Source organism: Hyla sarda, chromosome 2 (assembly GCF_029499605.1).
Source record: "Hyla sarda isolate aHylSar1 chromosome 2, aHylSar1.hap1, whole genome shotgun sequence".
Lineage (NCBI taxonomy): Eukaryota > Metazoa > Chordata > Amphibia > Anura > Hylidae > Hyla > Hyla sarda.
Window position 1 is genome coordinate 145,084,690 of NC_079190.1, and position 144,179 is coordinate 145,228,868.

Below are 144,179 nucleotides of genomic sequence, written 5' to 3' on the forward strand. Positions count from 1 at the left end.
TTCTGGCACCAGTTGATAAAAAAAAAAAAAAAAGTTTTCCACCGGAGTACCCCTTTAAACGTTTCGTATATAACAGTCTGAAATCTTTCCTGCAATGACCCGAATGGTTAACACAAATGTAAGATTTCTTGGCATTGCAACAAATAAGCTTTTTGTATGGAGGGCACCTGTAAATACAAGGGGTTCTTGCACATTTTGTTGACCCCCCCCCCCCTTCCCTCCTCACATTTCTTCCTCTCTAATGTTCACTGTCCGCAGTGGTCTGTTGGTGATAGCTGGCCCTTGATTGTCCCTCACCCTGTCCTCTCTGGTTACCAGTGCTCTCTCTGACGTGCCCACTGGCAGAAACCTTAACACTGACAAACAGGCCTCCAGGTTCCACCACGTTGACTGCCCCATTGCTCAGTGCATTTTTCACCAACACAAACTGTACTCTTTTGGTTGGTAGCATGGTAGACATAAAGATAAGGCATAACCTCCCATGGACACACATAAGTAACTGTGCTTCTCCCATAAAGAACTTCACACCCTAAAAGCGTATTCCACTGGAAATGTTTTATTTTTATTTTTTTAAATCAACTGGTGCCAGAAAGTTAAACAGATTTGTAAATTACTTCTATTAAAAAAAATCTTAATCCTTTCAGTACTTATCAGCTGTTGTATACCATAAGTTCTTTTCTTTTTGAATTTCCTTTCTGTCTGACCACAGTGCTCTCTGCTGACACCTCTGTCCATCTTAGGAACTGTCTGGAGCAGAAGCAAATTTCCATAGCAAACCTATCCTGTTCTGGACAGTTCCTGACATGGACAGAGGTGTCAGCAGAGAGCACTTTGGTCAGACAGAAGGGAAATTCTAAAAGAAAAGAAATACCTCTAGAGCATACAGCAGTTTATAAGTACTGGAAGGATTAAGATTTTAAAATGGAAGTCATTTACAAATCTGTTAAACTTTTTGGCACCAGTTCCTTTAAAAAAAAAAAAAAAAAAAAAAAACATATATCTAGTTTTCCACCAGAGTACCACTTTAACCCTTTAAGGACCCAGCCAATTTTCACTGTAGGACCCGGCCATGTTTTGCACATCTGACCACTGTCACTTTAAGCATCTTTCATTCTGATTCCGTGATTGTTTTTTCGTGACATATTCTACTTTACATTAGTGGTAAAATTTTGTCGATCCTTGCATCGTTTCTTGTTGAAAAATTCCAAAATTTGATGAAAAAATTGAAAATTTTGCATTTTTTTTATCTTTGAAGCTCTCTGCTTATAAGGAAAATTAATATTCCAAATAAATTATGTATTGATTCACATATACAACATGTCTACTTTATGTTTGCATCATAACGTTGACATGTTTTTACTTTTGGAAGACACCAGAGGGCTTCAAATTTCAGCAGCAATTTTCTAATTTTTCACAAAATTTTCAAAATCAAAATTTTTCAGGGACCAGTTCCGTTTTGAAGTGGATTTGAAGGGCCTTCTTATTAGAAATACCCCAAAAATGACCCATTATAAAAACTGCACCCCGCAAAGTATTCAAAATGACATTCAAAAGGTTTGTTAACCCTTTAGGTGTTTCACAGGAATAGCAGCAAATTGAAGGAGAAAATTCAAAATCTTCATTTTTTACACTGGCATGTTCTTGTAGACCCAGTTTTTGAATTTTTACAAGGGATAAAAGGAGAGAAATCTTCCTAAAATGTGTAGCTCCATTTCTCTCTAGTAAGGAAATACCTCATATGTGTATGTCAAGTGTACGGCGGGCGCAGTAGAGGGCTCAGAAGGGAAGGAGCGACAATGGGATTTTGGAGAGTGAGTTTTTCTGAAATGGTTTTTGTGGGGCATGTCGCGTTTAGGAAGCCCCTATGGTGCCAGAACAGCAAAAAAAAAACCACATGGCATACCATTTTAGAAACTACACCCCTCAAGGAACACATCAAGGGGTACAGTGAGCCTTAAAACCTCACAGGTGTTTGACGACTTTTTGCTAAAGTCGGATGTGTAAATGAAAAAAAAAAAATGTTTTCACTAAATTGTTGCTTTCCCCCACACTTTATATTTTTACAAGGGGTAATAGGAGAAAATGACCCCCAAAATTTGTAACCCCATTTCTTCTGAGTATGGAAATACCCCATGTGTGGACATCAAGTGATCTGCTGGCGCACTACAATGCTCAGAAGAGAAGGAGCGCCATTGAGCTTTTGAACACAGAATTTGGTTGGAATAGAAGTCGGGGGCCATGTGCGTTTACAAAGCCCCCCCCCCCCGTGGTGCCAGAACACGTGACCCCATTTTGGAAACTACACCACCCACAGAATTTAATAAGAGGTGCAGTGAGTATTTACACCCCACTGGTGTTTGACAGATCTTTGGAACAGTGGGCTGTGTAAATGAAAAATTACATTTTTCATTTTCACGGACCACTGTTCCAAAAATCTGTCAGACACCTGTGGGGCGTAAATGCTCACTGTACCCCTTATTACATTACATGTAGTTTCCAAAATTGGGTCATATGTGTGGGGGTTCCATTGTTCTGGCTCTATGGGGGCTTTGTAAACCCACGTAGCCTTCAATTCCAGACAAATTTTATCTTCAAAATCCCAATGGTGCTCCTTCTCTTCTGAGCATTGTAGTTTGCCCGCCAAGCACTTTACATCCACATATGGGGTATGCTCTTACTCAGAAAAAATGGGGTTACAAATTTTGAAAGGCTTTTTTCCTATGTTTCCTTGTGAAAATGAAAAATTTTGGGTAAAACCAGCATTTTTGTGAAAATTATTATTTTTTTTTTTTCATTTTTCCATCCAAATTCGTCAAACACCTGTGGGGTGTTAAGGCTCACTATACCCCTTGTTACTTTCCGTGAGGGGTGTAGTTTCCAAAATGGGATCACATGTGGGTATTTATTTTTTTGCGTTTATGTCAGAACCGCTGTAAAATCAGCCACCCCTGTGCACATCACCAATGTAGGCCTCAAATGTACATGGTGCGCTCTCAATCCTGAGCCTTGTTATGTGCCCGCAGAGCATTTTACGCCCACATATGGGGTATTTCTGTACTCAGGAGAAATTGCGTTACAAATTTTGGGGGGCTTTTTTTTCCTTTTAACACTTGTGAAAATAAAAAGTATAGGACAACACCAGCATGTTAGTGTAAAATTTTAATTTTTTTTACACTGACAGGCTGGTGTAGCCCCCAACTTTTCCTTTTCATAAGGGGTTAAAGGAGAAAAAGCCCCCCAAAATTTGTAACGCAATTTCTCCCGATTACGGAGATGCCCCATATGTGGCCCTAAACTGTTTCCTTGAAATACGACAGGGCTCTGAAGTGAGAGCGCCATGCGCATTTGAGGACTAAATTAGGGATTGCATAGGGGTGGACATAGGGGTATTCTACTATCATTGGAGTGATTCCCAAACAGGGTGTCTCCAGCTGTTGCTAAACTCCCAGCATGCCTGGACAGTCAGTGGCTGTCCGGAAATGCTGGGAGTTGTTGTTTTGCAACAGCTGGAGGCTCCGTTTTGGAAACACTGCCGTACAATACATTTTTCATTTTTATTGGGGGGACAGTGTAAGGGGGTGTATGTGCAGTGTTTTACCCTTTATTATGTGTTAGTGTAGTGTTTTTAGGGTACAGTCACACTGGCGGGTTACAGTGAGCTTCCCGCTAGAAATTTGCGCTGCGGCGAAAAGTTTGCCGCAGCTCATACTTGAAGCAGGAAACTTACTGTAAACCCGCCCGTGTGAAAGTACCCTGTACGTTCACATGGGGGGGCAAACCTCCAGCTGTTTCAAAACTGCAACTCCCAGCATGTACTGACAGACCGTGCATGCTGGGAGTTGTAGTTTTGCAACAGCTGGAGGCACACTGGTTGGAAAACCTTCAGTTAGGTTCTGTTACCTAACTCAGTATTTTCCAACCAGTGTGCCTATAGCTGTTGCAAAACTACAACTCCCAGCATGTACTGATCGCCGAAGGGCATGCTGGGAGATCTAGTTATGCAACAGCTGGAGGGATCACAACTACAACTCCCAGCATGCCGAGACAGCTGTTTCCGCATGCTGGGATTTGCAGTTTTGCAACATCTGGAGGGCTACAGATAGAGACCACTGCACTGTGATCTCCAAACTGTGGACCTCCAGATGTTGCAAAACTACAAATTCCAGCATGCACAGACAGCAAACAGCTATGTGGGCATGCTGGGAGTTGTAGTTTTGCAAGATCTAGAGTGCTACAGTATAGAGATCACTGTGCAGTGGTCTCTAAACTGTAGACCTCGAGCTGTTGCAAAACTGCATCTCCCACCATGCCCAGCAGCTGTCTGGGCATGCTAGGAGTTGTAGTTTTGCAACATCTGGAGGGCTACAGTCTCAGACTGTAGCCCTCTAGATGTTGCTAGGCAACTTACCGGCTTCCGTCGGATCCAGGGAGCCGTCCTCTTCTGCCGCACGACATCGCCGCCCGCGCCGATCACCGCCGCCGCAGCTTCCACCGACGGGTAAGTGGATCTTCGGCGTTCGGTCTCCGTCATTTCCCCGTCCTGCCCCGCCTATTGTGGGTGGGCAGAACGGGGAAAATGAAAGTAAACCCCCCCCGCCCCTAATCTGCTATTGGTGGTCGCGTCTAGACCACCAATAGCAGAGATAGGATGGGTGGCACCTCTGCCACCTCACTCCTATGGCTACAGGGGGATCGTGGGTGTCTTAGACACCCGCGATCCCCCTTCTATTCCGGGTCACCGGGTCACCATAGACCCGAATGACCCGGAATCGGCACAAATCGCAAGTGTGAATTCACTTGCGATTTGCGCCGATCGCCGACATGGGGGGGTCTGATGACCCCCCCTGGGCATTTGCACGGCGTGCCTGCTGATCGATATCAGCAGCCACCCCGGCCCAATCCCCTCCCGGCGCGCGGCGGGGACCGAAATTCCCACGGGCGTACAGGTACGCCCTGGGTCCTTAAGACCCAGGTACAGAAGGCGTATCCATATGCCCTAGGTCCTGTACGGGTTAATGAGTAACCTCTTCTTTACAGAGAATTGCAGTGACCATACAGTGTGAGAAGAAATGGTAAAATATTGTCAGAAAGTTCCTCAGTAAGATTGTAAGAAAGCTTGGCTAACATATTAAAGGGGTACTCCAGCCCTGAGACATCTTATCCCCTATCCAAAGGATAGATGTCTCCCTGTGGGGGTCCCGCCGCTGGGGATCCCCGCAAACTTTTATTCGCCACGGGGCCGGAGTATCATGACGTCACGACTCCGCCTCCGTGTGATGTCACCCCCCGGCCCCGCTATGCAAGTCTATGGAAGGGGGATAGAGGAGTGTACATATGTGACAGAGGGGTGTAGAGGAGTGTACATGAGTGAAAGAGGGGTGTAGAGGAGTGTAAATGGGTGGCAGAGGAGTGTAGAGGAGTGTACATGGGTGACAGAGGGGTGTAGAGGAGTGTACATGGATGGCAGAGGGGTGTAGAGGAGTGTACATGGGTGACAGAGGGGTGTAGAGGAGTGTACATGGATGGCAGAGGGGTGTAGAGGAGTGTACATGGGTGACAGGGGTGTAGAGGGTTGTACATGGGTGACAGATGGGTATAGAGGAGTGTACATGGGTGACAGAGGGGTGTAGAGGGTTGTACATGGGTGGCTGGTGTGTAGAGGGGTGTACATGGGTGACAGAGGGGTGTAGAGGAGTTTACATGGGTGACAGAGGGGTGTGGAGGAGTGTACATGGGTGGCAGAGGGGTGTAGAGGGTTGTACATGGGTGGCAGAGGGGTGTAGAGGAGTGTACATGGGTGAAAGAGGGGTGTAGAGGAGTGTACATGGGTGGCTGGTGTGTAGAGGGGTGACAGGGGTGTACATGGGTGACAGAGGGGTGTAGAGGAGTTTACATGGGTGACAGAGCGGTGTAGAGGAGTGTACATGGGTGACAGAGGGGTAGAGAGGAGTGTACATGGGTGACAGAGGGGTAGAGAGGAGTGTACATGGGTGACAGAGGGGTAGAGAGGAGTGTACATGGGTGACAGATGGATGTACATGGGTGACAGAGGGTTGTAGAGAAGTGTACATGGGTGACAGAGGGGTGTAGAGGAGTGTACAGAGGGGTGTAGAGAGGTGTACAAGGGTGATAGATGGGTGTAGAAGAGTGAACATGGGTGACGGGGGCATAGGGGTGACAGAGGGGTGGACATGGGTGACAGGAGGGTGGACAGGGGAGACAGGGGTTCAGAGGTGTGGACAAGGGGGTAAAAGAGGGACAGGAGTGACAAAGAGGGGTGGACTGGGGTAACAAAGGGACAGATGGGTGAACAGGAGGTGGACATGGGTGACAGAGTAGACTACGGGGGTAGACAGGGGGGTAAACATGAGTGACAGGGATGGACAGGGAGTGGACAAGGCAGACATGAATGACAGGAGGGTGGACATGGGTGACGGGGATGATAGGTGGGGGGACATGTGTGAGTGCGGGTGGACATGAGTGATGGGGGGTGGACATGGGTGACAGGGGGGGGTGGACATGGGTGACAGGGGGGGGTGGACATGGGTGACAGGGGGGGGGTGGACATGGGTGACAGGGGGGGGTGGACATGGGTGACGGGGGGGGGGTGGACATGGGTGACGGGGGGGGGGTGGACATGGGTGACTGGGGGGGGGTGGACATGGGTGACTGGGGGGGGGTGGACATGGGTGACTGGGGGGGGGTGGACATGGGTGACTGGGGGGGGTGGACATGGGTGACTGGGGGGGGTGGACATGGGAGACAGGGAGGGATTACATGGGTGATAGAGATGGACAGGGAGGTGGACAAGGCAAGCATGGCTGACAGGAGGGGTGGACATGGGTGACGGGGGGAGGGTGGACATGGGTGACGGGGGGAGGGTGGACATGGGTGACGGGGGGAGGGTGGACATGGGTGACGGGGGGAGGGTGGACATGGGTGACGGGGGGGAGGGTGGACATGGTGACGGGGGGAGGGTGGACATGGGTGACGGGGGGGAGGGTGGACATGGGTGACGGGGGGGAGGGTGGACATGGGTGACGGGGGGGAGGGTGGACATGGGTGACGGGGGAGGGATTACATGGGTGACGGGGGGAGGGATTACATGGGTGATAGAGATGGACAGGGAGGTGGACAAGGCAAACATGGGTGACAAGGGGGGTGAACATGGGTGACGGGGGTGGACATGGGTGACGGGGGGAGGGTGGACATGGGTGACGGGGGGGGGGATTACATGGGTGACGGGGGGGGGGATTACATGGGTGACGGGGGGGGGGGATTACATGGGTGACGGGGGGGGGGATTACATGGGTGACGGGGGGGGGGGATTACATGGGTGACGGGGGGGGGGGGATTACATGGGTGACGGGGGGGGGGGGGGGGATTACATGGGTGACGGGGGGGGGGGGGGGATTACATGGGTGACGGGGGGGGGGGGGATTACATGGGTGACGGGGGGGGGGGATTACATGGGTGACGGGGGGGGGGGGGATTACATGGGTGACGGGGGGGGGGGGATTACATGGGTGACGGGGGGGGGGATTACATGGGTGACGGGGGGGGGGATTACATGGGTGACGGGGGGGGGGGGGGATTACATGGGTGACGGGGGGGGGGATTACATGGGTGACGGGGGGGGGGATTACATGGGTGACGGGGGGGGGATTACATGGGTGACAGGGGGGGGGATTACATGGGTGACAGGGGGGGGGGATTACATGGGTGACAGGGAGGGATTACATGGTTGACAGGGGCGGTGGACATGGGTGATAGAGATGGACAGGGAGGGGGACAAGGCGGACATGGCTGACGGAGGGGGGGTGGACATGGGTGACGGGGGGGAGGGTGGACATGGGTGACGGGGGGGAGGGTGGACATGGGTGACGGGGGGGAGGGTGGACATGGGTGACGGGGGGGAGGGTGGACATGGGTGACGGGGGGAGGGTGGACATGGGTGACGGGGGGAGGGTGGACATGGGTGATAGAGATGGACAGGGAGGTGGACATGGCTGACAGGGGGGGGGGGTGGACATGAGTGACGGGGGGGGGTAGAGGGTGTACCTGGGTGACGGTGGGGGGATTTAGACAGGGTTGAGAAGGTGAACAGAGGGGTGGAAAGGGTACGGTACCTTAAGCAAGCCGGCCCGCGCAGCTTGCAGTTCCACAGGAGGCACGAGAGTCCGGCGCAGGTGCAGCTCGTTCCGCCCCAGGGCACCATTTCCGTCTCACTGCGCCGCAAGGGAGAGGGGGACGCAGGAGACGGAGCGTGAAGGAGGGGGACGTGGGGGATACAGGGAACAGAGGGGGAAGGAGGGGAACACGGGTCACGCGCCAGACGCAGGGGACAGAGGGGAACACAGGAGATGCAGGGGGACACTGCGTGCGCCATCAGGCCGGGGCGGGACATTTAAAAAAAAATTGTAAAAAATAAAAAAATCTGCAAAAATCCCGCGGCACCACGGGCAGTGCTGAACGGCACACACGCGTGCCGCGGCACCGCGGTTGGGAATCACTGTTTTATGGTGATGGCAATTCTTAAGAACTTCCTGTAGGCAGGAAATATAGGAACATCAAGGTATGCATCCTTCAAGTCTATAGTGACCATGAGATCTTGCGGGTTCAGGATACTGACCACCATCTTTTCCTTATGAATCGGTTTAAGTAGCGCAGGTCTATTATCATGCGCCAGTCGCCATTTAGTTTGGGAACCAAGAATATCGGGGAGTATACGCCAGACCCTCTATGATCTGGGGGAACTTCTTCCAGAGCTTGCTTTTCCAAGTACTCGAGAACTGAACTTTCTATGAGGAAGTAACACTGTTGAAACAAACTTCCTTGGGGGAGGGGAGATAAACTCTATCCTGTACCCCGACTGAATAACTTTCAGAACCCAAGGATCCTGGACTTCTTGCATCCAGGTAAGGAATAAACTTAAACGTCCTCCTACTGGAGGAGGATGGGCAGATAGATTCTCTGCAAAAAACTCTAGAGGGGAAGGGAGAGGGAAAACGTTGGTGGATGTCAGTGGAGAGTCATAGATCGGCCTTACGGTCTTTAGCGCGGCCGCGACCTCCACCACGTTTCTGGGAGGACTGTCGTCCCTGGGATCTAGAAGGGCCCTGGGACTTCCCCCCTCTGGCTCTATCCTTACCCCGAAAGGCCTGAACAGGAAGGCATTTGCCCTTTTTATCGGCATAACCTTCCATTGTGCGATCCAGTTCAGACCCAAATAGCCAAGTAGGCTCGAAGGGCATCCCACACAAGTTGAACTTGGAGGTGTTGTCCGCTACCCAAGGGCGTAACCATAAGGGACGTCTGCTAGCGGAAGCGAGTGCCATAGATTTGGCAGAAAGCTTGAGGTGTTGCTGGGAGGCCTCGCAGAGCAAGTCTATACCAAGGAGGAGTGTCTTAAAGCTGTCCAAGATGTCTTCTCTAGGGACATGGTTGTCAATCTCGGTCTGTATGCGCTCCACGCGCTCCTTCACAAAGTCAGACACTTCTCCCGAGGCAATTGCTACAGAGGCAGACGCTGACGCTGCTGAATATGTGCGTCTGAGAAAGGAATCCACCTTCCTATCAAGCGGGACCTGGAGATTACTTCCATCATCCGCGGGAACCAAGACTCTCTTGGACAATTTATTCACTGCCATATCGACCTTAGGAGGTGGCATCCAGGAATCAGATTCCGCGTCCGAGAGAGGGTACATCAACTTGAAGGTGCGAGTGACAAGCACAGGCTTATCTGGGTGCTTCCACTCAGCCTTCATCAGTATTTTACGTGCATCATTCACCTTGAAAACCCAAGGTTCTCTAGAGGTGGATGCAGAGGCTTCCCCTTGGTCAACATCCTGATCCCTTGACCGGATGGACCTAAGTAATCTTTGCATCTTTTCCGCAGGGAAAAGAGGCGGAGAAATGTTCACCTCAACAGGCTGTTCAGACTGCACAGATGATCTATGGTCCAATACGTCCACCGACATAACGGATTCTTCCGCCACCGAAGGAGGAGCGGATTCAGTTCTAGCTCTTTTGGGAGCAAGAGCACTCTTTATTTCAGAGATGGAATTTCCCATAAACTCCTTCATCCAGATGAACATATCCTGGACAGTAGGCTCAGCCGGATTAGCAGGTGGACGGCAACCGGGACACCTGTTTATATTCATAAGAGTCCGAAGCGGAGTGCAGCAGTCGGCACAAACTAAATGGCATTTTTTGGCGCTGGATTTGCGACCACCAGAGTGTGGGTCACTAGAAGGAGGAGTAGACATGACTCTGGAAAAAGAATAAAATAAGTTAGGGATAATAATAAAAGAAATATTATCGCCCTAGCGCCAAAACAGAGGGGGAGAGATACCTATAATGCAGATAGGCAGCTCTAACTACTAAAGCTAGGCTATGTAAAAGGTCTAGCTATGATGGCAGCAAGAGACCGAATGAAGGTCTCGGCTGCCTTATATGGGAAGAGCCCCAGGAAGCCCCGCCCCCTCCAAAGAAAAAAACAGCCTGCAATAGGCTGAAAACAACAGAAGAAAATTTTGTTATAAATTATCCTCTGAGCTCTTCCCAAACTAGGAAGAGGCTCACCGGCGCATTTGCACTTGAATATGTGACTTAGAAGCAGCGCAAAACGCTGAAGAAAAGCGAGGCCGGGACCGGAAGTCGTCAGATGACGTACTTCCGTCCCGCGGCCCCGCACTAGGAATGGAGACGTGGAGGAGACGGGCGCGCGGCGGAACATGTGGGATGCCGGACAGGTAAGAAAATACCTGCGGCGGCCTCCCTAATGCTGGGAGGGATCACAGGATCCCTCCAGCAAGAAAAACAGTGTTGCTTTAGAGATGAACCGGGCCGGAGACCCGGGACAAAAAAAAAAGGCCGGGTAGCAGAATCCGCCGCCCGGCAGAAAAAAGGCGGGGGGCAGGAAAAAAGGTACTGCACCCCAAAATATCTCCCCCAAAAATATAGGGGAGACTTCCAGGCAGGCTCAAAATAGAGCCTGCACCGTCCTGCTGTCCTTACACAGGACAGAAAAAAATCAGCATGGCCTAGGGGAGGAGGCCTTTTATGGGGGGGGGGCTAATTAATTTAATTGCTTGGGCGGAATAAAAAATTCCACCGTCCTGCCAGCTTCAATGGGGCAGAACACCCCACTTGTGCTGCTGGTTAGGACGTAAGGGAAGTCACTATTTTTTTGCACAAACCAGGTATTTTGCAACTTTTTCACACCAAAGCACTGGCATAGGGATTTGATAACTTCCCCCCTTTCTATGTTTCAAAAATAATACATAGCCTTTTGTATAGCGTTCAACCGTTTTACTGCTACAGACCAGTGTGTCTGTATTGGGGACCTAATACATTACTACATTGTATAAAAAAATGGTGGCAGTGTATATCTGGGGTGTCTGGGCTGAGTTGGGGTGAGATTTATGCTCTACTCAATATTAAATGAGTAGATATTTAACCACTGATTCTAAGGGCTCGTCCACACTGCGGACATTCCGCCGGAAGAATTCAGCTTGCGGCAGAGTCCCATTGTTTTCAAGTATGTCGGCTCAAAGAATGAACATGTTCATTCTTTGGCCAGAATTCCGCCAGAATGCATAGCCGTCTTAGATGGCGCACATTCGCACGGTCCGCAAACCTGCTTCAAATGGACATTCCGCCAGAACTCTACAGTGTCAACCAGCCATAAAGGAAACAGATTCACACTGCCCAATCCTTCAAGGACCATAAAACATCGATGGGGGGGGGGGGGGGGGGGTTGGTTCAGGTCCACCTCTGATAGTTTTGATGCTTTAAAAACATGACAAAAACAAAGCTGTTATTAAAACTACATGTACTGGACATAACATGGTAGATACAGCACAAACATGTTGCACACCTAAAACTCTAAACATAATATCTAAGTTTAAATGTAGAGTATAATGTATCATATAGACATCAATAACCAGGAGAAACAATAACTCTGTTTCCCCCATCAGAGTGCCTGCAGCTGTTGCAAAACTACAGCTCCCAGCCTTTGGCTGTCCGGGCTTGCTAGAAGTTGTTTGTTTTGCAACAGCTGGAGGTTCCCTGGCTGGGAAACACTGCTCTAAAGTATATACAGCATAGAGATTTGCACAGGACACTCAATGTAATAAAAATAGCATGCACCGTGTTCACACTGATTTAGCTGTGGAATTTGTATGCTTTCAATCCCGGACCACATCCCACATGCCATAGTTTGCAAATCCGGGTGAGGGAAAAAATTACATATCACTTATTGACACCGTTTCCAAGCAAAAACTACATTGGGGCCCAATGTAGTTTTTGCTTGGAAACGGTGTCAATAAGTCCAGCATGCCCAAAGTCTGTCAGGGCATGCTGGGAGTTGTAGTTTTGCAACAGCTGGAGGCACACTTGTTTTTTTAAAACTAGCATACACACACAACAGGGACTGCAACTCCCAGCATGTCATTCAGGAGTTCCCCCCCCCTTCATATATAGGGGGAGATTTATCAAAACCTGTGCAGAGGAAAACTTGCCCAGTTGCCCATAGCAACCAATCAGCTTGCTGCTTTCATTTTTATGAAGGCCTGTGAAAAATGAAAGAAGCAATCTGATTGGTTGCTATGGGCAACTGGGCAAGTTTTCCTCTGCACAGGTTTTGATAAATCTCTCCCATAGAGATCATTCCCAGTATGAGATTTATTCCCCTGCAGTCCATACATCCCCAGCCCGTGCACCTTCTCATCTTCCCCTTCAGATAACTTATCTTCTCTGTTTCTTCTCCTGTGCAGACCTGCATCCTTAGAATACAGAGCAGGGGGAGGGGAGGTGAGGAGCTGTGTACTCAGCTGGATGAGATGAGGGGGCATGGCTTATTTTTCTTATGCAGACACAGAGAGAGAGAGAAAAAAAAAAAGCTGTGACATCTTGTCCACAACAGACTAAGAACTGTGGACAACAGTAAAAGAAAACCCTCTGAACTACAGAACTTCTTGCCCAACAAACAGGTAAGAAAAACACACACATGCTGCCAAAACATATAACACATGTATATTGCAAAAAAACTAAAAACTTACAAAGAAGATGCCATATAGTCAAAAAAATTAATCACCGGAGTACCCCTTTAAGTGGTTTTGAAGCGAGTTAAGGAGCTAGCCTCACTTAACCCCTTCCTGACCTATGACATACCTGTACGTCATGGGTGGCAAGGTGTTCCCGATCCATGACATACAAGTACGTCATGAACATTTTTGCCGCTACTCACGGCATCCCGCAGCGCCCGGTAAGATGGTAGCTACTGATAGCCAGCCATCTTACCATGCGACCACGGGGGGTTATATCCCCCCCCCCCCCCCCCCCCCAGCGATCGCTGCTATCAGCTAGTCAAATCTGACTAGCTGATAGCAGCGTTTCGCTATCAGAATACTTAGCAGCGCGGTGTGTGAGTCCCGATCACGGGGATCGGGACACACACCGCTCTAAGTGTCCCTGACCCATCCCCCGGTGTCACTTACCCGTCCATGCGGCATCCCGAGCGGTCCCGGCGCGAGCGACGTACTCCAGGCGGTCCCAGCGGCGCTGCGTCCCGGAGGTGTTTCCGGCAGCAGTGCGGCATCTTCATTGGCAGCAGTGAGATCGCCGTAAAGCGATCTCACTGCTGCCTGTGGGAGTTTCAAAACTGCAACTCCCAGCATGCCCAGACAGCCTTTGGCTTTCTGGGCATGCTGGGAGTTGTAGTTTTGCAACATCTGGAGGTCCACAGTTTGGAGACCACTGTATAATGGTCTCCAATCTGTGCTCTTCCAGATGTTGCAAAACTACAACTCCCAGCATGCTCAGTCTGTCCAGGCATGCTGGGAGTTGTAGTTCTCTAACATCTGGAAGAGCACAGATTGGAGACCATTATACAGTGGTCTCCAAACTGTGGACCTCCAGATGTTGCAAAACTACAACTCCAAGCATGCCCAGACTGCCCAAGCATGCTGGAAGTTGTAGTTCGGCAACATCTGATCCTTCAGATATTGCCGAACTACAACTTCCAGCATGCCTGGGCAGTCTGGGCATGCTGGGAGTTGTAGTTTTGCAACAACTGGAGGCACACTAGTTGGGAAACATTGTCCGTTTCCTACCTCAGTGCCTCCAGCTGTTGCAATTGTTGCAAAACTATAACTCCCAGCATGCACTGACAGACCATGCATGCTGGGAGTTGTAGTTTTGCAACAGCTGGAGGCACACTGGTTTGGAAACACTAAGTTTGGTTGCAAAACACTTGAAAGTTTATTACTTAACTTAGTGTTTCCAAACCATTGTGCCTCCAGCTGTTGCAAAACTACAACTCCCAGCATGCACGGACAGCCAAAGGGCATGCTCAGAGTTTGCAACAGCTGGATGTTTGCCCCCTCCCCCCAATGTGAGTGTACAGGGTACACTCACATGGGCGGAGGTTTACAGTGAGTGCTGCAAGTTTGAGATGGCGCAAATTTTGCGCTGCAGCTCAAACTCCCAGCGGCAAACTTGCTGTGAACCTCTGCCCATGTGACTGTACCCTAAAAACACTACACTACCCTAAAATAAAAAGTAAAAAACACTACATATACACATACCCCTACACAGCCCCCCTCCCCCCCCAAAAAATGAAAAACGTCTGGTACGCTACTGTTTCCAAAACGGAGCCTCCAGCTGTTGCAAAATAACTCCCAGTATTGCCGGACAGCCATTGACTGTCCAGGCATGCTGGGAGTTTTGCAACAGCTGGAGGCACCCTGTTTGGGAATCATTGGCATAGAATACCCCTATGTCCACCCCTATGCAAATCCCTAATTCAGGCCTCAAATGCGCATGGCGCTCTCTCACTTTGGAGCCCTTTCGTATTTCAGGGCAACAGTTTTGGGACACATATGGGGTATTGCCGTACTCGGGAGAAATTGCCTTACAAATTTTGGGGGGCTTTTTCTTCTTTAACCCCTTATGAAAAGGTGAAGTTGGGGTCTACACCAGCATGTTAGTGTAAAAAAAAAAAAACATGCTGGTGTTGCCCTATACTTTTCATTTTCACAAGAGGTAAAAGGGGAAAAAAGACCCTCTAAATTTGTAATGCAATTTCTCCCGAGTACGGAGATACCCCATATGTGGGCGCAAAGTGCTCTGGGGGCGCACAACAAGGCCCAGAAGGGAGAGTGCGCCATGTACATTTGCGGCGATTTGCACAGGGGTGGCTGATTGTTACAGCAGTTCTGACAAACGCAAAACAATAAATATCCATATTTGACCCCATTTTGGAAACTACACCCCTCACGGAATGTAATAAGGGGTGCAGTGAGCATTTACACCCCACTGGTGTATGACAGATTTTTGGAACAGTGGTCTGTGAAAAGGAAAAATAAAATTTTTCATTTGCACAGTCCACTGTTTCAAATATCTGTCAAACGCCAGTGGGGTGTAAATGCTCACTGCACCCCTTATTAAATTCCATGAGGGGTATAATTTCCAAAATGGGGTCACATGTGGGGGGGTCCACTGTTCTGGCACCATAGGGGCTTCCTAAATGGGACATGCCCCTCAAAAACCCTTTCAGAAAAACTCACTCTCCAAAATCCCATTGTCGCTCCTTCCCTTCTGAGCCCTCTACTGCGCCCGCCGAACAATTTACATACGCATATGAGGTATTTCCTTACTTGAGAGAAATTGGGTTACAAATTTTAGGGTGATTTCTCTCCTTTTACCTCTTTTAAAAATTCAAAAATTGGGTCTACAAGAACATGCAAGTGTAAAAAATTAAGATTTAGAATTTTCTTCTTCACTTTGCTGCTATTCCTGTGAAACACCTAAAGGGTTAAAACACTTACTGAATCTCATTTTGAATACTTTGGGGGGTGCAGTTTTGATAATGGGGTCATTTATGGGGTATTTCTAATATGAAGACCCTTAAAATCCACTTCCAACCTGAACTGGGCCCTGAAAAATTATGATTTTGAAAATCTTGAGAAAAATTGGAAAATTGCTGCGGAACTTTGAAGCCCTCTGGTGTCTTCCAAAAGTAAAAACTTGTCAATTTGTTTATGCAAACACAAAGTAGACATATTGTATATGTGAATCAATATGTAATTTATTTGGAATATCCATTTTCCTTTCAAGCAGAGACTTTCAAAGTTAGAAAAATGCTAAATTTTCTAAATTTTCATGAAATTTTTAGATTTTTTACCAAGAAAGGATGCAAATATCAGTGAAATTTTACCAATAACATGAAGTAGAATATGTCTCGAAAAAACAATCTCTGAATCAGAATGATAAGTAAAAGCATTCCAGAGTTATTAATGTTTAAAGTGACAGTGGTCAGATTTTCAAAAATGCCCAGGTCCTGAAGGTGAAAATGGGCTGGGTCATGAAGGGGTTAAAGGGGTACTCCCATGGAAAACTTTTTTTTTTTTTTTTTTTTTAAATCAACTGGTGCAAGAAAGTTAAGCAGATTTGTAAATCACTTTTATTAAAAAATCTTAATCCTTCCAGTACTTTTTAGGGGCTGTATACTAAAGAGAAATCCAAAAAAGAAATGCATTTCCTCTGATGTCATGACCACAGTGCTCTCTGCTGACCCCTGATGTCCATTTTAGGTACTGTCCAGAGCAGGAGAAAATCACCATAGCAAACATATGCTGTCTGGAAAGTTCCAAAAATGGACAGCAGAGATCAGCAGAGAGCACAGTGGTCATGACATCAGAGGAAATGCATTTCTTTTTTGGATTTCTCTTTAGTATACAGCCCCTAAAAAGTACTGGATGGATTAAGATTTTTTAATAGAAGTTATTTACAAATCTGTTTAACTTTCTGGCACCAGTTGATTTAAAAATAAAAGTTTTCCACGGGAGTACCCCTTTAAGAGCAGTGACTGTCGGCTACCATCAGTAGCCAAACCCTCACTGCTTATACCGGGCTGCCTGGCATTTAACCCTTTAGACGTGGTGATGTATGCTGTACATGGTGTCTAAAGAGAAAATGAAACTTGCTGGTAGCTCAGTGGAGCTTACAGAACCCACACGGGTTCCATAAGCTAAAATGGCGGAAGGTTCCCCTTACCTGCCTACTGCCACCAATTCACTATTGTAGCTTGGCTTAGCCAGGCTAGATCAGTGACTAGCCGATCATACTGCATAATGCTATGTTATAGGCATAGCATTATACAGTAAATGCAATATAATGATTGCATATAAAAGTCCCCTATGGGGTCTTAAAAAGTGTTTTAAAAAAAAATTGTCTCGAAAATTATATAAAACCACATCCCCTAATAAAACATTTCCCTTAGTTTCCCATTTTACAAAAAAAATGTAAGGTGTCATTACAAAGCAAAAATGATTGCGCAAAAAACAAGCCCTCATATGGGTCTGTAGTTAGATGTAGTTATGGATGTAAAAAAGAAAAGAGGAAAAAACTAAAACACAAAAATGAACATTTCCTGAGTCCTTTTAAGGGGTTAATGATCCCCTATGGTGAATGGCTTAAACATGAAAAGATATCAGTGGTACTGATAAAAACAACAGGAGACACCACAGAAATTGAGGGAGCGAGACACTCTCCCTCCAGAAGCACAATTAATCTTGTATATAATCAAATCCTACAGTCTGACCTAAACATGCATGTACCCCCAAAAGCTGAAAATGGCAATACGATAGTGATAGTATCCAGAATATAAGAGTACTACCAGTAGACAATCCTGTATATTATAAATAGTGTACAAAAATATCTAAGAAAAGGATAGCTAGGGTGGTAAAATAGAATGAGCATCACCAGTCCAAAAAAGACAGCTGGTATCAGTAAAAGGATCAAAAGGGATACAGACTGTGGCGTTCGAACATTACGTAAACGTGCTCCGAAACATGTCTGATCTCGGGGGTCTGGCTGATGGAAACACCTGCGATCTCCGTTGTGGCTCCTGTCGATCACAGCCGCCACTACTCCTCCATTCATGTCTATGGGAGGAGGCGTGACGGCTTTGTACTTGCCCTACAACTAAGAGTAAAGGAATAATACACAATACAACGCACACTCAATATATATGTGTACCAAAAAATATTTTATTATATATTACAGAAAGTTTATACTAAATATGAAGTATAGACTTTCTATAATTTATAATAACATATTTTTTGTACACATATATATTGGGTGTGCGCTGTATTGTGTATTCCTTTTCTCTTAGTTGTAGTAATTGTGTTTTAATACACATAGTGGCACCCATGAATCAGAATTGCAGCTGAGCCCACTTGTCTAAGTGTATGGCTTTGTACTAGCCATCAAGCCCCCTCCCATAGACATGAATGAAGGGGGCGTGGCATGACTTCACGATCATGGAAGCCTCAGGCTTCCATGACCGTAAAGCCGTAGCACCGGCCAGGAGATCGCTGCGGTTCCCTGCAGCCAGATCCCCCGCGATCAGATATGTTATTGCCTATCCTTTGGATAGGGGATAACAAGTCTAGGGGCAAAGTACCCCTTTAACCAGTTAAGGACCCAGGTCGTACGCTTACGTCCTGACACCCTGGTACTTAAGGACCCAGGATGTAAATGTACGCCCGTGGGAATTTTGGTCCCCGCCGCGCGTGGGGCGGGGACCGGGGTGACTGCTGATATCGATCAGCGGGGACCGGGGTGACTGCTGATATCGATCAGCAGGCACCCCATGCAAATGCCCAGGGGGGGTCATCAGAATTTGCGCCGATTCCGGTCTATGGTGACCCAGAATATAAGGGGGATCGGGGTTGTCCAAGACACCCACGATCCCCCTGAAGGGATAGGAGTAGGGCTGGGCGGTATGACCAAATGTGTGTATCACGGTATTGTGGTAACTTTTGGCAGCTCCACGGTATATAACGGTATTTCCTCCTCCTCCCACCCCCAATTAATTATCAGCCCAGTCCCCATCGGGGTACTACTCACATGTCACCCACAAGCGCTGCCCTCCTCATCCTCTTGTTTGTTGCGGCCACCGGCACTGACACTCTATACTGTGCGGTATCCCTATGCCCGGGCTGCAAAAGGTAAACAAAATAAACTAACGCATGTTCCGACATCGGCCCTAAACTGGGGACTGGAACGTCGGACAGCCATCAGCCTATCACTGGCCGCAGCGATGTTCAGCCTCGGCCAGTGATAGGCTGAGCCCACTGTCATTTAAGAAGCCAGCCGGCTTCTTACATGACAGTGGGCTCAACCTATCACCGGCCAAGGTGGAACATCGCTGCGGCCGGTGATGGGCAGATGGCTGTCCGATGTTCCCATCCCCAGAAAGCAGATGAGGCCGGTACCGGACTAACGGGAGGGAGTTAATTTATACTGCACAGGGATACCGCACAGTTTAGAGTGTCAGCGCCGGGGCCGCAACAATTAGGAGGATGAGGAGTGCAGCGCATGTGGGTGATATGGGATTATTTACCCCGATGGAAACAGCGCAGCGCTGGGCTGATAATTAATTGGGGGGTGGGGGCAGAACAGTGCTCGCGGGTCACATATGATTAGTTCCCCGATGGGGACAGCGCAGTGCTGGGCTGATAATTCATGCATTCCCGAGGGGGAGGGGCCAAACCGGTATTGTGGTATGGGTTAAAATTCATATTGTGCAGCACAAAAATTTCAGTATTCGGTATGATCCGGTATACCGCCCAGCTCTAGATAGGAGTGAGGTGGCAGGGGTGCCACCCCTCCTATCCCTGCTATTGGTCGTCAAGAAGCGATGACCAATAGCAGATCGGGGGGCAGAGGTGTTAACTTTCGGTTTCCCCCGTTCTGCCCACCCACAATAGGCGGGGCAGAATGGGGGAACCGACAGGGTACAGCGCCGAAGTCCACTTACCCATCGGCGGCAGCAGCAGGCGGTGATCGGCGGCGGCGATGCGGCTCCCTGGATCCTACGGAAGCCGGTGAGTTGCCTAGCAACATCTGGAGGGCTACAGTTTGAGACCACTATACAGTGGTCTCTAAACTGTAGTCCTCCAGATGTTGCAAAACTACAACTCGAAGAATGCCCAGACAGCTGTTTGCTGTGTGGGCATGCTGGGATTTGCAGTTTTGCAACAGCTGGAGGTCACAGTTTGGAGATCACTGTGCAGTGATCACTAAACTGTGGCCCTCTAGATCTTGCAAAAACTACAACTCCTAGCATGCCAACAGTAGTTTGCTGTCTGGGCATGCTGGGATTTGTAGTTTTGCAACATCTGGGTAGGCCACAGTTTGGCAATCACTGTGCAGTGGTCTCTAAACTGTAGCCCTCCAGCTGTTGCATAACTACATCTCCCAGCATGCCCTTCGGCGATCAGTACATGCTGGGAGTTGTAGTTTTGCAACAGCTGGAGGCACACTGGTTGGAAAATACTGAGTTAGCTAACAGAACCTAACTGAAGGTTTTCTAACCAGTGTGCCTCCAGCTGTTGCAAAAGTACACCTCCCAGCATGCACGGTCTGTCAGTACATGCTGGGAGTTGTAGTTTTGAAACAGCTGGAGGTTTGCCCCTCCCATGTGAATGTACAGGAATGCTCGGACCTGGCACGTTCCCTGAGTTTTTCCAGCAAGATGGTGCACCACCAGATTATGGGTGTCAGGTCCGAGCATTCCTAGATGAACAGTTTTCTGGAAAGTTGATTGGTCATCGTGGGCCAGTTGAATGGCCCCCAAGGTCTCCCGATCTGACCCCCTTAGACTTTTATCTTTGGGGTCATCTGATGAAAATATAAAGTAGACATATTGTACATGTGAATCAATATATAATTTATTTGGAATTTCCATTTTCCTTATAAGCAGAGAGCTTCAAAGTAAAAAAAAAAAATGCAAAATTTTTAATTTTTTCATCTAATTTTTGTATTTTTCACCAAGAAATGATGCAAGTATCGACAAAATTCTTCCACTAACATAAAGTAGAATATGTCACGAAAAAACAATCTGGGAATCAGAATGAAAAGTAAAAGCATCCCAGAGTTATTAATGCTTAACCCGTTAACCCGTCTATGTTCTTCCAATGGCCGTTAATGGGGTATCACGCCGGCCCCAGCTGATTCCTTTAGCTGGGGGCCGGCATTAATAGCCCACATGCGGCAATCGCTGCAGCTGGCTATTAACCCTTTAGATCGCTGATGTCAAAGCTGACAGCGGCACCTAAAAATGCCTGTATTCAGTCCCTAGTAGTCCAGTGGGGTGGATTTCCTACCCCCCCCCCCCCCCCACAGCGCGATCACGGGGGGGGGGGGGGGGGGTTGGACGATCCACTGCTGGGGTAGCCTGAGGGCTTACCCTCCTCCTGTGCCAGCTCCGGAGCTCAGAATGATAGAGCCTGGATAGAGCCTGGCAGGACCAGGCTTTATCAAGAGTGCAGAGCACACAGATCAATGGGATTGCATGTAATACCATTGATCTGTATGAGGAATCAAATGATTCCTCCTAAAAGTCCCCTAAGACTAAAAGTGTAAAAAAATAAATAAATTAATAAAAAAAAGGTTAAAAAATAGTTTAAAAACACACACATTAACCCCTTTCTTATTAAAAGTTTAAATATATAAACATAATAAAAATAAATATATATGGTATCGCCGCGTGCGTAAATGTCCGAACTATAAAAATATATCGTAAATTAAACCGCATGGTCAATGGCGTACGCAAAAAAAAATTACAAAATAGCTTATTTTTGGTCACTTTTCATAGCATAAAAAAAGGAATAACAAGCGATCAAAAAGTCTGATCAAAACAAAAATGGTACAGATTAAAACTTCAGATCACGGCACAAAAAATAAGCCCTCAAACCACCCCATTTGCGGAAAAATTAAAAAGTTATAGGGGTCAGAAGAGGAAAATTTTAAATATATTAATTTTCATGCATGTAGTTATGATTTTTTCCAAAAGTACGACAAAATCAAACCTATATAAGTAGGGTATCATTTTAATTGTAGGGACCTACAGAATAAAGGGAAGGTGTCATTTTTTACCGAAAAATGTACAGCGTAGAAACGGAAGCCCCCAAAATTTACAAAATGGTGTGTTTTCTTCAATTTTGTCACACAATGATTTTCCGTTTTGCCGTAGATTTTGGGGTAAAATTACTGATGTCATTACAAAGTAGAATTGGTGGCACAAAAAATAAGCCCTCATATGGATTTTTAGGTGCAAAATTGAAAGGGTTATGATTTTTAAAAGGTAAGGAGGAAAAAACAAAAGTGCAAAAACACTTAGGGCCGATAGCCGATAACTTATACCGGAATATCAGTATAAGTTATCAGCTATTTATCCCCCCGCGACACCGCTGCAGATCATTGATTTAAAGCGGCGCTTTAAATCAATGCACTGCAGTGGCTTTTGCGGTGCCATAGACCCCCGCCACCTGCTTCTCTCCCCCTGCCTGTCTGGGGGTCCTGAGTCCTATCACCGCCACCCCTGCACCGCACCCCACACCGCCCCGGCCCCATTGCCTCCCCCATCCCCGGTTTTATAATTACCTGGGCCCGGGGTCCACTCTACATTTGGCTCCGGTGGCGTCCTCCTGAGCTGTCACTGTGTGCACTGATTGTGACTTCACGTCGCACACGTCACGTCACTCGTCATTGCGCACAGTGTAACGCAGGACGCAGCAGGAGCCAGAAGTAGCGTTGGCCCCGGGAACAGGTAATAATAAAACCGGGGATGGGGGAGGCAATGGGGCCGGGGGGTGCGACGCGGTGCGGTGGGTTGGGGGGGGGGTTTGGGCGGTCGCGGGGCGGTGCATTATTGGCTAGGTAATTGCTGATACCGATAATGCCCAAAATCGTGATTATCGGCCGATAATATCGGCCAAACCGATAATCGGTCGATCCCTAGTCCTTAAGGGTTTACAGTAGTCAGATGTGCAAAAAATGGCCGGGTCCTACACTTAAAATTGACTCAGCCCATTTGGGCCTTAAGGACTCAGACAATTTTATTTTTACGTTTTCGTTTTTTCTCCAGAAAGTTTGTGCGACCAGTTGTCCGTTGTAATGCCATCACTCACTGTAACATAAAATGTATGGCGCAACCAAAAAAATACTATTTGTGTGGGGAAATTAAAAAGAAAAACGCAATTTTGCTGATTTTGGAAGGTTTCATTTTCACGCCGTACAATTTATGGTAAAAATGACGTGTTCTTTATTCTTTGGGTCAACATGATTAAAATGATACCCATGATAACATACTTTTCTATTACTGTTGCGCTTAAAAAAAATCGCAAATTGTTTAACCAAATTAGTACGTTTAAAATCCCCCTATTTTGAAAACCTATAACTTTTTTTTATTTTTCCGTATAAGCGGCGGTATGAGGGATTTTTTTTTTGCGCCGTGATCTGTACTTTTTATTGATACCATATTTGCTTATAAAAAACTTTTAATACTTTTTTTATAAAAAAAAAAAAAAATTTGGGGAATAAAATGTTATAAATAAGCAGCTATTTGGGACTTTTTTTTTTACGTTCACGCAGTTCACCGTACGGTATTATTAACATTTTAATAGTTGAGATATTTACGCACGCAGCGATACCAAATATGTATATAAAATATTTTTTTTACACTTTTTGGGGGTGAAATAGGGAAAATGAGACAATTTAAGTTTTTATTGGGGGAGGGGGCTTTTCACTTTTTTTTTTTTTTTTTTTTTACACTTTAATAGTCCCACTATTTATAGCAATCATTTGATTGCTAAAACTGTTCAGTGCTATGCATAGGACATAGCACTGATCAGTATTATCAGCGATCTTCTACTCTGGTCTGCTCGATCGCAGACCAGAGAAGAACCATGGAAGGCAGGTAAGGGGACCCCCGTCTGCTGTCCTGAATGATTGGATAGCCGCGGCAGCGCTGTGGGCGATCCGATCATCCATTTTAGTGACCGCAATGCCGTGACCTGTATTGATCACGGCATCTGAGGGGTTAATGGCGGACATCCGCGAGATTGCGGATGTCGCCATTACAGGCGGGTCCCTGGCTGCTATCAGCAGCCGGGACCTGCCGCACATGACACGAGCATCGCGCCGATGCTCACGGTTATGCATAGGACGTAAATGTACGTCCTGGTGCGTTAAGTACCAGCTCACCAGGATGTACATTTATGTCCTGCGTCGTTAAGGGGTTAAAGGGGTACTCTGGTGGAAAACTTCTTTTTTTAAATCAACTGGTTCCAGAAAGTTAAACAGATTTGTAAACTACTTATATTAAAAAAATCTTTATCCTTCCAGTATTTATTAGCTGCTGAATACTACAGAGGAAATTCTTTTCTTTTTGGAACACAGCTCTCTGCTGACAACACGAGCACAGTGCTCTCTGCTGACATCTGTCCATTTTAAGAACTGTCCAGAGTAGGAGAAAATCCCCATAGCAAACATATGTTGCTCTGCTCAGTTCCTAAAATGGACAGAGATGTCAGCAGAGAGCTCTGTGCTCGTGATTCAGCAGAGAGCACAGTGTTCCAAAAAGAACATTAGAACATTCAGCAGCTAATAAGTACTGGAAGGATTAAGATTTTTTAATAGAAGTAATTTACAAATCTGTTTAACTTTCTGGCACCAGTTGATTTAAAAAAAAAAAAAAAGTTTTCCACAGGAGTACCCCTTTAAAGGACAAATGCAGCGGAATTACACTTATTCCCTATCCACAGCATAGAGGATAAGTGTTTGATCGCGGGGGGTCCGACCGCTGGGACCCCCCTCGATCTCCCGAACGGGGTGCCGGCATTAGCGCCCATGGTGACGTAGCGTCGACCTAGAGGTCGACTGTGACGCCCCGTCTCCTCCCCGTCCCCATACAATTCTATGAGGGATGCGGGGAGGCACGAATGCTGCCGCTGCCTCTCCCATAGAGATGTATGGAGGAGGCGTGCCGGCCGCAACGTCATGCTGCGGCTGGCACGCCCCCTGCACGGGAGAGCCGCGGCCCCGTACAGGAGATCGCCGGGGGCCCCAGTGTTCGGACCCCCCGCGATCAAACACTTATCCCCTATCTTGAGGATAGGGGATAAGTGTTTGTACCGCTGCAGATGTCCTTTAAGGCTTGTTTGTGGACCAGTCATGCACTTCTAGGAATATATTTGGTGCACAAGTAGGATTCCACTCCTTTGTACCATATGTAAAGAAAACTTAGCGCTCAGATGCATTTTATCAAATTGTGACTTTTATTTTTAATTTGCCTTTTGTACTTTATTTGGCCCACTGCCATTTTACATATACATTTCTGCACTGTTTTGTTCTTTTTGACAAATACATGTCCAGTCTGGGCTCATGGGAAGGGAAGTCTCCATTGAACATACACTCTGTTCTGTATTGTTTTTTTTTAGCCTTTTTTCATCCCTTGCCCACCTCTCCATCATTACATTTGCTATGTCACTGCATTATTCTGCTCCTTTTTTATATTGGTTTGGTAGCGACATTAATCCGCATCTGCTAACCAGAAGTCCACACAAGGCATCTGCCATAATGTACAGAATGTGATCTGTTCCTGACTTCTTCCTTCCAAGCATTCCGGTGAGTCCTTCATATGTTTGTCATGTCTATACTTATTTGTCTTTCACATTGTCCCCCTTCTCTTATTACCCTTACCATCAACTCTCTTTGTCCTGGACTTCCTCATTGCTTTGTACCTTTTTTTTTATTTTACAGAACTATAATTACCCAAACAAGCTGTTTACTCCCCCTCCACCATAGTCCCATGTAAAAACCCTTCAGCCCACTTATACATAAAGGGGAGATTCATCAAAACCTGTGCAGAGGAAAAGTCGACCAGTTGCCCATAGCAACCAATCAGATCTATTATTTCACTTTTCAAAAATAAAAGAAGCGATCTGATTGGTTGCTATGGGAAACTAGTCGATTTATCCTCTGGACAAGTTGTGATTAATCTTCCCCAAAGTGTCAAGTTAAAGAAATAATAATAATAATTCAGTCCCATGTAAATTACCTGACTCGTCCTCGCTTCCCCACCACATACAGTTCAATGTATATAACCTCTTTCCCCTTCCTTTCAGTCCCATGTAAATAACCTCACTCTTCATTTCAGTCCCATGTAAATAACCTCACTACCCCTCCTTTCGGTCCCATGTAATTTACCTTACTCCCCCTCCTTTCAGTCCCATGTAAATAACCTCACTACCCCTCCTCTGGGTCCCATGTAATTTACCTTACTCCCCCTCCTTTCAGTCCCATGTAAATAACCTCACTACCCCTCCTCTGGGTCCCATGTAATTTACCTTACTCCCCCCTCCTTTCAGTCCCATGTAAATAACCTCACTACCCCTCCTCTGGGTCCCATGTAATTTACCTTACTCCCCCTCCTTTCAGTCCCATGTAAATAACCTCACTACCCCTCCTTTGGGTCCCACGTAATTTACCTTACTCTCCCTCCTTTCAGTCCCATGTAAATAACCTATCTACCCCTCCTTTGGGTCCCATGTAATTTACCTAATTTCTCCTTTCTTCAGTCCCATGTAAACTACCCTTCCCCTCCACCATACAGCCCCATGCATCCTCCCTTCCCCAACACACGCACGTTACTTCTACCTCCTGTTTTAGGAAGTGCTACGCAGCACTAAAATCTGAGGCCCCGCCCATTATAGTGACCTCATAACTAAGAGCTCGTCGTAAAGCAGTCACGTGGCTTTGTGTCAAGTGGTGGTCACGTGGTCGTGTGTCATATGACGGTGATGTCAGCTGCAGCTTTCTAGAATGTCGATCGGCCATGTTTGTTCCTGGCAAGAGGAGCTTTAATAAATAAGGATACAGGGCACCTCCCTATGCCATGGTTTTGTGTGAGAAGAGTGTCTTGTGTGAAGCCAATGTATTTTATGAAGGTGCAGGCAGTATGTGAATGTCATGTGGGATACTGCGCACACACACACTGTCTTCCTGGTTATACGATAGAGGAACAGAAGTGTGTGGTGAAGAGGGAGCTGTATACTGAGCTCCTAGTGCCCGGGCATGGCTTACAGGGCAGGTTGTGAGCTACAGCGCCCTGTTGTGGTATTGCTGTTGGCAGGGCTGTCCGTGTGTGGCACAGCTGGAGAACAGTGGCCGGTGCCATACAAGTAAGTGAACCCTCCCTCAAAACTGTGACAGGATTAACCCCTCAATGATGGCATACATTTGTCATTACACATAATAGTCGTTTAATAGCCATAAGGCAGTGTATTCCAACCAGGATGCCTTTATCAGTTGAAAAACTATAGTTTTTCAACAGTCAGAGGCACCCAGGTTTAGAAACCCTATTATAAGGGCTTGTTTTAGGGGACAATGTGAACTGAGGGTAATTGGGAGGAGAACGAGCTCTCTTTATTGACATCAATGCCCATTTACCTGTAGTTCTCCAGCTGTTGCAAAACTACAACTCCCATCATGCATTTGCCACCGGTTGGGAAACACTGGCTAAGGCTGGGTTCACATCACGTTTTTGCCATACTGTTTTCAATCCGTTTTTCTAAAGAAAACCGTATGGCAAAAAAACGGATGGAACAGTATGGAAAAAAGTAAACCGTATGCGTTTTTAAACAGTATACTGTTTTTAAAAGTGCATACAGTTCCGTCAGTTTTTATTTTAAAAAAACCCATACGTTTTTGAAAATGTCCATTTTTAATGGGAGGGGTCTTGGGTGGGGACTTTAGGATTCATATGCCCATGTGCAAAGTAAAAACGTATAAGTTTTTCCCGTATGGAACCGTATACATGTGCGTTTCCCATTGACGTCCATGTTTAAAAAAAAAACGTATGCGGCTTCAGTACGGTTTTTAAACCGGAGTCAAAACCGTGGTTGACCACAATTTTGTCTCCGGTTTAAAAACCGTACTGCAACCGCATACGTTTTTTTTACATGGACGTCAATGGGAAACGCACATGTATACGGTTCCATACGGGAAAAACGTATACGTTTTTACTTTGCACATGCGCATTTGAATCCTAAAGTCCCCGCCCAAGACCCCTCCCATTAAAAATGGACAAAATTTTCAAAAACGTATGGTTTTTTTTTAAAATAAAAACTGATGGAACTGTATGCACTTTTAAAAACAGTATACTGTTTAAAAACGCATACGGTTTACTTTTTTCCATACTGTTCCATCCGTTTTTTGCCATACGGTTTTCTTTAGAAAAACGGATTGAAAACAGTATGGCAAAAACGTAGTGTGAACCCAGCCTAAGGCTGGGTTCACACTACGTTTTTGCCATACTGTTTTCAATCCGTTTTTCTAAAGAAAACCGTATGGCAAAAAACGGATGGAACAGTATGGGGAAAAAAAGTAAACCGTATGCGTTTTTAAACGGTATACTGTTTTTGAAAGTGCATACAGTTCCGTCAGTTTTTATAGGAAAAAAACGCATACGTTTTTGAAAATTTTGTCCATTTTTAATGGGAGGGGTCTTGGGTGGGGACTTTAGGATTCAAATGCACATGTACAAAGTAAAAACGTATAAGTTTTTCCCGTATGGAACCGTATACATGTGCGTTTCCCATTGACGTCCATGTTAAAAAAAACGTATGCGGTTGCAGTACGGTTTTTAAACCGGAGACAAAATCGTGGTCAACCGCACTGCAACCGCATACGTTTTTTTTAACATAGACGTCAATGGGAAACGCACATGTATACGGTTCCATACGGGAAAAACGTATACGTTTTTACTTTGCACATGCGCATTTGATTCCTAAAGTCCCCACCCAAGACCCCTCCCATTAAAGATGGACAAAATTTTCAAAAACGTATGGGTTTTTTTTCTATAAAAACTGACGGAACTGTATGCACTTTTAAAAACAGTATACTGTTTAAAAACGCATACGGTTTACTTTTTTCCATACTGTTCCATCCGTTTTTTTGCCATACGGTTTTCTTTAGAAAAACTGATTGAAAACAGTATGGCAAAAACGTTGTGTGAACCCAGCCTAACAGGGCTGTTCATCCAGAATGAGGGCTTCTTCACCCCATGGCGATAAGTAATGTGTAAATAGACATACAGACCATTTCATGTGATTGCAAAAGTTTCTTCCTGCCGTCACATTGTGATTTGTCATTTCTTACAAAAAGAAGAATGTCACATGCTGGAAATGACAAGTAAGGGGACATGTGATTTCCTGCAATGCTGTATCCCATAGAATCACCATATCTTCATTGCAAAGGCTAGAGATGAGTGAACTTACAGTAAATTCGATTCGTCACGAACTTCTCAGCTCGGCGGTTGCTGACTTTTCCTGCATAAATTAGTTCAGCTTTCCGGTGCTCTGGTGGGCTGGAAAAGGTGGATACAGTCCTAAGAAAGGGTCTCCCTGGACTGTATCCACCTTTTCCAGCCCACGGGAACACCTGAAAGCTGAACTAATTCATGCAGGAAAAGTCATCAACTGCCGAGCCGAGAAGTTCGTGACGAATCAAATTTACTGTAAGTTCGCTCATCTCTAGCAAAGGCATCTTGCTTGTAGAATTTTATTCCCATCGTTTGCTTCCAAGAGCCATAATATTTTGCTTATTTTTGGTGTGGTGCCTCTGTGAGTAACATTGTTGGCTGGCATCCACTACCAGGGGCAACAGCTGCATAGAGTTTGTATGTTTCCCTGGGCTTGTGTGGGTTTCCTCTAGTTACTCCAGTTTCCTCCCACACCTAACCCCTAGGGGGCACGCGTTGTACATTTATGGCGCAATTAGGCTTGGTTCACACCACGTTTTTCAAATACGGTTACCGTGTATGGTTTTCCGCTAAAAAACGTATGGCAAAAACCGTATACAACCGTATGACTCCAAATTAAAACGTATACGGTTTTTCCCTGTACGATTCTATCCGTTTGCATCTGTTTTTGCCAACAGTTTTGCTATTTTGTTGGAATTAGTTTTCCAGCAATTTAATAAAGTTACTATTGTTCTATTGAAATTCCAAAGGATGTGGGAGTGGAATGTCTGGGATGAATTCTAGAAAGATCTGCGCATGTGTCAACTCCAAAAACGGATTAGAAAAACCGTGTGCAACCGTATTCTGAAATTCTGTGTACGGTTCTCATAGACAACAATGTTAAAAGAACCGCATACGGTTCGCATACGGTTTTCCAACCGGAGTCAAAAACGTGGTCGACAGCGTTTTTGCCTACGGTTGAAAAATTGGCAAAACCGTATCCGAGGCAAACATTTGGATTTACAATGCATTCTCTATGCATACGGTTTCGGATACGGTCGTATACGTTCTTTTGCGGAAAACCGTATACGGTTACCGTATTTGAAAAACGTGGTGTGAACCCAGCCTTATGAAGCAGGAGCTGCGCTTGCTTCATAGTGGGTGAGCGGCACCACTAATGCCGGGCATCAAAGATCACGCTGATGTCTGCCATTTACCCTTTCAATGTTGATCAAAGGTGATCACGTCAACTATAGAGGAAATTTTTGAGGGCTCTTTGTACCCCAGCAGTGCAATCGCGGGGGTCCCATGAGTTCAAATGGCGATTGGAGGTCTCTTACTCTCCTCCATGCTGCAGGATGGTCTATCTTCTTGTACATTCTGCCTAGGCAGGCTGTACAAGAAGATCGGCAATAGTACTTATCAGTACAGTGCATTGGGGCTGAATTTATCAAAAGCGACTTTTCAGCGACAAGTCGCATTGACTGAAAGTACGCCAAAATGTTAGACCATGCTGGAGCAGGTTTTAATACAGCATAGATCCTGAAGTCTGTGCGCAGAATTTATCAAAAGCCATGTGCCTTTTGATAAATTAGGCGCACAATAGACCGGCCTAACCCTCTGTAGTTGGGTCTATATTGATGCGGGACATAGACAGCTTTGATAAATCTCCCCCCAATGTGTGTATGTGTGTGTGTCCCAGCATCACGTCCAAACGGCTAAAGATATTAACATGAAACTTGGCACACATGTTACTTATATGTCAACAACAAACATAGGATAGGCAATTTAACCCTTACTCACCCCCACTTGCCAGCGTTGGGGTTTTTGTTTAAAGTCCCATACAAGTCTATGGAAGTTATGCAGTAACATATTTCCCAAACTGCTGGAGATATTTCGATAATACTTGGTCACATGTTACTTATATGTCCACTTAAAATATAAAGATTATAGAAAGGTGGGCAGCACTGTTAAGTGTATGCTGGTGCTGCAGGTAAACCCGGTCACAGGTCCAGTAAATCCAATGTAGAAAGCAGCAGCACTCAATTCCGTGAAAAAATGTGTGGCTTTATTCAACCAAACATACAGGAGGCGACGTGTCAGCTGTCTCACACAGCCTTTGTCAAGCAGTGACTGGTACATAGTGTGGGGTTTATATAGTCAACAGGTGACAATCAATCAGTGTCATAATTGTTTACAAAACAAAGTGCAGCAGTACAGTGATTATTACGATCATAGATAGTAGGGCAAAATTAAACACCTTACATGCATCAGGCGCCTACCATACATGAAATAAACTCGGTGCAAAACAATAAGTAAACTCAAAACTGTTCACAACTTTTGTAAAGTGCATAATTCTGCATGTATTCACCGTGATGTGTGAATCTTCCGGGAGGGAGGAGTTCCGCCGCGCGTCTTCCATTCACCGGCACACACGAGGACGCCAACCAGTCCAGCCCAGGTCCGTCTCCTACGTATTTCCGGTTTGCGTCGGAAGTGATCTCATGGTAAACAAAAGCACGTGTATGGCTCGCGCTTGCGCACTAGAGTGAGTGCGGGCTGTGCGCCATCTTGGGTCCTGGCTACCCTTACTGTCAGTCCATATATGCGATAGTGGTACCTATGATACCGGTTATACCGGCGCATCGTGGAGGTGGGATTGTCAACTGATATGGGGTGATGCCATGGAACGGGAAACCGTTCTGTTTGGCATACCGGCTCTGTGTCTCCCTGTCTGGCAATCCAGTCGGGTGGCACAATCCGGATATACCACCCCAAAAGTGACAACCTGGCATCCACTCACCCATCTTTGCCTTCGTAGGTGTATTTCATGCAGCTCATTTTCGGGGTGCTCAGGTACCCGGCGTCAGGTGCTTGGGAGTATCCGTAGAATAAGGAAAAGGGTGTCGTGATGGCGTCCTCAGTGACCAGTCATGGCTGGAGGCGCAGCGTCTCTCATTCACTCCTCTGGAAGAAAAATAAATAAAATAGCATAAATATATAAAAAAATATATAGAAAAAAAGTACCAATCATACACCATATTACGCGTATTTGTCCTGTGGCGTGTCTCCATGCCAGAGGAGAAATTATGGATTACATATTTTATGGCTGATTTTATATTCAGTATTCAAACCATGAGGTTTGAGAGTATTTAACTCGTAGATCCACCTCAGCTCTCTCCTTTTTAACTTACATTCCCTATCCCACCTTTTTTAAGGGGGGGAATGTGGTCTACCAACATAAAACTTAAATCACGTTCTGTATGGCCCAACTCCTCAAAATGTTTAGCCACTGGAAGGTCTTGGCGTTTCTTTCTAATGGTATAGCGATGGTGATTTATCCTGGTTTTGAAATCCCAGGTAGTTTCCCCAAGGTATAACAATTTACACGGGCACCATAGTACAGAAATCACGTAAGTAGAATTGCAAGTGAGGTAGTGTTTGATACCGAACTCCTGCCCTGTGTTTGGATGTATAAACTTGTTGCCTTTATGCATCAGGGGGCAATTGATGCAAGATCTACACGGGTATGATCCCAAGTTGGCACTGGTAATGAAGCTTCATTACCAGTGCCAACTTGGGATCATACCCTAAGACCTAAGCCGAGGATACTGCGATACACATAACCCAATGTGCCAAAATACCAAAAGAAAACCAAAAATACTATAACAGTCCTACTAGGCTAATGATATTTTAGAAAAGAGAGAATAAAGAGAGATTGCAAGAAAATTATACAATAAATGATCACACTATGAAGTATTCTGCAGGGCTCTTGCATTAGATGGCTCACAGGGTACAATAAAATAATGTGATAAAAGAGAACTAAAAATGAAAATAAATTAAGCACCACTTAAATAAATTAAGCACCAGTAAAATATTCATATAGTAGCACATTCCCCTATTGGTGAGTAGCAAAAAAGTAGCTGGTTTTTCAACAATGTAACAGCATTAATACGTAGTTTTTTATGCTGGTGGCTCGGGCAGCACCGTTCCGTAATGTGAACAAATAGGTAAAACAGGTAAAAGGTTCAATAGGAGCGCTCGGCAGCATTGTAGTACCCCTATTTGCTGCCCACTCTACCCAGTTAGCACAGGGCTACTATGTTAATGACTTTGAGTGGGGTGGAGATTAGGGCTGGGTGCCGGACAGGTGCACACTGCAGCACTGGAGTCCTTCTCTTTAGAGCCCACTTTACCCTTACGGCACAGGGTTAATATGCAACAGAAGTCCCAAGTGGGGTAGAAGGTTGGCACAATGTGCCTCTTACCGGCGGTACCGATAGTAATATCGAGGGGTGCTCTCTTCAGGGCATGCTTTCCCAATTCTGCTGGCCAGCGGTGTGAGTGAGGTCAGTGGAGTGCACAAAGTCGGCTAGACGCGTTTCGGGGAACCACGTCCCCTTTTTCAATAGTGATAGAGGCAGTTGACTGGATAAAATGCCCGGGAAAGTTGTGGCATTTTTTAACTGGTGCCACAGGACGTCAGATAGGTGATAGGTAAACTCTTGGCTGGATCTCCTAAAGTTATACCTCACCTGAGAGTATAATTCAAACTAAGATTCACGTCATTATTGTACAGGAAAAAGAGAAAAGCATGGAAAAATGTAGAAAGAAAAATATATAAAGAAAAATATATATTATAAAAATATATAAAGAAAAAAGAGGGAGATATATATATATATATATATATATATATATATATATATATATATATATATATATATATATGTAGTTCAAACAGACTGGTATTATATTTATTTTGAGCATAGTCAATTGTGATAGATGAAATGAAATGAATGCTATGCATAAAGAATAGGGAATGCAGTAAGGCAAATGTATGTGTTACGTTATGTGCTCTGGCCACACACAAAGGGCCATTGCGCTCATTAGTGTCATTCACCTGTGGCTCATTTACATTTTCCTCCACCCTCCTCACTTCCTTGCCGAATCTTTGTTGCCTTGAGCCTGAGAGAAAGCATTCCTGTTTCTGCCTTGCTGTGTATCTGATCCTTTGCTTTGTGACCCGACCTTGCTTCTCTGCCGCCTGCCTATTGACCTCCTGCTACGTCCTGACTACGCAACCATGCCGACTGCCCTCACCTTCTGCTATCCAGACTACGAGCTGCCTTATCCCTCCTGTGCCTCGCATCTCCTCAGCCGCAAGTGTGGTCGAGCCGTTCCAGGGGTAGTGACCTGGGTGCCGCCTGCCGCAGCAAGTCCATCCCACTTTGCGGCGGGCTCTGGTGAAAACCAGCGGCACCGTAGACTCCGCTCCCTGGTACGGTCCGAGTCATCTGCCACACAGGTCCAGCGGATCCACATCCACCGGGGTTCCTGTCTTCTGAAACGTGAGTGTTACAGTATGTGATGGATGTTTGGTATAAGATAAATACCTGGATAGGATGAAATTGTGTGCAATGGACTGTATATGAATAAGATATATACTAATATTGTTATATTACAGTGTGTATGGTTGGGAACCTTTTAAAAGACTTAAAATTAGAGGATTTATATTGGAATAAAATGTAATTTGTTTATATATATATATATATATATATATATATATATATATATATATATATATATATACTTATTTCATATAGCTGTAAATTAGGAAAGTGACGAACTTGTCTTATAAGAATATGACACAATTGTTTGTAGTAGATGAATAAAAATGTATAATGATACTGGTATGTCTAGTAAATATCCGATATAATGAAGATACATAAAAAATGTATTCATGGATATAAATGTACATATAAAGTGAACTGTGCGTATAAACAAAATATACTCTGTAAACAATATATGTAAAAAAAATTTTAACAAATGAAAAATGTGCACTACCTGGATAATGATTAAAAAAATAATAATAATTGAGTTATTAAAAATGATTTCAAAATAATACAAATTTAATTGTATGATAATAAAAACGGAAATTCATATGGGACATGCACATACTAGAACTACATGTCTAGTATCTCTATATTTGGTAGAAGTGATCAGGCTGTCATGTGGGCTAGGACGCAGGAACCGTCCTGGCGTCGATAATACAACCAGGCTTTGGACGGGCCATGCAGCTGAGCCCAACATGTCTATCTCATAAAAATCCAAACCGTTCCAATTCAGCGTTTAATCCTCTAGGTTCCAGACTTCCAAACACCAATTTCTCCTAACTGACTGAATTGCTGTAAACATGAGACCAGACGGATCTGAATTGTGGAAAGTGTGCTCATATTATTGATGTGTTCTGCGATTCTGGTTTTTAACGGATCTTTTCTTTGGAGTTTATTAAGGTCTTGTTTGGGTAGTCTTTCTCTATAAACTTTTTTGTTAATTCTTGTGCTTCACTTTGGTATTGCTGGTCATTGGTGAAGTTTCCCTTTAATCTCCTATATTGGCTGGTGGGAATATTGAGGAGCCAACGGGGCAAGTGACAGCTTGAAAACAGTATAAAACTGTTTCTCGCTGTAGGTTTTATTAAAAGTACTGCATACTAACTTGGTGGGGGTGGAGTTGATTTGGAGGTCAAGAAATTCTACACTTGTCTTGCTTACATGCGGAGTGAAGGTTAGATCCCGAGTGTTCCTATTTTGGGTATACAATAAAAGACCAGTAATTTCTTTTGAGTCCCTAAAATGAATTTGGCTTCTTTGTCCGCTAAAAGTTTTTTTCTCTATGGCTCGATTGCATAATTTTTTTAGTTCACCAGAAAATTCTAGGAGTGGGTCACTATTTAATTTTCGATATGTATTTTCATCCGCTAATTTTTTTAGGCATTCTGTATTGGATTCTGATGAATTTAGCATTACTATGACCCCCCTCGTAGTTCTTGAATGGCCGATTTCTCTTTTGTAAGTTAGGTTCGATATAGTATTTTGTTTAGTTGAAAGACATGACAGGTCACTTTCTACTACATGTTTAAAAGCAATGATGGATGGTCCAGCTTCTTGTCTGGGATAAAAAGTAGACTTAAGGACACAATTAGTGTTTATGTAGGCTTCTGAGTTAGGCAATTTCAGTGTGGCAGGATTTTTCATAAAATACTTTTTGAGATACAGTTGTCTAACAAATTTTTCAATACCGATGTAAGTGCTGAACTTATTCAGTGGATGTGTTGGGGCAAATTTAAGGCCTTTATTAACTCCTTGGGGACGGAGGGTGTATGCATATGCCCTCGCGTCCCGTCACTTAAGGACGGAGGGCGTATCCATACGCCCTTGGCATTTCCGATTACTGCCGATCACCGGGCGGTAATCGGACCGGGATGACTGCTGATATCTATTAGCAGGCATCACATGGCAATGCCTAGGGGGGTCCTGAGACCCCCTCCCCCATGTCGGCGATCACGGCAAATCGCTGGTCAATTCAGACCAGCGATTTGCCCACGATCTGGGCCATTCGGGTCACTGGTGACCCGATCGCCCGGAAAATAAGAATGATCGGAGCTGTCAGAGACCATCCTAAAGGATAGGAGCGAGGTGGCAGTGTTGCCACCCCCTCCTATCCTCTGCCATTGGTCGGTCAGGCTGACCACCAATGGCAGGAAGGGGGCTGGGGGGTTAGAGTTAATTTCCCCCGCTCTGGCCACCGATCGAAGTCGAGGCAGAGCGGGGGGGAATGGCCCGACTTACCCGGACCGGCGGAGGCGGCACCACGGAGCAGCGGCGGCAGCAGGAGGAGCTGCGGCAGGAAAGTGCGGCAGAGAAGGCTGCAGTGAAGATCGCGGTAAGTGATCTTCTCTGTGGCCTTCTAAAAGCTGCAAATCTACAACTCCCAGCATGCCCACAAGCCAAAGGCTGTCTGGGCATGCTGGGAGTTGTAGTTTTGCAACATCTGAAGGCCCAGATATTGCAGAACTACACGCCCAGCATCCTTGACTGTCTGGCCATGCTGGGAATTGTAGTTTTGCAACAGCTGTAGACACACTGGTTGGGAAACACTGTGCTAGAGTCTGTTTCCTAACTCAGTGATTCCAACCCGTGTGCCTCCAGCTGTTGCAAAACGGCAACTCTTAGAATGCACTGACAGACCATACATGCTGGGAGTTGTAGTTTTGCAACAGCTGGAGGCACATTGGTTGGAATCACTGAGCTAGAGTCTGTTTTCTAACTCAGTGGTTCCCCACCAGTGTGCCTAGAGCTGTTGGAAAACTACAACTCCCAGCATGTACGGTCTGCCAGTGCATTCTGGGAGTTGTAGTTTTGTAACAGCTGAAGGTTTGGGGTGCCCCCACCATGTGAATGTATGGGGTACATTCACACAGGCGGGTTTACAGTGGGTTTCCTTCTACAAGTTTGAGCTGTGGCAAATTTTCCGCCGCAGCTCAAACTCCCAGCGGAAAACTTACTGTGAACCCCCGCCTGTGTGAATGTACCCTAAAAACACTACACTACCAAATAATAAAAAGTAAAACACTACATATACACCCCCTTACACTCCCCCCCCCCCCCCCCCCCACAAATAAAAATGAAAAAAAGTCACATACGGCAGTGTATCCTAAAGGGAGCCTCCAGGTGTTGCAAAACCACAACTCCCAGTATTGCCGGACAGCCATAGACTGTCCTGGCAGCCTGGGAGTCTTACAACATCTGGAGGCACCCTGTTTGGGAAACACTGCTGCATGGTTTTACTGTAGGTAACCGGGTCCGCCCCTATTGCAAATTCCTTATTTAGGCCTCAAATGCGCATAGTGCTCTCTCACTTCAGAGCCCTGTCATATTTCAAGGCAACAGTTTAGGGCCACATATGGGGTATTGCCACATATGAGAAATTGCACTACAACTTTTGGGGCAATTTTTCTCCTTTTACCCCTTATGAAAAGGTAAAGTTGGGGACTACACCAGCATGTTAGTGTAAAAAATGTTTTTTTACATTTTTACACTAACATGCTGTTGTTGCCCCATACTTTTCATTTTCACAAGAGGTAAAAAGAGAATATGACCCCCAAAATTTGTAACACAATTTCTTCTGAGTACGGAAATACCCCATATGTGTACGTAAAATGCTCTGCGGACAAACTACATGGCTCAGAAGTGAGAGAGTGCCATGTACATTTGAGGCCTAAATTGGTGATTTGCACAGGGGTGGCTGATCGTTACAGCGGTTCTGACATGAACGCAAAAAAAAAACACCCACATGTGACCCCATTTTGGAAACTACACCCCTCATAGAACGTAACAAGGGGTATAGTGAGCCTTAACACCCTTCAGGTCTTTGACAAATTTTCGTTAAAGTTGGACAAGAAAATAAAAAATGTGTTTTTTCCCCTGAAATGCTGGCGTTACCCCAAATTTTTCATTTTCGCAAGGGATAATAGGGAAAAGCCCCCCACAATTTGTAACCCCATTTCTTCTGAGTATATAAATACCCCATATGTGGAAGTAAAGTGGTCTGCGGGCGAACTACAATGCTCAGAAGAGAAGGAGCGCCGTTGGGCTTTTTGAGAGAGAATTAGGCTGGAATTGAAGGCTATGTGTGTTTACAAAGCCCCCATGGTGCCAGAACAGTGGACCCCCTCCACATGTGACCCCATTTTGAAAACTACACCCCTCATGGAATGTAACAAGGGGTACAGTGAGCATTTACTCCCCACAGGTGTCTAACAGATTTTTTGAACAGTCGTCCGTTAAAATGAAAAATGTAATTTTTCATTTGCACAGCCCACTGTTACAAAGATCTGTCAAATGCCAGTGGGGTATAAATGCTCACTGCACGGGGGGCGCATGCGCGCGGCTCGATGGTGAGGACGCTTCTCCCGTGAGCTCCGCGCCACCGCAGGGAATATAGCTATATAAGCGCCGTCTTACCGGCTCCACGGAGGCGAAATCTCCCACACTGCTAGCCCACATGGCCAACCAAGATCCCCAACGATCTGGGTCCTCTCAACGGTCGTTGTCCCAGACCATACCCGAAATATTCCGGACGGGTCCGAAATCTAAAATGGCGCCGACCCCAACACAAGCTCCCTGCCAGGAGGCGCCTGAGGAAGAGAGTATAGCTGATACTCCCCAGCTGGCAGACCCTACACCGGATCCCCTCACACCGGCTGACATGTACCGTACCATACAAGGTATGTTCAAAACCGAACTTTCGAGGGCGGTGGCTGACTTTACCAAGCAAATTGGGGACCTGGGCCAAAGAATAGCGGACTTGGAGATTAAAACAGATGATATAGTTGACACTCTGACCTCAGAGCGCCAAACCAGTGCGGACCATGCCGAACGCCTGGATCTCTTGGAGTTAAAAATTGAGGATCTGGAGAATAGATCTCGCAGGGCCAACATAAGAATACGGGGCTTACCGGAGTCCCACACTGACCTCCAGCAAGTGGCTACTAACCTTTTTAAAGCACTTTTACCTCAGGCGGACCCCACTTTGTTTCGCATGGACCGCATACATAGGGCCCTGGCTCGCCCTAAAACGCCAGACACCCCCCGAGATATTGTTCTTCGTCTACATTATCCAGAGGCCCGTGATCGCTTACTCCAAGCTGCACGTAATATTGAGCCCCTGCCGGGGCTACCCTCCTCGGTTCATATGTATGCTGACCTAGCACCATCAACTCTGGAAAGGAGGAGGCATATGCGCCCCATCACGCTTGCTCTACAAAAAGCACAAGTGCGCTATAGGTGGGGGTTCCCCTTTAATCTACAGTTCCAGATCCGCTCTACCTTTTACACAGTGCGTACACCGCAGGAAGCTATGGAGATTCTAAAAAAAGAAAATATCACCTGTGAGGAATCTGTGCCTCTACCACAGCGGCTGTCCAAAATCAGGAAGACGTGGCAAAGGATGGATTCTCCCTACAAAAGGCATCGACCTCCCCACCAGCCCCCAGGATGATCAACCGCCACTGTTTACCTTTTTTTTTCGATCCTACTCACTATCGCCTAATGGCAGTTGACTTTGGGACGCTACCCTGAATGTCGTAGGACTGTTATGTCCCAAGTCTTTCTCTGACACTTTTGGAGGCCTATTCATCCCATTTTTGTTCCATTTTTATTCCTTAATTTCCCCCCCCCCTTTTTTTTTTTGGAGATGCAGCTCCTTTATACTCATATTCTCTTGCAGGGACAGTTTTCATCTTTTGGTCCATAGTATATGAGACTTCTACAAGAACTGTTCTATGTTATGTGTATCACCCCCTTTTATTTATTTTCTTCCCCCCCCTCCCCCTTTTTTTTTTTTTTAAATTTATTTTTATTATATATGTTATTATTTCTTTTTCTTTCTTCTTCTTGTTATGGCTCTCCGGGTCGGGAGGCCTGGGGGTTGGATCCCCGTCTCCATGGGGATTCTGTCTGTATTGTTGTATTCCTATTGTACTGACCCACTCCCCTTGCTTGGGCTGCGGTTTAACTATCGTTTGCCTGGGAGATTTTGCCCTACTGTTTAGTTTTCCCCCTGGTGGATTACCATGTTGCCCCACCTCCAGAGGATACGGGGGCCACGGGGGACTAAGAGCCCATTGGGGTCCCCCCTGGCTCCCTCCCTCTGTCCGCTTATGATGTTACGAGTTCTAGTGGCTATTGTATGTAGCCTTCCTGGTACTGTTGTTCTCATGTTTTCCTGGTTCCCCCTTATTTTGCCTTTCCTTCTCCTCCTATACTTTTCCGTGTTCCCTTTTTTTTTCTCTTTTAATGTGACCAGTGCATCTCCCCTCCTTCTTATCTTTCTTTATTCTTCTCAGCACTACCTATTCTTCTCCTTATGTGTAAGGTGATATCTCACAATGTCCGAGGGCTCAATTCCCCAATTAAGAGGAAAAAAGCTATGATAGATTACCTCAAATATGCTCCAGATGTGCTTTGTATACAAGAGTCACATTTCACTACCTCTTCCTATCCGAAGCACATCCATACTAATTATTCACGAGTTTATATGGCCTCCCACACTTCCAAATCCAGAGGGGTACTGGTAATGCTTCACAATGCTTTCCCTTTCAACGTACTCAAATCTCATGTGGATACTGAGGGTAGATATTTGGTTCTGGAGGGCACATATCAGGAGTCTCGGCTGTGTATAATTAATTCCTATGCACCAAATGATGACCCACTGGATTTTTTTGTTCACTTGGCAGCCAAATTACCTGATCTTACCTACGATTTTCTTATATGGTGTGGAGACTTTAATATGGTGTTCAACGGGGTGCTTGATAGGTCCCACACGACTACTTTTCGTAGAACGGGTACACAGCAGAGACTCCTGAAGGACACTCTAGCCTTGCATGAGCTGGCGGATGCGTGGAGGGAGCATAACCTGGCGCAGAGGGGGTATACGTACTATTCTCCAGCACACTCACTATATACCAGAATCGACTGGATTCTGACGTCGACCTCCTCTCTGCCACACCTGCTCTATGCCAGACACATACATTGCGCATGGTCTGACCATGATATGGTGTACGCCCAGTTTGCCTTTGGTAATCGCTGTTCCACACCATATGCATGGAGGTTAAATGAGTCATTATTGTCACGCCCCCATATTCGTGCGGCTCTGGAGGAGGCTCTCACTTCTTACTTTTCTACTAATTCTATTTCCCCCTCTGATATTGGTTGGACTTGGATGGCCCATAAGGCGTTCATTAGAGGTAAACTCATATCTCTTGCAGCAAAACTTAAAAAGGAGAGACTAAATACACAATCTGCCCTGGAAAATAAGCTAGCTAGACTGGTCACTGCACACCAGCTGAACCCTCAACCGTATTTGCTACAAGCTATTAAAACTACAAGGCTTCAGCTGGATGCGGTGCTTACGGATCGCACTGAGCGAGCGGTGAGGTGGACACAGGCCACCTATTATAAATGGGCGAACAAGCCGGACAAGCTCTTGGCCTCCATGCTGAGGCAAAGACAGCGGATAAATAGGGTTCATTCAATTCAACTCAAGCCTGGAGTGCCCACTTCTGACCCTTCCCGTATATATAATGTTTTCCATTCTTTCTACTCATCCCTGTACAAGGAACGCCCCTCCCCCCCTTCCTCCACCTTTATCTCTACCTTTCTGGACTCCATCTCCTTACCTTCCCTCTCACCCTCTGATAGAGAGTACCTTAACTCACCTGTGTCGGCCGAGGAGGTGGATCGATGTATCTCAGACTTGAAACAGGGTAAAGCCCCTGGCCCTGACGGTCTGTCGGCCCTCTATTACAAAAAGTTTAGTTCTATTCTACTACCTCACATTGTCTCTTTTTGCAACAGGATGCTCTCTGGTTCCCCTATGCCCCCAGAGTTCCTTACTGCTTCGATGGTAGTCATCCCTAAGCCTAATAAAGATCCCTTGCTCCCTTCCAATTATCGCCCTATCTCCCTTATTAATTTGGACACTAAGTTGTTCACCTCCATATTAGCCCACAGACTGAATAAATTTCTCCCTGACCTGATTCATAATGACCAAGTGGGGTTCATCCCTGGTCGTCAAGCCCCAGACAATATCCGTAAGGTCCTTGATGTGATTCACTGGTCTTCTTCAACTCTAACCCCCCTGACTCTGTTGGGGCTTGACATTGAGAAGGCCTTTGACTCCGTATCCTGGTCCTATATGTTTAAGGTTCTGGAAAGAATGGGATTCTCGGGCCAGTTTATAGCTGCACTACATACATTATACTCTTCACCTAAGGCTTATCTTAAACTCCCCTCCTCTTCCCCGAGCCCCATTGCTATTGAGCGGGGTACTCGTCAGGGGTGTCCGTTATCGCCTGCCTTATTTGCTCTGGCCATGGAGCCACTGGCGAGTGCCCTAAGAAGTAACCCTGACATCTCGGGAGTAGATATAGCTGGATCGGTATATAAAGTTAATTTATTTGCGGATGATCTGTTATTGACCCTTACGAACCCCCTGGTTGCCATTCCAAATTTATTTGCGGTCCTAGATAATTTCTCAGCGGTCTCTGGACTAGTAATTAATAAAAACAAGTCGGAGGTATTGTTCTGTAACACCCCCAGGTCGACACAGGATCTCATAGGTCTTAACTTCGATCTCCATCCCACCACATCTCACCTTCCCTATCTTGGGATTTCTCTTCCCTCTAACATTGCTTCTCTTTATAGACTTAATTACCTCCCTCTCTTTAAGTCCCTGAGGGCTGACATGGCTAAATGGAATCTTCCTCATATTTCCTGGTTAGGCAGGCTCCACTCTGTCAAGATGGTACTACTACCTAGACTGTTGTATTTATTTCGAACCCTACCTGTCCCTATCCGCTTACCAGATCTCCGGACACTCCAGGCTGATATATTTCGTTTCATTTGGCGAGGCCTCCGCCCCCGTATTCCCAGAGCTATTATGTACTACCATAAGAATGTTGGGGGTCTATCTGTCCCCAACCTCGTCAAATATTATAGAGCGGCTCGACTTGCTCAATTGTTATTATGTAACGCAGTTTCGGGTGCACCTCGCTGGCTTACTCTGGAAAATACTCTCCTCTCCCCCCATACTTTATGCTCTCTTATGTGGTCATCCAGCCCTATATTTACTTTGATTCCCCCCTCTGCTCTCCTCTCTCGCTACTCGCTGCTCTTATGGAGATCGGTCCGCTTCAAGACCCCTCTTCAATCTCCTCTATCCCCAGCCTTACCTATTTTTCATAACCCCCTTTTTGCTCCAGGTCTCAACACAGGTCCATTTCACTGGTGGGTTCACCACAAACTTACTCGCCTACATAATTTTCTCCTTCGCACCCACCTTATGACCAAGGAGATGTTTATGGCTAGATATGCTCCTCCGCCTTCTGAATTGTATAGACTTAATCAGATCTTTTCCTTCCTTCTATCTCTTCCCTTCTCCTCTTCGGGAATTTCCCCTACCTCTTTTGAGACACTTGCCATCTACTCACCCTCTCGACCTGGCTCCCTATCTCACATTTACGCTTTGCTTAACAAGCCTCCTCCAGACACTAAGCTGCCTTTCATGACTCAATGGGAAGAGGATCTGGGGGTCTCTATGCCCTTATCTACGTGGCACGATTGTTGTATTCAAATCAGTAAAGGGAGTTGGCAGGTTTCCCTTGTTGAAACCTCCCTAAAGGTCCTACACAGGACTTATTATGTACCAGCTCGCCTGCACATCATGCACCCTGAGGTGTCCTCAGAATGCTTTAGGGGCTGCCGAGAGACAGGTTCCATGCTCCATATATGGTGGACCTGCCCTCAGGTGGCGAGATTTTGGTCGGACATAACAAACCTAATTTCCTCGGTCTTAAACATTAGACTGTCCCCCTCTCCTGATATCTGTTTACTGGGACGTAGGCCGCAGGGCATATCTTTTGCTTCATTTAAGTTAACTCAATTTATTCTGCTGGCGGCCAGGATCCATGTGGCATCTAAATGGCGCTCCAATATTCTATCTAGCTCTATGGTTGTCTCTAGAGTAAATCAAATATTGCTATATGAAAAACTTAATGCAATTAGAGCTGACACCAGAGATAACTTTGATAAGGTTTGGGAACCATGGCTATCTTCTCCCCATGCCCCGGACTTGACATATTACCTATCTTTGTGATGCACTTTATTAATAGGTCTAAAACATTTCACAACACGGATTACTTATCCCCACTGATACTTCCTTTACCCTTCTCCCCATTACCCACCCTCCTTGCCTTCCCCATCCTTACCTACCCCCTGCCCCTCTCCGGGTACACTGATCCTGGCCCCAGTTGGTTGGCATATTTGCCAGTTGTTGTCTACAATAAGACTACATCAGGTTCAAAACTAGTTGTATGTATTTTTATACTGTTTAACTTTGATTGCAATGTACTTATCTGTACCGTTTCCTTGCTTTCAATAAATATATCTTTTGACACTAAATGCTCACTGCACCCCTTAAGTTCTGTGAGGGGTGTAGTTTCCAAAATAGTATGCCATGTGTTTTTTTTTTACTGTTCTGGCATCATGGGGGCTTCCTAAATGCGACATGCCCCCAAAAACCATTTCAACAAAATTCGCTCTCCAAAAGCCCAATGTTGCTCCTTCCCTTCTGAGCCCTCTAGTGCACACACAGAGCACTTTACATACACATATGAGGTATTTCCTTACTCGAGAGAAATGGGGTTACAAATTTTGTGGGGCATTTTCTCCTATTACTCCTTGTGAAAATGGAAAGTTTTGGGTAACACCAGCATGTCAGTGTTAAAAATCAAATTTTTCATTTTCACGTCCCACTTTAACGAAAGTTTGTCAATCACCTGTGGGGTGTTAAGGCTCACTGTACCCCTTGTTACGTTCCTTGAGGGGTGTAGTTTTCAAAATAGTATGCCATGTGGGTATTTTGTGCTGTTCTGTCACCATAGGGGCTTCCTAAATGCCACATGCCCCCCAAAAACCATTTCGGCAAAATTTGCTTTCCTAAAGCCAAATGTGACTCCTTCTCTTCTGAGCATTGTAGTTCGCCCGCAGAGCATTTTAAGCCCTAACATGGGGTATTTCCATACTCAGAAGAGATGGGGTTACACATTTTGGGGGGCATTTTCTCCCATTACCCTTTGTAAAAATGGTAAATTTTGGGGAAAAAACTGCACTTTAGTGAAAAAAATGTTTTTTTTCATTTACATATCCGACTTTAACGAAAAGTCGTCAAACACCTGTGGGGTGTTAAGGCTCACTGGACCCCTTGTTACGTGCCTTGAGGGGCGTAGTTTCCAAAATAGTATGCCATGTGGGTGTTTTTTTTTTTAATATTATTTTTTTTTTGCTGTTCTGGCACATAGGGGCTTCCTAAATGTGACATGCCCCTTAAAAACCATTTCAGAAAAATTCACTCTCCAAAATCCCATTGTTGCTCCTTTCCTTCTGTGCCCTCTACTGCGCCCTCCGAACACTTGACATACACATATGAGGTATTTCCTTACTCAAGAGAAATTGGGTTACAAATTTTGGGGGGCTTTTTCTCCTATTACCCCTTGTAAAAAATAAAAAACTGGGTCTACAAGAACATGCGAGTGTAAAAAATGAAGATTTTGAATTTTCTCCTTCACATTGCTGCTATTCCTGTAAAACACCTAAAGGGTTAATAAACTTTCTGAATGTCATTTTGAATACTTTGAGGAGTGCAGTTTTTATAATGGGGTAATTTATGGGGTATTTCTAATATGAAGGTCCTTCAAATCCACTTCAAAACTGAACTGGTCACTGAAAAATTTCGATTTAGAAAATTTTGTGAAAAATTGGAAAATTGCTGCTGAACTTTGAAGCCCTCTTATGTCTTCCAAAAGTAAAAACATGTCCACTTTATGATGCAAACATAAAGTAGACATATTGTATTTGTGAATCAATATAGCATTTATTTGGAATGTCTGTTTTCCTTACAAGCAGAGAGCTTCAAAGTTTGAAAAATGCTAAATTTTCTATTTTTTTTAATCAAATTTGGGAATTTTTCACCAAGAAATTATGCAAGTATCGACAAAAATTTACCACTAACGTAAAGTAGAATATGTCACGAAAAAACTTTCTCAGAATCAGAATGAAAGGTAAAAGCATCCCAGAGTTATTAATGCTTAAAGTGACAGTGGTCAGAATTGCAAAAAATGCGCCCGTCCCTAGGGTTATAATGGGCTCCGTCCCCAAGGAGTTAAAGGGGTACTCCCATGGAAAACTATTTTTTATTATTTTTTTTTTAAATCAACTGGTGCCAGAAAGTTAAACAGATTTGTAAATTAATCCTTCCAATACATTTTATGGGCTGTATACTACAGAGGAAATGCTTTTGTTTTTGGATTTCTCTGATGTCATGACCACAGTGCTCTCTGCGGACCTCTGCTGTCCATTTTAGGAACTTTCCAGAGCAGCATATGTTTGCTATGGGGATTTTCTCCTGCTCTGGACAGTTCCAAAAATGGACAGCAGAGGTCAGCAGAGAGCACTGTGGTCGTGACATCAGAGAAATCCAAAAAGAAAAGCATTTCTTCTGTAGTATATAGCCCCTAAAAAGTACTGGAAGGATTAAGATTTTTTTTTTTTATAGAAGTAATTTACAAATCTGTTTAACTTTCTGGCACCAGTTAATTAAAAAAAAAAAAAGTTTTCCACTGAAGTACCCCTTTAAGGAGAGATGTTTTGGGCTGGTGTAAGATTTATACTGCTCAAGTTGATAGCTGATGGTGCTTAATTCTGCTGTCACAAACCACAACAAGAAGTACATGACCTGGCACTGCTTAGATTCAAATGCACCCGAGGATTGTCCTGTTGGCATACGGGAAACGCACAGCCTGTTCTCCTTAAATGGTCACTCAATTTTTTGCTATTGCACTATTTCTAATATACTTTTTTTTTTTTTTTAATATACCGTATTTATCGGCGTATAACACGCACTTTTTAGGCTAAAATTTTTAGCCTAAAGTCTATGTGCGTGTTATACGCCGATACACCCCCAGGAGCCCTTCTCTCCCCCTGCCTTCCCTGGGGTCTAGAGCCCTGCTGCCGGCCCTTTTCTCCCCCTAGCTATCGGCGCCGCTGCCCGTTCTGTCCCCCTGACTATCGGTGCCGGCGCCCCACTGCCGGCGTCGATAGCCAGGGGGAGAGAAGGGGCAGCGGCACCCATTGCCAGCGCTGCTGCCCCGTTGCCTCCCCCCATCCCCGGTGGCATAATTACCTGGGTCGGATCCGCGCTGCTGCAGGCCTCCGGCGTGCGTCCCCTGCGTCGTTGCTATGCCGCGCCGTGCAGCGCATAGGAACGACGCAGGGGACGCACGCCAGAGGCCTGCAGCAGCGAGGACCCGACCCAGGTAATTATGCCACCGGGGATGGGGGGAGGCAACGGGGCAGCGGCGCCGGCAATGGGTGCCGCTGCCCCTTTTCTCCCCCTGGCTGTCAGGGGGACAGAACGATAGTCAGGGGGACAGAACGGGCAGTGGCGCCGATAGCTAGGGGGAGAGAAGGGCCGGCAGCAGGGCTCTAGACCCCAGGGAAGGCAGGGGGAGAGAAGCGGGCAGCGACGGCCTCTCTCCCCCTGCCTTTCCCTGGGGGTATATCGGGGTATACACGCGCACACACGCACCTTCATTTTACCATGGATATTTGGGTAAAAAACTTTTTTTACCCAAATATCCTTGGTAAAATGAGGGTGCGTGTTATAGGCCGGTGCGTGGTATACCCCGATAAATACGGTACTTTGTTAAAAAAAATGATGTTTTCTATGTTTTATTTGTGCTTAAAAAGCTCAAGAGCACATTTTCCCCATCTCATACACAGACTTTGGACCAAAGCCCAAACACAGAAAGTGTAGCCTGAAGTGCTGAGGGGGGTGTGTCCATCCTCATCCAATCATAGCTCCTCTCAGACTTAACTGCCATATGCTGTTGGTTGGACACCCCCCTCAGCACTCCAGGCTGCACTTCCTGTGTTTGGGCTTCGGTCCAAAGTCTGTGTATGAGATGGGGAAAATGTGCTCTTGAGCTTTTTTAAAGCACAAATAAAACATAGAAAACTTCATTTTTCTTAAAACAAAGTATTTTAGAAATATCTTTTATTTACCATAAGGAGTGCAATAGCAAAAATTAGTTTGAATGAGAGTTACCATTTAAGTGCTTATATGTGGTGCTTCTCAAGTAAGACACGGCAATACCATACATTCACATGGAGAGATTAGGTTGGAGCACTCGCCTCGGACACCAGTCTTGTAGTGATGTAACTTCTTTATTCACATAGCAGGTGAAATGTACAGCAGGGAGCTAGGAAGATGCTGTGTTTTGCCCATTTTGGATGATGGTTGGGATTGTATGTCTAATAAAACATTTTCGTCTAACCCTCTTTTTCTGGGGGTAAGTGAAAAATTGGGAACTGTCGTGTTGGGCAGGGGTGTTAGTGATATTCTACCAAATATAGAGATACTAGACATGTAGTTCTAGTATGTGCAAGTTCAATACAAATTTCTGTTTTTATTATTATACAATAACATTTTTATTATTTTTAAATTTTTTTAAAAATGTTTTAATAATTATTTCACATTTTTAGTTCACATTTTTTTTTACATATATTGTTTACACGTAGTATATTTTGTATATACGCACAGTTCACTTTATATGTATATCTATATCCATGAATACATTTTTTATGTATCCACATTATATCAAAATATTTACTAGACATACCAGTATCATTATACATTTTTATTCATCTACTACAAACAATTTTGTCATATACTTATAAGACAAGTTCGTCACTTTCATAATTTACAGCTATATGAAATAAGTGTGTGTATATGTATGTATATATATATATATATATATATATATATATATAACATAAATGCCATTTTATTCCAATATAAATCCTCTAATTGTAAGTCTTTTAAAGGTTCCCAACCATACACACTATAATATAACAATATTATTATATCTCTTACTCATATACAGTCCATTGCACACAATTTCATCCTATCCAGGTATTTATCTTATACCAAACATCCATCACATACATTTGCATTACTGCATTCCCTATTCTTTATGCATAGCATTCATTTAATTTCATCTATCACAATTGACTATGCTCAAAATAAATATACCAGTCTGTTCGAACTACACTATATATATATATATATATATATATATATTCCTCTTTTCACATTTTTCTTTCTATATTTTCCTTTCTACATTTTTCCATGCTTTTCTCTCTTTTTCCTATACAATAATGATGTGAATCTTATTTGAATTATACAGGTGAGGTATACCTTTAGGAGATCCAGCCCGGAGTTTACCTATCACCTATCTGACATCCTGTGGCACCAGTTAAAAAATGCCACAACTTTCCCGGGCATTTTATCCAGTCAACTACCTCTATCACTATTGAAAAAGGGGACGTGGTTCCCCGAAACGCGTCTAGACAACTTTGGTTATATTGGAGTACCCGTAATATAGGAATCATCGCCGCCTCATCCAGAAGCAGAGTGCGCGCTCCACCGACCTCACTCACACCGCTGGCCAGCAGAATTGGGAAAGCATGCCCTGAAGCGAGCACCCCTCGATATTACTATCGGTGCCAACCTTCTACCCCACTTGGGACTTCTGTTGCATATTTTCCCTGTGCCGTCAGGGTAAAGTGGGCTCTAAAGAGAATGACTCCAGCAGTGCAGTGCTCACCTGTCTGGCACCCAGCCCTAACCCCCACCCCACTCAAAGTCATTAACATAGTATCTCCAGGTCACGATGCAAGAAATGAGCCATAATACAGCCCTATATATTTAAATAAAAATGTTATAAGGGTCAGAAAAGGACAAAAAGTTACTTTTAAAATTAGCAGTAAAGTAGTAAAATAGTAATTTTTACTAAAAAGTGCACTGTGTAAAACGGAAGTTGCAAAATAGTTTTTGTCTTTTTTTTTTTTTTTTTTTTCCCCCTATAATTTTTTGTTTCATTGTAGATTTGGAGGTAAAATAAGTAATGTCATTACAAAGTAAAGCTGGTGGTGCAAAAAAAATGTACGTGAAAAATGAAAGCATTATGGCTATTTTAAAATCTAAAGGAATAAACTATGAAAAATCGCCACAAACTTGAGGGGTTAAAAGTCAAGAAGGAAAAAACAAAAAATGCAAAAATAAAAATTGGCTGTGTTTTCAAGGCTAAAATAGGCTGTGTCCGTAAAGGACAAGTCTCATGCCCAATCAGTACAGAGAAACTTATCCCGGGTAAGTTTTAGATCGCAGGGGCTCCAAGCCCTGTGACCCCCCCCCCCCCCCCCCCCCCCCGCGATCGTCTGTACGGAGCCCCATTCGACTAAGTTTCTTTGTACTGATCAGGCATGAGACGTCTTCTTCAACCCCTTGAGGACACATTTTTGTGTTTTTCTTGATTTTTTTCTCCTTGCCTTTTAATAGCCATAAGTCTTTAAATTTTCCACCTACAGAGCCATATGAGGGCTTGTTTTATGTGGGATCAATTGTACTTTGCAATGACATGACTCACTTTACCATAAATCTCCAGTCTCTGGCTGTGCTTCTCTTCCTTTCAGAAATCCTGATGTAGGCTGTAGTGTCACGCTGCTTCTCATCGCTGCAGCCAGTGATTGGACGAGGGTCAGTGTGTCATTTGGGGACCAGGCATCACGATTTCTGAGAGGTAGAGGAGCACAACCAGGGACCATAGCAGGACACCGGAGGCTTTTTTGGAGGAAAGTAAAAAAACATTTTTTATATACTGTTAAGTGGGCAAAGCTGTCAAAATCCCCCTCCTCCCGCTGGATAACCCCTTTACTTCTACCCACTGGTAAATGTACACTTAAGAGTCCTTTAGAGTGTATTCTTTTGTCTTTGTCTCCAGGCGTTTCGACCATCGTCCAAAATCTGATCCATATTGTCAAGCTCAATATACATTTTGCCCTACTGGGTATGCAGATGGATCTATCCCTCTTACGAAGAATGAAGATGTCATTGAGGTTTTCCGACTTCAAGCTCCTGTTTGGGAGTTTAAATATGGAGATCTTCTTGGACACTATGTACGTATGATTTTATTAACAATTTTTAACCTCCAGAGGACCTATGGCATAAATGTACATCATAACGCCCTAGGATTTAGCGCATTAAAACAAGCCCTCATATGGGTCTGTGGATGGAAACCTGGCTGCTCAGAGGTGATGCGGGCCATCAATCATGCTGAGGGGGCGTCTCTACGGCCAAAGCGCCAGGACTAGGTAAGTGCAGCTTCCTGCCCAGAGGACTACTTAAAGGGGTACTCCACATTTTTTTTTTTTTCCAAATCAACTGGTGCCGGAAAGTTAAAAAGATCCACAGGAAGTTCTTTTCTTTTTGAATTTCCTTTCTGCCTGACCACGGTGCTCTCTGCTGACATCTCTGTCCATTTTAGGAACTGTCCAGAGTAGGAGAAAATCCCCATAGAAAACCTATCGTGCTCTGGACAGTTCCTAAAATGGACAGAGGTGTCAGCAAAAAGCACTGTGGTCAGGCAGAAAGGAAACTCAAAAAGAAAAGAACTTCCTGTGGATCATAACAGCAGCTGATAAGTACTGAAAGGATTAAGATTTTTTAATAGAAGTAATTTACAAATCTGTTAAACTTTCTGGTACCAGTTGATTTAAAAAAAAAAAGTTTTTCAGTGGAGTACCCCTTTAAGGGATAGCGTGGGTAACTTGCAAACTTCATATCGTCACCATCCCTGGGAAAAAAACGTAACCCATGGATGGTGAGAATAAATATTTTACCACATATAACGCATTGCCAAGTGTTATTTATGGAAAAATCTTATGCTTGGTTCCCTTTAATTTATGAAAACCATATAGCCAATAATAGAATCAGAAAACTGTAGCAATTCCAGATAAAGCATGCACAATTTTGCTGCGCAGTGATTGGCCATGTGGCAAACTACTGCTGTCTGTAAGGTGATGGTGCCCATTGAAAATGGCCTCTCAAGTGATGCATTTGTTCCTAGAAGGGTGGGAAAGAAAACTGAAAAATTGAGGGGTAAAAAAAAACATTTTAGTTTTTTTCCATGGAAAATTGAAAGCAAAATGGAGTATTGAAATGTTCTTTTATAATGATAGGTATATTTTTAACCTGGTATTCAAAATATATAACACTTAGACCATCATGAAAGAAATTTTTTTAAAGCATTTCTTTTTTTTAAAGACCACTCCAGTGTTAAACTTCACAATGAAGCTTGTTGCATTTGTAGCAATAAATGTGCTGCCGCACACTAGCTGTTTTGCAGGAGATATATATATATATATATATATATATATCATTTTTATTTATTTTTTATTTTAGTTTTTTTTAATAGAACCCTTTTGGTGTACAAAAAGTATCTTTTAGGGAAAGAGAAATTGCACCATTGTTTTGTGCAATTTTACTTGCTTTTTACGCTGTTTATCATATGGTTGACATAATGGGACTCATTCTCACTTTTTATAGTGTGAAGGTTTACCATATTGCACCAAAGTTTTTAACCTAACCATGCCCACATTTCGGAGGGAAAAAAATTACAAAATTATAGGAAAAATGGGGAAACATTGGCGCATGCGGTTAATAAAAATAGTAAAAGGGGTGAATGTGGTGACTTTATTACAATATTTATCGGGGTATAACACACCCTCATTATTCCCAAAAAATTGGAGTAAAAAAGTTTTTTTTACCCAAATATCCTTGTTAAAGTAAGGGTGTGTGTAAATGTGTGTATACCCTGATAAATCTTCCTGACCATTGACGTCGCATTGAGGACATCACTCGTCAGTGCGCAGTGCACAGCAACAGTGCCGGACGCCGCCAGAGCCTGCAGGAGCGCGTTGACAGGTAAATATGAAAGCCAGGGATGGGAGGGACATGTGAATCGGGCGGCGGCGTGACTCTGGACCCGCAGAATCCACTGCAGTTACATGATTTAAAGCGGCCGCTTTAAATCATTGAACCGCAGTGGCTTCTGCGGGGCCAGAAAGAGTTTATTGGCGTAAAACACGCAGATAGACTTTTAGCTTAAATTTTTAGTTAAAAAAATGCGTGTTATACGCCCATAAATAAACGTGTATGAATTATTTTTATTTCAATATCAAGTTATTTTTCTTTAACACTTTTACAAAAAAAGTTTTAGAGAACAATGTTTTTCACTGAAAACTTTTTTTTCTTTTTTTCATATATAAAATGTATTGATATGTCTTTAATAATTACAACATTACTTTTTCAGTCCTACTAGGGCACTTTTTGGTTGCAATTGACTGTGGCATCTACGGGGTTAAGCAGCTGGGACTGGAGATGTTTTTGCCATTGCAGCAGATGTCAACTGTTTACTACAGTCAGCTCACTGCATAATTGTACCTTCAGGTGGGCAAAGGGGTCAGGGTAATATTAGATTGAGGGCTTAAAGGAGTACTCCGGCACGCACTTTTTTCATTTTATCCCGTTGGGCTGCAAAATAAAAGAAAACACACTTTCTCTTACCTGCCAACGAGCCGCCGGAGCTCCGGTACAGGTGTTCGGTCCCCGGGCTGTATTCTTCTTACTTCCTGTTAGCCCGGCACGTCACACGGAACTTCAGCCTATCACTGGCCGAGGCGGGACATCGCTGCGGCCGGTGATAGGCTGTAGCTCTGTGTGACGTGCCGGGCTAACAGGAAGTAAGAAGAATACCGCCCGGGGACCGAACACCTGTACTGGAGTGTACCGGAGCTCCAGGGGCTCGTTGGCAAGTAAGAGAAAGTGAGTTTTCTTTTATTTTGCAGCCCGGACGGGATAAAATGAAAAAAGTGCGCGCCGGACTACTCCTTTAATAGTGAGTAGCTGCCTTTTTAGTAGTTATATAAAGAAAAATGAGATTACAAACAATATTTCCTTTAACAAGTTGGTTCATAATTTAGGTGTTACTATATCACTATTTACTCTGATAAAATATATCTTTTTTTTTTTTTTTATATATATATATGTCAGAAAATAATGCATGATGCCATTGGCTTCCGGAGTACATTAACTGGAAAGAATTACACAGCAGAATGGTATGAGCTGTTTCAGCTGGGAAACTGCACATTCCCGCATCTAAGGCCTGGCATTTCAGAACCATTCTGGTGCAATCAGGGGGCAGCTTGTTTCTTTGAAGGAATAGATGATCAGCACTGGAAAAGTAATGGGACTTTAGTTCTAGTAGCAACAATATCAGGTAAGTTAAAAGAAAAGGTTTAGGGGTAATCTCAGAGGCAAACAGGAATGGCTTATTTATACTGTCAGTATTTTTAGAGACCTGTTTACAATAAGCAGATAATATACAAGGGGCCACCCAGTTTAGTGATTTACTAAAACTTGTAGAATGTGGGTTCAACTACCCAGGATCCAACAGGGATTTTATATATTATTTTGATTTTTTCCCACTTGATTGTCAAAGGGGAATTTATGGCAGGATTTCGCTTATAAGAAAGATTTTCTCAATGGAAAGTATTTACAGTATGTGCATTGTAGCATTAGTGTCCCCTTTCTAAATGTTTTTTTTCCTTCCACCATAACATTTAATATGTAGAATACATTTAGAACAAGACTTAAATGGGTATTCCAGTTTATTGGAACTTTTAAGCTATGTGGACCTGATGCCACATTATGTGTGTTGTATATGTACATGTATTACCAGTCTGTGATGGATCATCCTTTTTTTTTTAGATTTTCATGCCCCCATAAGTTCTGCATTATTCTGCTCTTGGAATTACTATCATCTAAAAGCCTTTCCTGGCTTCATGTGCAGCTCGAGACAACAGCTGATCACAGGGTGCTCGGCTTCTTCTCGTCTTCCCTGACAAGCCCCCTGATGACTCATATGCCCTAATTGTATGTCCCAATGTGCCTGTGTTGATACATCCCCGCTATCTGCAAATTGTGCTGATATCACATGACAGCAGGGGATGCATTCAACTTAAGTGCGGCAGGACGTACAGATGGGCTCCACACTTCATCAGGAGGCTTGCCTTTCAGGGAAGACAAGAAGCCAAGCCCCATGTGACGAGCTGTTGTCTCAAACTGAACATGAAGCCAGGAAAGGCCCGAGACGATAGTAATTCCAAGAGCAGAATAATGCAGAACCTATGGTGGACGTGAAAATCTCCCTAAAAAAGGATAATCCATCACAGACTGGTAATATATATACAACATACAAAGCATCATGGGCACATAATTTAAAAGTTCCAAAAATCTGGAATACCTCTTTTAAGCCAGTCATGAATATTTCCATTGGTTGAAAATGATTATTTTGAGAATCCAAATGTGGATCTAAATGTATGCTGTGAAAATATATACCTTTACATTCGGATATCTATTGATAGCCCCGAAATTGCATTTGCTTTTGAATGGAAGGAGTGTCACGTGACAGATTGTGGGGGAACAAATCATCTTTGTTGGTAGTATACAGTTATGTGATACTGTTTTCTTCAATTTGGCGACAATTTATATAATAACAGAAAAAGTTCTCTTAAATTCTTCAGCTTACCTTAAAAAAGTAGTATTATTGTTAATATTATTTTTTATGTATTTATTTTTCTTTAGGCACCATCTTTAATCAGCTGGCGAAATGGATACAAGAGGATAACAACACTGGCATTTATTATGAGACATGGACTGTGCAGGGATCAGTGGGACCTAACTCATCTGTGTGGTTTGATTCATATGACTGCAGCAAGTTTGTACTCCGAACTTATGAAAAGCTTTTTCAGCTTGGTGCCAGATTTAGGAAAAATATACAAACCAACTACACACGCTTATTTTTGTTCAGTGGAGAACCAGTGTATCTAGGGAATGAAAGCACAATCTTTGGCCCACAGGGAAATAAGTCATTGGCTTCTGATATTCAGAAATTTTACTTCCCTTACAGACCCCATCAGTCATTTAAACAACTTATTCTAAGCATTTTAGATATATATGGGAAGGTTGTTTTGCACAAGACCTTTTATCTGTACTATAATTTTGAATACTGGTATTTACCTATGAAACCTCCTTATGTTCAGATAACCTATGAGGAAATTCCCCTCCCATCCAGATAGCATTAGAAAGTTTGTACAGTCAGAAATCAAGTATCTTCAGTAATGAGAACGGAGTTGTTTTTCTGTTTTTCCATGCTGCTTTAACTTAAATGCAGTATGAATATATAGAGGGAACCTGTCATTATTTTTATGCTTCCTAAACACAAGTTATCAGGATGGTCCCTTGTGGTTTTTCTGCCCCCCCCCCCCCCCCCACATTAGCCTTGATTAATATGATTTATCATGGCTTGGTTTTTGCCCTGATATGTATTGTCAGCTGTGAGACCTTATATAGACAGGGCTGTGTCTTTCCAAATCATGTCCAATGAACTGAATTTACCACATGTTACTCCTATCACGGTGTAGAAACGTCTCAGAGATGATCAAGTGAAATGGGAGACCTCATATTTCAAGTGTCGTAGCAAAGTATTTATGCCCATGCAAAGTTCTTTTTCCTACTTAATAAATTAGTTAACATTTCTAAAATTCTGATTTTACCTTGCCAGTATTGAGTATTGAATGCAGAATGATAAGTAGGAAACTTAAAAAAAAGTTATAGGGGTCAGAAGCAGAAGATGACAATTTTAAACGTGAAGTGACCGAACTAACAATAATGAACCTACACAGTGAATTCTGTAAAAATAACAAAATACCAAATTCCAGAATTGTGACTTTTTTTTTAAAGCATACCCGTCAGATCCAACAAAAAACACTTTTTTTAATATACCACTCAGCACCTTATCCTGACCATGTACATCAAATTTTCATGTGTCTAGCACCTTTATTTATTTTGTTATTACACTTTTAATTTAGCTCACTAGTCTTAATTCCTCTCAAAGGGAGGGGGCGTGGTCTCACTGTGCAGGTCTCCGCCCCCTCCCTCAGTATGCTGTCTGCTCACATCTCCCCTAGCATAAGCAAAACTACAACTCCCAGCTTGTCCTCACTGACAGTAGCGGGACACAAGCTGACAGTGGGAGGATTGTTCCTCCAGCTGTGAGCCCTGCGCTCCCAGCTGTCAATCAAGGAAGTGTGTCCATGACATAGGTGATGATGCATGGACACAGCAGGACTAGTATGTCTCCAAGCAGGCAGGGGGGCAGTTCTTTGACTGGCTCTTTCAATATGAAATACTGAAAATTATCTAATGAAAGCAATTGCAAAACCTATTGGTTTTGCATGCTTTACAACATATCAAAAGTTTTTGTATCTGACAGTGCCCATTTAAGGTCACATCACATCCAACAAATGCCAAAATGGTACCATAAAAATTACAAATTATAATGCAAACATGAGCTTCCATAGAACTTCATAGATAGAAAGTTTTCCGTATTTTAATAAAGTAGTAAAACATGAGGGAAACTATCCTGTTTTGGGTATGGTAATCCTACTAATTTGAGGAACACAGATAACATGGCACTTATACCACACAGTGAACAGCGTAAACACAACCCCATTCCTCCACCTCAGAAAAAAACTTTATAAAAACAGGCAAAACAATATGTGTGAATTAAATTTAAGTACATTAGTCCCGTAAACAAACCCTTATATAGATTTGTGGATAGAAATGTGAGAGGGTTATGCTTCTTCAAAGACTAGGAGGGATAAAAATACATGTTATTGGACAGGGAAGGGAAGCACTATTTTTCATTTATTATTGTTTCTTACTATAAGATTTTTGGATTTAATGTGTGTACATAGTAATGCTGCCAATATTTTTCTGAAGCTGAGATGAGGCTTTTTCATTGTTTTTCATTGTTGCTTTTATCTAATTTCTTCTTTATATTTACCTATGAAGTGGAGTAAGCTGGCTTTGTCAAGCATATCAAGTATTAACCTGCTAATATAATACAACAAAAGTGATATATGTAAACAATAAGATAAGATTATTTTGGGCATGTTGCCTAGAAACTTCTCCATGAAGTGGATTATCTGGTCTTTTTCCTATTGACATGTTTGCACTAGTGTATATAATATCTTTAGGGTCTTACAGTGCTTTTTTGTTCTTTGGGAACTTGGACAATCCAGAGAGTGTTTGTCACCCGTGCTGCTGTTAACCAGCAACATTAGTCACTTGTGAATAGGCAACCATGGCAAACATAAAAAGCGTAAACCACTTAGGGCCCTTTCCGGCTGGAAATTCTGTGGGCAGCAGGCCCAGGAATACCAAGCCGCTGCTAGGACCAATTTGAAATTTGCTTTCTTCATAGACTGCTATGCAGATTCTGCAGAAAGAATGAACATGTTCCAATAGCGAAAAATAATTATCAAATAAAGGTTCATTTAAATAACAGAAAACATTTATGTATTGATCTTTTTGATCTTGAAGTAGAAGGTTCATCAAAGATGGAAACCATGGCTATGTGCTGCCTTGTACTGGAAAAAACAGCACAGAAATAATAATTTTTTCCTACAAAATCTCTGTGTGAAACTACCCTTAAAGGCGTAGCAATTATTTTCTATTTACAACCCACTTTTCTGGTGCATGCAAGTTTGGAGTTATGATTTCCCATGGCTGCTCATCCAATCAGTGGCATTGAAGCGGGACAGTTCTGCAGCCACTGATTGGATGAGAGAAATGTAGCGCGGAAGCAAGGAAGGTAAAATATGGTTATCTTTTTTTACTTACCTCCTCCCTGAGTGGATTGTAAATAAAAAAGAATTGCTGGAGTACAACTTTAACAGGGAAACAAAGACCTCACTTAAATATTAAAACTTTGAATTGGGTAATATTCAGTATAAATTTAACTGACAACATTTTACTACCCAACCTTAGTCAGTACTACTATTTATATGGATTCTCATTAAGTAATTTATACATTACTATTAAACTGGATATACAGTAATATACAATTTTTATTAATCATTTCTAGATGAACAGGAGTCAGATTTTGTATACTGATTTTCATATCCCTTGCTGGATATTCCTTTTTTTTTTTTATCATAATTTGATGTATGTGGGTTGCTTGTAGAATAAGAATTGATATTCTTTCAGTGGAAGGAGCATCCATTCACCCACTCTCCTCTTCTGCAAAACACAAAGTAAGAATATACGGTTTAATTTTGTACATAAATTCATTGAATTTGATGAATTACGTTATCTGCATTTTTTTTCTGTCCAGAATCCCTCTACAGTAAGCAGAAACAATCTATTGTTACAACAGGGATTAAACTTTTTAATAGACCCATTGTCATGCATATCTTTTATTAACCCTCTGACGACCAAGCCAATTTTGACCTTAAAGGGGTACTCCAGGGAAAACCTTTTTTCTTTTAAATCAACTGGTGCCAGAAAGTTAAACAGATTTGTAAATGACTTCTATTAAAAAAATCTTAATCCTTCCTGTACTTAGCTGCTGAATCCTACAGAGGAAATTCTTTTCTTTTTGGAATTCTCTCTGATGACATCACGAGCACAGTGCTCTTTGCTGACGTCATTATAATTATAATAACTCTATATTTATTGTTGTCCTTAGTGGGATTTGAACCCAAGGCCCCAGCACTGCAAGGCTGCAGTGCTAACCACTGAGCCACCATACTACCCTTAGCATACATCTGCTATGCACGGTTGCTAAAATGGACAGAGATGTCAGCAGAGAGCACTGTGGTCGTGATGCCATCAGTGTTCCAAAAAGAAAGGAATTTCCTCTGTAACATTCAGCAGCTAATAAGTACTGGAAGGATTAAGATTTTTAATAGAAGTAATTTACAAATATGTTTAACTTTCTGCCACCAGTTGATTTAAAAGAAAAAAGGTTTTCACCGGAGTACCCCTTTAAGGACCAGAGTATTTTTTTAAATTCTGACCTCTGTCATTTTATGCATTAATAACTCTGGGATTCATTTACTTATGAATTTGATTCCAAGATAGTTTTTTCGTGACATATTCTACTTTGTTAGTGGTAAATTTTCATCGATACTTGCATCATTTCTTGGTGAAAATTCAAAAATTTCAGGAAAAATGTGAAAATTTTGCATTTTTTTTACTTTGAAGCACTCTTCTTGTAAGGAAAAAGGACATGTCAAATAAATTACATATTGATTCACATATACAATATGTTAACTTTATGTTGGCATCATAAAGCTGACATGTTTTTACTTTTTGAAGACATCAGAGGGCTTCAAAGTATAGCAGGAATTTTCCAGTTTTTCACGAAAATTTCAAAATCTGAATTTTTCAGGGACCAGTTCAGTTTGGAAGTGAATATGAGGGTCTTTATGTTGGAAATCCCCTATAATGGACCCCATTATGAAAACTGCACCCCTCAAAGTGTTCAAGATAACATTTAAAAAGTTTAACCCTTTAGACGTTTCACAAGAATAGCAGCAAAATGGAGGAGAAAAATCTAAATCTCCATTTATTACACTAACATGTTATTGTAGCCCCATTTTTATGATTTTTACAAGGGGTAAAAGGTAAAAAGGTCTCCCAAAACTTGTAATTCATTTTCTCTCGAGTAAGGAAATACCTCATATGTGGATGTAAAGTGCTTTGGGTGCACTAGAGGGCTCAGAAGGGAAGGAGCAACATTGGGCTTTTGGAGAGCGAATTTAGCTGAAATGGTTTTTTTGGGGGGCATGTCGCATTTAGGAAGCATCGATGATGCCAGAACAGTAAAAAAAAAAAAAAAAAAAAAAAAAAAAAAAAAAAACACATGACACACTATTTTGTCAAATACACCCCTTAAGGCTTACTGTACCCCTTGTTACATTCCTTAACAACCCACAGGTGATTGATGAACTTTCATTAAAATGGGACATAAAAAAATTAAATTAAATAAAATGCTGGTGTTACCCCAAATTTTTCATTTTCACAAGGGGAAATAGGAGAAAAAGCCCTTAAAAATTTTTAACCCCATTTTCTTATTGGGTTACGGGTATGGAAATACCTCATATGTGGATATAAAGTGCTCTGCGGGCGAACTACAATGCTCAGAAGAGAAGGAGCACCATTGGGCTTTTGGAGAAAGAATTTGGTTGGAATGGAAGTAGGGGGCCATGTGCGTTTACAAAGCCCCATGGTGCCAGAACAGTGGACCCCCTCCCCCACATGTGACCCCCATTTTGGAAACTACACCCCTCCACAGAATTTAATAAGGGGTGCAGTGAGCATTTACACCCCACTGGTGTTTGACAGATCTTTGGAACAGTGGGCTGTGCAAATGAAAAAAATCTGTCAGACACCTGTGGGGTGTAAATGCTCACTGTATCCCTTATTACATTCCGTGAGGGATGTCGTTTCCGAAATGGGGTTACACGTGGGAGGGGTCCACTGTTCTGGCACCATGGGGGCTTTGTAAACTCCTTCTTTTCAGAGCCCTGTAGTGCGCCAGCAGAGCACTTTACATCCACATTTGGGGTATTTCCTTAATGGCGTTACAAATTTGTTGTTGCAAAACTACAACTCCGAGCATGCACTGACAGCCGAAAGGCATGCTAGAAGTTGTAGTTATGCAACAACTTGGGAAGAACAGTTTGGAGATCGCTAAGTAGTGGTCTCCAAACTGTAGCCCTCCAGATGTTGCAAAACTACAACTCCAAGCATGCCCAGACTGTCCAGGCATGCTGGGAGTTGTAGTTTTGCAACATCTGGAGGGCCACAGTTTGGAGACCACTGTGTAGTGGTCTCCAAACTGTGGTCATCCAGATGTTGCAAAACTACAACTTTCAGCATGCACTGACTGTCTGGGCATGCTGGGAGTTGTAGTATTGCAACTTTTAGAAGGCCACGGTGAAGATCACTTACCAGCGATCTTCACTGCTGCCTCCTCCACTGCCGCACTTTCCGGCTTGTATCCTCTTGCTGCCACCCGATGTCTCTGCCGCCGCCAGTTCGGTGAGCCAGCTATGTCCCCCCTGCTCTACCCGGACTTCAATCAGTGGCCAGAGTGGGGGAAATCAACTTTAACCCCCCCCAACTGCCATTGTCCTGATCGACCAATGGCAGGGGATAAGAGGAGGTGGCACCCCTGCCACCTTGCTCCCATCCTTTAGAATGGTCGGAGCTGTCTCTGATCACTCTTATTTGCCAGGCAGTGACCCGATTGGCCCGGAATTGCCGCCAATCGCTGGTCTGAATTGAGCTGCGATTTGCGGCGATCGCCGACATGGGGGTCTCAGGACCCCTCTAGCCATTGCCACGGGATGCCTGCTGAAAGATATCAGCAGTTATCCCGGTCCGATCACTGCCCGGCAAGCGGTGGTGATCGGAAATACAGAGGGCGTACAGGTACATCCTCTGTCCTTAAGTACCATGACGCGAGAGCGTACCTTTACGCACTCAGTCCCCAACAGGTTAATGAAGTATAGCCAGTGTTAGAGGTCTTTATTCTTGTAGTTGCATTGTACAGCTCTGTGCAGTGGAAGTGGTGAGCTGGCTCGCCATACTCCCATGCTTGCTCCATGTTCCCTCTCTGACCCACCCCCTGTAATGAATATTCAAAATATTCACTCTCACATCACAAGGACATGAGAGTCTACCAGTGCCTGTGCTCTGCTCAGAGCGGAAGCTCTCGTGTTCTAGCGACGTGAGTGAATAGTTATGAATATTCATTACAGGGCGGTCCAGATCAGGAATATGGAGAAGAGGCAGGGGAGTGCAGCAAAAGCTGCACAACGCAACTACAAAAATAAAGACCTCTAACGCTGGCTATACTTCATTAATACAAGAAAGGGACCCCTTTTTTTTTTTTATACTGTTCACCGTCACTATAACCCAATATATTAGGTTTAGTGCGGGTGAACAGTCTGCCAGTTTTCCTTTACGAATCAGTGAGGCACTGAGGGGGTTATTTATCATTGTGTTATATTGCTTTTTTGGTCTACATTTGCAAACTTCTGTTATTTTTGTGCTAATTGCATTTTTTTTTTTTTTTTTAAGTTCTAAATTCCGTCATTTTGGCCTTTTGGTGTTGCTAGACCATTTTTTGAAGTGGTTACAAATGTATTACCTGCATGTTTTTTAATTTTGCGCAAATTTTACCGCAAATGGTGCAAAAAAACCTGCAAATCTAGACCACCTCCTGACCAGGTCTAAAAAAAAGATTACTACTCCTGTCTGTTTGCCAAAAATAAAAAATCATCAGCCAGAGTTAAAGAGCGAGAATAATGTAGAGAATAAGAATGTTTAAATGGGTACTCTCATAAAAAATAAAAAAAATTTTTATTAAATAGATTATGTTAAAAAAAAGTTTTTTTAATATATTTTATTTTAAAAAATCATGTTTTAATTGTTTTTTACGTTTGTAAACGTGGCCACTAGGTGTCACCCTATATGGCTCAGGATTACTTTTCCCCCCCCTGACGTTCAGCAGGTTCGGACCAACACTGGCCGGGCAGCGTGGTCCGAAACGCGCGTTCACATTAATGAGGAGAGGGAGATACAAGGCGGGCGGGGATATTTAAATTTCGCACTATGCTCGCTGTCTGCCTATACAGGCAGAGAGCGAGTACAGCGCTTGTGTGCGCGTGGCGTGCGCAATTTAAATATCCCCGCTCCCCTGCATCTCCCTCTCCTCATTCATTGCAGCACGCGAGCTGCAGGAAAGAGAGAGGAGACGGACGGAAGAGAGCCCTGGCCAGGCTTTAGATGACGTCGCGCCTGCCGGGGACGCCCACTTCCTGCCCTCACCAGAGAGCTCAACTCTGAGCTCCTGCAGCCATTCTTCAAAAGGTATTTTTATGGGGATTTGGGCAGAAATACAGACAGGGATAGATGTAGTTAGTGTCAGGGACAGATGGGGAAGGGGGAATAGAGAAATTTAATTTAGTGATAGCTACTCTTTAAAGACATAAAAAGTAAAAAAAAATGTAAAAAGTGCAAAGGAAAAGTTAAGCAGTTGTCTATATGAAACAATCAGATATATTTTTTAAGGTACAAAAAAGAAATGGTAAAGATGTAAGAAACAACAAGATTGCTAGCAATGGCCAACATCTCACAATTTCATGTGCTCAAGTTTTAAAAAAATATCCGACAAAGTGATAAGAAAATAAAAAGGTGAAAGGTTAAAAAAAAAAATACCTGTTCCACTAAAACCTCTGCCTTTCGAACAATAAAGTTTCCTTTTTTTCCTGGCCTGCGGCAAGGTAAACCACTAATCAAATGTGAGGGAGACTCTTTTTGCAGACCTTCTTTTAGACATTAATTTGCCTTAAAACTAAAACAATTAAAGGCATGCACACAGACAAACAAGCTCCTCAGAAGCAGGGTAGACATGATCTGAAATTCGCGGTAGAAAATGATCTGGGTGCAGATCAGCGGGAAATTTATCATGGTCACTGCGACAATGATAAATATGGAGCAGCACCGCCAAAAAAACAAAACGCATCTAGACAAACAACAAAAATGATCTAGCCAAGACCATTATTGATAAATAACTGTGACTCTGACCTGTTGACATGTTCTTTAAAGGGGTACTCCGTTGCTCAGCGTTTGGAGGAACAAACTGTTCCGAACGCTGACCCGGCGCCGGGAGCTCGTGACATCATAGCCCTTCATGATTTCACGCCCCGCCCCCTCGATGCAAGGCTATGGCAAGGGGCATGACAGCCATCACACCCCCTCCCATAGACTTGCATTGGGGGGCGGGGCTATGACGTCACAAGCTCCCAGCTCCAGTGTTCGGAACAGTTTGTTCCAAACGCTGAGCAGCGGAGTACCACTTTAAATGACATGAACATTTTAAGGATTCACATGGAACCAGTAAAAACATTTCTTGTCATGATTCATTGCATGACATATTATGGATGTATTGCTGCTAAGAGAGAATACTGCGCTGCATTGAGGCAGTATACAGTGAAACACAATTACTGCCTGGACAAGTTTTACTTTACATAGGGTTTTTTAAGTGTATAAAATGTATATGTTAAATGGAAACAAAAATGCAGTATTAACCTAGCCTAACTTTATAATTAGTTGTCACAGAGGACTCTTGTTAGCATACAAAAGCACAAGGCTGCAGGTACAGGCTGAGTACATTTATACAGATCAAAGACTTTGAGGTTACATCTAATATTTACAGTAGGTGTCAAGGGTATGCAAGGAGCAACACATAGCCTGGTTACAGCTGTTACACGTGCCAAGCACACTTCATTAGGGGTCTTACTGCATATGTCTTTCCATTTCTGAGGATTAAGCACCCCATTGCATGAGTATAGAAGCCGCAGATGACCAGTGTGACACTTGGCTATTACTTGCTGTACTGGTGTGTAAGTGGAATAATGTGCAAGGCTACCAGGTAGTGCCAACTTAGTGTCTGAAATGTTGTCTATAATTCTTATATTCTGACACTCCCAGCCAGTGCTGTGGAGTCGGACAACATTTTGGGTGCCTGGAGTCGGAGTCGGCAAACAATGCACTGACTCAGACTCCTACTAAATTTAGATTGGAATTTAAAAAAAAAGCAAGTTTAAATGTCCCAATTCACAAAAAGTTATGATTAATGACTTCTCTACTGTAAGAATAAAGACCAATGCATGCAGTGCCTCACGTAACCGCAAAGCAAACACGTTAAGTGACCGTGAAGAAGCACGCTTTTCATGTGCTTCACTATATGGCACGCAACGCACAATTAGGAGCGGCAATACTCATACTTTCCATAGTGTTGTGTTCTGCTGTTACAGGAAACCCATGGGTAACCTAGCCTCTCATTGATAAGGGATTAAGTAAATCTTTTTTGCAGGACTAGAGACACGTGTATAAGTGGAGGATCAATAGTTCAAGACTGAAGCTGTAAACCATTGGAGAAACTGCTGCCATTCAGCTAAGGCTATAAAAACTTGTTAATTCTGATTGTTAGCTTAAACTTTAAACATGACTATGGGATTCTACTAGGGAAATCATGTTTTATAATAAATGCCTCTTCCTGGATCCTTTCACTGCCCTATCTTCAGCAGCAGATCAGCACACAAAAAGGAGAAGGCAGCAGCTTTCTGCCCAACTACCTCTCTCTGCTAGAAGAGCTAAGAACTTCTTGGTGGAACAGCTTCTTGGATTCAACTGTAAGTGTTTATAAATACATTCGCATATTAATACAGAGGAGTCGGGGAGTCGGAGTCGGCAGTATAAAAAAACTGCGGAGTCGGAACATTTATCTACCGACTCCCCAGCCCTGCTCCCAGCCTCTGCAAACCTTGCTCAGCATATAAAAACAAGATTGTACTTTTCAACTTTTCCAAAATTTCTATTAAAATTGTTAGGCATCTAATACATTTAAAATATTAATTCTTAAAAAAATAAAATAAAAAGCTGTCGATATAAAGTAGACATATAAAAGTGTAAGTTTCATTAACTTTTTCCATGGTCTGTATAAATATATAAAACATTAGTATTAAAATATGAAAAATGGTTATTATTTTTTGCATCTTTTAAAAAAAAAAAAAATACAATTAATATTGGCTTATTCCTACTATGTAAATGTAGTACAACTTGTGGCAAAAAAACAAGGCAAAGCAGTACCAAATTATTCTCAATTACAGTAATACATGACAGATTTCAAAGACACGTTTGGTAATTCAGTGACATACAGGCCTAGTAAGAGCAGTCCTTAAGGGGTTAAAAAAGCTTTATTTGTAAATAATGGTATCATATGAGTTTTTCCCTACTTTTAGGTTGCTCTGGGTGATTAGATCTTTGGAGCTTGTTGCAATTGCCCATGTTGCCACACCCGTAAAACCGGCACAGTAAATATGACCTAGAAATTTTAACATGAATTAGAACCTAACAATATGCAAATAATGTCTTACCTTTGTTCTGAATCTTGAAATCCTCAGGCAGCAAACTATCCTGCCTGTTTCCGAGTGTAAAGGCGAGAAAGGAAAGAATGAGAGCATCCATTATAGCTATTATTGCTAGGATGTAGGCCCAGCGAACAGTGCAGGCTCCAAGTGTATATTTGTCAGTCTTATCTCCACACATACGCTTCACTTCTGCTGAGTCCCACCCATCAGGGTAAATTAGGCATCCAATCATCAAGCCAGCCGCTGCAGGGGAGAACAAAGTACTAGTAAACCTTGAGAATAAAATCAAAGGATGTAAATCCTAAAGTAATAGTATAAAATACAATTTTCAATAAATGGCAAGGTAAGTTTTCATTTAAATACCTGAAGCCAACTGCATCCATGCACAGACTTTGTACACTGTGGCCGAGTTGCAGAAAAAGAAGAGACTGAAGCTAAGCATGGAACCCACCACTAGAAACATGGACACACCAATAAAAAACATGGCAGTTTTGAAGGCTCCTGATGGTATGCTCTCAAAGTCCAATGCGCTTCCTTTGCAGATTAGCTCTGACGTCAGTGCATTTCCTATGCAATAGCTGAACAAACCAAAATAACCTGCTTGTGGGGTGTTTAAACTGTCTCCAATCCAGTAAGGTTGGATGAAGACTTCCACCATGATGATAGAGAAGCATATAGTAAACACTGCCCACAAGACACCAATTGCACGTGCGTTACGCACATAGTTGGTGTGATATATTTTGGCTGCTTCTTGTGCTGGCAGCAGCGGAGCCATTTTGATCCCGCGTGGGTATGACTCTTAACAGCAAAACCTGTAAAGGCAGAAAAAAAAGAAGTAATAATGATCAAGACCATTATAATAGAAAACTTCATTTATATCCTTTCATCAATCAGTCTAAGAGCACCACACTGATGCTTCACTCAGCTCTTTCTCAGGTCCATAAATTATTCTGTCTTATGCTACTGCTCCCCCCTCCTGTCTGCTCAGGACAAGACAAGTGAAGAGAGGAGCTCATATTACTCATTTTAAAGGGGTACTCCAGCCCTATCCAAAGGATAGGGGATAAGATGCATGATCGCGGGGGTTCCGCTGCTGGGGACCCCCGCAATCTTTCATGCAGCATCCCGCTATCATCAGCCTCCGGAGCGAACATTACTCCGGGTCTGATGAATCACGATCACGGGGCCGGAGTATTGTGATGTCATGGATCCGCCCCCGTGTTATGTCATGCTCCGCCCCCTCTATGAAAGCGTATGGGAGGGATCGTGACAGCCGCTAGACCCCCTCCCATAGGCTTGCATTGAGGGGGCGGAGCGTGATGTCACACGGGGCAGATTGTGATTCATCAGACCCGGAGCGATGTTCACTTCGGAGGTCAGGCATCTTATCCCCTATCCTTTGGATAGGGGATAAGATGTCTTAGGACTGGAGTACCCCTTTAAGGCATCGGGAAGCCTTTAACAGATAAGGCAGCAGAGAGCCTGTTCTGACGGAAACTACTGTGACTGACAAAGGCTTCCTGCTGCCTTATAATCTAATGAGGAGTAACACAAGCTCCCCCTTGCACGTCACAGGTTTCATCCTGAGCAGATTCAAGGGTAGGGGGAAGAGGGACTGGAAATCTTATTTTAGAAAGTGTAATCGGATGTCACAGCTACAAGCCAGGCAGCACAGCTCATAATGTTTCTTTTACTGTTTATTTTAAACTATATTATACTCCTGTACCCATATTTGTTCTGAAAGTATGCATCTGGCACATTGTGAAAATGTCACATAGCATTTTAACATCATTGCATCAGTGCAATGTTTTGAAAGAAATGTATAAAAATTATTTTTGGGCTACAAGACTAACTCAAGCAGAACCTGAGATATACCACACCTCTTAAGAAAAGTACAAGATGTGCAGAGCTCAAACATGTCACTTATGCCTATTTCTGTATTCAAGAGAAGAAGCAACACAGAAACATGGAAGCATACCAATTAATATTTAGTACAATCTTTATTTAACAAGAAAGAAAAGATCCTGTATACACACAATGAACATATCACAAGGACATATTAAAACCAATTAAAATAAAGGCTCACAAGAGCCTACAGCACAACCCAGGGGAGGGGCCATGAACCCCCTCACCTGAGATTGACACCCGTCCTCTAGGCAATTTAATGTGTAAAAATATATAATCAGTGATAGCTCACTCCAGTCAAGTAGTATAACAATTGTTAGGTATACGCTATAAGGTGCTTAGGTAGTAAATGCAGCATTCAGATAAAGTGGTAAGTGCCTGATACAATATCATGCTCCAAACAGGTTCCCAAATAATCATATAGGGAGTAAAAAGTTACTAACAACCACATATATCCAATGGAGATTCCAATATACTTGCATATACCAGTTCCTTAAAGGAGACAAGCGTCCCAGACTGGAGAGGAAAGAAGGTTACGCCATGAGTAAGAGGACAGGGACACCGAGAACCCAACGCGTTCCATTGCCTAACTGGCAACTTCCCCTGAGTAGCACCCAGCCTTGTAGATTGGATTGAGCCCCCATACTTTTTCTTTTCTCTTATGCCTATTTTTGCCTGCACATTATGTATACATGAGAAGTAAATAGACCAGAGATGCCTGTAATACAGTTGCTGCATACATTTGAGTTATAAAATCCTGGTTAGGTGCAGGGAGTGATCAGACTGCAGCTGGCCATCTTTATACCCCTGTGGTCAAAATATGATTAACAACTCCTAAATGTGCTAGTTGGCGAGCACATAACCTCTCTGATTAGTAAGTAGGGTGATAACATGAAGAAAAGTACATAACTTCCTGTGGTCACTGGCGGCACACTGGGAGAGATTATAATAACAGGCTGGGATATTTTTTGGGGGGATGTCACATGTAGCTTCCCCCCTCCCACCCATTCCATACACACATAACTTTCATGCTGCTCCCCGATATCAAAAGTGCGTCATATCCAACTATTAGAATATAAAATCATCTTAAAGCTAAGACTCTGGCCTTTAATGCAATCTATGTCCTTTTATTCTAGCCACAACAAGCATTGAAACCCATGCCATATGTATCTCAGAGTATACACCACAGCTCTTACATCATAAAATACCAATAGTCAGCTCATTTAGAATAAAGAGACAAAATATACATCTAGAAGCCATTCGAATTTTAATTGCAAGAAATACGCTTCTAAATATCTTTTTAGAGCAAACTCAAGGGGAACCTGTCAGATCCCCCAGGTCCTCACACACCAGGGATGTTGTTCTCCTCAGATCTCTGTGATACCAACAGTTCTCGCAGAGGTGAACAATGGAAGACTTCTAGCGGGAGCTGCAGGATAAAGAATCGGCACTGGCTGGAACAACCACAGGTAAGGAAAACAGTTTATTCTGAACAGATGAAACGCATTTCATGCGTTGCATCTGTTCAGAATAAACTGTTTTCCTTACCTGTGATCATTCCAGCCAGCGCCGAGCTAAAACGTAATTTTATTTCCAGTGGCCATTGGTTTGGCAGAAGTTCCAGAGAGAAGCCCTGCACTCAAGTTGCCAATGAAGCCTGACTGTCAGGTGGGGGCGCTTTAAGCATTACTAGAACTGGTCTCTGTGACTGTAAAATTAATCACGGCCACCCCAAATAAAGCTACTTATAATTTTTTTTAGCTCTCTGTGGCATCAAAGAGACATTTCCTGACAGATTTCCTTTAAAACAGTTAAAGGGGTACTCCACTGGCCAGAGTTCGGAACATTTAGTTCCGAATGCTGTGTGCACACTGTGGGGGGTTGACCATGCCCCCTCAATACAAGTCTATGGGAGGGGGCGTGACAACCACCATGCCCCCTCCCATAAACTTGCATTGAGGGGGCATGGCCTGACATCATGGGGGGGGGGGGGGGTTGGGGGTGTGGCTGACCCCTACAGCGCGCATTCGAAACTAAGTATTCCGAACGCTGGCCAGCAGAGTACCCCTTTAATGCTGGGAAATATACTGATTGTCTGGGGCATTGCATTTCAAGAAACTGGTGTAGCATGACAAAATTCTTGGACATGAGAGTGAGAGGTTCAGATTATGGAAAAGGTTAGAGGGGTTTTCCGGGCTAGGATGAGTGATAGCCTATCTGCAGGATAGGCCATCAATAGCTGGTCTGCTGGGTACCGACACTTGTGAATGGGGCCAGAAGCAGTTGGCTCTGTTCACTGTGTGGTGGTGGCACCGTGTAACTGCAACTCGGCTCCTGTTCAAGTGCAGTACCCAGGCCTGACCACTACCCAGTAATAAAAGAGCCAACTGGCACCTTTTACTGTGTATTAGTGACAAAAAAACAGCTGATCGGCAGGGGCGCTGACACCCTGCCAGTCAGCGATTGATTACAAATCCAGAGGATAGGCATTAATCATTCTAGCTCTGAAGGCCCCTTTCATTTTACGTCATTATCAGAATGGCAGTACAGTCATGTGCAGTTCTGGTGTCTGCAAGGGGTTTGTATGATCTCCCCATTTTTGTGTGTTTCCTTTGAGTACTCGGATTTCCTCTCATAAACCAAAACATACTGATAGACAGGGACCAATGTAAGTAATAATAAACTCTGTGCAGCACTGCAGAATATGTTGGCACTATATAAAAAAGAAATAATTATTTGTCTGAGATGAGGGAGGGGATGTATGGAGGTGCAGCACTGTGGAGAGTTTTGAGGCTAAGAGTGATAACATTCACTTTTCATGCCTGTGGTGATCCAAGTCCCATAGAATAGTAATGGATACCACTTTCTCATTCATAATACAATGTTAAATTGTAAACTCTATGGGGGAGATTTATCAAGCTGTTCCTGTCATTTTATTTTATTTATTTATTGCTGTAAAAAGGCTCATTGCGCAAATACCAAAAATTGCGCAACAATTTTTTGCACCTTCTACTTATATGCCATTTTAACATAACAGAATTCTGTTTTGACTTAGGCAGTGGAAGATATTTACTATATGCATCTTTTTAACTTAAGCGCATCAATTGGCGCATATCATTAAAAAAATGAGCAAATATAGACCAGGGTGGAGGCAACCTTTTGAAAACGTCAGCAAAACCCTTGTACAGTTTAGTCCATTGTTATACTGCTCTAATTACATAAGGTTATGTGTTATAACACTGTGTCATGTTTGGTTATGTCCTCTTTCAAATATAGTAATTTTTTATTTTTTTATTTAACTAAATTTGTTTGCTAATTTTTTTTACCTTTTATTTACCTCTTTTCCATTTGCTAAAAATTGTGTATAATTTTTCATTTAAAAAATAAAAAACAATTTTCTTTTCCAGTCATTCCAAGTTTTCATTTCTCTTTTTATGCTCTGCAAATAGCACAGCATGGTTAAATGATTTAACCCTTTGACAGTAAAAAATTGCCGTGTTTGGATACTTTAGATTGTGGTGTCTTGTTAAAATAGAAAATTAGCAGCATGATTTTTGGCTTGTGCCTCAGGTCAAAATTGGCTAAATAACTCTCACCTAGCTGAGTATACTGTTTCATAACACAAACTGCTTCTGGCGGCTTCCAGTGTGTTCTAAGGTAATGAAAAATGCAGTCAAAAATAACGGGGAAAAAAATGACATAAAAAATACTTTTCACAGACAACATTGATAAATCTCCCCTTATATGACATCATGTTTTTGTCATTACTCTCACACATCTCCAAACATAAATTAAAATGTATTAGTTGCGGTGCCGTCATCCTCCATAACCCCACCCTTGCCTTGCCATGGCCTGCTTTTCATGTGTTATGAAAGAAACATTAGTACAGTGCTTGTTGCGAAGAGCTTTTGATGTGGAATCTCTTTTTCATCATGGCTTAAATTTTCTGACTCATGCAAGCAGAAAAGGACACTGGAGGAAATATGACTTTGCTGAGAGGCCAGGCACTTGACGGCCCCAGTGTAGGCTTGTAAACACATTGGGGGGAATTAATCCTTAGTAGTGGAAGCATTTTCTTTTCTATATGTTGCGCAAATGTTTGCGCAATGAGGAATTTTATGTCTTTTTTTTGAGTCTTTTCTATTCTTTTGTGTATCTTGGAAATAATTTTTTTACTGGATACAAATTTATCATGTGCTTTCTTTTTGTTTAGACATTTTTTGTTTGCACAAATACGATGTTTTTGACGCAAATTTACACCATCAAAATGGGCACGTAGGAAAGTGCAGGAGCCATCCCTCAACACTGCTAAACTACAACAACTCCCAATCATGGGACAGAGTCTGTCCCATGATGGGAGTAGTTGTAGTACAGCTGCGCTGAGAGATGGCACTTGCACATCCCCCGGTTGCGGGACTTTTTTTTTAACTTTTAGGACTACTACTCCCATCATGGACAGACTCTGTCCATGATAGGAGTTATAGTCCAGGGGCTGAGGGGCAGATGGCAGCAGGTCATTCTCCTGAGACCCGCTGTGATGCGCATTTATTAACTTAACAAGCCGGCGGCACATGCGGCTACACTGCGCTCCCCGCTGGCTCCAGGCTCCTGTATACATCTGTCATCATTCATAATCCCCGCTGCCGGGAGATGGGAGCTCTGTCCATGATGGGAGTAGTAGTCCTAAAAGTAAAAAAAAAAGTCCCGCAGCTGGGGGACGTGCAAGTGCCATCCCTCAGCGCTGCCGTACTACAACTACTCCCATCATGGGACACAGAATGTCCAATGATGGGAGTAGTAGTCCAAGGACAGAGGGAGAGATCGCAGGGGGGGGGGGTCTCACTCCTGAGACCCCCTGTGACCTTTACTGCTCTGCCCCTAGTGATGACGTCATTAGGGGTGGAGCTACACAGTCCAGGCCCGAAGCAAGGGTGGTAAGTATGGTTCTATTCTCATTATGCGTTTTGCATAATGGGAACAGAGGCTTTCTGGCAGTGTGTTCCCAAACAGGGAGACTCCAGCTGTTGCTTAACTACAGCCCCCCCCCCCCCCCCCCCCTTGATGGGAGTTTAGTTTAGCAACAATTGGAGGTTTCCTGTTTAGGAACACTCTGCATTATGTGCGCTTTTCCCAGAGGACAGCGCAAAGAATGTACTAACCCATTTTTTCGTGTTTTTCTTTGCTTCTAATTTCAGATACGTGAATGCAGAGGACTCAGTGGACTGTGACCATGACTAGGTTTTTTTAAGTCAATAAAAGGGTTAGAGAGGGCTGTGGGGGAGTGAATAAAAAATGTTTTCAATGTGTCGTGAAAAAGTTTTGTTTTTTTTTATAATAGAATTTTCAGTCTTAGTAGTGGAAGCCATCTTATTGTTGGAATCCATTACTAAGCCGGGGCTTAGCATTAGCCCCAAAAACAGCTAGCACAAACTTCCAATTATTACCCCGGTACCCACCGCCCCAGGGGTGTCGGGAAGAGCCGGTACCAACAGGCTTGAGGCTTCAAATATGGCGCTCCTGGGCCTAGGCGGTAACAGGCTGGCGTTATTTAGGCTGGGGAGGGTCAATAATAATGGTCCTTGCCCACCCTGGTAACGTCAGGCTGTTGCTGCTTGGTTAGTATCTGACTGATACTAAAAATAGGGGGAACCCTATGCATTTTTTTTTTATTTAATCAATAAATAAACCTGTGGTTACCCATATTTTCAGTATCACCCAGACGTGTTGGTGACAACACACCAGCAAAAACGCAAGAAACGATGCAGGGAAAAGCTGGGACAGTTTTTCTGGCGTTTTTGCTGGTGGACAAAAAACCTCAATGGAATCCGAGCCTCAAAGCAATAGAACAAAATCCCTGTGTCCACTTTTCCTGTGAGGTGCAGCTCAGGTGTACAAATAGAACTGTGTGGAGATTTAGAAGTTTGCACCAAATTTATCATGTGCCTTGCACAAGTACGGTAAATTTGGTGCAATTGCACCAAATTTAGACCAACCAAAACGATGTACAAAAAACATCTACCTACACCAACAATGATAAATTTTCCCCATTATAAATATACCTTACATTGTGTTGTATGATCAGTTCAGGATGGACCAGTTATTGACAATGGCAACAACAGTATAAATCAGCTCACCCTCCGACCTCGGAACAACACCCAGCGCATGGATACCACGGTGCAGTGGAAGGCATAATACGAACGAGAAGAGAGTCCAACACCAATGGGTAAGTGGATAAAATTCACAGGCTTTACTGATTCCTTTAAAACAGGCATTCCTTTATGCCTGTAAGCTGATGTTTTAAAGGAATAAATAAAGCCTGTGAAGTTTATCCACTTACCCATTGGCGCTGGACTTTCTTCTCTGTAGTTATTGGCAATGTGTTACTTGCCACTATAAAGAACAAATTAAACAATTGCAGTTATTTACTGTGTTATTTAATGCAATAAGAATAATCTTAAGTAATCTCTGGCGTGTAATAATTTTGACTTGAATCAATTACATTTGTTGAATATATATATTTTTTATAAATCTTGAAAATTAGATGTTTAAATCTATAAATTACAAATGACTTAACTGTTTGCAATAAAAAAAATACATATAGTGAACTTTAATCATTTTAGCTAACTTTAACACCATTACATTGGTTGTCCGGTCTTTTAAAAATGATGCTCTATCTTCCATATAGGTAAAACTGCGGTGTGGTCCAATGCATGTTTTATTGCAGAGCAAGCTTCTAAAAGCATTTCTTCCAGAAGCAGCTTCTATAACCTAACATCTCAGGTAAGCACCATATGAGAGTAAAAATTACTTTGCAATACATAACCTTGGTGCCTCTGTGCAGACTCTTCACTCATAGTAGCACTTAACAGCACACCCAACCTGTGATATGTGCATAGTATTCTATAGGTAAAAGTTAAAAATTATCATTTGTCGTTTGCAGAAACTTGTATTTTACACTATACTTATATACAGCAACTCTCATGGACATAGGCACAATACATTGGGGCTGACCATATGCACTACTGTGGGAGACCTTTCTAGAGATGCTCTGTGACCTGTACAGAGGTTATTCTACAGTGATGGGGAGATTGAGCTCTGAGAAAAAGCTTTTGTGATCTTTTCTTATCTATCTACTGGTGTAACCTTTTACTGTAATGCTGTTTGTGATGATTGGAGGAGACTGCTGGAGAGTGATCTGTACAGAACAGGAAGGGTCACCGTATTATTAGGTGAAATATGTTTGCTGTTCCCAGTGAGCTGTGAACAGGGGCATCAGTAATTCGCTGACTGAAATTGGATTTTTATGAGAAAAAGCCAAATGAATATGATGACTAACACTTAAATAAAGGAAAACAGGGTTAATGTGAAATCAAACACAGTATTTTACATGAAAGAAGTTCGGCACTGCTTACTTCTGCTGACTTAGGATGAGATATACAGAGTGCTATGTATAGGGAAACTGTCTCTTGCTTCTGGGTGGTGCTCAGACAGAACGCAGCAATGATATCAATGTAGAATAAATATAAATGAAAAACTTTGGCCACTCACCAAATCTTCTTAATCTTCTTTTATTGCAGTAACATACTCACTATATACAACATAGTATCGGTGTATCGTATCAGAGGGGTACAGGTGGGCGTCAGCAGCCGTTGTTTCGCACTAGTCCAGTGCTTCATTGGGCCTTAAACATAATGGCCATCGCTGGGGTTAAATACAGGTGTGTGATTACTAAAACCTATCACCAACTGGATAACTTCACCACATGATCTAAAAAGTTAACAGGTAGGAGGTGTCCACTTCTAAACATAAGGAGCAATAAATGGATTTAAAAGCTAACAATAATTATTCTTAGAAGCATACTGCCATATTTGTTTTATTGTTCATTCCTATTGGTCCTATAGCTTGTGTTTTAATAATGCAATACATTACTCTTGTAATAGACGTGTATCTAATCTGGTACCTGGTATGGCTTGTATTTTCTCTATCTTTGCGGATTGCAGGACTTCTGGTTTCCCATCATGGACTCTGTTTACATGGGATAACATGCGAGGAGCTCCCTTTCCAGAGTGGAACAAATGAAAGTGCTCTCTTATGCAGATGCATATTGCCTTATAGTTTTCCCAATGTAAAAAAATCTGCGTGGGCAAAAAATTGTTTGGAATAACTTCCACTTTGTGTATGTTTTAGATTTTTCAGCATGTCACCAATAGTACAGTGTTTCTTATATGCAATTAATGGTTTCCTTATAGCTATATGCCATATGTCTTCATCTACTTCTAAGATATACCAATTCCTCCTAATTGCTTGCTCTATGAATTCATTAACTGGAGAATTATTAAAAGGAAAGAAAAACCTTCTTGTGTTCTCATCCTAATTTATTCTCATTTTTATTCTCATTTTGTTCTCATTTATTGCTCCTTTATAGGTTTTAGTAATCACACACCTGTATTTATCCCCAGCTATGTCCATTATGTTTGAGGCCCGACGAAGCACTGAACTAGTGCGAAACAACGGCTGCTGTCGCCCACCTATGCCCCCCTGGTTTGTCCACCCCCGATACTATGTTTAATATATTGAGTATGTTACTGCAATAAAAGAAGATTAAGAAGATTTGGTGAGTGGCCAACATTTTTCATTTATCTTTATTCTACATTCAAACACAGTATTTTGGTCAGTATATTTGAGCCAGAATCAGGAGTGTGTTTAAAACACAGGAAAAAGATGCAAATCTTCCCCTTCCCATGCATGTGAACCCAGCTTTACAGCAGGCTAATGATTTGATGATTGGATGAAAGTAGTATTCACCAATGAATCACCATAATCTGAGAACTTGAACCAGTTTACTGTGGAATATTATATATAGTTAGTGTAGTCATGCCACAAAGAATTTAAGTTGACATAAATTTGGACTGGGATCTGATTGGGATTTTTTGTTCATGATTCCAAAATTTCTGATTAGGAAAAAACATTCATTATAAAATTATTTACTTTCATTTATGGTTTACAAAGCCAGAAGTTCTACTATTACACATTTTTTGTGAGAATTGTGTACTTGTATATGTTAGAATATAAGTATGCTCATACTTTATGGTTGAATAAACAAAGTCTATTGTTGAGTGTAGAATTAAATGTGACATTTCATGATCATATGGAATATGTAGGTGCTACATTAAGTATCATTTTATTATACTACTGTTAACACACTTTTTTAAAGAAAAAAAAAAAAACTATTATCTTTGGAATTGGCAGTAAACCTTATAGCAATTTATGTAACTTATTAATACATATGTAATTACAACAAGAACTGGTTCTCTTATTTAAATATTTTTAATAACATGAAAAGTCACTTTTTAGGGAATCAAAAGACATATAAATACAGGCATGGCTTTGAAGTTGAAATAATACAACTAACCTTAATGCATGTGGACAATCCAAGCTGCCAAATGTTTTTCTAGCTGAGCATTACAAAGATGAGAACTAGCGACCCAGAAACTCAACCGCATGCAAGACTGGAAAAAGGATGTGCCTGATGATACTGAAACTTGAGGATACTTTGCTGGTCCTGTGCTGTAATGTTATGCCCACTGTATTATTCATGTACAGCATGTGTACTGTGTCAGCTGTATGCTCTTTTAATCCTAGAGTGTAAGGTGAGAGTTTACATGCATCCCCCGTCATCCTGGTGCATTATGGGAAATGTAGGTAATCTTCTTATTCTCTGTGTTTAATATTATTCCACTCTACAAGATTAGTCCGTGACAACAGATACTACAACTGTAATGTGAAAAGATTTGTTCTGCAGTTCACTGATAAAACGAAGTACTGATATACTGTAGAGTAAGCGCAAAGAACTATGCTCCCCAACCCTTTGAAGCCCTCAAATTTTTTCAAAAAGCAAAAATATGTCCATTTTATGATGCCAACATAAAGTTTACATATTGTATTTGTGAATAAAAATAACATTTATTGTGAATATCCATTTTCCTTACAAGTAGAGCTTCAAAGTTAGAAAAATTTAAAATTTTCAAAATTTTCATGAAATTTGGGGATTTTTCACCAAAAAAGGATGCAAGTAACGCCGAAAATTTACCACCAAAATAAAGTAGAATAGGTTTATTAATTCGTAAAGTGACGGTGGTCAGAATTGCGAAAAAGGGCTCAGTCCTTAAGGGGAAAAAGGGCTGCGTCCTTAAGGGGTTAATACAGTAACAATTAAGAGTAAAATTTTATACTGTGGCTACAGTGATACCCTGTCTTTCTGCTCAGTAGATTTTGTGATATCACTCATCCTTTTGGTCTGGGAACAATTAGATTGCTTCTTTCATTTTTCACAAGTCTCTTTAAAAATGAAATAAGCAATCTGATTGGTTGCCATGGGCAACTGCACCACTCTTTCTCTACACAAGTTTTGATAAATCTCCCCAATAGCAAGCATGCACTTTTGGGCACAAAGCTTTGAAAATGTAAATATTTGTGTTTGGGCAGGCCTCCTGACAAGGAAGAGGGTGGGAGGAGGAGAGGAGTAAAGCCTCCAGCTTCTAGTAAAAGTTTAACAGCAATGAGAATAGTGTAAGTATAATATAAAGGTATTTTACATATAAAAACATGCATATTGTAACACTCACGGTTAGAAGACAGGAACACAGGAGGTAGTGGATCCGCTGGACCTGTGTGGCAGATGACGCGGGCTGTACCAGGGAGCGGAGTCTAAGGTGCCGCTGGTTTTCACCAGAGCCTACCGCGAAGCAGGATGGTCTTGCAGCGGCAGGCGGCACCCAAGTCGCTACCCCTGTCACGACTCGACCACACAGGCGGATGAGGAGATTCGAGGCAGAGGAGGATTACAGCAACTTGTATTCAGGATAGCAGAAGGTCAGAGCTGGCAGCACAGGTGCGTAGTCAAGAATGTAGCAGGAGGCCAGGAGCAAGGTCAGATCACAGAATAAGGGGTCAGAAACACGGCAAGGCAAGACTAAGTAACACTTTCTCAATGGCACAAGGCAGGGGGAGATGCACACACTTATAGGGAAGGAACAGGTGAAGGCACTAATTAGGGCGTACTGGCCCTTTAAATCACAGAACAGTGGGAACATGAGATGAAAGTGCTCACGGCCAGCATTTCTGGACGGAGCGCTGATATTACAATACCTCCCCCCCCCCCCCTTTGGTCTCTCCCTCATCTTGGAATTTAGAAGGTTCTGGAGTACAGGAAGGTGGCAGATCGGTAATAAAGTTCTCAGCACAGTGAGTCCAAAGGGTTTCAGGAGTGGGCAAAGGCTGTAAGTGGTACGCAGGTTTCTGTAGAGTAGTTTTGTTACGGGCACAGGTAGCTCAGGAATTAACAGAATCTGCAAAATCGCGTTCAAGGTGCGGCCAACAGTAATGCCGGGAGATCAGGTGAATAGTCTTCCGTTTTCCAGGGTGAACAGGTAGCAAAGAAGACTGTCCCCAATTTAAGACTTTAAGTCTTAGTTTAGCAGGCAGAAAAGATTTTCCAGGTGGAACTTGTTGAAGATAGACAGGAGCTAAAGGAATCAATCGCTCAGGAGGAATATTATGCCTTGGCGTGGAGTCCAAACCTGTGACATCAAAATACGTGGAAAGAGAGTTGGCTCAGAAGTTTTTGTTAACAGGCCTAGAAGGAAGAGAGGAAAGAGATTTAGACTGGATCAGCACAATACAATGATTTTTGCTAAACTGTCCCCAACATGTGATTTCACCAGATCTCCAGTCTAGTTGAGGAGAATGACGTTGAAGCCAAGGAAGACCAAGAAGGAGCTCTGAAGTACAATGTGGTAGCACATAGAACTCAATGGCCCTCATTTACTATTCTAATCCCGACCTCTTTTGTCGGGTTTTTTTGGCGCATCTTTGTCTGCGCCATGTCGCAGACATCGTGCGCCAGTCTGCGACACTATGCGACATTTTTTCCGGACGGACCCGATGTGGATTCTCCCAAACCCGAAAAAGGGGCGTAACCCGACATTTCTGAGCTTTCCCACGTATTTATTAAGGTTTCCAACCCGAATTTGTTGAATTGTTGTGGATTTTTTCCCGACAGCTCAGAGGAGTTGGAAACCAAAAGCTACAAAACCCACGTGCGACAAACAGGATGCGACATAATAATAAATACCAGGGGAAAAAAGCAGTCGGGTAAGAAAGCAACAGACTTACAACCCGATTTTCTTAGTAAATGAGGGCCAATGTTTTCTTTATGCAAATCTCCTACTTGCATGATGAGAGATTCAGTGCGGTATAGCACCTTACAGTTCAGAGGAAATGTACAAGGGCTTGGCAAGATGATTCACTGGAAGACGAAGTTTCTGGACCAGGGAGGCACCAATGAAGTCACCAGCGGAACCAGAGTCCAAAAATGCAGAAGCATTGAAAGATGTCTTGGCAGGAGAAAAGATCTGAACTAGAATAGAAAATAGGAGAGGTAATATTCACATCTAGGGACGCCACTCTTATTTGTCCAAGAAGCAAGCGTTGTCCCAGATGTGGAGGATGTATAGAATAGTCTTTGAGAAAGTCCCCCGGACTGGCACAATATAGGCTCAAATTCTAATTGCATCAACGGGATCTTTCCTGATGCGTTAGGCGAAAGCGATCCACCTTTATAGCCTCTTCGGCAGGAGGCAAAGAAGACAGAAGAGGTGGAGGTTGAAACACAGGAGACAGTCAGGGTAATCACTGTGTTCGGGCAGGCTCTCTTTCCAAATGAAGTTCTTCCTGCCTCTCTGCAAAACGCACGTCAAAACGGGTGGCCAAATGGATACGTTCGCACAGGTTAGTCGGAGGATCTCAAGCAGAAAGAGCATCCTTGATTGTAATGGAGAAGGTGGAACACAAGGCTTTGTCATTCCAAGCCAGTTCAGAAGCCAGTGTGCGGAATTGAACAGCATAGTTGCCCACAGAGGGGTTTCCTTGACTAAGAGTCAGAAGAACCGTCTCGGCAGAGGAGGCTTGTTCGGGTTCTTCAAATACTTTGCGGAATTCTGCAAGGAAAGCTGGCAGGCTCGATGAGATCAGATCATTACTATCCCAGAGAGGGGTAGCCCAAGCCAGGGCTTTACCTTACAGTAGACTGACCACAAACGCCACTTTAGCACACTCTGTTGGGAACTGATTCGCCATGAGTTCTAGATGCATGGAACACTGTCTCAAAGCCTCTACACAGCTTGTGATCTCCGTCAAACCTTGAGGGCAAGAATAAGTGAAGCTTGGACCCGGAAGAAACGGCTGACACAGGAGGAGGCTCAGGCACAGGTTGCTGCTGCTGTTGTTGCTGCTGAGCGGCAAGAAGCTGTTGAACCATAGCAGAAAGTTGATTCTTTTTTGAAAGTTTTGTGTTTTTTTTTACACTTTTCGGTGGTGAAATGGGGAAAATGGGACAATTAAAATTTTTATTGGGGGAGGGGATTTTTCAAATTTTTTAACTTTTAATTTTACACTTTAATAGTCCCCATAGGGGACTATTTATAGCAATCACTCGATTGCTAATACTTTTCAGTGCTATGCATAGGGCATAGCACTGATCAGTGTTATCAGTCATCTTCTGCTATGGTCTGCTTGATCTCAGACCAGAGCAGAAGACCTGTGGAAGCCAGCTGAGGCAGGTGAGGGGACCTCCGTCTGCCGTTCTGGATGATCGGATCTTCTGTATTGATCACGGCATCTGAGGGGTTAATGGTGGACATCCGCGCGATTGTGGATGTCTGCTATTACGGTATTGGAAAAATTCATATCGTGCAGGAAAAAAATTTCGGTATGAACCGGTATACCGCCCAGCACTATGTGACCGTACCCTATACTAAGAAATATGGTGTCTAAGGCTATGTTCACGCAATAAAATGTCTGCATGGATAATCTCCGTGCGGACATTCTGGACACTGCAGGGTGCCAGCGTAATATGCCGGCCCTAGGACCACACAGAAATGAGCCATCTCATAGACTGCTATGCATTCTGTGTGGACTCCACACAAATAATGAAAGTGTTTATTCTGTGGCCGGACACAGAAAATTTAATTTCCGTGCCGTAAACATCTGGCACGGAAATTCCGCCGTGTGCCCAGTGCAGCAGATTTCTGTTGAATTTCCAATGTGTGAACACCATATTGCAGCACACTGAGTATATATGAGTACATAATACCCATAAACTTACCCATAAGAATAAAAAAGTGCACACAGGGTTTGTGTACACAGTATTCCTGTATGTATAAGCCCTAAAACTCTATCATACTATTGCCCTAAAACAGCATTGTACTATTTACTACTCCTAGGCACCAAGGAGGTCTTCTAAGCCAAATTCAAAGACACATACCAGAAAAAAGACGACTCAGATAAACTTTTTAGAAATTCTTTTAGTGCATCACTTTTTTTTTTTTACAAATTAAAGCAAACTATAATGCTAAATATTATTGACAAATATCATCTAGTACAAAAGGTCTAATAACAGCGCTGTAGGAACATATAACATAATCATTTAACTGCCCAGGTAAAAAGAGCTTTTTTCTCTTGATACAATGTATAGAAATGTAATACAGCTCCATAATAAACTGTACGCTTTTATTTTATCTATAAAAATACATATACTAAACAAATTAATGCAAAATCAGAAGGCCAAGTGACATAATAAACAACAATAAAACTTTACACCAGTAGCAAACATAATCAAATTGAAAGTGCAAGAATTACTAACAAAGTGCCTAATATCTCACGCCCCTCCCATAGACTTGCATTAAGGGGGCGGGGCGTAATGTCATGAGGGGGCGGGCTATGATGTCACAAGCTCCCTTCCCCGGCTCCAGCATTCGGAACAGTTTGCTCCAACGCTGAGCAGCGGAGTACCCCTTTAATAAATTCACCATTTTTGTTTGTCAACTCATCATTCATTGGTACACTTAGGTCATTTAAGAGACTATGCACTTGGAAGGACTCTATCTCCTCATAGTGTGGGGCGTGATGATCCTGTGGGAACAAATATAGGATAATAGGGTGCTGGTAGAAAGCAATATCCAGTTATCGGATTTATTAATTTGCTAATTTTGTCAACAGCCACATAAAACCTGGCACTCTTATCTAACAGAGGGGAAGGATCCCATCAACCAAATAAGATGTTACAGGACACAAGGCTGCCACAAGACTTACTAAAAAGATTTAAAAAAAAAAAAGGGCATGCAATCACTGGGTTTAGATTTTGGATCAAAAGAGAAAAAAAGATTAAAAAAACAAGTGAATAACACCCATAAGGCACTAGAACAGACTATTAAATACCGTATTCCAGTATAGACAAAACTTTAAACAAAACAGGATTTGCTTTCACATTAACATAATACATAAACATTCTAGGATCTGTAGTATGGCAACAACTCCCTGACAGTAATGTTGGGGCTTAGGGAACTACAACAATGGTAGTTCACAAGAAGCACTCTTTAAAGAGCACCTATCAAACTAATCTGTCCTTAAATCCCTATCAGCATCTGTCCCTGACACTAATCCTACCTTTTATTCTTTTAACCCCCCCCCCTTTTTACAGGCTTCTCAGCCTGCTTAGTCATCAGTGTTCCAGTAAGGGAGGAAATGGGCATGGCCGGTAGGCACAACACCATCTGATGCCTGCCAGGGTGAGGCTTCTGCCCTTCTTCCTGGCTGTGTAGATTATATGGTCCTCTCGCTTTTCTCTCCACACCCACTGCACTGGGGTTGCACGCAGCAAGATGAATAATACAGGAGGAGAATGGGAGATGCACGGGGCGGGCATATGTAAATTAGGTGCACGAGCACTGCGCTCGCTCTCTGCCTGTTTCATATACAGGCAGAGAGAGACCTGAGTGGATGCGACTTCCTGCAGTGGAACCACTGCCCTGGCAAGCAGTGGTCCAAATGTGCATTAAGTGAGGGTGGGAAATGCCATCCTCGACCAAGCAGGGTGACACCTAGTGGCCAGGATTTCAAAGGACAGAAAATATGGTAAAAGTATATATATATATATATATATATATATATATATATATATATATATATATATATATTTTTTTTTTTTTTTTTTTATAAGAAATATATTAAAAAGATATAAAAAGATATAAAAAGTTTACTTTAATGAGAGTGCCCATTTAAGGCTGTGATCTCCAACCAGTAACTCTAATGCTGTTGGAAAACTACAAATCCACCATGCTTCGACTGTCATGGTATGCTGGTAGTTGTAGTTTTGCAACAGCTGGAGAACCACAAGTTGGAGATCATTGCTTTAAAGGGGTACTTTGGTGGAAAACTTTTTTTTTTTAAATCAACTGGTGCCAGAAAGTTAAACAGATTACTTCTATTAAAAAATCTTAATCTTCCAGTACTTATTAGCTGCTGAATACTACAGAGGAAATTATTTTCTTTTTGGAACACAGTGCTCTCTGCTGACATCATGACCACAGTGCTCTCTGCTGACATCTCTGTCCATTTAGGAATTGTTCAGAGCAGCATATGTTTGCTATGGGGATTTTCTCCTACTCTGGACAGTTCTTAAAATGGACAGAGATGTCAGCAGAGAGCACTGTGCTCGTGATGTCAGCAGAGAGCTCTGTGCTCCAAAAAGGAAATAATTTCCTCTGTAGTATTCAGTAGCTAATAAGTACTGGAAGGATAAAAACATTTTAATAGAAGTAATTTACAAATCTGTTTAACTTTCTGGCACCAGTTGATTTGGGAAAAACTTTTTTTTTTTTTTTTTTCCACCCGAGTACCCCTTTAAAGCAACTGGCCTGACTTAGCACCTCACAGTGCTAATCAGAGACTGGTCTTCACTGGCATCTACATACAGAGAGAACATCAGTATAAACTCTGTATGGTTGTATAAGTGTATGGGGTTTCATATTTAAAGAAATAGTTGTAGAAAATCTTTTTCTCTGATTTATTTTTACAATGCAGCTTTAAAAAATAAAAATCTTCAAAAGAATCCAATTTTTTTTTTTTTTTTTTTTAAACGATGTGAGAATGTAAAATGCTATCATTACCAGTGGTTAGAAAATGTATTAAATGATCTGTATATTTTTGTTTTTGTACATTAGGCTACAAGCACATTAGTGCAATAAATGAAACATTTGCACATAACAGCAAGCTGGATGGAGGGAACTTTAATCTTGAACTGGTCCCAGAAGTCAATACCAAATTGTAAGGTGCTGCATCACTGGCATAGGGTACTTGCTGTGGGTTAGCGAGGTGTATGAAATAAAGATTCAGCCAGTGAAATGTATGTATTCCCCTTAGGTCGGCTTTACATAAGTATAATATGGGAATGTTTTTGGATCTAAGAGACTGTTCGCTCAGGTCATGACTGTGCTCATATTATGCTAGTATGGAATCAGCTTTACATTGATTCAAGTGTAGCTACTATATACTGTTCACACAAGATACAGGTCTTGCGCCACTCACCACTGCTGGAGACTCTTTCATTTTTAGACCTCAAAAGGTATACAAAGCAAGCTTGTGGTGGGGAAGGGGTCGGGGCTAAATGCAGGAATTCTCTGGACAGCTGTTTCGTGCTGATGCACGTCTTCAAGCCGATGAAACAATTGGAGAAGTGCATTAGCATGAAACAGCTGTCCCAAGAATGCCCCTGCAATAAGCCCTGACCCCCTTCCTGTCACAAGCTTTGTTTGCGCTTGCTTTCAGCTATAAGAATAAAGAAGTCTCCAGCAGCGATGAGTGCTAATTTAATTCCCCCACTGGATATACTATATACTGTAATTCTGTGTGTATATATATATATATATCTCATATACAAAAACCATATTATAGTCCTCAATTTCTGAACATAATAGTAACAGAACAGTTGTCGCAGAAAGTGTTTGGTCAATAAAAACTGCTTGTAGCAGCAATACCTGTTTATAAACATTATCTGAAAGGAGAGGTCTAACAATATTTACTTTCCACTTTGCGATTGAATCTGTTCCCATCCATGATGGAAAAAACAAAACAGGGGGTAGCTATCAAGGCTCATCAGCACACAGCGGAGGTTTCAACAGCAGTTTATGTTGTTTTGCCAGCATAACTTGCCATAAATCTGATATGCGGGGATGGGCCCGCTCCCTTTCACCGTAACAACGTCCCCTTTCCGTTAACCACTCTCCTTGTGTGAGCATTGGCAAATACAGTAAATAATCATACATCTTCAGCTAGCTCAGAAACGGATTTGCCACGTTTTTTTTTTTTTTTTTTACAAAAAAGAACGCATATGATAACTACCCCCAATAGTTTTATGAAAACATGTCAAATTTTTTATACAGTGTAAGCCTAGACTAGATCAGAGAATGTGCCAGATTTACCACTGTTTAAGTCTGTCCTATATAGGTTTAGAACTGTTAGTTGACAAACTGCAGCTGAATCCTGTGCCAGAATTCTGGGAAATTTTGGCACAAACCCCTTTGACAAAGCCACTTTTGTCTACAACTCAAAAAATTACAATCATGTATGACAGTTTTTGGCACGCATTATACCACAATTCTGGCACATTTACAATAATTTAACTATCTCAAATGTGCCAACACAGAACAACAACATGTGAGACATTGGGCCTCAAACTTGTTTTAACACAAGGTTTGTGCCATCTGTAGCAACCGTATTAAATCTAATTGGTCCATAGCAAAATTAGAGAAAAAAAAAAATCTGAATACTTTGGGCAACACTAACACTATTTATTAGCCACATTGCTTTTTATTTGCTGTCTGTTATTTTGGCTTACCATGTTTATAAATTCCCCACATTGTATATAAAAAAGAATATAGATTATACTAAAGCTCTATAATGGAATTAGAAAATTGTTACCCAGTTTTCTGGTGTGCTCAGCCTAACAAATGTACTATAATTCATGCCAAAAACTGGCTGGTGTAAATTATAGCTAAAATCACTTTCAGTCTTAGCTGGTGCAGATTTAAATCTGTGGTGCACAGACAGCCATAAGTGCAACAAGTCTCTCAGGAGGCATGCTCGTCTGCTCCAGCTCAGACTGGCGTGAAAAATTGTAGTCTTTAGTAAATCTTCCCCAATACTTACATCTCCTTAGTTAAATAAGTAGAAAATGGACATAAATGGTGCTTAAAAATTAATTATCATATGTCAATGTATGTATAATAGATAACCCAAAAACAACAAGAGTACCATCAACTGCTCAAAAAGTGAGGACTTAAATATATTATAACTAAATATTACAAACTATAGGTGAGAATTTATTATTTGTTTTAGTTTTTATATGGTAAAAAGTTGCAATTTTTGCGCAATTGGTCAAAAAAAATTGTCGCAATGCACCAAGAAAACTTGAATGTAGAGTGGTAATCTTTTTGCAGTGGTCAGGGATTTATCAACTGAGACCTTAAAGGGGTACTCCAGTGGAAAAATCTTAATTCCAGTACTTATCAGCTGGATAATTCCAGTGGAGTACCCCTTTAAAACAAAAGAACACACCTACAGAAAGTCACAAATATACACCAGCCCAGGTTAGCTTTTTGGTGGTGGTAGAAAGGTCTAAAACTTTGTGGGATGAATAAAACATAGAAAATGGTGTAATAAGTGACATTTCAGGAAATGTGTACCTGCGCAAAATGAATCAAATAACCTGGGCCATTTCATAAATTGGACAAATGTATACATTAAGACCACACAAAAACCGTGTATGTACACCAACAATGATAAATTCCCCCCTAATAGCATACTACATGCTTTGAAGACTTAGAACGCATGCAGAAAAGAACCAAAAAAAAAAACCTCATAATTAGAGATGAGCGAACTTACAGTAAATTCGATTCGTCACGATCTTCTCGGCTCGGCAGTTGATGACTTATCCTGCATAAATGAGTTCAGCTTTCAGGTGCTCCCGTGGGCTGAAAAAGGTGGATACAGTCCTAGGAGAATCTTTCCTAGGAATGTATCCACCTTTTCCAGCCCACCGGAGCACCTGAAAGCTGAACTAATTTATGACGAATCGAATTTACAGTAAGTTCGCTCATCTCTACTCATAATATATATCAGTTTTCATAATGTAAAAACTAAAGATGGAAGTAAAAAGCAAACAAGGTCGGTTTATTAAATACATAAAAATGTAAGAGAGTCTCGTCTGTGGCAAAACACATCCAAAGCCAGATTTCTGCAAGATAAAAATGTGTATGTCTAACTTTTTGCATTAAAGCCTTTTTTTCTTGCACTAAAGAGGGTCACCATGCAAATATCTAGCTTAGCTGAATCCTATTTAAATAATGCATATAAAACCAAATTCTGTGCAATGGTCCCTATATATCCCAAACAATAATGACCTTAATAAATAACTTCCTGTACACTTTAAATAAAGCAAAAACAAAAGAAGGAAAACGGCAGATTAGTTTATTAGCTTGTCATGCAATTGTACTGAATTAAAGTGCTTATCAATATAATCAGTAATAGTAGGCCAGCTTCAGATCCTACCAAGTAGGCATCATGTCTGGAAACCAGACTCTGCCAAGATGCTTTGAAACTTCCCAATGTATTTGCTCCAGGTTATACTTCTGATCAGGGATTAAAACTTCCTCCATGATAGAAAGCTGGGACAGGCGACCGCCACACATCTTTACGAACTCTACAAATGCAGAGCAAGACACTTCACATTCCCCAAGTCCAATAGCGGTCAGGCTCTTGCACCGCTCTGCAATTCGAATCAGTTCTTCATCAAGAGGTCGAAGTCCATTAGCACAAACAACCAACTCCACCAGCCGAGGACATGTCATGCCAACACGACCAAGCACTTCTTTGCTTACAGATCTCCCAAAGTACAGGTGTGTAACTGGTGTTTCGTAGCGGAAAAACGGATCAAACTCCTCTTCATAAAGGAAAAAGTACATGACCAAATTCACCTTCGGAGAATGCTTTATCAAGGCATCCCAGCTGCTTTTCTGAATGGTGTGAAAGTGTGTTTGTCCTGGGTTCTCGCTGACAACATCAATACGTAGGTGTTCCAGTCGCACATGTTTTTCTGAAGACAGAGCCAGAAGCAGCTCGTCGCTTAGTAAATAGTAGTTCAACGCCAGTTCCCGCAGACCATGACACTGATCTGCTACACATAAAATTCCTGAAACAAATTTGAAATATTTTAGTTACTGACAACAACAACAAAAAATGCTTACATTAAAGTATTAAAAAAAAATACAGGGGCACTTACAGGGGTACTCCGGTGAAAAACTTTTTTTTTAAATCAACTGGTGACAGAAAGTTAAACAGATTTGTAAATTACTTCTATTAAAAAATCTTAATCCTTCCTGTACTTATTAGCTGCTGAATACTACAGTGGAAATTCTTTTCCGTTTGAAACACAGAACTGTCTGCTGACATCATGAGCACAGTACTCTCTGCTGACATCTCTGTCCATTTTAGGAACTGTCCAGGGTAAAAGGAAATCCCCATAGCAAACATATGCTGTTCATACGCTTTTTGGGGGTAAAATGGGAAAAACAGACAACTTTCATTTTTATTGGGGGAGGGGATTTTTCCCTTTTTTTTACATATATATATATTTTTTTTTTATGTCCCCATAGGGGACTATCTATAGCAATCCTTTGATTGCTAATACTGTGCAGTGCTATGCATAGGACACAGCACTGCTCAGTATTATCGGTGATCTTCTGCTCTGGTCTGCTAGATCGCAGACCAGAGCAGAAGACCCTGGGAGACGGCCGGAGCTAGGTAAGGGGACCTCCGGCTGTCATGCTGGATGATCGGATCCCAGCGGCAGCGCTGCGGGCAATCCGATCATCCAATCAAAGTGCCGCAATGCCGTGATCTGTATTGATCACGGCATCGGAGGGGTTAATGGCGGACATCCGTGCGATCGCGGATGTCCGCCATTACGGGCGGGTCCCCGGCTGTTGCTAGCAGCCCGAACCTGCCGTGTATGACGTGAGCACCCTTCCGATGCTCGCGGTCATACACAGGATGTAAATGTACGTCCTGGTGCGGGAAGTCCCACCAAGCCAGGACGTACATTTATGTCCGTGGTCGCTAAGGGGTTAAAGAGTTACTAGAGAAATGTACAGATCTCTCAGCCGGTTGCGGAGAGGCATGCATAGCTGCCCACCTCCCCGGCTAATAGCTCACGATCGCAGTGGGTCCCAGGAGTGAGACCCGGCGTGATCAACAACTTTTGACATGTCATAAGTGATTTTTAAATGACAGTAACACTTTTTTAATGTATTACAGGAAAACACTATGGGGCAGATTTATTAATCCGGTGTAAGGGTGAATTCACACGTACAGTATCCTGCACATATTTGATGCGAAGATTTTTAACCTGCAGATTTTATGCTGCAAAGTTCCATGTAAACTAAATGACTGAACGTAGCTTCAAAATCTGCTCAGGACACTGTATGTGTGAATACACCCTAATATTTAGAAAATGCAACCATTACCATAACCAAATTTTTCACAGCAGTTCATTTTGTATTATTAATTTGGCAAATCTTTAGACTTTAGGTCTAGCTTTTTATATCAACCATCAAATGATTGTACCAATATTCTATGCCACAATGTTGGTGCATTTTAAGCGACACCCCCTTTCCTTGTCAATTCATCTGCAAAAAGTACCTAAAGCACATATTAAATGTATCCAAAATGATGTGCCAAATGTCAGGGCATTTTATGAAAAGGTCTAGACACAACGAAATCTGCCCCTATATTTTATTTAAATACATTTAGTGCGCACAGTAAAGAGATACACTAAAGAATTTAACCTGCAGGAGAAACGTGGGGACAACTGCTCATTTTCAGAAGCTTCAGTGTGTCACTATTGTTGGCCACCAGCACTTTCAGGGATGGATCATCAACCGGAGTATCATCAATTTTGAGTGACGAGAGCGACTTTGAGTTGACGAATACAACAGTAAGTGCAGATATGAAGTGTGACTACAAAACAAAAGCATAGCATGTTATTTCTGCTCAGTGATGTGTCCTATAATGTAATGTAGCGAAAAACAAGTTCTATTCGGCACCGCTCACACAGGTGGATCTCTTAATTGCATTAGCTGGATCCTATACACCTTCAGATAAACTGACCCCTGTTGGCTTTGACTAGTAGTGCTTCACGTGTGAAAAAGTGGAGTAGTCAGCAAATGTATACTTCCATAGAAAGAAAACCGGAGCACATACCAGATCTGTTGAAAGCCGTCGATTCTTTATTGCATAGCTTCTTTATTGCATAGCTTCAATTTCGGAACGTCAGGCAACGGTCTGTGTCACGCCCTTCGAGGGCCTGACGAAGTGCATTCCCCGCTGCGGGTCCACCCTCCCTCTCCCGCTTACCCCAAAATTGAAGCTATGCAATAAAGAATCTACGGCTTTCAACAGATCTGGTATGTGCTCCGGTTTTCTTTCTATGGAAGTATACATTTGTCCTATAATGTAGCCAAGCTGCTTATTTTTCAAAGTGTTAAGCTGTCCATACATAATAATAATCATAATGTATGCAGTATAGCACAGCCCTGCTGGATTTAGCACCTAACAATAGCTTTCCATAACATCTTATCAGCACAAGCCTTCGGCAAACCCATTAAAATAATTATATTAATATGCAATAATTAAAATCTTACCAGGTGTCTTAAAAAGGTGCAATTATCATCATGATAGTTTTAATTTTTTGTACATTACCATATCTCTCTCTGATCTAAAAGGTGTTTTCTTTTAATTTTTGCGGTTAAGGAAGCACTGTAGCCGTGTGAATTCTGGCAGCACCACTTGGACTTCTACAGTTAAAAGACTATTCCTTATAAGTGAATGGCGTTCATAAAAATACACACATTCACGTTTGGAAAAGATTTAACGGTGTAAGTTTCTGCAACTAATCTGTGATTTGTAAACATACCCTAACGGTGGAGATTAGAGATGAGCGAAGTTACAGTGATTCGATTCTGCACGAACCTCGCCGCTCGGCAGTTGTTGACTTTAGCCTGCATAAAAAAAAAAGAGTTCAGCTTTCAGGTGCTCCGGTGGGCTGGAAAAGGTGGATACAGTCCTACGAGAGTCTTCAACCACCACTTTAGGGATTTCTTTACAATAAAATTCACCTCTAGCTTGCTCTCTAGGGACAACAGAGCGATCCCAGGTTTTCAGTATTTGTGGCTGAAGAGTTGTAATGGAGGATATTCCAAAAGGTAGAGCTTTGAATTGGTAATGAAAGACTTTTTTGTTTAATTGGACTGCGAACCGAAGATATTTCTGGTGAGGTCTTTTAAGTTGATAGTTACCATCCAGGAGTCTTTCTGGATTAGCGGAATGGCAGACTTCAACGTTTCTATTTTGAACTTTTTGTAACACATTTGTTTAGACCCTTTAAATTTATTATGGTCCTGAAGGAACCATTGGGCTTTGGAACTAGGAATAGGTTGGAATAGTGTCCTATGTCTTGTTCTTGCTGAGGAACCAGAATAATAGCCTCAAGGGATAACAGATTTTATACCTGAGCTGAGCCTCATGTTTGCATTTTTTGATCCTAGATCTGTAATGCGATATCTTTGAGGAGGAGGGAAGGCAAACTCTATTCTGAAGCAGAACTCCAGAGGAGTTCAGAATGAACTGATTTTTATTAAATGTTCGCCCACTGGTGACAAAATAGAGTGAGTCTTCCCCCCACCTGAAGACAGTCATTGTTTTTTTAAGGACCAATAAGGTCCTTAAAGTCCTTAAGGACCAAGGATGTACCGGTACGTCCTTGGTCCTGCTCTCCCGATATAACGCGGGGTTACACAGTAACCCCGCGTCATATCACGGCGGGCCAGGCGTCATAGTGAAGCCGGGACCCGCCTCTAATAGCGCGCAGCGCCAATCACGGCGCTGCGCGCTATTAACCCTTTAGCCGCGCGCTCAGAGCTAAGCCGCACGGCTAAAAGCGAAAGTTGCCGGCTAGCTCAGTCAGGCTGTTCAGGATAGCCGCGGCTAATCACGGCATCCCGAACAGCTTACAGGACAGCGGGAGGGCCCCTACCTGCCTCCTCGCTGTCCGATCGCTGAATGACTGCTCAGTGCCTGAGATCCAGGCATGAGCAGTCAAGCGGCAGAATCATCGATCACTGGTTTCCTATGAGAAACCAGTGATCAATGATAAAGATCAGTGTGTGCAGTGTTATAGGTCCCTATGGGAGCTATAACACTGCAAAAAAAAAAAAAATAAAATAAAATAAGTGGAAAAAAAAAAAGTGAATAAAGATCATTTAACTCCTCTCCTATTAAAAGTTTGAATCACCCCCCTTTTCCAATAAAAAAAAAAAAAAAAAACTGTAAATAAAAATAATGTCCGAATTATAAAAATATATAATTAATTAAACCACTCGGTCAATGGCGTGCGTGCAAAAAAATTGCAAAAACGGAAAAAACCCCGGTCCTTAAGGGGTTAAGGGAGGGTTGAGCAAAAATTATTTGCTCTTGCTTCCCTTTGGGTAACTAACTCCATCTACCCGGTTTTCCCTTTCCTTTATACTGCTTCTTTTTTGGAAAAGGAATGAAACTTAGTTTGTTTTTTCTTCAGGTAAGACCTTTTTCCTGTCCGCAGCTTGTTCCAGAATCTTATCTAAACCTGGGCCAAACAGTGTTACCTTGGAAAGGAATACCACTAAGTTTATTCTTTGAAGTAGAATCCCCCTGCCAATTTTTAAGCCATAAGGCTCACCTGACTGAGTTGGACAGAACAGCCGATCTGTAAGACATTCTGACCGACTCAGTCGAGGCGTCGACTAAGAAAGCTGTAGCAAGTTGTAACTTAGGTACAGCTGACAATATATCCTCTCTAGAAGTTTTATTAGATAGATGATTTTCTAGTTGTTCAAGCCAGATGAACAAGGATCTTGCTATCATAGTAGCTGCAATATTGGGGTTAATCTGAGCAGAACAAGAGTCTCACAATTTTCTTAATCCGTCCATGTTACGATCTAAGGGATCTTTTAGTTGAGAGCTATCTTCAAATGGTAAGTATGTCTTAGTAACCACTTTAGATACTTGTACATCAATTTTTTGGAATTTCATTCCATAATGTCATATCCTCATTAAATGGAAATCTGGAATGGAATTCCTTGGAAATTAACAGCCTTTTCTCAGGTTCTTTCCATTCCTCAAGAATAATATCCTTAATATTGTCATGAACAGTGAAAACCTGTTTTTTAGATTTCAATCCCGCAAACATGAGATCTTGGATAGAGGTGGACTCAGCGGTTTCAGGACTGTTCATAGCATTTCTGACAGCATTAACTAGAATTTCCGTGTCCTCAGAGGAGAAATAATATCTCTTATCGTTCCTCTGTATACAAGGTTCAATGACTTCACCTTCCTCTTGAGCATTGGAACCCAAAGAAACAATATCAACCTCAGAATCTGAATCAGAATTTACTAGCACAGTAGTTTTTTTTAAAAAGGAGGAGGATCCGAAAAAGAAAGAAAGATCCGACATATGGGATGGATCAACCATTGGAGATGGATCAACAAACTGAGCTTTAGGCAGAGCCGCAGCAACAGAAGTTTGAACTTCAGATTTAATAATAGAGCGAAGTTCCTCCAAAGAAGACGGGGATTCCTGCTGACTTAACCTAGCCATACAGGCTTTACATAGGGGCTTATATCCTTCATGCAGTCTAATAGCACAAACCCCACAGTTTTTAGATTTAACTTTGGGTTCCTTTTCCTTAGTTTTCTTTGGGGCCTCTTTGTCTCCCTAAAAGGAGAGAAGGAAACCCATAAGAACAGGAAATTATAAAAACAATATTCCTCCCAAAAAGAAGTAAGTGTACCCCCAATGGGTCAGCCAATCACTGGGTTGCTGGGTCCTGTGCGTTCCAGAATGCAGAGCGGGCAGCGACCGAACTATCCATGGTGATCCAGAGGATGTTGGATAGACCTGGGCATCCTTATATGTCCCAGGGTTTGAATTTGGCGATTGCCTCCTGAAGTCCGAATTACGGCGTCTTACGGTGGGCGCCGCCATCTTCTGGTCTCTGGCCAATCATCGAGGATGCACGTATGTGCTGCGTCACACACTAACTTGATGTCACCTGCACAATGTCCCCACCGGCAGACCCGGAAGCAGCCAGGGGAACCAAGGAACCCGAGGCCGGCCAGATGACTAGGTCCCCTGCATAAACTCCTGGAGTGCCACAGGGGACCGGAACGGGACCAGAGAGGTGCCAAAGGGATAGGCTACGACCCTGTAAAGGAAAGAAGAGAGGGAGGCAGATTGCGAACAACTCACCCCGCCTGAGCTCCACCATACACAACCTGTAACAAACCGGTACAGATCTCCCTGCACCCCTTTTCCATAGAAGCAGGAAACACTGAGGGGGTATGGAGGGAGGGTCCTTTTTAACCTCTCTTGTGCTTCCTGTTCCTATGCAGATAGGGGGCAATCTCAAGTGGTGCTGTCGTGAGTGGACGACCTGAAAATCACTTTTACTTCACAAGCACTGTTGGGTTATGGATCCTACACATGAAGTGGTGCAAGTTACCATGGACAATTAGAACTACAGGTATATCAAATATCAAAGCCTTTACCTTTGGTAAATCCATAAAGCTTGGTCGAGCAGTTGAAATAAGTCCAAGTGTTTTCAAAGAGCAATTTACAAGTTGTGAAAGAATATTGCATGCTGCTTCTGCTGATTCCTTACTACTATCAACCTTTAAAGAAAAAAAAAAAATCAATTATAATAAATACAAATACATCATAAAAATGCATTTCAAAGTAGTACCAACTTGTGTTTGTATCCTGAGATTACATCATCTCTGCAGATAATCAGACTTCAGGTGAGGGCATGTTAAAGGAAGTCCACTCCAGGGTGTCAAACGGAGTGTGATCGGTGGATCAGCATGGGATTGGACAGGCAAGTATCAGTTTGTTATTTTTATGTGTTTTGGGGCCTTTTAACTTTCACATTGATAACTCCTTTTAAACTTCTTCCTGTTGAGTGGTGAAGTATGGAGCAGGCTTAAGCTCCATTCCTGGCATTTGCCAGCTGCTATCAGTGACTGACACTGTCAGTCTAGTGGCCTCCTGACTCTTCACTGAAAGGTGATAAGAAAAGGGGCTGAAATGTTGTTGTTTTTTTAAGTACTTGAACCTACTGTTCTTTGAGACATAAGCTGGCACCACAGCTGTTTGGCTGTGACTTACCCTTCTCCATTGACTTTTAGTCGACAGTTATTGAAAATTGTGACCACCTTTAGATGCCAAGGTTAGTAGCAACCGTGGCATCTAGAAGGTTACATCACAGATGCTGGTCCTGTTATGCCACCAACCAGCACCCCAGTGAAGAAATCACTGGGTGGTAAATGGTTGTCATGGCATTCAGGGGCCTTCTGAAGGCCTCCATGGCTGCCATGTTACATTTACTATTACAGCTTGTCAAACATAACAGCAAAAATAGATTGCAAAAATGACAATACAGTACACTGCAATACATTAGTATCTCTACAGCCCCAGCAATATATTTTTTGGGAGACAATGGAATATCCCTTTAAACCTGAACTGCCAATGCAAGGCGCTCTAATAAAAAATTGACAAACAAGGAGACAACTGTTATAGGAGTTCCTGGAGGGCACTTTTAGAAATCTTAGAACAAACTAAATAAATTAAAAAACAAAACAAACAAACAAAACTTGAGGGAAAAGAAGAACTGCTATGACTGTCATTTACTGGTGATTTGCTCTACACACAATATTACGAAGTGAAGTGTTACCTTGAAGCTGACGTACTGTAGGTGGTTGGAGTGCTTCTTAATGATCTGTTTGATCAGGTCAGGATGTGTTGCCTTTAAATAAGAAGTAGCCGGCTGATTGAGCTCAAATTCAAAGCATCTCCAGAGGTCAGGCATGTGAAACACCTGGTTCCAGTTTCTGCACACTTGCGAGGCATGTGCACGATCCAAAAGAGGCAAATACTGAAAAATCTGCAAAATTATGTCAGGAAGTAGATTACCCCAGTCATAAAGCTTGGATGGCTCTGTTGGTTCTTCTCCTAGATTTTTTGGCTTTTTTGACAATTCCCCCAACTCTCCGACGGACAACCCAATGCTGGCGTCGCTGGCCATTTTTCCTCTTTTCATCCTGCACATAAATTAAAAAAAGATACATTAGATGGCTGCAGGACAAAATTGTATAAAAGCAGAATCTGTTTATTATGGGGGTAGGGAGTTCTTTTCTTCCTTTCATATTTTTTTTTAATCAGAAAAGGGAAGTCATCAGTACGAATGGGAATGTGCGCTCACATAGGACAGGTTCAAAGAACAGCATGAATTTGCATCTTTATCCAATTGTTGGCAAGACAAAACTCGCAGGAAGAATAAACTATAAAACATGTATAACAAAAATACTTGTACTGCATAGGACATTATTATCCTTCTTATTCTGATCTGCCCAAAAGCCATCACAGATGTGATATTAAAGAACATGGAACTAAGATAGCAAGATCGCCTACTATAAATGCTTACCATGCAAATATACCCTATCATGAAGAAAATGGAAGTAATATGCAGTTGCCCATAGCAACCAATTACATTTCTTAAATTTTTTTAGAGGCCATTTTAAAAACACAAGAAGCGATCTAATTGGTTGCTATGGGCAACAGCTCCACGGTCCCTCTGCTTAGATTCTGATAAATCTTCCACAATGTCTCTCTTCCCTGCCAATATTTAAGTCTGAACTTTCATGTAAAATAAAAAAATAAATAAAAGACTCCAAAAAGGACAGCCCCTTTACCCCGTATAACCTCTGACGACCAACAATGACAGTAGTTTAAAAAACTGATAGAATGAAGCAAAGTCGTGGATAAAGTACATGAGACAAGACATCACAGCTTGTATTCTGAGAGCAGTAACATGACCCACTTCTAACATGCTTCACAATGGAATTCAGAGCTGAAGATTGGTGAATAACCTTATAAAACCATCGTTTTGCTTCCCACTGTGTAGTATAAATAGTAGGGATCGACCTATATTGATTTTTTAGAGCCGATACCGATAACCTGAGAACTTTCAGGCCGATAGCCCATAACTTATACAGATATTCCGTGAATTATATGGGAAAATCTGCTGCGGACAGCCGAGAAGAGCCCGCCCACTTTCAAATACGCAGCGGAAAACGTCAGCGCGTGTGAACATACCCTTAGAAAGCAGGTTACACACTTCTAATATACCTTCAGCTGCCAATGTGTTTTCAAAAGACATTTTTTCTAGAAAAGGGTTCATGGTGGTAATAATAATAATAATAATAATAATGAAAAAGAAATTGATGCAATGACAGGTCATCACTGGCCATGTACATGGATATGTTTATGCTGATAGTAAAACTATAGGTTTCATGACCACATAAGTGTGACATCCAATTGGGGAGAAAAGGCTAAAAAATCTTTCTAAAAGACTGAATACTTTACGGTACTCATTCCAGCGAGTAATTTCCTATAAAACACAATATTACTGTAGAATCTCCTACACCCCCCTGTACCATTTCATCCCCCATGCCATTTTATTCCCCCCTCTTGATCCCTACAATGCCAGGTCATTCCTCACCCTTGAACCCCCTGTGTTAAATAATCCCCTCCTTACCTGTGTCACTAACCCCCATGTAATTTCATTCCCCCCCTGTGCCATTTCATTTTCCCCTTTATCCCCCTGTTCCCTATCATCCCACTCTCACCCCTTATGCCACATCACTTGCAGGGGCTCTCAGCAGGTTTGACGTTCTCCTGACGTCCTACTTGAGAGCAGCAGTGGCGGCTGCGGGCACCGATGGGTGAAGTCAGGAGCGTCACCCACAGCTGCTTACAGCCTCTCAGTGAGTGCAAGGCAGAAGAGGTCAGGAGAACATCAAACCCTCATAGCCCCTGCACCTGAGCCTGCTGGCCAGGTAATAAGAACACTAGGGGGAGGAGGGAAGGGGAAAAGTGATGTGGCACAAGGGGTGAGGGGATTTAAATGATATAGCTGGTGGACGTACAAGAGCAGGAGACCACTGTTTAAACAGCAGTCTTCTGCTTCTGTGCTGGGGCTGTTGCAGAGTGGTGGAGAGGGGGCCAAGGTCCCTTACTGGGGTATTGGTTGTACCCCCTCTGACGGCAGCCCTGTGTACAAGGTAAGGCCGGCACATAAGCCTGGCTGTCCCCTAGTGGGAGTGTCTCCAATTTGGAGAGTTCAAATACATTAAGTCTTATGGGACTCTGTTGTGGAATAAAAAAAAACAAAACAAAAAAACGTCCGCTTATTGGGAGGTGTCCACTAAAGGAGATTTTACTGCATATGCAATATTCTTTGGCAATATTGGCATACTACTTTACTTTTGGCTGCCCATTGAAACTACATATACTGCTGTAAACACATAACATTACCCAGCCCTTACTCACCACGTGACACAATAAAAAAAAAAAAAACTCAGCTCTTAACTATTTATTTAGTAATAATTATACAGGAAAGCAGGAAGTCATTTAATATCTTGGTCCACACCCAATGCATCTACTAATATACTTTTGGTCACATATCTTAAATAATCAACCATGTTGTAGGAGTGTTGTAAACAAGCATGTATTGCAGTTTGAGCATGGAAGGTAAATCATAGTAGAATGCATTTTCTTACAATCAAAACTGTGTCTTGTAATGTGCTGAGCTCCTGGTATGGTTTCACTGGCTTCTGATGGATCCAGCATTTTGTTCTTGTGCTACATTTATTTACAGATGCTATGTAGAGTTGATGTTTGTAGTAACCAGATATGGAGATCAGTTCCATATGACAAAATTGTTGTCATGAAATCACAGTCATTAAAAAGGAAAACACTGGGAGTGTTACTGTGAAAACCACATCGAGCTGGGGAGGTGGAGTTTTCTTTTCATGTTTGCCAAATCCCCAAATTATAAACTCCTGGGAACATGTGGCGGTATTGCAATGAGGGAAATATGGGTTATCTGCAGACTCAACTTAAAGGGGTACTCTGCCCCTAGACATCTTATCCCCTATCCAAAGGATAGGGGATAAGATGTCAGATCGCCGCGGTCCGGCTGCTGGGGAGCCCTGGGATCTCCGCTGCGGCACCCCGCCATCATTACTGCACAGAGCGAGTTCGCTCTGCACGTAATGACGGGCAGTACAGGGGCCGGAGCATTGTTACGTCATGACCCCGCCCCTTTCAATACAAGTCAATGGGAGGGGGCGTGGTTGCCGCCACGCCCCCTCCCATAGACTTGCATTAAGGGGACGGGCCGTGATGTCACGAGGGGCGGAGCCATGACGTCACACTGCTCCGTCCCCCGTATCACCTGTCATTACGCACAATTAGCGAACTCTCAGCGGGACCGCGGCGATCTGACATCTTATCCCCTATCCTTTGGATAGGGGATAAGATGTCTAGGGGCGGAGTACCCCTTTAAAGGGGTTATCCAGTATTAGCAAAACAGAGAGAATTAAAAAAAAAACAGCACGACGCATGTTTTCAGGTTGTGTGTGGTATTGCAGCTCATTTCCACTGAAGTGAATGGAGCCAAGCTGTAATATCTCACACACACTCACACACACACACACCTGAGGACAGGTGTGGTGCTGTTTTTTTTTTTTCTATATTCCTGTATAACCTCTTTAAAAGGGGTACTCCGGTGCTTAGCGTTCGAAACAAAATGTTCTGAACGCTTAGAGCCAGTGCCTTGTGAAGTCACAGCCCTGTTCGGACATTTACGCACGCGGCGATACCACATATGTTAATTTTTATTTACAGTTTATTTTTTTTTTTTATGGGAAAAGGGGGTGATTCAAACTTATCAGGGAAAGGGTGTAATGACCTTTGTTAACTTTTTTTTTCACCACTTTTTTTTTTGCAGTTATAGCTCCCATAGGGAACTATAACACTGCACACACTGATCTCCTATGCTGATCCCTGCAAAGCCATAGCTTTGCACGGATCAGCCAGATAGGGGCTTGATTGCTCAAGCCTGTAGCTCAGGCTTGGAGCAATCAATCGACGATTGGACGCCGCAGAGTCAGGTAAGGAGACCTGCGCCTGCGTCCCAGCTGATCGGAACATCGCGATGTCCCGATCAGCCTGACTGAGCTGCCGGGAAGCGTTTACTTTTGTTTTCAGACGTGGTGATCAACTTTGATCGCCGCGTCTGAAGGGTTAACAGTGCGCGGCACTACGATCGATGCCGCACGCTGTTAGCCCAGGTTCCTGGCTATGATTAGCAGGCGGGACCGACCCGGTGTGATGCCGTGACCGGGCTCAGGGCGTATAGGTACGCCCTAAGTCCTTAAGAGGTTAAAGGGGTAGTCCAGTGCTGAAAAACGTATCCCCTATCCTAAGGACAGAGGATAAGTTTCAGATCGCGGGGCGTCCGACCGCTGGGACCCCCCCGCGATCTCCTGTACGGGGCCCCGGCCCGCTGGCCAGATACCGCATGAAGTCGGATTGCCAAAGGCAGCGCTCCGGCTCTGCCATAGAGTTGTATTGAGGGGGCGTGTCAGCTTTGTGCGGTGGTCAACACGCCCCCTTCCCCTGTACACGAGCGCGGGTGGGGGGGGGGGGGGGGGGGGGTGTATGGGAAGACCGCCCGCGATCTGAAACTTATTCCCTATTCTTAGGATAGGGGATAGGTTTCTCAGCACTGGATGTCTCCTTTAACCTCATTTCTTAGGACAAATGTCCCATTTTTAGACCTAGAAGACTAATGTCACGAATCGTTTTCCACAGATTCCCACTGATGATCTTATAGAATGTCTCAAGATATCATTCCATGTTTATAAATCTATATAAAACATAAAATATACATGTTAATCACCACAGAAGATAAATACTGAACTCATGTCATTAAAGGGGTACTCCGGTGGAAAACTTATTTTTTATCAACTGGTGGCAGAAAGTTAAACAGATTTGTAATTTACTTCTATTAAAAAATATTAATTCTTCCAGTACTTATTAGCTGCTATATACTACGGAGAAAGTTTTTTTTTCTGTCCAGGTTTCTCTCTGCTGACAACCCTGTTCGTATCAGGAAACTGTTAAAGGGGTTGTGCGCTGCCCGGCCTTTTGGAGCTCCGCTCACAGCGTCCGGAAGTTCATTACTCCGAACGCTGTGTGCGGGCTTCCGTGTTCGCGGCCTCCAAAGTCTATGGGAAGGGGACGTGACAGCGGTTGAGGGGGCGGGTGAGACGTCACGAGGGGCCGGGTGTATTGTCACGCCCGGCGGCCGCGAACATGGAAGCCCGCACACAGCGTTCGGAGTAATGAACTTCCGGACGCTGTGAGTGGAGCTCTGAAAGGCCAGGCAGTGCACAACCCCTTTAAGAACAGGAGGAAATCTCCATAGCAAACATATGCTGCTCTGGACAGTTCCTGACACAGACAGGTGTCAGCAGAGAGCACTGGACAGAAAAAAAAAAAAAAAGAAATTTTTTTTTTTTATAAAAACCCCAAAAACCACAACTTTCTCTGTAATATACAGCCACTAATAAGTACTGTAAGGATAAAGATTTTTTAATAGAAGCAATTTACAAGTCTGTTTACATTTCTGGCACCAGTTGATTTAAGAAAATAAAACATTTTTTTTTTTCACCGGAGTACCCGTTTAAGTTGAAGACATTTGACATCAAGTAACAACAATAAAATCAAACTGTCCAATCAACATGAGCCAGTAAATGATTGATAGTCCAGTCCACGTCTCCCTATAGTGTAGACCAAAGATCAAGGTTTAGTCTACCTGGAAACAAAGATCTGTCAATGATCAGAACAATCAGATGAAGGAATATTCATAATAAAGATGGGTACAGGCCCAGGAGGACACAAGGGTCTGCTGCTTGTTTGCCATAGATAAGGGAGTGCTCCAATGGTTCACAACCCTCAAGAGCAAAGGGAATGGGACCACCCTGGACTAGACTCACTTGGGCCCTATAATGTCCACACATGGTGCCTCATAACTCTTCCTTGACCCATAGATAGATGTGTATGGGAGGCAGACTTTGATTCTGACTACAAGCACCAAAATAACCAGGACTCCTCCTGATCTCCACCAATAGCAGTGATTATTACACAGAACCATGGGCTAGTGATCTCCGGACCAGCTCTACATACAGTAATACACACAGCCCAGGAGGGGGGGCGTGTCACGTGATCCGATATACACTAACCCCCTTCGTCAGCCAGTAACACCACGTGACGTCTGCAGTATAGAGTATACGGTACCTGTGTGGCGGGTCTCTTTAGATGTACAGAGTGCAGGCACTGGATGGCGCGTCTCCTGGTCGCATTAGCCCGGGACCGCAGTGTTGTAGCTCAGCTCCCCGTCACAACGCAGCCCGCCCCCGGCACTCATTAGACAACCAGGTCCTGGCCGCACACACACTGGCGTTAGTCGGTAAAGGAATTAGTGAGCGACGCGGTCCGGTGCTCTGCTCTCCATACGGCGCTTGTTCCCAGGTTCCTATTATTATTGTTGTCCTGTCTGGTAAGATGGCGGCGGTGATGCGCGCTCCCTCACGAGATGGCTGATGCGTCAGAGGGAGGATGCGGACACAACTCTCTGCCGGAGCGCGCTCGGGGGGGCGTGAACTGCTGGTAAAGCTTCCCGGGTGTGGGGAGTGGCAACCCCGGTTCAGGGAGTGAGAGGATGGGAGCTGGGCTCTAATATACAGCTGAGCCACCCAGGAGACAGCAACTCTATAGTATGGCGTATGCTCCCGCCACATAGGAAATATCACTATAAATGGATGTGTCAACAGGTCATGTGTTGGGACCATTTGTCTTAATGGGCACTGTAAATCAAAACATTTTGCAGTATCTTGTAATACCTTTTTTATTGCACAGAACAGAATTTTGTAGAGACAAGCTTTCGGGATTCCTCCCCTAAGCTCACAAGTAGAAGACACAGGTTACATCTCACAAATATGCAGGGGTTAAGACAATAGATGTGGAGAATTCACACTAAGATGGGCCATAAATTGTCCTGCTATAGGAACATAGACTAAATAGATAAGGAAAAGGGGGGAGAGACTGATAATTAAGCAGGACACAGTGAGATGCAAAAGAGAATCCAGTACAGTACAGGTTATAAGACATTTTGATAATGAGATAAGAAGCTCAAATCCACATTGAGTCCCCTGTTTTTTGAGTCACAAAACAGTATCATTTTGGCTTCAAATGTCTTTCTCTCTTGTGTGTTTTTGAAGTTCCCTCTGTTTCCTGATTGTAAGGTCATGTATAGAGTGGCCTGTTTGGGTAAAATGATGTCCAACTGGGGTGCAGACTCGAAAAACAGGGGACTCAATGTGGATTTGAGCTACTTATCTCATCAACATTTCTTATAACCTGTACTGGATTCCTAACCTGTACTGTACTGGATTCTCTTATAACCTGTACTGTACTGGATTCTCTTATAACCTGTACTGGATTCTCTTATAACCTGTACTGTACTGGATTCTCTTATAACCTGTACTGTACTGGATTCTCTTATAACCTGTACTGGATTCTCTTATAACCTGTACTGGATTCTCTTATAACCTGTACTGTACTGGATTCTCTTATAACCTGTACTGTACTGGATTCTCTTATAACCTGTACTGGATTCTCTTATAACCTGTACTGTACTGGATTTTCTTATAACCTGTACTGTACTGGATTCTCTTATAACCTGTACTGTACTGGATTGTCTTATAACCTGTACTGTACTGGATTGTCTTATAACCTGTACTGGATTCTCTTATAACCTGTACTGTACTGGATTCTCTTATAACCTGTACTGTACTGGATTCTCTTATAACCTGTACTGGATTCTCTTATAACCTGTACTGTACTGGATTTTCTTATAACCTGTACTGTACTGGATTCTCTTATAACCTGTACTGTACTGGATTGTCTTATAACCTGTACTGTACTGGATTGTCTTATAACCTGTACTGGATTCTCTTATAACCTGTACTGTACTGGATTCTCTTATAACCTGTACTGTACTGGATTCTCTTATAACCTGTACTGGATTCTCTTATAACCTGTACTGGATTCTCTTATAACCTGTACTGGATTCTCTTATAACCTGTACTGGATTCTCTTATAACCTGTACTGGATTCTCTTATAACCTGTACTGTACTGGATTTTCTTATAACCTGTACTGTACTGGATTTTCTTATAACCTGTACTGTACTGGATTGTCTTATAACCTGTACTGTACTGGATTGTCTTATAACCTGTACTGGATTCTCTTATAACCTGTACTGTACTGGATTGTCTTATAACCTGTACTGTACTGGATTGTCTTATAACCTGTACTGGATTCTCTTATAACCTGTACTGTATTCTGCACTGTGTTCTCTTTTACATCTCACTGTGTCCTGCTTAATTATCAGTCTCTCCCCTGCTCCCCCCTCCCCCATTTTCTCATCCTTATCTATTTAGTCTTGTTCCTATAGCAGGACAATTTATGGCCCATCTTACTGTGAATTCTCCACATCTATTGTCTTAACCCCTGCATATTTGTGAGATGTAACCTGTGTCTTCTACTTGTGAGCTTAGATTTGCTTTGGACTTGATAAAGGGAGGAATCCCGAAAGTTTGTCTCTACAAAATTCTGTTAGTCCAATAAAAAAAGGTATTAAAAGATACTGCAAAATTTTTTGATTTGTATCTGCATCACTGGACTAATACGCCTACTCAAATTTACTATGGGCACTGTCAAATACAAAAACTCTTTACATCCTGCCAAGATGTACAATATGAATCTGAGTGTAAATGTTGGATAACAGAAGCGCTAAAATACAGATATGGTAGTGTGCCCAATTATGCTGCTTGTCTACAGGTATGTTTTCCCATATACCATACACAAGTATGCCAGTCACTAAAAGAGTCAATGTTAGAAAGCGCTGTATGGGACTTGTTTGGCACACAATGGCCCTTATTTGCTAAGGAACCTTCACAAAAAGATATGTGATCACTTATTCGCCAAGAAATACAGTCATCTCTGGCCGGATTTAATTTAACTCCGTCTTCTAGCAGTCAGTCATCCATGAATGTTCTGTCTGCTGTTAATGTATATCCGACTTTCACCAGTGCTGAGCCAGCTAATGTTTCTTCTGTTGCTACTGGTTACCTACCTAGTAACCCTCTTCAGTATTCATCTGGTTATATGCCTAATTTACAACCTGGTATTCCTTGTGGCAGTAAGAGTCTGGTCAAAGTCAGAGATGTTCAGCCTCCAGCTAAGAGACCCAAAGTGGTTCTGGATTCTGGGGAGGAGGATCTTGTATCTAGATCCGACATAGAGGATATGGAAGAAGGAGAAATTTCTCCAGGACCCTCTAAGCCAGTAAATACTAAATATTTTTTTGCATCTGAAGATACTGAGACTATCCTTAAAGCGGTTAGAGACGTCATGGGTATTCTGGATGAAGAACATCCTATGACTATTCAAGATTAAATGTTTGGTGGGCTGAGGCCCAAGAAAAAGAATGGTCTTTCCCATTCATGAGAATATTAAAAGTATTATTGTTGATGAGTGGCAGGAGCCGGTGAAGAGACTGGTACTACCTAAAGAGTTCAGATCTCGGTTTCCTTTTGACGATAAAGATGTGGACCTATGGTCTGATATACCTAAAATAGACGTTCAGGTTACTAAAGTTGTAAAGAAGATGTCTTTGCCCTTTTGAAGATGCCTCTCAGCTGAGAGACGCATTGGATAGAAAAATGGAGGGGCTCTTACGTAAAACATGGGACTCTACTTCAGCAATGTTAAATCCAAACATCGCCACCACTAGTGTGGCTAGAGCACTGTATGTGTGGCTTTCTCAATTAGAAGATCATATTGAAAATAAAACACCTAGAGAGGATCTTCTTTCATCTATCCCCATGTTGAAGTTAGCAACAGGTTTTCTTGCAGACGCCTCCGTTGAGATGGTCAGAATGGCCACTAGATCGGCCGCTATCTCAAATTCTGCAAGGCTGGTTTTATGGCTTAAAAACTGGACAGGTGATAACACTTCTAAATCTAGATTATGTGGTGTTCCCTGTCTAGGTAAAGTAATGTTTGGCCAACCATTGGATGACATCCTTGAGAAGGCTGCAGATAGGAAAAATAAATTTCCTGATGAAAAGCCTAGCCAACCGCTAAAAACTTTTTGTCCCCAAACAAGAAACAAGTTATCAAACTTTAGAGGTAAGGGAAAGTCGGGGAGGTGGAGCTACCAAAAAGGGGGTAAAGGAAAGGACTTTATCCTTAACCCCTCCCAACCTCCCAAAAAACAATGACATGATACCTGTGGGAGAGAGACTGAGATTTTTTCTTCATCAGTGGTCAACAATAACCTCAAACTCCTGGATCCTGAATTTGATAAAATCAGGATATAGGATAGAATTCTCGTCTCTCCCTCCTCCCAGATTTCTAGTCTCAAACCAATTTTCTCCTACTCTTCAGTCCAGGATGTTAGAGGGCATCCAAAATCTTCTTCATCTGGGTGCCATTTCCCGCGTTCCTGTCTCGGAACAGGGCAAGGGTCACTATTCTTCCCTGTTTCTAGTACAGAAACCAAATGGCTCATAACGTACAATCAAAAATTAGAAGTTCCTCAACAGGTTCATTGGGGGACATGTATCAAAGATTTTACCCTTGTTTTGTGTGTATTTTCTTGCGCAAAATTTAGCGCAAGCCCTTTTTTTTGCGCATTTTTTTGCGCACGTTTTGGTAGAGCATGTCCTCCAGATGTGGCTGAATCAGGGTACCTTGGAGTGACATCTATAGTACACATGGATTTATTACCTGCGTTCTTTTCCTTTGCACCAAAAAATTTTGACGCACGTGCGTCTTTTCCCCCATAAATATAAGCCAACTTTAACTGCACGTAGCAATCCTTTCTATTTGTGAAGGAAACTACTGCTAAGGAACCACCGGAATGTTTTAACTTTCCTATCTCCATTCCTCATTTGGTTTGCTTTATTTTGCTTTTTACTCCTTGGTTATTCCAAAGCACTTTTAAAATAATTTGCATATAGAATATTTGTTTACAGTTCAGTTATTCATTAGATCACTTGTATATTGTTATTTTATGATCCAACAATTTAATACATTTACATAGCAAATGTTTGATAACTTATCATTGAACAAGCTCCGTCACATTAAAATAGCTTTGTAATCCACTTAACACTGTAGATCATTCTCCTTTTATTTTTACAATTTACTGCTTTCCGTTATACTTTTCCCCAGCGCCCGGTAAGATGGTGGCTATCACTGATAGCCAGCCATCTTACCATGTGACCACGGGGGGGGGTTTCATCCCCCAACACCCCCCCCCCCCCCCCCCCCGCGATCGCTGCTATCAGCTAGTCAAATCTGACTAGCTGATAGCAGCGTTTCGCTATGAGAATACTTAGCAGCGCGGTGTGCGAGTCCGGATCACGGGGATCGGGACACACACCGCTTTGCTAAGTGTCCCTTACCCGTCCCCCGGCGTCACTTACCCGGCCATGCGGTGTCCCGAGCGGTCCCAGTGCGAGCGACGTCCTCCAGGCGGTCCCGGCGGTGGTGCGTCCCCGCGGTGAGTTTGCAGCAGCAGGGCAGCATCTTCATTGGCAGCAGTGAGATCGCCGTAAAGCGATCTCACTGCTGCCTCTGGGAGTTTCAAAACTGCAACTCCCAGCATGCCCAGACAGCCTTTGGCTTTCTGGGCATGCTGGGAGTTGTAGTTTTGCAACATCTGGAGGGCCACAGTTTGGAGACCACTGTATAATGGTCTCCAATCTGTGCTCTTCCAGATGTTCCAAAATTACAAATCTCAGCATGCCCACTCTGTCGAGGCATGCTGGGAGTTGTAGTTCTGTAACATCTGGAAGACCACAGATTGGAGACCATAATACAGTGGTCTACAAACTGTGGACCGCCAGCTGTTGCAAAACTACAACTCCCAGCATGCCCAGACTGCCCAAGCATGCTGGGAGTTGTAGTTCGTCAACATCTGACCCTTCAGATATTGCCGAAATACAACTTCCAGCATGTCTGGCCATGCTGGAAATTATAGTTTTGCAACAGCTGGAGGCACACTAGTTGGGAAACATTGTTTGTTTCCTAACTCTTTTTCCCAACCCGTGTGCCTCCAGCTGTGCCTCCAAACTATAACACCCAGCATGCACTGACAGACCATGCATGCTGGGAATTGTAGTTGTGCAACAGCTGGAGGCACACTGGTTTGGAAACACTAAGTTAAGTAAAAAACTTTCAAGTGTTTTGCAACCAGTGTGCCTTCAGCTGTTGCATAACTACAACTCCCAGCATGCACAGACAGCCAAAGGGCATGCTTGGAGTTGTAGTTATGCAACAGCTGGATGTTTCCCCCCCTCCCCCCAATGTGAATGGACAGGGTACACTCACATGGGCGGAGGTTTACAGGGAGTGCTGCAAGATTGAGATGCAGCAAACTCGCTGTCAACCCCCGCCCGTGTGACTGTACCCTAAAAACACTACACTACACTTAAATAAAATAAGTAAAAAACACTATATATATATACACATACCGCTACACAGCCCCCCTCCCCAATAAATATGAACAACGTCTGGTACGGCACTTTTCCAAAATGGAGCCTCCAGCTGTTGCAAAACAACAACTCCCAGTATTGCCGGACAGCCATTGACTGTCCAGGCATGTTGGGAGTTTTGCAACAGCTGGAGGCACCCTGTTTGGGAAACACTGGCATAGAATACCCCTATGTCCACCCCTATGCAAATCCCTAATTTAGGCCTCAAATGCGCATGGCGCTCTCACTTTGGAGCCCTGTCGTATTTCAAGGCAACATTTTAGGGTCACTTATGGGGTATCACCGTACTCGGGAGAAATTGCCTTACAGATTTTGGGGGCTTTTTCTCCTTTTACCCATTATGAAAAGGAACAGTTGGAGTCTACACCAGTATGTTAGTGTATAAAAATAAAATTATTTACACTGACATGCAGGTGTTGCCGCATACTTTACATTTTCACAAGAGGTAAATGGGGTAAAATATGTGGGCGCAAAGTGCTCTGCAGGCGCACAACAAGGCCCATAAGGTAGAGTGCACCATGTACATTTGAGGTGATTTGCACAGGGGTGTCACAGATGTTAAATGAAGAATAAGGACATTGGTATAATTGTGTTATAATTGGGTGCAAAAAGTGGTATTATTGTGAGATTAAAACTCTACATAATGAAGAAGAAAAAAATTCTAAAACTAATAACGAGGACACACTTACTGTTAAGGTGCAGATACACTGCAGACAAAGCTCCTACTAAATAGAGCTGCGGTGTAAATTTATGCTCAGGAGAATTCTAAATTTAAACGCAATTCAAGAAAGTAGCTGCACAAGAATGATAAATTTAACGCAGCTGCACCAAATTTAGACAACAGGCAGAGGGGTAAAAAACTTCTATTATACACTGAAAATGATACATGTCCCCCATTGTGTACAAAAAATTCAAGATGGAATCTTTGAAAACAGCAATCCCAATGATTGCCCCGGGGGCTTTAATGATAACTATGGATCTAAAAGATGCATATTACCATGTACCGATTCATGCAGATTTTCAGAAATATCTCAGATTTGCAGTGCGTCTCAACGAGGAGATTCTTCATTTCCAGTTTATAGCGCCCCCCCCCGCCGTTCGGGATTGCATCGGCCCCCAGACTTTTCACAAAGTTAATGGTGGAGGTAATTGCCTCTTTAAGACTAAAAAATATTGTCATCATCCCATATCTGGATGATCTACTTATATCAGCAGGGTCTCCAGAGCTTCAAAAAATCCATCAACATCAAGTAATCTGTTGTCTACAGGAATTAGGTTGGATCTTAAACCTGGAAAAATCGGATCTAGTTCCGAGCCACACAAAATTATTTCTGGGAATGACTCTGGACTCTGTATTGAGAACCATGTTCCTTCCAAGGGAAAAAATTACCTCTCCAAGAGAAAATCTCAAAATTTCAGAGGAAAAAGTTGGTTTCAGTGAGAGAAGCCATGTCCATACTGGGCTCCATGACTTCTACTATCCCGGCCGTCCAGTGGGCTCAGTTCCACTCACGTATGCTGCAAGCCTTGACTCTGGCAGTATAGGCAAAACCCAACTTTCCCTAGAAAAGAAATTTCATCTATCTATTTTTGTTTGGTCAGAAACAAATGTAGCCTCCATCATGGCTGTGCATTTAAAGGGTTCCTGCAATCTAGTGGCGGATTTCCTGAGTCGGAAAACTTTAGACCTAGGAGAATGGTCCCTAAATCCCCTGATTTACCAGTCTCTAGTAAACCGATGGGGAAACCCATGTATAGATCTGTTTGCATCTCGGACGAATGCGAAAGTGGAGAGATTTTTTTCTTTGAACCAAAGGGACAATCCAGAAGCAGTGGATGCTCTAGCCCAAGCTTGGAACTTTCCTCTGGCCTATGCGTTCCCTCCAATTCCTTTAATTGCCAGGTCACTAGCGAAAATTCGAGACGGCAGGCTGACAGTAATATTTGTGGCTCCCTTTTGGCCAAAAAGGGGCTGGTTCTGCCTTCTGAAAAGTTTGGCCATATACCACCCTTATCCCTTACCTCTGATGGACAATCTTCTTCTCCAGGGACCAGTTTCGCATCAAGGAATTCAAAATCTACAACTCACAGCTTGGATTTTGAGGAGTCGATTTTAAAGCAAAAAGGTCTGTCTAAAAAAAGTAATTGCTACACTTCTAAAAAGTAGAAAACCTTCTATATCTAAAGTTTATATGAAGATCTGGAACAAATTTGTTGACTGGATGTCTCCTAAAAGATTGAATCTTTCCAAACCTAATATCCCCTGTATCTTAGACTTCTTATAAGAAGGGTTTGAAAAGGGTTTATCGGTAAGTACCCTTAAAGTCCAGGTGGCGGCTTATAGCTGATAGCTGATCATCGCTGGATAAAACTGCTCTTTAGGGCCTTAGTCAGAATTAAACCTAGGATTCCAGTACGGACTCCTCCCTGGAATCTGAATTGGGTCCTTTCAGGGCTGACAGTCACTCCCTTCGAACCTTTGTAAGAAATCTCCCTTAGCTTTTTGACTTTAAAAACCGCTTTCTTAATTGCTATAACAACTGCTCAGAGAGTGGGGGAGATACAAGCCCAGTCAATTAGAGAGCCTTACATGACTATTTCAAATGATAGAGTGACTCTGAGGTTGGATCCGGCCTTTTTACCAAAAGTTGCTTCTAATTTCCACAGATCACAAGAGATTGTGCTCCCTTCTTTCTGTGACAATCCTAGGAATGAGCAAAACATTTTTTTAACACTCTAGATGTCAGGAGATGTCTGTTAAGATATCTAGAAGTAACTAATCCTTGGAGAAAGGACAACAACTTACTTTTACAATTTCAGGGGCCTAACAAAGGCAAAAAAGCCTCAAAGGACTCTTTTGCGAGGTGGCTAAAAATGGTCATCTCTGAAGTTTACGTATCTAAAGGGGAACCAGTCCCAAAAGGACTTAAAGCTCACTCTACTAGGGCCATGTCTACTTTATGGGCTGAAAATCTTCTGCTTCTATAGATCAAATCTGCTAAGCTGCCACCTGGTCTAGTTCCCATACTTTCTTTAAGCATTATAGGCTTGATCTTTCAGATAGTCAGGCTCTTTCCTTTGGTAGGAAAGTTCTACATGCTATTGTCCCACCCTAAATTATTTATTTGGTATTTCTCTGGTGGCTGTCATGGTGGACGAAAAATAAAAGTCAGAATTATGACTTACCGATAATTCGGTTTCTTTGAGTCCACCATGACAGCCCCTTCATACCCCCCTTGTTATATTATTTTATTATATTTGTGTTACCTATTCATCTTATCCTGTCCCTAAAAGGTCATTTGTAAAACACTGAGGAATGGTGGGAGGGGCTTTTAAACTCTGTTCCTGTTCCTATTAGGTCCAAGGGGACCATCTCTCTGGTGGCTGTCATGGTGGACTCAAAGAAACCGAATTATCGGTAAGTCATAATTCTGACTTTTCGCGGTTAGTCTGGTGGCGTTTGGATGGCTAGTGGTGAAGTCACTCCTGGTGCTGCTGAGGTCCACAATACTTCCTATATTTGGACCTCCGCAGCACCAGTAGTGACGTCACCACTAGCCATCCAAACTCCACCAGACTAACCGCAAAACGAGATTGTTACCGTTGAGACGCCACCGGCTGGGGCGCTCTCCCGTCATCTCCCATGATCTTGGATACAAGTTTCTTCCTATACTCAGTTACCTATGTGGATACCTCACCGCAGAAGAACCTCAGAAGAACCGGACCAAGAACCATAGGATACCTATCATCACTATCTACGAAAACTGCCATGTATATATGAACTGCTAGCTTCATTCGATCCACATTTAAGCAATATTATGCATACAACTGTTAGTCAAATAGAGCCCTCACATCGGGGTTTATACCATCTTATTCCTCCACAAGTGACAATTCATCCATCATTCCTTACAGGTACGCATATATACACTCTGTTTGATACATATTGGGGGAGATTTATCAAAACCTGTGCAGAAGAAAAGTTGCTGAGTTGCCCTTAGCAACCAATCAGATTACTACTTTTTTTTCTGAGGACTTTTCAAAAATGAAAGAAGCGATCTGATTGGTTTCTATGGGTAACTCGGCAACTTTTCCTCGTGACAGGTTTTGATAAATCACCCCCATTGTGTGTAAAACAAGTCCCATACAGCGCTTTCTAATTTACTCTTTTAATGAATCTGACAGTGCCCATTTTGATCATGAAATTGGTGACACATACTCCACCATGTCCACAGACCATTTAACCCCTTAAGGACCAGGCCCATTTTGGCCTTAAGGACCAAACCAATTTTATTTTTGCATTTTCTTTTTTTCCTCCTCGCCTTCTAAAAATCATAACTCTCTTATATTTCCATCCACAGACCCATATGAGGACTTGTTTTTTGCGTCACCAATTGTACATTGTAATTACATCGCTTACCGTATTTATCGGGGTATACCACTAGGGATCGACCGATATCGTTTTTTTAGGGCCGATACCGATAATCGGTGCAGGTTATTCCGGTATAAGTTATCGGCTATTTAACCCCCTGCGACACCGCTGCAGATCATTGATTTAAAGCGGGCGCTTTAAATCAATGATCTGCAGCGGCTTTTGCGGGGCCATAGGCCGCCGCCACCACCACCCGCTTCTCTCCCCTACCTGTCAGGGTGCTCCGGGCCATCCATCCATCGTTCCTGTAGTGTCCTGGGGCGTTCCGGGTGGAGGGTGGTCCGGGCTGTCCTTCTCCGGTGGGCCTCTTCTCCACTCCGGGCAGGCTCCGGCCTAGTACGCTGCATACACGTCGCTGCGCAGTGACGCCCGTGTGCAGCGACGCACCTGACGTCACGGCGTAGCGGCGTCTATGCAGCGTACTAGGCCGGAGCCTGCCCGGAGTGGAGAAGAAGACCGTGGGAGAAGGACAGCCCGGACCGGACCACCCGGAACGCCCCCGGACACTACATGAAGGAAGGATGGCATGGACCACCCCCATTACGGGTAAGTTAAATTTTTTTATTCACTCGGAGGGTGGGGGAGGGGCCCGACCGGTATAGCGGTATGGGAAAAAGTCCATACCGGTATACCGCCTAGCATCACGGTGGGGGGTGCGACACGGTGCGGTGGGTCGGAGGTGCGGTGCGGCGGGTAGAGGGGGTGGCGGTTGCGGTGCGGGGGGCGGGGCATTATCGGCAAGATAATTGCCGATACGATAATGCCCAAAATCGTGATTATTGGCCGATAATATCGGCCATACCGATAATCGGTCGATCCCTATATACCACGCACCGGCCTATAACACGCACCCTCATTTTACCAAGGATATTTGGGTAAAAAAAGTTTTTTACCCAAATATCCATGGTAAAATGAGGGTGCGTGTGTGCGCGTGTATACCCTGATACACCCCCAGGAAAGGCAGGGGGAGAGAGGCCGTAGCTGCCCGCTTCTCTCCCCCTGCCTTTCCTGGGGTCTAGAGCCCTGCTGCCGGCCCTTCTCTCCCGCTGGCTATCGGCGCCGCTGCCCGTTCTGTCCCCCTGACTATCGGTGCCGGCGCCGATAGCCAGGGGGAGAGAAGCGGCGCCGACATCCAGGGGGAGAGAAGGGGCAGCGGCACCCATTGCAGGCGCCGCTGCCCCGTTGCCTCCCCCCATCCCCGGTTGCATAATTACCTGTTGCCGGGGTCGGGTCCGCGCTGCTTCAGGCCTCCGATGTGCGTCCCCTGCATCGTTGCTATGCGCAGCGCACAGCAACGGCGCAGGGGACGCACACCGGAGGCCTGAAGCAGCGCGGACCCGACCCCGGCAACAGGTAATTAACCCCTTCATGACCCAGCCCATTTTCACCTTCAGGACCTGGGCATTTTTTGAAAATCTGACCACTGTCACTTTAAACATTAATAACTCTGGAATGCTTTTACTTATCATTCTGATTCCGAGATTGTTTTTTCGTGACATATTCTACTTTGTTATTGGTAAAATTTCACTGATATTTGCATCCTTTCTTGGTAAAAAATCTAAAAATGTCATGAAAATTTTGCATTTTTCTAACTTTGAAAGTCTCTGCTTGAAAGGAAAATGGATATTCCAAATAAATTACATATTGATTCACATATACAATATGTCTACTTTGTGTTTGCATTAAAAAATTGACAAGTTTTTACTTTTGGAAGACACCAGAGGGCTTCAAAGTTCTGCAGCAATTTTCCAATTTTTCTCAAGATTTTCAAAATCGTCATTTTTCAGGGCCCAGTTCAGGTTGAAAGTGGATTTTAAGGGTCTTCATATTAGAAATACCCCATAAATGACCCCATTATAAAAATTGCACCCCCAAAAGTATTCAAAATGACATCCAGTAAGTGTTTTAACCCTTTAGGTGTTTCACAGGAATAGCAGCAAAGTGAAGGAGAAAATTCTAAATCTTCATTTTTTACACTCGCATTTTCTTGGAGACCCAATTTTTGAATTTTTACAAGGGGTAAAAAGAGAGAAATCACCCTAAAATTTGTAACCCAATTTCTCTCAAGTAAGGAAATACCTCATATGCGTATGTAAAGTGTTCGGCGGGCGCAGTAGAGGGCTCAGAAGGGAAGGAGCGACAATGGGATTTTGGAGAGTGAGTTTTTCTGAAAGGGTTTTTGGGGGGCATGTCCCATTTAGGAAGCCCCTATGGTGCCAGAACAGTGGACCCCCCCACATGTGACCCCATTTTGGAAACTATACCCCTCATGGAATTTAATAAGGGGTGCAGTGAGCATTTACACCCCACTGGCGTTTGACAGATATTTGAAACAGTGGACTGTGCAAATCAAAAATCTTATTTTTCATTTTCACAGACCACTGTTCCAAAAATCTGTCATACACCAGTGGGTGTAAATGCTCACTGCACCCCTTATTACATTCAGTGAGGGGTGTAGTTTCCAAAATGGGGTCACATATGGATATTTATTGTTTTGCATTTGTCAGAACTGCTGTAACAATCAGCCACCCCTGTGCAAATCGCCTCAAATGTACATGGTGCACTCTCCCTTCTGGGCCTTGTTGTGCACCCCCAGAGCACTTTGCGCCCACATATGGGGTATCTCCGTACTCGGGAGAAATTGCATTACAAATTTAGAGGGTCTTTTTTCCCTTTTACCTCTTGTGAAAATTAAAAGTATAGGGCAACACCAGCATGTCAGTGTAAAAAATTAATTTTTTTACACTAACATGCTGGTGTAGACCCCAACTTCACCTTTTCATAAGGGGTTAAAGAAGAAAAAGCCCCCCAAAATTTGTAAGGCAATTTCTCCCGAGTACGGCGATACCCCATATGTGTCCCAAAACTGTTGCCCTGAAATACGACAGGGCTCCAAAGTGAGAGAGCGCCATGCGCATTTGAGGCCTGAATTAGGGATTTGCATAGGGGTGGACATATTCTATGCCAATGATTCCCAAACAGGGTGCCTCCAGCTGTTGCAAAACTCCCAGCATGCCTGGACAGTCAATGGCTGTCCGGCAATACTGGGAGTTATTATTTTGCAACAGCTGGAGGCTCCGTTTTGGAAACAGTAGCGTACCAGACATTTTTTTTTTATTTTTTTGGGGAGGGGGGGCTGTGTAGGGATATGTGTATATGTAGTGTTTTTTACTTTTTATTTTAGGTTAGTGTTAGTGTAGTGTAGTGTTTTTAGGGTACAGTCACATGGGCAGAGGTTCACAGCAAGTTTGCCGCTGGAAGTTTGAGCTGCAGCGCAAAATTTGCGCCATCTCAAACTTGCAGCACTCACTGTAAACCTCCGCCCATGTGAGTGTACCCTGTACATTCACATTGGGGAAGGGGGCAAACATCCAGCTGTTGCAAACTCCGAGCATGCCCTTTGGCTGTCCGTGCATGCTGGGAGTTGTAGTTTTGCAACAGCTGGAGGAACACTGGTTTGGAAACACTAAGTTAAGTAATAAACTTTCAAGTGTTTTGCAACCAAACTTAGTGTTTCCAAACCAGTGTGCCTCCAGCTGTTGCAAAACTACAACTCCCAGCATGCATGGTCTGTCAGTGCATGCTGGGAGTTATAGTTTTGCAACAATTGCAACAGCTGGAGGCACTGAGGTAGGAAACGGACAATGTTTCCCAACTAGTGTGCCTCCAGTTGTTGCAAAACTACAACTCCCAGCATGCCCAGACTGCCCAGGCATGCTGGAAGTTGTAGTTCGGCAATATCTGAAGGTTCAGATGTTGCCGAACTACAACTTCCAGCATGCTTGGGCAGTCTGGGCATGCTTGGAGTTGTAGTTTTGCAACATCTGGAGGTCCACAGTTTGGAGACCACTGTATAATGGTCTCCAATCTGTGCTCTTCCAGATGTTAGAGAACTACAACTCCCAGCATGCCTGGACAGACTGAGCATGCTGAGATTTGTAGTTTTGCAACATCTGGAAGAGCACAGATTGGAGACCATTATACAGTGGTCTCCAAACTGAGCACCTCCAGATGTTGCAAAACTACAACTCCCAGCATGCCCAGAAAGCCAAAGGCTGTCTGGGGATGCTGGGTGTTGCAGTTTTGAAACTCCCAGAGGCAGCAGTGAGATCGCTTTACGTTGATCTTACTGCTGCCAATGAAGATACCGCCCTGCTGCTGCAAACTCACCTCGGGGACGCAGCGCCGCCGGGACCGCATGGAGGACGTCGCTCGCGCCGGGACCGCTCGGACGGGTAAGTGACGCCGGGGGACGGGTCAGGGACACTTAGCAGAGCGATGCGTGTCCTGATCCCCGTGATCGGGACTCACACACCGCGCTGCTATCAGCTAGTCAGATTTGACTAGCTGATAGCAGCGATCGCTGGGGGGGGGGGGGTGGGGGATGAAACCCCCCGTGGTCGCATGATAAGATGGCTGGCTATCAGTGATAGCCACCATCTTTCCGGGCGCTGCGGGATGCCGCGAGTAGCGGCAAAAATGTTCATGACGTACCTGTATGTCATGGGTCGGGAACACCTTGCCACCCATGAAGTACAGGTATGTCATAGGTCGGACAGGGGATGGGGGGAGGCAACGGGGCAGCGGCGCCGACAGCCAGGGGGAGAGAAGGGGCAGCGGCACCCATTGCCGGCGCTGCTGCCCCGTTGCTTCTCTCCCCCTGGCTATCGGCGCCGGCAATGGGGCGCCAGCACCGATAGTCAGGGGGACAGAACGGGCAGCGGCGCCGATAGCCAGGGGGAGAGAAGGGCCGGCAGCAGGGCTCTAGACCCCAGGAAAGGCAGGGGGAGAGAAGCGGGCAGCGACGGCCTCTCTCCCCCTGCCTTTCCTGGGGGTGTATCTGCGTATAACATGCACATAAACTTTAGGCTAAAAATTTTAGCCTAAAAAGTGTGTGTTATACGCCGATAAATACGGTATTTTACCATAAAATGTACGGCACAACCAAACAAATATTATGTGGGAAAATTGAAAAGAAAAACGCAATTTAGCAAATTTTGGAAGGTTTTGTTTTCATGCTGTACACTTTCCAGTGAAAATTACATGTTTTATTTATTCTGTGGGTCATTACGATTAAAATGATACCCATGATTATATGCTTTTCTATAATTGTACTGCGTAAAAAAAATAAAAAAAATCTCATACCATTTTAACAAAATTAGTATGTTTGAAATTGCCCAAATTTGACCACCTATAACTTCCACATTTTTCCGTATATGGGGCAATATGAGGGCCCATTTTTTGCGCCAGGATCTGTAGTTTTTATCAGTACCACTTTTGATTAGGTTTTACTTTTTATTAATTTTTTATAAATTGTTTTGGAATAAAATGTGACAAAAAAGCAGCAATTTTGGTCTTTTAAAAAAAAATTTTTTTACGTTTACGCCGTTCACCGTATGGGATGATTAACAATATATTTTAATAGTTCAGACTTTTACACACGTGGCGATACCAAATATGTGTATACATTTTTTTTAAGCTTTTTTGGGGGTAAAATGGGAAAAACAGACGTTTTACTTTTTTATTGGGGGAAGGGATTTTTCACATTTTTTTTACTTTTTCATTTTACATTTTTATACTTATTTTTCCCCCCAATTGATTTCTAATAATGTTCAGTGCTATGTATAGGACACAGCACTGCTCAGTATTATCGGTGATCTTCTGCTCTGGGAGACCCCGGGAGACGGCCGGAGCCAGGTGAGGGGACCTCTTGCCGCCATGCTGGATGATCGGATCGCCGCGGCAGGCGATCCAATCATCCATTCAAAGTACCGCACTGCTGCAGATGCCGTGATCTGTATTGATCACGGCATCTGAGGGGTTAATGGTAGACATCAGCGCGATTGCGGATGTCCACCATTACCGGCGGGTCCCTGCCGCGAGCATGGCGGCACGTAAATGCACGTCATGGTGCGCTAAATACCACGTCACCATGACGTACATTTACATCCATTGTCGTTAAGGGGTTAAAGGAGAACTCCAGCAAAAACAAACATCCCTTTTCTCCTTTCGAAGTTTTCAATGATTGAAAAAAATGGTACAAAATGTGATTGAAAGAGCTTGGGTGACATTCAGTCGTCATTACAAGTCATACAATAAATTACAATCATACATAGCATGACAGTACAATAAACAGCACAGGTTCCCTAAGCTATACATTATGGTGGAGATTTATCAAAAACTGTCCAAAGATAAAGTTGCCCATACTAACCCATCAGCTCGCTTCTTTCATTTTTTAAAATGCCTCTGCAGAATGAAAGAAGCAATCTGATTGGTTGCCATGGGCAACTTTTCCTTTGCACAGGTTTTGATAAATCTTTCCCTATACCAGTGGTTCTCAACCTTTTTGGCGACTGTAACCCCAAAGGCTGAAAGTATGTTCGCGGGTACCCTTTGCGCGTAAATTCGCACTACATTGGACTAAAGGCAGGCGTGTACTTACCTTTATACTAATGCGATACTTAATCCCCTTGTGCCATTATCATCCCCATCATCTTAATCCCCCGTGCCATTATTAACCAATATTGCAAAAGGGAATCAGAGGGAGGGGGAATAATGGCACAAGGGGATAAAGGTGGTGGGGTGAAGGATAATCATTACCCCCCCCCCCTTCTCCATCTTAATTCCCCTGTGCCATAATTCCCTATGATCCCCTTTTGCCGTTTTCCCTCTCTCCCTCCATCCGAATACCCTTGTGCCATTATTTCTCTCCCCCCACCCATCCCCCTGGCCTAATATATCATCCCTCCCTCCCATACTTAGTTTTTACATTACCTGGCTTGTTTGGGTACCGCTCCCAGAGTCCCTTTTGGTGCCGCACAGAAGGGTGATGTCCTCCTGCGCTGTACCTCCGCGCAATGTCACACGTCTCCCCAGCAACCACGCAGCTCCCGTAAAGTAGCTGCAGCCGGGATACTTTACTGAGAGCTGCCGTGGCCATTCCCCGCAATGCGCTGACAAATACTGGCCAATGCATGGCCAGTATTTGTCAGCGCATTGCATACCACTGGTTGAGAAGCCCTGCCCTATACCACAGATTGTCGTACTGCTGTTAAGTAGGAAAAGGAATTTGATAAATCTCCCCCATTTTCTGTCATGGAAAGTCAAAAGATTTAGACAGTTTTTTCCCATCTAAATTTGTTGCACAGAAAGTCGCAGTCTAAATATGTGCGAATTTTTGTGACTTTTGCTTTAGAGGATTTTTAGAACATGATACATTCTTGTCTATTTTAGACGGAAAATGCATTTGGTGCTGAATTGATCAAAAGCGACTTTTACATGACAAGTCGCATCTGCTGAAAGTACGCTGAAATGTCAGACCATGCTGGAGCAGGTTTAAATACAGTCTAAAAGATAGATACCGAAGTCCGTGCACAGAATTTATCAAGAGCCACATGCGACTTTTGATAAATTAGGCGCAAAATAGACCAGCCTAACCCTCTGTAGTTTGGTCTATATTGATGCGGGACATAGACAGCTTTGATAAATCTCCCCCAATATGTCCAGACAGTCAAACTTGTTGAGGGAGCCGAACCTGAGTAGGAGAACATTCTGTAGAAAACACGTCCATCTGAGAAGTGCCCAATTTGTTGGTAATCCACTGGAACACTCCCATGTTCAATGTACATTTTCCTAGTTTCAGGGTCTTGCGACCTACAGTGTCTGCTCTTGTGTTGACAGACAGACCCCTTTGAGTATTGCTGACGGTCTGCATGTTTCTCTGCCAGGTCATTATATGGATACATTAATTTGCTTCTTTGGCTCCCTTGCCTGTTTATAGAACAGGCTGCTGTCATTTTGTCTGATTGAAAAAGGATGTTGTGACCTTTCAAGAGATTAGGGCTGTACCTAAATATTTAACCCCTTAAGGACTCAGCGTTTTTCCATTTTCATTTTTTCTCATCACCTTCTAAAAATCATAACGCTTTCAATTTTGCACATAAAATTCCATATGATGGCTTATTTTTTGCGCCACCAATTCTTCTTTGCAGTGAAATTAGTCATTTAACCAAAAATCCACGGCGAAACGGAAAAAAAATTAATTGTGCCACAAAATTGAAGAAAAAATTTCATTTTTGGGGGGCTTCCGTTTCTACGCAGTGCAATTTTTCTGTAAACATGACACCTTATCATTATTCTGTAGGTCCATACAGTTATAATGATACCCTACTTACCGTATATAGGTTTGATTTTGTCGTACTTCTGAAAAAAAATCATAACTACATGCAGGAAAATTTATACGTTAAAAATTCTCATGAACCCTAGAACTTTTTTAATTTTTCCGCGTACGGGTCGGTATGAAGGCTCATTTTTTGCGCCGTGTTCTGAAGTTTTTATCGGTATAATTTTTGTATTGATCGGACATTTTGATCGCTTTTTATTCATTTTTTCATGATATAAAAAGTGACCAAAAATACACTACTTTGGAATTTTTTTGCGCATATGCCATTGACCGAGCGGTTTAATAAATGATATATTTTTATAGTTCGGACATTTACACACGCGGCGATACCACATGTTTATTTTTATTTATTTATTTTATTTTTATTAAATGGGAAAAGGGGTGATTCAAACTTTTATTATATGCAGTAGAAATGGAAAAAAGACGCACTCACCCTGTATACAGCAAACGTCAAGGGACTTTATTTGGACATCACAGTGCAAACATCAGACGGGGGAAACGAAGAAAATGCAGCTCAGGAGAGCTGCGGGAGTAGCGGCGACGGCCCCGTTTCATGGTCAAACACACCGCTTGGTCACGCCTATCTCTGCTGCTGCATCCGGCACCAAGTTAAATACACGAGGTCTCCGCAGAGAGGCAGCGGCTGACAGGTCTGGAGTCATGACAACAGATAAACAAACACGGCTCGTAGCGCAGCAAATGGCAGAGGTCGGGGAGCATGCCTAAGACACACGGAGCTGGGACAATGTCCTAGGAGATACCTGTGGAGCTCACGGGATACAACACGTGTAAATGGAATGCGGGAAAAAAGCAGAGAAATAGAAAAAACTAGTACATGTCTATGGAGCAGGATAGGTACAAAAACGGGGAGGGAACGGGGAGGAAGAAGAGAAGAGGACAGCAGGGATCAGGATGCTGCAAAGATAGTGGGTCAGATAATGACAAAGAATGAGGAAATAGAGAACCTGAAAGGAAAAAAGGCACAGGTTAAATAAAGGCATTAAATTAATTTCTTTCGTTCAGACCGAGTGGTCCGGTCGCTCTGCTTCTGGAAAGGATTCTTGCTTCTCTTTGTAGTAACGAGGTGTGTCTGCTTTGGCTGGGGATATTGTTCTTGACTACTTCTATTCCGAAGAAACGCAAACAGGTGGTAGAGCCATTGTGGAATTCACTGATGTGTTGTGCCAGTCTAGGGACTCCAAGTCCTTGTCCTGCTAGGCGTAGATGTTCACGTATCCTCATGAAGAGGGGTCTAATGGTAGATCCCACATAGAAGTGTCCACAAGGGCACATGATGCAGTACACCATGTAGGGAGTCCTACATGTGATCAGCTCATTAACACATATGTCCATTCCTCCAATGTTGAAGTTTCTGCCTGTGGACATATACTGGCAGAAGGAACATCTACCGCATCTGTGGTTCCCTTTCAAAATGGGCAGATCGAGCCAAGTCTTGTTCCTTGTGGTATTGGAGTCTGCACTGAACTTACTTCGGACCAATTTTTTGTTTTTTATGGTGGTACTCTTCCTGTATGTGATGAGCGGTTTCCTCATAGCTTCTTCATGCAATACAGGGTCATCCTCGATCAAGTACCAATGTCTAGAGATAGATCTGCGGATTTCCGAAGCCAAGTTGCTATATTTGAAGGAGAATGTAAAGCGGTTCTCATTCTGTTCTTTCCTTTTTTTCTTGTTTTTAAAGATGAGGTCTTCTCTAGAGAATGACTCTGTTTTTGGAGAGCGCCATTCACAGTCCGAGCTGGATAACCTCTAGAAATCAGGTGTTTTTTCAGGTCTTCTGATTGTTGCCTGAAATCAGACAGGTTGCGTTGATTTTTTTCAGCCTTAAGAACTGGCTGAAAGGTACGGCTTCTTTAGTATGGGGAGGATGGAATGAGTTGTGATGTAGATATAGTATAGAAACATAGAATGTGTCGGCAGATAAGAACCATTTGGCCCATCTAGTCTGCCCAATAATCTGAATACTAGGAATAGTCCCTGGCCCTATCTTATATGAAGGATAGCCTTATGCTTATCCCATGCATGTTTAAACTCCTTCACTGTATTTGCAGCGACCACTTCTGCAGGAAGGCTATTCCATGCATCCACTACTCTCTCAGTAAAGTAATACTTCCTGATATTACTTTTAAACCTTTGCCCCTCTAATTTAAAACTATGTCCTCTTGTGGTAGTTTTTCTTCTTTTAAATATGCTCTCCTCCTTTACCATGTTGATTCCCTTTATGTATCTAAAAGTCTCTATCATATCCCCTCTGTCTCTTCTTTCTTCCCAGCTATACATGTTAAGGTCCTTTAACCTTTCCTGGTACGTTTTATCCTTCCTCTAGAGTATCTATATCCTTCTGGAGATACAGCCTCCAGTACTGCGAACAATACTCCAATTGAGGTCTCACCAGTGTTCTGTACAGCGGCATGAGCACTTCTCACTTTCTACTGCTTATACCTCTCCCTATACATCCAAGTATTCTCCTAGCGTTTCCTGCTGCTCTATTACATTGTCTTCCTACCTTTAAGTCTTCTGAAATAATTACTCCTAAATCCTTCTCCTCAGATACTGTGGTCAGGGCTGTGTCAAATAATCTATATTCTGCCTGAGGGTTTTTACGCCCCAGGTGCATTATCTTGCACTTATCCACATTAAATTTCAGTTGCCAGAGTTCTGACCATTCTTCTAGTTTGCCTAAATCCTTTTCCATTTGGCGGATCCCTCCAGGAACATCAACCCTGTTACATATCTTTGTGTCATCAGCAAAAAGACATACCTTACCATCGAGACTTTCTGTAATTTGTTCATTTATCTATGTAAATGCTTTAATGATAAGTGGGCATGGTTTCATAAGGTTGTGACGCTTAGTATTACATATGTATATTAAACAGTGTGCACACATAGTATAGTGGAGGTATGGATGCGCAGGCGCAGAGATGCACAGTAATGAGTGTCTGGCACACAGTCTGGCGCATCATGCGCATGGAATGAGTGTTAGTACGGAGTGTGCGTTCGCGAGTGTGGATGCGAGGGAGGTTCATGCTTGCGCATGCAGTGAATAGTGTGCATGTGCGCATGACATATGATGGAACGAATGTGATCCGTACAGAACCCGAAAGTACAAGCATGCGGTGGAGCTCGGACACGAGATAACATCTACAGGTATCTCCTTGTTAAACAGGTATTTCTAATTAAGTTAATTATGAACAATATATAAAGCAGAGGTGAGGGAATTGAGGCACAACACCCCTGAGGAGGTTGCCTATGGAACGCGTGGGGTTTTAGGGGTACCTGCCTGGTCATTCCTCCATCGACCATCCTGTGTCATCTCCACCACATTATCCCTACATGTTACCGGTTGTATGTGGGCTTTGTATTATGAAATTAATTATGAATTGATGTGGTAGTTTGCATTATCATTGTGATGGTAGTTTACAAATTGTAACAGGCAGGTGCCCTGGGTGGGGTTCCCCTTTTAAGGGGCTCCCCCTGTTTGTGCGGATGGCCGTTGTTGGCCTTTTTAAGTGTTCTTAACTGTACTGTCTGCTTTCTTATTTGGAATATATGTGTGAATAAAGATTTTTTGGATATATGGACATTATTGGTGTGCGCTGTTTTGCGTATATATTTCTTCTTGGATAAATATGTTGTACTTGATACGTATAGCAGCACCCCTTCTTGAAATAATGGTGCTGAGCTCACACTCTAGTGTTCAAAGATCCGAACACCACCTTTCTTTTTCAGGGAAGAACAAAAGTCTGAAAGCCTCTAAACCCTGTCTGAGTAGATGGATTAAAGAGGCAATCTGGGAGGCTTTTGTAGCCCAGGAGTTGACTCCTCCTGCCTTTGTCACTGCCCATTCTACCCGGGCAGTGTCTACCTCTTTTGCTGACAGAAATTCTGTTCCTTTAGAACAAATCTGTGCTTCTGCCTCCTAGGGCACCCATAATACTTTTGTTAGTCATTACAGGGTTAATGCCAAATGTTCAGAGGAGTTGGCCTTTGGGCAATCCATCCTAAGTGCCACTCTTCTGTAGTTGTGTTGTTACTTGCTAAGTCCCCACTTGTGCTTCTGGTTAGGACGTAAGGGAAGTGTTAATTTTTAAAGTAAATTTGTTTTCCCTTAGTCCTAACAGCAGCACACAAATTTCCTGCCCTTGAGTTTACTTTGTTACTTGTTATTAAGCAATGTGGCCTGTGGGAGGAGGCCTTATATGGGGGGGCTAATTAATGTTTTAATTACTTGGGTGGAATTAAAAATTCCACCGTTCTGCCAGCTTCACGGGGCAGAACACGCCACTTGTGCTGCTGTTAGGACTTAGGGAAAACAAATTTACATAAAAAATTAACGCTTTTCATCCATTAATTTCTTCTTGCAAGGCAGATCCTCTAGCCATCCAGTGGTAAGAAGATTATTACGGGCAGTAAAGAAACAGATCATCAACCAAGAAGTATTCTTGCCCATCTTCTTTAAAAACCCTGTGGAAGAGAAGCAGATTGAATGGCACTCACTGGATGTAAAAGGGGCAGTTCTTATTACCTGGAGAGATATGAATCATTCAGGTCTTCTGATGCCTTATTTCCTTTGCTTCTGTGTGTGCAAATAACGAATTTGAGATACTGTGCTATTCTGTTATGCTGTAGCAGGGGTCTCTCCCTCTAGAAGGGTTCAAAGGCCATTTAACTAGAGCAACTTTAACCCCTTAAGGACTCAGCATTTTTCAGTTTTTGCATTTCCGTTTATTCCTCCTTACCTTTCAAAAAATCATAACCCTTTCAATTTTCCACCTAAAAATCCATATTTTGTCTTATTTTTTGCGCCACCAATTCTACTTTGCAGTGACATTAGTAATTTTACCCAAAAATCCACGGCAAAACGGGAAAAAAAAATTGTGCGACAAAATAGAAGAAAACGCCATTTTGTAAGTTTTGGGGGCTTCCGTTTCTACTCAGTGCATTTTTCGGTAAAAATTACACCTTATCTTTATTCTGTAGGTCCATACGGTTAAAATAATACCCTACTTATATAGGTTTGATTTTGTCGTACTTCTGGAAAAAATCATAACTACATGCAGGAAAATGTATACATACGGGGCGGTTTGAGGGCCCCTTTTTTTGCGCCATGATGTGAAGTTTTTATCAGTACCATTTTTGTTTTGATCTGATTCTAATTTTTTAATGGTATAAAAAGTGACCAAAAATACGCTATTTTGGACTTTGGAATTTTTTTTTTATGTGTACGCCATTGACCGTGTGGTTTAATTAACTATATATATTTATAGTTCGGTCATTTACGCACGCGCCGATACCACGTGTTTATTTTTATTTACACTGTTTTTTTTATGGGAAAAGGGGTGTGATTCAAACTTATTAGGGAAGGGGTTAAATCACATTTATTAACTTTTTTTTTTTTTTTTGCAGTGTTATAGCCCCATAGGGGCTATAACACTGCACACACTGACCTTTTACACTGATCACTGGCATGTATTAACATGCCATTGACCAGTGGTTATCGGCGCTTGACTGCTCCTACCTGGATCTCAGGCACGGAGCAGTCATTCGCTAATTGGACACCGAGGAGGCAGGTAGGGATCCTCCTGATGTCCTGAAAGCTGATTTTATTGTGGCGGTCCCGAACAGCCCGACTGAGCTGCCGGGAAACTTTCACTTTTGACACGGCGGTCAACTTTGATCGCTGCTTCTGAAGGGTTACTACAAGGCATCACTGCTATCTATGATGTCCTGTATTAGCCGCGGGTCCCGGTTGTTGATGGCCACCGGGACCGACCAAATATGACGCGGGGTCAGCGTCCTGCGTCATAAAGGAGTTATTCTCGTGGGCAGAGATAGCTCAAGTGCACTAAGCAGGTCATTTGCACGTACAGAAGAACCAGGATTGCAGTAGCACGCAGCAAGGACCGGTAAGTATCATCATCGGCGTCAGGGTGCGTTCACACTACGGAATTCTCGCAGCTGAATTCCGCGAGGGAAGTATCTTCGGCGCTAGGGCAGCGGGGCACTGAGCCGTCACCATTGACGGCTATGGTCCTCTCGCGGATTCCGCACAAAGAATGAACATGTTCTTTCTTTGCGCGGAACACTTCCAGCAGCGGAAATGTCCGCCGCTGAAATTCCGCAGAGTGAACGTGTCTCGCGGAAACCCCTTCACACTAATGTTAAAGTTCACACTGCGGAATTGCGCCCGCGGAATTCCGTCCGGAAATTCCGCGGCAATTCCGTAGTGTGAACGTACCCTCACCCCGCACTATAAGCCTGTACAACAGGTTAGTGTGGGCGATACTGATTACAGATTCCCCTAAAATGTTAGTTATACAACACAGCAAATGCTATAAAAAAAAAAAAAGAAGCTATATTGCAATTGCATTTGTACTTTTTGGGGGCTTTCAATTCCTTGCAGTGCACTTATTTAACTACTTTTAAAAAATTATTTCTTTTTGCACGAAAATTAGCATGTTTAAAAATGTCATACTATAACCTACAAACCAGCACTCTGTCAGATATCATATACAAACACCTACAAAACTGAGTCAAAGATACAAAAACTTTATTCAAAATAGCCACAATTACAAAAGACGAGAACCCCACCTCTAAAAACATCCCAACCTTAAAACACACATACCCCAAACACAGGCAGTAGTAACTATCAGGCCCAAGGCCTGATTATGGAAACATACATGTGTTTTATAATTGTATCTGTGTATAAACTAAGACCTGGGGGTGAGGGTCATTCAGACTGTGTGTTTGTGTATTGCAGTCAATTGGGGTCTGTCTGCTCTTTTGAAGTCAAAGGCCCTTTGAAGCAGCAGGATGTAAGGGGTCTATGGTCCCATATATGAGATAAGAGAGATGCCCCACCTGGTGGGATCAGAGGGGAGGGGGGTAATGGAGTTTCCCTCCAAAGAAGCAGTTAAGACTTAAAATGCTGGACTCAACTGTTGTTCAAGGCTGTGCCAAAAGCTGACAAGAGTTGGACTCTCACTGACAAGGACTGCTCTATCATCATGCTGTAAGAACTTCATCTTTTGTTTTCTGACCTTGCCAAACTCTTTTATGTATTTTTGTACCTGTATGTCATTTGTTTCTGTATTTTTATATATATATAGCACTGTGATACCTTTTATCAGATTAAATGTTTAATCAGCTCTGGTCTTTGATCTCTAAATATATGAGCTCACCTTTCTGAAGGAAGCTGTGGTGGAAACACGTTTATCTAAGGGTTAATTTGGTGATTTGCTGGGACTAGTAGTGGATACCCAGAGGTCTGGCGGCCTTAACCCTTGCACCATCACGCTCTCTCTAGCGTCTTAGCTCGACCGATAGGGTGTGATTGTGACAGTAACCCCTTAAAATATACCGCAACAGATGCCCAATGTACACCACTATTGTCAATAGTACATAATGCAATGCTATGCAAGATCACCAAACATAGTTACCTAATTGCGACATCCGGTATTCCAGGGTATCTCTGCCGCACCCCTACACGTGTTTTGAGATCATTTCTTCCTCAGGAGGCTGGGGAACAGAGTACTTGCTGCCTTAAATACCTGCTCTGAATGCCGGCGCATCCCACCAGTCCATCATGCTGTCCGACTTCCGGGTAACGTTATGGCCAGAAGTACGTAATTGACGTACATCCGCCCATAGAGACTGCCAGCCGAAAGCCAGATCGGCGATCAAGACAAGCGCATGCGCACTACGGAGCAAAGCCTGACAGTGCCAATATACTAATCAAATAATACCCTAACGGAAACTTTTGGCATAAAATTACAATAATCAATAATGAACTCCCACATTACAGCATTTCATTATTAACATGGCAATAATCATGCACCATAACAACAATCCCATTGTACAATATAACATAACACAGCCCATCGAACATATTTATGTTATTACCAATATCTGTGTTCATAATCAGCAATAACCAAAAATACTTAAACCCCATACATAATAGGAATATATATATATATATATATATATATATATATATATATATATATATATATATATATAATATCATTGGGAATGTATTACATATTAATTACAGTGTTTATAAAAGAACCATTACCTATCCGACATCCCTCTATATATACTCATAATATATTCTGCTCGTCTATCATGCACTTACCCCATATAATGTGTACTACCCTAATACATTAGTGCCTATTACTATTCATACCAATGGCATGATCCCTGCTAAAAAAAAAAAAAAAAAAAAAAAAAATTATATATAATATATATATATATATATATATATATATATATATAAATGGATAGGCAGGCCCTGATGTCCAAGAAGAAGAAAACAGAACATAACAGTGAAACTAGTAAAACGAGATTCATCTCTCGATATAAAAGGCAGTGGTCAGGGATTCATAATATCTTGTCCCGGCATTGGGGTATCCTAATGAGCGATTACAGACTAAGGGAAATTTTGCCCTCAAAACCTTTGACTCCCAACATAGTATTTGGTTCAAAAGGATCACCTTGCATAGTGATGGAATGGATGCAGGAGGTTTTTTTAACCACGCAGGAACGCAGAAGTACCGCATAGTACATCACATTACCTGTGACGCCTCGGATGTGGTTTATCATGCGTGTTGCCCATGTGGCAAAATCTATGTCGGTATCACGACTAGATCACTTATAACACGCATGATGAAACACATCCGAGATATAAAGAACTCCTCCCATGATGACTGGATTGACCATGGTGGTATGAGAGGTTATCCCATGGCACGACATTTTAAATACAAACACCAATCCAACTGGCGGCTGCTTTGGGTAAAAGGAATAGATCGAGTTTACATGGGGAGTAGAGGTGGCGATCTCACAAGGACTTTATTTTGTAAAGAAACAAAATGGATTGTGACATTGGACACAATGACACTAAATGGGTTAAACAAACATCGGAGTTTCGCTTCCTTTTTATAGTGTATATTGGGTACTTATTTTATTGTTTCTTTTATAGATTTTTGCTGCATAATTGAATACATGTGCCATGAGGGATGATCTCTCTTTGAAAGATATGGACCGTACTTAACAGGATAAGACATCTGAACATCCATAGGAACGTTGTTGGAACATTGTGATAATGATATGGACTTTTTTGCCTTTTCGGATTAAGATATGATTAATAGCTGGTGTACATCGCAGGAATACTTATGAGTGCTATATGGACTTTCGTGTTTTCCTGGACATAAGAACAATGACCTGTGATATAATTGGGTGGTCCTTTATGGGTAACCATCATGGAGTACATCAGATGGAATGATCCAATTTATTCATGGTGTGGAAGGGGGGACACGAGTGTTGTGGGGTTGTGCAGTGGTGGTGAGGTGTGTTAATGGGGGATAGTGGGGAGGTTTGGTGGGCATGTAGGTTGTGTGTGGTGTGCATTGGTGTTATGAGACGGGAGGAGAAAGGGAGTGGGGTGGGGTTTAGGCACTGTGGGGTCACATTATGGATAATAGTAATCCTCTGAATAATTGCACTATAACAGTCTGGAGTAGTCACACATTATTGTTGCCTAATTTTATATTGTTGCATAAATATCCAGTGGGGATCAAAAGTTTGGGCACCCCAGGTAAAAATTTGTATTCATGTGCATAAAGAAGCCAAGGAAAGATGGAAAAATCTCCAAAATGCATCAAATTACAGATTAGACATTCTTATAATATGTCAACAAAAGTTAGATTTTATTTCCATCATTTACGCTTTCAAAATAACAGAAAACAAAAAAAATGGCGTCTCCAAAAGTTTGGGCACCCTGCACAGTTAATATCTTGTACTGCCCCCTTTGGCAAGTATCACAGCTTGTAAACGTTTTTTGTAGCCAGCCAAGAGTCTTTCAATTCTTGTTTGAGGTATCTTTGCCCATTCTTCCTTACAAAAGTCTTCCAGTTCTTTGAGATTTCTGGGCTGTCTGTCACACACTGAAAATCTATGGATAGACCTTAAAAGAGCAATTATGTTGAGGTCAGGAGATTGTGAAGGCCATGGCAAAACCTTCAGTTTACGCCTCTTGATGTAATCCCTCATGGATTTCGAGGTGTGTTTAGGATCATTATCCATTTGTAGAAGCCATCCTCTCTTTAACTTCAGCTTTTTTTCACAGATGGCATCAGGTTAGCATCCAAAATTTGCTGAAATTTTATTGAATCCATTTTTCCTTCTACTCGTGAGATGTTCTCTGTGCCACCGGCTGCAATACAACCCCAAAGCATGATTGATCCACCCCCATGCTTAACAGTTGGACAGAGATTCTTTTCATTCAATTCTGTTCCCCCTTCTTCTCCAAACGTACCTTTGCTCATTCCAGCCAAAAAGTTCAATTTTAACCTCATCGGTCCACAGAACTTGTTTCCAAAATGCATCAGGCTTGTCTATATGTTCATTTGTAAAGTTCAAACGCTGATTTTTGTGGTGAGGACGTGGAAGAGGTTTTCTTCTGATGACTCTTCCATGAAGACCATATTTGTACAAGTATCTCTTTATAGTGGAATAGTGTACCACAACTCCAGTGTCTGCCAGATCTTTCTGGAGGGATTGTGCAGTCAAACATGGGGTTTGAATTGTTTTTCTCACAATCCTGCAAGATGTTCTGTCTTCCAGATCTTGCTTTAACTTCCACTGTTCCTGATGACTGCCATTTCTTAATTACATTCCGAACAGAGGATATTGACATCTGAATAGTTTTGCTATCTTATAGCCTTCTCCAGCTTTGTGAGCATCAACTATTTTCAGTTTCAGATTTCTAGACAGCTGCTTAGAAGAACCCATGGTGCTGATTGTTGGGGCAAGGTCAGAGGAGTCTGGGCATTTAAAACCTTTGAGATTGACATCACCTGGTCTTCCCAGATGATGGAGAATAATCTATGACACTGGCAGGTCTCAGCTTTGCAAAGGGGGCAGTGCATGCTATAAATTCTGCAGGGTGCCCAAACTTTTGCAGACGCCATTTTTTTGTTTTGTTATTTTGAGGGAGGGGCAGGGAGTCTCTAAGAACCCACGGCAGTTCCTGTTTCCTGACGCAGCGGGTTCTTCATGTGATCGCCGATCAGCTGATGCTGCAAATCAGCTGATCGGAACTAGGTAAGTGGCTGGGGCTGGTTGAGGTGGTGGTGTACATAGCTTCCCTCACTCCGGAGGTAAGAGGAGTTCGGGGGGGGGGGGGGGGGGGGCTATATGGGGATATCTGTAGTCAGACCTCGCTCCCCCACGGGCCAGAATCATCAGGGGAGTGTTCCGGAGGGGGGTTTTCACGTCAGGGGTCCACATGCTGGGGGCCCCCCTGCCACCCCACGGTGTCACACTTGCCGTAACTCACTTCAGAGTTTTTATATCACATATTATTCTTGTACATGTGTCATGTCATGTGTTTATCATAATCTGTCCGCTCCTCCCCTTCATGCATGCTGTGACACATGCAGGGGAGAAGTAGGGTACATTCGGGTCCCTTATTTGGGAATATATTTAGATGGCCATTATTCTGTGCGTAGTAACTAACATTTTGTGGTCACAAGGTCTCACACATTCATTTTAAGCGGTCAATTTTTATTGTGACCTAGTTTGGGCCTATTTCATTTCACATTATGCAATCTATGAAGAAAAAAATAATAATAATGATACATATGTTTAAAAGATGGGGCATGGTAATTTGCTCATAGGATTTGTTTGATTGATCTAGGTTGATGCAGGTGTCTTTTCTGTTTGTGGCATCTATTCACATGAATTATCTTGTTTAGTTCAGGTAAGCTCAAGGTGTAATCACAGTCATCAGAGGTGGTTAGTTTTGCACAGCCTCACTGGTGTTAATACCATAGGTTTCAGCATTGGGATGTTTGTTAATATTAGATACCTCGTGGTCAGGATTCAGGTTTTTTGCTTACTTTCTTCACAGTCGGATTACTAAGTCACCTGGTACCTCCAAATCATTCAGAAGTACCACCACATCTGTGACGTTAGTTCATTCCTTTCCTTCTCCTCAGTACATAGCCAGGCTAGTGTTAAAGGTGTATAAGCAGGGGGTGTGTTGTCATTGTGGTAATTTTCCTTTTGTATAGGTAGAGCATAGCTTAGGCACCACTTCATCATTCAACGCCCAGGCTATTCAGCTACTTGGAATTTCTGGTCGGTCACATCATTATTCTTCAGCTTTATATATCCAGGTAATCATATTCCACATAGGTGAATAATTAAGTCACATGTTAGCATTTCACAACTGTCTTAACGGGCATTCACAGTAGTTGGTCATGTGTCTATTTTGTTTTGGGGTTTTCAGGTTGTCACCAGACCCCTGTTAGCCTGTTGTCCGTATCCTGGTATCTTGTGAGGCTGATCATTGGTCGTGTTTGGGGGTAGGTCTCCTTTTGTGATTTGTTTTTAGTTTGGGCTCATGAACCCAACACGTCTTTGGGTTACGTTTATTATTTATTGTTCGGATTCCCTGTAAATTAGTTTTATAAGTTTACTTTTGTCGGGTTCGAGATGTAGTTGTCACACGCTTGGTGGGTATTAAATGTTACCGGTGTATAGGGTCACGCAAGGCCTGTCCTGTCCACAGGCTACTCCAGTAGGTCGTGATATTTGATATGGTCACAGATCAGCTGCATGGTGATTTTAGGTTTATTAGTTCACAAGCAAGTTCAGGTACACTTGATGATGTCACTCAGTTGGTCAGGTTACCTACTCACTTCTATGTATAAATCGGCAGTCATAGCTGTGTCTAAGTTGTTTAAAAAAAAAAGATTGCATAAAGGATTGCGATTCAGGTGCAGGCTGTGGGTTAGTAAGTGGTGTGCACTTGATTGTTACAGTTCCAGAAGTTCGGATATTTGTCAGTTAGCCATGAGGCGTTTTTTCGGTAGAGTGGACCAGTAGCAGTCTGATTGTTGTTAGGTGAGTAGTCGGGCACACAGGTCAGGAGGTATTTAATTCTCAGTAGTTATCAGGTATGTCATCTTTTCTCGCAGGGTAGCAGCATAGCACCCAGTATCCTGAGTGTTGTTGTAGATTTCGGTGAACTCATCCACATGCAATTGCACCAGTCAGATTCGGTAAGGTTTCAGAAGGGTGGTTTCGAGGAGGTCAACATGTGCTGGTTGCTTAGCAGACAGCTTTTATTTTCTCAGGTCGTTGCGTTCAGTGATCGCCTAAGGAACAGGTAGCTATTGACTTTGTTAAATTTTTACCCATCACATCCATGGGTAGCTTGTATATGGCAATATGTCTAACACATCTTTTGGCAGGTACACATCGTTACACGGTTAAGTTGCACTGGTCACATTTGTGAGTATGGTTTCAATAAATTTGGCACCTAGTCACGTTATTTCAAGAGGTCTGTCACATCTTCAGGCCTCAACGTTTGGTGGGTGGCTTTTTCGTGTTGTGTGGAGAAACAGTTGGTTAGCAGCAGTTTTCTCTTTGATTTGGTTTTAGGTCGAGATGCCAGAAGTAAGTCTAGTTATAAGCTCACGTTATAGTCCGGCTAGTTTTAGTATGTGGTGAGTTGGGGTTGTGGCTAAATGTCATAGGCGAGCAGGTCATATAGTGACTTATTTATTTTGTCGTCACGCATCCGACATCGAGGACAAAAGGCTCCTTTCTTGATAATACGGCCAGAACTTCGGAGCATGGTAGTATTCAGTCCTTGCGTAATTGGACCATCCCGAAATTACCGTCCGAACTTGCGCGCAGAGGGATTCCTTTTTCAACCACGGCCCATTAAGCTGAACTTTATCGTCTGTTAGTATTAGAACAAGCAGGCCCCAGTGACCAGGCAGGCACTAGCTCGGGGGGGAAGTATCCATGCACACAATCCACACGTCTATAACACAATTACACACCCTCATCAATTCTCTCTCCTCCAAGTTGGAGAATTTAGAGAACCGGGCAGCCACACTGCCGGTATCGAATGTTTCATCTTCTCAACTTCAGGTTTCAGTTACGTCCATGGGACTTAATACCATCATTCCTAATGTCACCCTTGCGCATTTCTTCCCGGCAAATCTCAAGAAGGACATTCTTGATGGTAAGAACGTTAACTTGGCATCACTCCTTATTGCCACCCACGACGTAACTGGAAATAAGACCATTGCTTGTGGTGAGGTCTCTGTAATCCTTAAAGCTAAGGATGCTAGACTTAGCCGCAAATTGTCACTTGCTGAATTCAGCATTCAGCCTTCGTCATTTACAGAGATATTATTTGCTCTGTAAAACCTGAGAGGAGGGAAGACTAGATATGTATTTATACAAGGTCACAGAACTGTCACACAAGTACGGTGATCATTCGTTCTATGACTATAACAAGTCATTCTCGGCTAAGGCAGCAGCAGCATTGGCGCAGTTTAACTATTCCATGAACTGGGCCTTAATCGACACCGAAATCTTCTGCAATCACTTTGCAGGTCTTAAGGCTCCAGTGTGTGCCCAGTGCCAATCGATAGCGCACACACCACGGAGTGGTGCAGCAGCGTCAACAATCCTGACTATGCAGTTCCAGGGACATCCTCATCGGTTTTGTAGTCAAAAAATTCCAAGTCTGGTCTCACTGATAAGTTGGGGAGACCCATCAAGTATCTGGGCAAATCCCAGATTTGCAACAACTTCAACCATGCAACCTGTAACTACAATCAGTGCAGGTTGTTGCACGTCTGTGCGGTGTGTTTCAGGGCGCACCCTAACAGTGCTTGTCCCCAGAAAAACAGGGCATGACTAGCGGTGGTGGATGTGGTCTCCCTTGAACTGTTTTTACAAGAACACCCAGATAGGCATTTTGTCCAATTCATGTTAGAGGGTTTAAAGGCAGGTTTCCATACTGGTTTTGTGGCGCTTCCCGGGGACATAATTTAAGATCAGCTCTTAGAGACCCTTCGGCAGTTGACCAGCTGATAAGTAGTGAGGTCACCAAGGGATTTGTCATAGGGCCCTTTGAGAGCTCCCCTTTTGATATGTAGAGAGTGAGTCCTGTCGGTTTAGTGATTGGAAAATTCAGTAATAATGCTTAATCTACGATTTGTCTGCACCTTACTCGTCCTCCACACCCAGTTTAAATTTACTCATTCCAGTCGAGGAACTTACTCGCAAATATGCGTCCATAGATGAAGCCATAGCAGTGATTCTTAGTGTGGGGGGCGGGACGTGGTTGTGTAAAGCTGTTCTTTCTGATGCCTTTAAGCTTCTCCCCATACACCCAGAATTTTGGAAGTGGCAGGGGTTGAAATGGCGTGACAAATATTTTGCAGTAAAACTGACGTTTGGATTCCATAGTAGCCCCTGGTAATTCGAAAGATTTGCGCAAGCATTGCACTGAACTTAGAACACAGATTTGAGTGTACGCATTTCATACACTACCTTGACGACTTCCTGTTAATTGAACACGGGGATGCACGTCCCATGGATTTAGATGTTTTGTTGGCTACATCTGATCAGTTGGCGGTTCCGGTGTCCAGTAGCAAAGTGGAAGGTCCTAGTAAAACTCTCACCTTCCTAGGGATAGTCCTGGACTCTCAGGCCATGGAAGCCAGGCTTCCTCCAGATAAACTAGCCAAACTAGCCCGTATCAGAAACACCATCCATGGGGTTTTACTGTCGCTTAGAATCACCAAGGTAGAGCTACAGTCGGTTCTTGGCATGTTAAACTTTGCCATGAGAATCATACCCCAAGGAAAGTCCCTTGGAAGTTAGTCAATATTTTCCCATAGATTCCTATTTTGGAATCCAAAAATCCCTATGTTCCCATATATTATTTTTTTGTGATCCCACAAGCTTTATTAGAAAAAGTGCTCAAAATCTAATTGGAAAAACCCTCTCTTAAAATTACACAGCTGGGGCCAGTTTTACAGATTAGAACCTGTAGTTTCAGGAAGTTATACTCGTCGATAGTTTTTTTTGTATAGTGCACCTAAGAAGGCATGCCTGCAGGTACATGCTCTCTCACTAACTGGCCTCCGCTTGTACTGTTAAAATTCTCCCTGCTCTGCCCCCTCTTTTTAAGAGTGTTTTTCCAATTTGATTTTGAGCACTTTTTCTAATAAAGCTTGTGGGATCACAAAAAATAATAATATATGGGAACATAGGGATTTTTGGATTCCAAAATAGGAATCTATAGGAAAATATTGATTGACCCCTCCATATATATTGGTCTGCATTGGGATTCCTTGGAAGTTAGTCAGTTGCCAGTTTTCAGTTCTAGCTCAGCCTTCTTCAAGTTGTATCCAATTGTGGCTGCAGCAAGGTTATGGGGCCATTTGTGGCACAAAAAATCAGTTATGTTTGTGTCAGATAACGCAGCCACCGTTGACATTTTGTTAAAGGGCAGATCTAAGTTGGCTGTCATTAGATCATTGGCTATGAGGTTAGTGAGGCTCTCCCTTCAGCACAATTTCCATTTCACCAGCACCCACATTCAGGGTATTAGGAATACTGCGGCAGATGCACTTTCCAGGAGTAATTTTCCGCTTTTCTTCCAGGTGATACCCAAAGCAGATTGCTCAGGGTTTCCAGTACCACCTTTCCAAGAGTTGATCCTGGATTAAAAGCTCACTTACCGGCTGCAAAAAGTCTTATCAACAAGTCATTGTCCCCCAGCTAGAGAGGGTGTACACTACAGCTTGTAAAGCATACACTAAATTCTGCTCTCAGTACCCTGATGCCATTCCACCCCCCCCCCTTTTCCTATTGGCGTTCATAGGGTTTTGCCACTCTTCATTACACTTCCCTTATAACACCACTAAACTGTATCTATCGTGAATTTATCATCACATATCTTTGTTATACCCTAATAAGACTTCAGTGTTCATGCCTTGAAGGGTATCCAGAAGAACGAGATTTGCAAACCCTCCAGTCGTCAGCATATGTCGGCCGGGTTGTTTAGGAAGATAGCAGATGCCTTAGGTTGCCATTCGGTTATCAGGATAGTGTCACTTTGAAAGTCGCATTGTTTTTGGGATACTACGGTTTCCTTAAGCCAGGGAAGTTAACTTGCATGTCAGTCAAAGGCCCGTGGTTGTCGGTACATCAGCTTGACTGAACAACAGATCATTACGAGCTCAGATTGCATAGCACGAAGACCTCTCTGCCAGGCCAGGTTGTTAAAATACGGTATTTTTTCTATGGTGTTCTGTCAGCGTACTGCAAACTATGATGTCTATACGCCTAGGATCTGACGGGGTTCAGACGCAGCTTCTGTTCAGAGGGGCCGCCCTCACCACAGCTCAATTTGTCAGACATATTCGCATTTTAGTCAAGGCATTGGGCAGTGATCCAGCAATTTTATCCGGCCATTCGTTACGTATAGGTGCCATAACTAGAGATGAGCGAACTTACAGTAAATTCGATTCATCACAAACTTCTCGGCTCAGCAGTTGATGACTTATCCTGCATAAATTAGTTCAGCTTTCAGGTGCTCCGGTGGGCTGGAAAAGGTGGATACAGTCCTAGGAAAGTCTCCTAGGACTGTATCCACCTTTTCCAGCCCACGGGAGCACCTGAAAGCTGAACTAATTTATGCAGGATAAGTTATCAACTGCTGAGCCGAGAAGTTCGTGACAAATCGAATTTACTGTAAGTTCGCTCATCTCTAGCCATAACGTCAGCTTCTCGGCATGGGGTTCCCACTCACATTGTTAAGAAGTTAGGGCGCTGGAAGTCTAATACTTACTTGAAGTACATCCCCCAACCTCAAGGCAGAGATATCACGCATTTCAACACTTGGCAATATGAGGTTTATGAATGTGTCAAAGCGTTTTTGAACACATTCTGGAGTTTTGGCCTCTAATTTCAGGTGTACACTTAGGCGGCAATACATTGCATAACTGACTGCCTAGAGGTTATAGAATGTTACTCTGTTAAAAGGTTTAGTAGGCAAGTACGCTACACTATTTGAGCACCGACCACAAATATATTTATATACACACACAATCTTTATTTAAATAAATTATATATAAAAATATATATATATATATATATATATATATATATATATTAATATATATATATTATATATATAAAAAAAAAAAAAATATATATATATATATATATATACACATACACATACATACATACACACAAAATCCAAGAAACACAGCACCAGTCAGGTCACGGATCTTTAAAAATCTGGGTTGTCTTTATTATCCCAAAATCAGAGCAACGTTTCGGCAGAAATAGCCTTTATCAAGCATGCTTGATTAAGGCTATTTCTGCCGAAACGTTGCTCTGATTTTGGGATAATAAAGACAACCCAGCTTTTTAAAGATCCGTGACTGGTGCTATGTTTCTTGGATTTCGTGTACAATTTTCCTGGGCTGGCAGCATGGGCAAGCACGGGCACAGAGGTTGAGCTCCAATGCTGTCCCACACACCTATATTTATTATTATATATATATGTGAGGGATGTCTGATAGGTAATGAATGGTTGTTCAAATATAAGCACTGTAATATGTAATACATTCCCAATGATATTATATATATTCCGATTATGTATGGGGTTTAAGTATTTTTGGTTATTGCTGATTATGAACACAGATATTGGTAATAGCATAAATATGTTCGATGGGCTGTATTATGGTATATTGTACAATGAGATTGTTATTATGGTGCATGATTATTGCCATGTTAATAATGAAATGCTGTAATGTGGGAGTTCATTATTGGTTATTGTAATTTTATGCCAAATGTTTCCGTTAGAGTATTATTTGCACAAACATGGAATTGCATATATGAGATTGTTCCTTGGCAGTCACCTCAATAGCTCCCTCTATTGAGGATTAGTATATTGGCACTTTCAGACTTCGCTCCGTAGTGCGCATGCATTTGTCTTGATCGCCGATCTGGCTTTCGGCTGGCAGTCTCTATGGGCGGATGTGCGTCAATGACGTACTTCAGGTCATGACGTCACCTGGAACACGTGTAGGGTTACGGCAGGGTTACCCTCGAATACCGGATGTTGCAATTAGGTAACTATGTTTAGTGATCTCTCATTGCATTGCATTATATACTATTGACAATAGTGGTGTACATTGGGCATCTGTTGCAGTATATACTAAGAGGTTACTACCACCTGTGTTTGGGGTATGTGTTTTAAAGGGTAGGATGTTTTTAGGGGTGGGGTCCTAGTCCTTTGTAATTATGGCTATTTTGAATAAAGTTTTTGTGTACCTTCAATTTTGTAGGTGTTTGTTTAAAAATGTCCTCTTCCGACCCCTATACCTTTTTTTTTCCCTTTTCCGGGATGTGTGGGGGCTCATTTTTTGCGCCGTGATCTGTAGTTTTTCTCTTAACCATTTTTTATGGGACTTTTTGATTGCTTTTATATATTTTTTTAGGGTATACAAAGTTACCAAAAATATGCAATTCTGGACTTTGGTGCGGTTAAAGAAACATTACATTTCTATAGTTCAGACATTAACGCACGCGACAATACCACGTTTGTTTATTTCTGTTTTCCCATTAAAAAAAAATATATATATGCAAAGGGAGGTGATTCAAACTTTTAGAGAAGGGGTTAAATAAAAAATTTTTTTTTAACACAATTTTTTGGTCCCCACAGGGAACTATTACATGCAATCGGATTGCATACACTGTTCAATGCTATGCCATATCATAGCATTGATCAGTGTTATTGGTTCTCCATTGCTCCAGCCTGCCATGGCTGACTGAAGTTTTGGGTTACTGATCAGACTGCGAGGAGGCAGATAAAGGCCCTCCCGCCATCATCTCAGCTGATCAGGACACCGCAGTGGTCCCGATCAGCACCGCTGAGTAGCCGGGAAGTGTTTAACATTTTGGATGCTGCAATCAACTTTGACAGCAACGTCTAAGGGGTTAATGCTGGGCATCATCATGATTGGTGATGTCCGGCATTAGCTACGGGTCCAGACAACAGATAGCTGCCAGGACCACCCTGCTATGACCCGTGCTCATAGCACGTGTAGTTCTTTCCAGTCTGACCACAGTGCTCTCTGTTGACATCTCTGTCCATGTCAGGAACTGTCCAGAGTAGAATCAAATCCCCATAGCAAACCTCTCCTGCTCTGGACAGTTCCTGACACCCACAGAGGTGTCAGCAGAGAGCACTGTGGTCAGACTGGAAAGAACTGCACAACTTTCTCTGTAGTATACAACAGCTGATAAGTACTGTAAGGATCAATATTTTTAAATAGAAGTAATTTCAAATCAACTGCCAGAAATGTATACAGATTAGTAATTTTTTTTTTCTCGTCAGAGATGCAGTGATCAATGTTGATCACAGCTAGAGATGAGCGAACTTACAGTCAATTCGATTTGTCATCTCTAATTACAGAGTCTAAAGTGAAAAAGAAACTTGCCGGTAGCTCAGCGGCGCTCACAAGCTAAAAGGGCGGAGGAGGGTCCCCTTACCTGCCTCTGCTTCCAGGTTAGATCAGTGGATAGCTGATCACACTGCATAATGCTATGCCTATGGCATAGCATTATACAGTGAATGCAATCTAACGATTGTATATTAGTCCCCTATGGGGTCTAAAAAAGTGTTAAGTGTTAAAAAAAAAAATGCCTCAAATTATATAAAACACCCTCCCCTAATTAAAAAAATGAACCTTATTTTCCCATTTTACAAAAAAGGAAATCTATTTGGTATCGCTGCGTGCGTAATTGTCCAAACTATTTAAAAAAATTATGTTAATGATCCCGCATGGAAAACGGGGTAAACTTAAAATATACCAAACACCATAAATACTATTTTAATGATATATCAGAAAAAAATGAATTAAAAGCGATCAAAAAGTCCCATGAAAACCAAAATGGTACCGATAAAAACTACAGATCACGGCGCAAAAATTGAGCCCTCAATTTTGAGCCCCCTGCTGAAAAATAAGGTTACAGGGGT

The 144,179-nt window shown here is 43.0% G+C and overlaps 3 protein-coding genes across 6 annotated transcripts; 1 reads left to right on the top strand and 2 right to left on the bottom strand.

Annotated features, from left to right (window-relative positions):
• Positions 1–26,713: 26,713 nt before the first annotated feature.
• CLN5 (CLN5 intracellular trafficking protein) lies at positions 26,714–59,701 on the top strand. Its single transcript, XM_056555538.1, has 4 exons — positions 26,714–27,038; positions 51,342–51,516; positions 54,452–54,677; positions 56,045–59,701. The coding sequence occupies exons 1-4, from the start codon at positions 26,932–26,934 to the stop codon at positions 56,536–56,538; spliced, it is 1,002 nt and encodes a 333-aa protein (XP_056411513.1). The 5' UTR covers positions 26,714–26,931; the 3' UTR covers positions 56,539–59,701.
• LHFPL5 (LHFPL tetraspan subfamily member 5) lies at positions 59,438–82,490 on the bottom strand. Of its 2 annotated transcripts, XM_056555541.1 has the most exons (4): positions 78,572–82,490; positions 67,618–68,066; positions 67,261–67,497; positions 59,438–59,545 (listed from the first exon to the last, which is right to left on the bottom strand). In XM_056555541.1, the coding sequence occupies exons 2-4, from the start codon at positions 68,027–68,029 to the stop codon at positions 59,529–59,531; spliced, it is 666 nt and encodes a 221-aa protein (XP_056411516.1). In that variant the 5' UTR covers positions 68,030–68,066; positions 78,572–82,490; the 3' UTR covers positions 59,438–59,528. The 2 variants fall into 2 exon arrangements, with proteins under 2 accessions (XP_056411516.1, XP_056411515.1); XM_056555540.1 differs by lacking the exon at positions 78,572–82,490 and having other exon boundaries at positions 67,618–71,016.
• A 7,016-nt stretch (positions 82,491–89,506) lies between these two features.
• Positions 89,507–104,711, bottom strand: FBXL3 (F-box and leucine rich repeat protein 3). 3 transcript variants are annotated; one of them, XM_056555543.1, is made up of 5 exons: positions 104,348–104,711; positions 97,875–98,241; positions 96,694–96,816; positions 91,899–92,070; positions 89,507–90,244 (listed from the first exon to the last, which is right to left on the bottom strand). In XM_056555543.1, the coding sequence occupies exons 2-5, from the start codon at positions 98,238–98,240 to the stop codon at positions 89,601–89,603; spliced, it is 1,305 nt and encodes a 434-aa protein (XP_056411518.1). In that variant the 5' UTR covers position 98,241; positions 104,348–104,711; the 3' UTR covers positions 89,507–89,600. The 3 variants fall into 3 exon arrangements, with proteins under 3 accessions (XP_056411518.1, XP_056411517.1, XP_056411519.1); XM_056555542.1 differs by lacking the exon at positions 104,348–104,711 and adding an exon at positions 104,047–104,244; XM_056555544.1 differs by lacking the exon at positions 104,348–104,711 and adding an exon at positions 103,866–104,003.
• Positions 104,712–144,179: the final 39,468 nt, after the last annotated feature.

Bases quoted from the DNA above. Each gene is read 5' to 3' on its own strand.
- FBXL3 (XM_056555542.1), bottom strand. From the start codon at position 104,204: ATGGTTCTGTGTAATAATCACTGCTATTGGTGGAGATCAGGAGGAGTC. The intron at 98,242-104,046 runs GTGAGTCTAGTC...ATTTATGTGCAG, and splicing joins GTGGACATTATAGGGCCCAA to GATGAAAAGAGGAAAAATGG. The intron at 92,071-96,693 runs GTAAAGGCTTTG...TTTGTTTTGTAG, and splicing joins GCTTTATGGATTTACCAAAG to TCACACTTCATATCTGCACT.
- CLN5 (XM_056555538.1), top strand. From the start codon at position 26,932: ATGGCTTACAGGGCAGGTTGTGAGCTACAGCGCCCTGTTGTGGTATTG. The intron at 27,039-51,341 runs GTAAGTGAACCC...CTTTGTCTCCAG, and splicing joins CAGTGGCCGGTGCCATACAA to GCGTTTCGACCATCGTCCAA. The intron at 54,678-56,044 runs GTAAGTTAAAAG...ATTTTTCTTTAG, and splicing joins TCTAGTAGCAACAATATCAG to GCACCATCTTTAATCAGCTG.
- LHFPL5 (XM_056555541.1), bottom strand. From the start codon at position 68,029: ATGGCTCCGCTGCTGCCAGCACAAGAAGCAGCCAAAATATATCACACC. The intron at 67,498-67,617 runs GTATTTAAATGA...TCTCCCCTGCAG, and splicing joins ATGGATGCAGTTGGCTTCAG to CGGCTGGCTTGATGATTGGA.